The following is a 131,745-nucleotide window of genomic DNA, read 5'->3' on the forward strand; positions in this document are numbered from 1 at the left end:
CCAACACTGCTGATGTCAGTGGGATGGTTGGGAAGGTATCCTGCTTTCTGCCCGCTAAATAAAATCTAGGATTTTTTAAAATTTTCTAAGGCAATTATTTGGGTGAATGCTCTCAGGACAGCACCATCCTTAAATCGCACAGTGAATTTTGACTTTATCAAATTATTTTCCACTGTTGTGCATTAATGTCAGACACCTTTTCATTGCTGGACACAGGGAAGAACACTCTGTTTGGTTTAGGTGAGGGGAGCTACTGGAATAGAGCATGCAAAAGGCAGGAGTAGGATACATGATGCCTGCTCACACGTTCACACAATCCATCATCACAGAGTTTGCACTGAGGAGCTGGAAGGTCACAGACCTTCCAGAATTTCCAGTCGTCCAATTTGACTGGGTCTCGCATACACCTCTGTCTGCTGAGTCTTAAAAAGTTCAGGGTTGCAGTGAGTGTATAAATAAGACTCTTGTTACATTCTGATCCAGCCAGACCAACTCCACCCCCCTATTTTCATTCTTTAAACTGTACTAAGTTAACTTTGTCCTCTTTGCAGCTTTGTAAGGAAAGAAAATCTAACTTACATGCAAAAAAACCCAAAAAAACTCAGCGTATCACCTCAAAGTCTTGAACTATTCATGGCAACATGAAACAAATAACATTTCTATATTATATTTTCTATATTCTAATCCTGGTGGCGCGATTCATGCTATAATACCAGGCATCTGTGGGTGAAACTGCCTACGAACAAATAGACGGTTGGAACACAGCTTCGCTTTTTTCTTTGGTTTGTTTGCACAGCACGATACAGTCTTAGGGGTTCTGACAAAGATTAAAAAATGACTCAGAAGACTGATTATGGAGCTCAACGTGAAATCTCAGTATAGACTGTATTTTAAAGATGCAGCCAACGTAACATAGCCAAATGGTTTGTGTACGCAACATTCTGAAGCCTTAAAGGCCTTTATGCACAGAGCACGCTCCAAAAAACCCATGAAATTCTGAAGCGCTCAAATTTGTCGTGTAACCTACATACACGCTTAAAGAGTTTGGATTTTGCATAGCATTCATCTTAAAAAGGAAGAAAGAGAGATTCTGGGTTCATCATTTCATGGTTTAAAGCTGTATCACGGATGCTTTCGTACATATTCGTACATATTTTGAGACGTCAGTGGAGCAGTTTGAGCTCTTGTTGGCAGAGTTGGGACCAAATCTGAGGCGGCAAAGAAATAATTTCAGAGAGCCGACTGACCATAAGCAACATTTAGCTGTGTGTCTGAGGTGAAATAGGATTCTTTTACCAGTTTACTAAAATGTCAATGAATATCCAGTACCGCTTGATCCAAACAATAAATGCAGCAAATTTGTCCAGCAAATTATGCGTTTGGTGTGAACAAATGCATGTAGAAAAGGTGAGTACAGTGTTTGAACGCCTTTAATGTTAGTGTTTTGTAGACCCCCCTCCCAAATGAAAATTTTAAAGTAAACAGAAGCAGGGACAAACACCCTTCATCTATAAAGGGTTTGTCCAACAGAGGGCACTCTCCAATTTGCATATTGGTAACACAACCAATGTGGAAGTTGGTTGTGTGCTGGTTACCAGCACACAACCAGCTGATGGTGTAAATGAGTAAAAAGTAGCGAGGCGTAGCACGTTTTAGAGAAATCTGCATCTCTTTCACATGTCTGAAGGGGGAAAAATTGACCATCTATTGGAAAACTGTACTTTTAAAATCAATAAATATATCATTGATCCATTCGCTTCCGCTTTTCAGGGTCGCAGGGGGTGCTGGAGCCTATCCCAGATGTCATAGGGCGAGAGGCGGGGTACACCCTGGACAGTTTGCCAGTGTGTCGCAGGGCTAACACACAGGGACAGACCATTCGCACTCAATTCACACCTATAGGGAAATTAGGTTTTTCAATTAATCTATCCCCACAAAGTGCATGTCTTTTGATGTTGGGAGGAAGCCAGAGTACCCGGGGAGAACCAACACAAACACGAAAAGAACATGCAAACCTAGCCTGATGGTGGAATTGAACTCACCTTCTTGCTGTGATCCAACAGTGCTAACTGCCGTGTTGCCAATAATAAATAAATAAATAATAATAATTTATTGCTTTATTGGGGAAAGAAAACCACATATCGGCAACGTTCCCTCTAAGCTGCGCACTGCTGGCACGGTCTCTGCGCACAGAAAATCTGCATTGCGCACACAAAAAAAATCTAACCTGAATTGAAATTAAAATAAATACATTAACAATTCTATTTTGTAGTGTTAGTCAGTAAGTGACTGGCTGCTCCAGTATGGGATTAGAATGATGCCACCTCATCCCATAGTCCAGCCAATGATGCGATTCACATTCGTATATACGCAGCTAATCAGCATTGTTGACAGGCAATGACAGCGTCCTTATGTGCCGACACCAATGTTTTCGCTAGCAAAGTGGCGTGGTTGATGTGGAGTGAAGCCACCTCCAATGGTGTACAACCATTGGAGATGTGAGCAGGACAGACGGAACAATTGACAGAAAAAGTGTGGCCTTTATACCAGTTTTTAAATTGATGGGCCACGTAAAACCAGAGTTATGATAAAAGTGTGTGTTCGCTCAGACACATGAAAAATTACAGTGGGGCAAAAAAGTATTTAGTCAGCCACCGATTGTGCAAGTTCCCCCACCTAAAATGATGACAGAGGTCAGTAATTTGCACCAGAGGTACACTTCAACTGTGAGAGACAGAATGTGAAAAAAAAAATCCATGAATCCACATGGTAGGATTTGTAAAGAATTTATTCGTAAATCAGGGTGGAAAATAAGTATTTGGCCAATAACAAAAATACAACTCAATACTTTGTAACATAACCTTTGTTGGTAATAACAGAGGTCAAACGTTTACTATAGGTCTTTACCAGGTTTGCACACACAGTAGCTGGTATTTTGGCCCATTCCTCCATGCAGATCTTCTCGAGAGCAGTGATGTTTTGGGGCTGTCGCCGAGCAACACGGACTTTCAACTCCCGCCACAGATTTTCTATGGGGTTGAGGTCTGGAGACTGGCTAGGCCACTCCAGGACTTTCAAATGCTTCTTACGGAGCCACTCCTTTGTTGCCCGGGCGGTGTGTTTTGGATCATTGTCATGTTGGAAGACCCAGCCTCGTTTCATCTTCAAAGTTCTCACTGATGGAAGGAGGTTTTGGCTCAAAATCTCACGATACATGGCCCCATTCATTCTGTCCTTAACACGGATCAGTCGTCCTGTCCCCTTGGCAGAAAAAAAGTCCCATAGCATGATGTTTCCACCCCCATGCTTCACAGTAGGTATGGTGTTCTTGGGATGCAACTCAGTATTCTTCTTCCTCCAAACACGACGAGTTGAGTTTATACCAAAAAGTTCTACTTTGGTTTCATCTGACCACATGACATTCTCCCAATCCTCTGCTGTATCATCCATGTGCTCTCTGGCAAACTTCAGACGGGCCTGGACATGCACTGGCTTCAGCAGCGGAACACGTCTGGCACTGCGGGATTTGATTCCCTGCCGTTGTAGTGTGTTACTGATGGCGACCTTTGTTACTTTGGTCCCAGCTCTCTGCAGGTCATTCACCAGGTCCCCCCGTGTGGTTCTGGGATCTTTGCTCACCGTTCTCATGATCATTTTGACCCCACGGGATGAGATCTTGCGTGGAGCCCCAGATCGAGGGAGATTATCAGTGGTCTTGTATGTCTTCCATTTTCTGATGATTGCTCCCACAGTTGATTTTTTCACACCAAGCTGCTTGCCTATTGTAGATTCACTCTTCCCAGTCTGGTGCAGGTCTACAATACTTTTCCTGGTGTCCTTCGAAAGCTCTTTGGTCTTGGTCATGGCGGAGTTTGGAGTCTGACTGTTTGAGGCTGTGGACAGGTGTCTTTTATACAGATGATGAGTTCAAACAGGTGCCATTCATACAGGTAACGAGTGGGGGACAGAAAAGCTTCTTACAGAGGACGTTACAGGTCTGTGAGAGCCAGAGATTTTCCTTGTTTGAGGTGACCAAATACTTATTTTCCACCCTAATTTACGAATAAATTCTTTACAAATCCTACCATGTGAATTCATGGATTTTTTTTTCACATTCTGTCTCTCACAGTTGAAGTGTACCTCTGGTGCAAATTATTGACCTCTGTCATCATTTTAAGTGGGGGAACTTGCACAATCGGTGGCTGACTAAATACTTTTTTGCCCCACTGTAGAAGGAACATTGCATATCGGCAGCACTTTCCATCCTGCACTTCTGCACTCATGCTATGACCATTTACAGCACAATGTCCAAGTTAGTGCTTAGAGATTAATGAACAAAGACCAAGACAGAGGAAGCAGTTGAAGGGCCTCAAGTCTCATCAACATCAGCTCAGTAGCAGAGGACAGCAGTACTGCTCTGAACTGCAGCAGACACTGAAAACAGAGGAAGTGGTTTTTCCACAATTTGGGAGTACAATGGCACCGCTGTGTAGGCTCTCTCACTGCCTAATGCAAAGGGCGCCCTTTTTAATACTGAGCACAGGATGTCGAGAGAGACCATCAGCACTTCACAAGGACAGCTGGGGGGGAAAAGAGAGACTGCTGTCTGACTTCTGATTACTTTTGTAGGATAGGTGCTGTACCTGAACTCGTTCCTTCTGATTTTGTTCTGACAGAATAAAGACACCATTGCTTCAGTAATGGCAAGTGTGGCTGTGAAATTGTTCAGGCTCTAGCAAGCAGTGATTCTGCCACTGTGTCTCTAAATCAGCCACATTTCTCTGTTTGTTCAGTTATTTATGATTTAAAAATGTTTTGTTACCATTTCAAAAGTGGTTATAGTAAGAAGTTCTTAAAAGTACTACATAACTCAGAGAGGAGAGTTCACTTTGGGGCTTACACTCGATAAGAAATAGGTTTTTAATTCAACTCATGTGATGAGCTGAATATTTTAACCCAAACCTTTATACTATTTGGTTTGCCTGCTGTTTGAAAGCTGGACTAATTCACAATTTTACCTCTCAGTGATTCCTGAGATTAGGGACAAAACAGGTTTTAATTTTCTAAATTATATTTTTTAATTTTTCAAAAACATATTTACATATAATTGTTACACAAAGTTTTGGCTGTCTCACCATGTTTTGGTACAATCTCCCAGGTGTAACATTTTTTAATAATTTATGTTTTTGCTGGAGAAGTGCAAGGTTTTTGTCAACACCGTCAGACACAAAGAAATGCAGAAATATATATTTTAAATTAAGTTGTTTCAGCTATTTTGACTATTAGCAGCTTCTCTATTCTATTGTTTATGCACATATGTTTTCAAAGTAATTATACCACATTTAAAAGTAAATGACAGAGTAGTTTGGGCCCGGTAGCAGGATTCATACATCATCACTTAAAGAACAGCTCTCGGGGCACAGCTAGCTCAGTAGATGCCACATGATCGAAAGGTTGGGCGTTCAAATCCAACGAACGGAGGCTATCCTGGATTGGTAGCTGCCCACTGCATCACTGAGTGAATGGGTTAAATGCAGAGTACTAAGCATTTTCCTACAGGATTAATAATGTATACATAAACAATTAGATTCAAGATAAGGCAAATTTGATAATATTTGACACATCTGTGAAGCAGAAATATCAGTAAAATACACAGGAAGTAATATGACTGAAATATTAGTAAAAACAGCATTAGAAAAAGGGTCAACACCATCAGACAAAAATTCTGATGGTGTTGACATCTGATGGTGTTGACAAAATACCCTACTTCTCTTATAACACATGTTTTTCTGACAGAAGCCATCTTGTTTTTCATCATTTGCTTATGGCCTCAACAATCTACCTCAATGAGGCTGTTTTTACAAGAAAAAATAATTAAACCTTGGATTACATCGACTTTGGTGTTGACGCACTATGGTTGTGACACAGAGTTTTATCAGAAAGGTGTGCAATAAATGAAATAAAAACAAACAAATTATCACAGCAGTGACCTCATGGCATGTGTATCAAACAGGAAGTGGTAAAGGGGTCCTCAGAGTGTAAGCTACCCACAATAATTCCTGATTTATTTGTACATTTAAAAAAATCTGACGGTGTTGACACAAACTCTGGACACGATTTTAATCACTTAAAAAATATTTAAAAATACATTTTCAATTGCATATTTTGATATTATATAAGGTATTGACTTATATACTTAGTGACGAGAACATGTTTAATTTTACATTACTTTTATTTTTTTTTCTGTATTTTAATATTATCACACCTGCTTCTGGACAATGGATTTTTAAGGTACTGGTAATGTATTGTACCATTTAAAATAAATATATATTTATAAAAAATGCAAAATCATAGTTTTGTTGTATAAACATTGCCTTGGTTTGTCTTTTAGGCAGTTGGGTTAACACTTCTATGCATATTTTTAACCACATAATTGGGTTTTATCTGCCGGACATGTTTTGTCCCTTATCTCAAGAATCACTGCTCTAATATTTCAGCTGCAGGTCACCTGCCACATTGATTTTAGGCTCATTTGTCACAGCTAGCCTTTGTAGCTCTCACAAATAAAACAGCAACTTTCTTCAAAAAACAAAGAGAGAGGATATTTCTTTTGCTTTCAGGAGATTCAAATTCACATGTAGTTTTCTGGCAGGTAACATTGGTTAGGACTGTGCCACCTGTGCTAGTGGAAACAATAAGTTCTGAATTTCCGCCTAAGGCCAACTTGCAACGCACAATAAGCCATGACCCCCAAGAAAAAACCTTTTCTTATAGATAGCCCCTGGCCACTTGTACTGGATTTGACCTGCTTTTGGCTTCAGAACAACTTTAATTCTTCACTGCACAGATTGAACAACCTTCTGGAAATATTCATCAAAGAATGTGGTTTATACTCACATGATAGCATCACACCGTTGCTGCAGATTTCTCGGCTGTTCACTCATAATGCATAATGTTCATACGTAAGAGTCTCCTGTTCCGCCATGAGCCAAAGGTGGTCTGTTGGATTGAGATCTGGTGACTGTGGAGGTCATCTAAATACAGTGTACTCTTTATCATGTAGACAAAAAACAGAAAAAAGATTATTAGAGCTTTGTGACATGGTGTGTTATCCTACTGGAAGAAGCCATCAGAAGATGTAGTCCTAAAGTGATGGACATGATCAGCAGAAATAGTCACATACGCTGTAACTCTTAAACAACGCTCATTTGATGCTAAGGGCCCAAAATACCACCACTACTAATCTGAACTATTGATATAAGGCAGGATTTCATGTCTGACCCTACAATCTAAATGCTCACAGCAGAAATTCTCAGAGTCATCAGAAGAAATGTTCTTCTATTGTCAGATTTTGGTGAACATTTGTCAAATGTGGCCTTAGTGTCTTGTTCTTAGGTGACAGGAGTGGCAGAAGACCATACTGGGGGCTCTTTTGCAAACTAAGATGCTCTTCTGCATACTTTTCTTGTAACAATTGGTTATTTGAGTTACTGTTGCCTTCCTCAGTCTGAGGCATGCTGGCCTTTCTCCTCTGACCTCTGGCATCAACAAGGGACGCCAGAGGTCAGGGAACTGCTGCACCCTGGATATTTTCTCTTTTTCGAAACATACTTTGTAAACCCTAAAGGTAAAGGTTTTTGAAAACTCTAGTAAATCAGCAGTTTCTGAAGTATTCAGACCACCCTGTCTGGCACCAACAACCATGCCACGTTCAAAGTCACATAAATCACTTTTCTTTTCTTTTCTTTTCTTTTCTTTTCCATTATGATGTTCAGTTTGAACTTCAGTAGGTCATCTTAACCATGTCTACGTGTCTAAAATTGTTTCCATGTGATTGGCTCATTAGAGAGTCACATGGTACCTAGCAAGTGTTCAGTGAGTGGTTATAAATGGCAAAATAATCTATATATAATTTTTAAAATGTGCCATACACTACAACATGTGGACTTTTGAAACAATGTCCAAGTGTCAACAAGACATTTGCTTAACTCTCTTTCAAACCAAATGTAACAGGATGTTAGTTTCGATGGCTTTGAGGCCTCAGATGTCTTTTAGATCTTTAATCAAAAAAAAATTCCCCTGCGGTTTATATCTTTTTGCCATTTAATTTCTTGCATGCATTTTTAACATGTCTGAGCTGGAAACATATTTTCTTGATGGTCTAACCTTTCATGGATCAAGTTTTAAAATGTGACTCTTATGAAGTACTAAGAAAATCTTTGGGCTACAGATTTCTTTGGGCTACATTTGGCCATGACTAAGGGGAATTGACTCAAGACAGTCTGGCTACGGCCATATTGCTCTCTGATGAGGCGAAGGTACCAAAAGTAGCCCAGATTGGGCCAAATATGTCCACTATCTGGGCTGTATTCATAACAAGATTTGCTTGAGGTGTCATTTTGACAGCTCGGTGAATAAAGCCTGTTAAATTACTGTTAGCCTTACTGTGTAGCCTTGTTTATGCTTCATCCACAGCACATACCCGTCTAACTGTTTTAAACTGGTTAGTAGCTTGTGTCACCTGATATTTCTGAAAGAACACCATGCACACCACCACCATCAAATTATGCAAATTAATTTTTCCTTCAAATGTCATGTCATTCATGTCTGACGTCACTTTTGCGTAGGTTTATGGGATCTTTGGTTTTGTTGTCAGCCACCGGAGACCTTCTGATCAATTAACAATGATTCAGTGAGGTCAAATTCCCTTCACAGCCCAAAGAAAACAGACGACACCATTGTAAGCATCTTGGTGAATTTTATATAGCAGGTTATCGCTCTCTTTATAAAAGATTTCTTGGGTGGTGCCACAGAATCATGCTGATAGAGCCCTTCTTCACATATTGATCTCTATTTAGTAATTCTGTGCTCACATGATGAAGAGGGGAAAGCAATGACTGGAATGTGGAGTTTGGTTGAGCAGATTCCGACACATAAAGCAAACTGCATGCAGGCACTTGCCAGCATGTGCGTGCATGCATGCGTGCGCATCTAATCCTTCAAAAGGCTGGCAGTGACTGGCCCAAAAATCGGATGTTTTCTCATTCGAGCGTTTCCCAGACACACCTCTCTTTGCCTCCTCCTCCTGCCTTTTCTCCACTTCTATATACCGTCTGTCTGCCTGACATCCCCATAATTTACTTTATAGTTGTCGGTAAAGGGGGAAAGTGGAAAAAAAGATTTCAGAATATAGAAAAAGATAAAAGCTCCTTCTGCTGTTCCTCTCTCCTTCTTCTCCTCCTCCTCCTCCTCCTGCTGCTCCGTGACACACATGCCCACAGCCTTGGGGCAGTATAGTTAAGGAGGTATGTAAAGTTTGTCTTTTTTTAGGACCTGTAAGGGACAAAACCAGAGGTGGTCAGGAAAAAAAGTGAAAGCCAGAGTGAAGAAAAGGCAAAGATGGAACCTGAGAGGGGTAAAAAATGTCAGAAAAGGCTGTGAGCTGCAGGTGTGAGAGCTTCATATGTGCCTCTCACACACACAGACTAGTCCTGACAAAGAAATAGTGCTCATGGGGGTGAAGAGAAATCGACAGGAACTGGGGGCAGCTGAGATAAACCAGAGAGAGAGAGGCAGCAAAGGTATTAGGAGCTCATAAAAAGGCACTTAGAGCTGCAGTTAGGAAACTCACATTCATCACTCCCAGGTGAGCGAACATGCGCATTTTTTTCTTCCCCACCAGCAGCTGCTCCCGTTACCAGGAATTACAGAGACAGAATGACAAAAGATGTCACGATAACAACTGTGTGAGAAACAGAAGAGTGATGGGGAATGTGGGAGGATAATCTGATTTTAAAAAGTGACAGTTCAGCGTGTTATGTGTCTGAGAGAATCAAATTATAGAACCCACAGCAGCGGGGGGGAAACAGTCTGTCCAGTGAATTTAAATCTTAAAATAAAGAAGATGATGGCATCTGCTAAGGGAAAATGTGCCAGTGCCCAGGCGCTGCATAGCCTGCAATTTCTGGGCTGGGTGGCGGGGGTCAGTATAATCAGCTGTACAAACCATGTCTCTCAAATCCTTTACCCCGCCCATTAAATACAAGCCATTCTTGTTTGTCTCATTCACTCCAGCAGGACGCCTGTGAACAGGACGCATGTTCACTCTGTTTGGACTGGAACTTAAAACGACTGACTCTTTCCTTTCTTTTTTTTTCTCTTCTATTTTTTTTTTCAGGGCAGGATTTTAAATAAGCCACTTTCTATTGTTTCAACTCCCTTTGATGCTTTTCTAAGGATCACACACCCTGACAGAAAAGTTGGGACTGATTCAGAAAGCAGGAGGGGGGAAATCCAGAGAGACAGACAGACAGAGCTGTGCCCTGAAGCTTTCTGGGGAAGAAAGAGGAGACAGATAAAGAGTCAGAAATAATCTGAGGGAGAGAGAGAGAGAGAGAGAGAGGAGGGAGGGAAGAGCACAGCTGTTGTGCAAAGACGAGGAAAAAAATACAGATAAAAAAGGCGAGGAGGTACACAAGTGTGAAGGGCGAGGAAAGGAGACTGACAAGGACGACCAAGGCTGGAGAGAGGAAAAAGGGAGATAAATGCGAGAGTCAGCAAACAAAAAAGGGCCAGAGACCGAGGAGTAGGTCCAGGCCAAGGCCAAGAAAGATATAAAGAGGAGACAAAGTGAAGACAAAACTGAGACAAACAGCGACTAACAGACACCTGACATCACGGCCAACGGCAAGAATGGAAGAGCAGCGAGACGACAGGAGAGGCTAGAGAGAGAGAGCGTGCACGAGAACGAGCTGTGGTTTGACACGAGGAAGAGGAGTAGATTTCCTCATCATGATTTATTCAGCTGATTTCCCAAATTTAACCAACCTGTGCCAGAAGAGCAACTTCGTCCCAGGATAGAATGAAGAGAGGAGCTGAGAGATACCTATAAAATCTGCGGAAACCTCTTTCCTTATCCTCCACCTTCCTCTCCTCCTTCCTGGCTTTCTCTTTACATCAAGCTTTAAATCCGCCAACTTCCTCTTCCTCTGTCCTGACATCTCCTCTCCTTCCCCCCCTTCTCTCTATATCCTCACTATGTGGATACCAGCTGTGCTCCTATGGATGCTTAATATCAGCAATTTGTGCTCAGGACAAGACTATACAGACTATTACCAATCTGGAGACATGGGCACACAGGTAAGTATTTACACTTCACACCTCACAACATGATAATTATGTTAGTTTTTCTTACAATCGATTCCATACAGATGAACATTTTTGAGAAAAAGCTGAATGAACAAAGAATTGTAGATGCTTCCATGGATGGCACACAGATGTTATAGAAATAGTATTAAAGAACCATTAACCTATGTGCTTGATACGTAGACACAGACAGCAGATTGCCCAACTGTTGAGATTGTCCTCTGCACCGTCAGCACTGAAACATTATATGTGAGAATACGTTTTGTAAGGATTGCGTTATTTAAGCTGTATTTACTTAGGCAATCTCACAGATGTAATCTTTTTTACACAAGCAACATTTCCAACAATCACAGTGGTTTACACAATGGAGTCATCATAAAATCAATAAAATCCACATGGGGTATATAAACCTAACAACTTCCAGTTGTTCATTTTAAACTTGATTAAGCTTGATAGCATGTCCTTAATAAAAAAATAAAAATAAAAAAAAACACACAGCTAACCTGATGCCTTCCAACCAACAGTGACTTTTTGGGACATGTAACTTTTGCAGAACTTCAACTAGCTATTGTTGTAGCTGTCTCATATATGTCATCAAATTGTGAATATTAAATCTTCCAGCAATTGTTTTGCTCCTTCATGATGTGTTTTCACACTATAAGCTATTTAACAAAATGCAAGGAGCTCAGTGATGCCTTGCTTTAGCCTGAATTTTGTTATTGTGCAGAGTAGGAACATTACAGATAAGTAATGCAGTGAAAACCAAACATTTTGTCTAAATGGAGTTTGGAATAAGCTTTCAATAATGGCATCATGAGCATAACAATGGCCATTAAAATGTTCAACTGGAAAATAAATACAATTATGTTTTAGGGGAAAAACACAGTGTTCATTCTTGTGGTACACTGGCATACTTCAATAGCATAAAATACATACAGTCAAATGAAAAATAAAGTGCATAAGTGCTTTAAACCCAACATTCACACTAAAAAGGATATAGTGGGGCCACTTGGGGTTCAATATCTTGCCCAAAGATACTTTGACACGCAAGGATGCACACCTGAACCACCGGAGATTAAGCCACTGACCTTCTGAGATGAAAACCCACTCTACCTCTTGAGCCACAGTCATCCCATTAATAATAATTATGTTATGTTTGTCACTATGTCACAATCCTGGGACGTCACAGGAAATTCAACTTGAGCATGGTGGCGGAAGAGTTATGATTTGTGCTTATTTTGCAGACACAGGACCTGGATACCTTCCAGTCATTTAGTCAACCATGTATTCCTCTGTATACCAAAGTATTCTGCAGTTGAATGTGAATCTGTCCAACAGCCAAAGCTTGGTTTTAGTGGTCAAACAAACTGAATCATGTAAGACAGACCTTCCCAAAGTGTGGGGCCCGCCCCCTAAGGGGGGCGCAGAGCCATTGCAGGGGGGGGTGGGGGGGGGGGGGTGTGGTATGCCAAGGGGGGGGACAATGCTCGGACACTGCTAGCACCACACAAACGCAAAGCAGGAGATAAAGCATAGCTGAATATGTTTCCAAACCAACTTCATTCTAAGCCAAAGACTAGAAAATATGGTGAAGCATATTTTTCCCTTTGGGTTCACCTGCACAAGTGCCAAGGTAGGTCTCTGCTGCATGATTGGTTTTCCCTTTTACCCTAACTCACAAACACTTGTTGTAATGATTAATTACTCCTGACATTTTGGAGATGTTAGCTCTTTATACAGTAAAGTTACAGTGGGATACAGATAATATGAGGCTGATCCTGCCACAATTTGTTCCCCCTGTCTAAATCACGGACAAACAGTATCCTACAGCTGTTTATGTTTTTAAACCCATTTTGCACAGAGAGGCATTTTTTGAAAAATGTATTGATAGTAATGTTGAATATTATTACACAGGAAAAAAACAACTGCATGTAAAATAATTACACCGTGATGCCTCTGCCTTTCTAAATAGAGGGACAGTAACTTCATGTGTAAAACCTGAAGATAGATTAACAGTATTTTGTTTCTGACTATCTGCCATTCTGCAATTCATCTCATGTAAACAATAACGTGGCACAGCGTGATGTTGTGTGACAAACTCTGTATTGCTCGTCCACACGTAAACGCAAAAAGGGAGTTTTAAAAAATCTCAGTTTTCGGTGATTTGGAACGCCGTTTACGTGTGGACGAAACAGCTGCGTTTTCCAAAACACCCGTGTAGGTGTGGACGTAGCGTAAAAGAGTTAGTAGTGTATTTCCTTACTACCTGTAATTTATTGCAGATTACTCGTATTTGCTTAATTGTTTACTAAACAAAGGGGGGCCAAGCAAAAAAAGTTTGGGAACCATTGATGTAAGAGGACAATGAGCCCAAATAGAGCAGTGACTATAATAAAATGGCTAAAAATAAATTAAAATAAAATAAAAACAATAAAATGCTTTAGTCCAGTTAAAGTCCAGGCCTCAACCTAAAAAAAATTGTGTGGGAGATGAAGCAAGTAGCGTAAAAACAAATGTCCACAAACCTCAATATATGGGGCACTATAAAGAGAATTCCTCCACAAAAATGCATGTGATTGATAGTCATAGAGAAAACAATTGCTTCCAGTTACTGCTGGCAAAGTTTCTTCTACAAGCTACTGAGGTTCGACTCCACTGAACGGCTACCCTGAGGTACCCCTGAGCAAGGTGCCGTCCCTACACGCTGCTCCCCGGGTGCTGCATTGGTGGCTGCCCACTGCTTCACTGGGTGAATGGGTTAAATGCAGAGGAACTATTTCCCTATGGGGACTAACACGCACACTTTACTTTACTTTACTTTACTGAGTCATGGAATATATTTAGTTTCCCACCAGATTGTATCATGTGAATCAAATTTGGTAGATTTATCAGAACCTAAAGAAAGTGGCATCATTTTTGTATACTATGTAAACAAAAAAAAGTGTAATGCACTTAAGATTAAAGAAAACACCATCTTCTTAGGTGCTTGAATGCAAATGCATACTCCAAAACTAACAGTAGTCAAGTGCAAACAGTTTTTCTTTCAGTGAAAACTTAAAACATGAAGATTCCTCACCATAGAGCTGGCTGCACACAAGATGGTATCATCTGCATAGAAGTGAACATTTGATGTTCCTTTGTAAAATGTTTAGATTGTGTGATATTATCAGATAATTTATATTGTATAACAATATAACTATTATATTTAATTAATAAGTTATATTGTAATATAACTTATTAATGTATAACATTAACAGCTGGGGGCCAAGTATTGATCCCTGTGGGACACCTAAATCCTTCAAAAGCTTAAAACACAAATTATAAGAAACTTTAAGAACCAGTTATAAGAAGAATCCTTGCAGCCTCTAGAAAGCAACTTATTAATAAATCATACAAATAGTATGATCACAGAAACATGGAGTAGATTTCTAAATATAGAGGTTATCATTTGCTTTTCATTACACAAAATTAGAAGATATGCATTTATATAATGCATTTGTTTTACACAACTTTTTTGTTTTGTTTTGTAAAGCAACTGCTTGTTTCTGTGATGTTATTAAGTTATGACTAAAGAAAGAAAAAAACAAAAGTCAGCATGGTTTTGAAAGTTTACCTGACAACAAAGGCTGTTTACGAGCCAGCCAGGAAATGGTTCGGTGTTTGGTTTCCTGCTCTAGGAAAGTAGACCTCATTTAGTGGAAGCTGCTCGGTGCATAAGTGAAAAACTTCAGACTTATCAAAAACATCTATGACAACAATGAGTCATAGTGCTTTTCACGCTTAAGATAGAGGACTTGTTTTTCTTCTGAGCACTTTTTCCATACGTGTATGTATCTTTTTTAAACTCTGTTTAAGTCACAATAACTTCAGACTTAATGTGGTTGTAATACTACTACTACTACTACTACTACTACTACTACTACAGCTACTAACAACAACAGCAATAATAATAAGAGTGAGAAATGAATGGGTGTGTGCACATGTGTGTGTCTATATGCCAGCAATGCCTGATGTTAGACACAATGGATGCAAGATCAGTCAATTATGACTTCACGGTCCCTTAGCGATTACCTCATGTTATGTGATCAACTAACAATGCAAGAGAGGAGGAAGAGCAGGAGAAAAAGGGCAAAATGAGAGAGAAAAGTCTGTCATCTGCTCTGTAATGAGAAGTACAGCGCTAAACAATTCTACAGTAAATATACCACAAACTTTTCTTTCTACTGGTTTTAAATAGCAACCTAGGTTGGTCAAAAGATTAATAGGAAATCAAAAGATCCTTGAATTAATTCCGTACAAACAGGGCAAGTATGTTCTTTTCTGTTCTGCTGAAGTTGATCAACTATATTTTTAGAAATGCACTCAGCTCTATTTTATAGTTTATAAATGTGCAAAATGGCTGTCAGATAGATTTATATCACCTGACAGCTATTTCCATCCAAAACAAAAGTTACACGTGTGGCACAGCTCAGGGGATGACGGAGTGCAAAGGAGTCTCATGTGTAAAAACAGCTGTCTACAGGCCTTTAGAGACTGGGGAGAAACACAGACAAACAACTGTCTGAAAGAACATTAAAAAAGTTGCTGGGATTAAAGGTTCTGGGTTCACTGAGGTGGAAACAAGACCAGTGTTGGTTCTTTTAACTTAGGTATCTCAAAAGCAGATATGGTCTAAAAACAGCATCTCTTATTTCCAGTAGTGGCACCATGAAGTTGTCATGGATCATCAAGCTGGAGCTTCGTGTATACAGATTTTTATGCAGTTTTGTTTTTACACTAAATTCAGAATTCCATATTTATAGTAACAGGTGGACATAAAAAACTGCTATGAAGGGGAGGTTAATAATGACAGTAAAGTATGTTGATATTTGTTAAGACGGATGGAGGGAAATGAAAAAGGAGGGGGGAGGCAGACAGAAAGAGATAAATGGAAATAGTGATAACACTGCAGAGATCCAGTTTCTGTTTAGGCAGTGCCAGCTGTGCCAGTCTGCTCTCTCTCAGCCTGGGAAATTAAACAACCCACCCATGTTCCCAGGAAGACTTCAAATGTGACACTCAAAGACCAACTCCCTGCTGACATTTAGTCAGATAATACAGCAGCGTCTATTAGTCCGTTAATCTCTCATCTTTCATCTACTCTATTAAAACAGAAGAGAGTCGTTTATCATGATGGCGGGAAAATCATTAAGGGAATGACTCACAGCTGGAAGGGTTTATAGAGTGATATCTGCTTTAAACTGATTTACTGTATGGATCTCATCCACCACATTGAATAATCTCCATTACGTTTGTCTATTTAAGGAGGCCCAGTGTTGTCCTAGAGTAAACTCCAAAAGCTCTTACATAGGAGGCTTCAATGGAAGCTGACCTGTTATGCTCATTTCCAGCTCTGTCTTTTGTTTTTAGATTATAGTAGAGTAACTCTGGATGATTCATACAGTACTACGCAAAACCATTGAGTCACCCCTCAATTCTTTATATTTTCCTTCTAAGCAGCCAGACTTTCTTGTAGTTTTTTTAAAGTGCCATTGAGCTATAGTTATCCAGGATTTCTGAAGTTCTTTCAAAGTTTTTCTTTGGACATTGGCTGCTTTTTCACTTATTGTCTGTGTACCTGCTAATTTTCAGATGAATGTTTTTTGTTTGTTAAGCCAGTTGAGACTGACCTATGAATCATTCAAGCATAAAAAGGCTCCTAACTGAAGGGATTAAGCAGTGTTTTGTCTGCACATAAAAGACAACTTAGCAAAGAACCACTTTTAAATTGTATCTTTAGGCACTTTATTACCAGCAGCTGTCACAAAAACACAAAACTTGTTCTCATTTTTGTAGCCAAATCTATGAAAAATGCCAAAGATGACACAGTTTGACAGGCATAAAATGGCTCTTTAGCACGATGTGCAATGTCTTGAAACAACTAGGGGAAACTATACAAGTGGAGGAAAAAAGAAGTGCCAGGCTTAAAACCTATCTACAGCAGATGAACCATATCTGAAAGTCATGTCCTTAAGAAATATGAAGGAAAGCAATCAAAGACCTGACACAGGACCTAAGAGATGCATCTGGACCTTCAGTTGATCCATCTTCTGTTCACTGAAGCTTCATCAGAAATAATCTCAGTGGAAGGGTGGCTGTCAAGAAGGCTTAAGGTGGAGAAACAGGGAGGAAAGGCTTAGGTATGCCACATTATACAAGAACTGGAGTGAAAACAGGGGGCAACACATGTGGTGGAGTGATGAATCCAAATGTTAAAGGTTTCATTCAAATCATAACTGATATGTTGGAGGTTAGGAGAGAGGTAGGACGGTGAGTGCCCATCTATAAAACACGGTGGAGCCTCTGTCATGGTTTTGCTGCATTTCAACCACTTGTTTTGGGGACTATCAAAAGTGATGGAATCTTGTATGCAAAAAAAGTGCCATCAGATTTAGATCCACCATGCAATACCTTAATTTTTCAGCAAGACAATGAAAAACCCACTCCCAGTGCAGTAAAACCATACCTGGATACATAAAACACACAGTGGAACACTATCAGTTATGGATTGGCCTCCCCAGAGCCCGGACCTCAACACTGTTGAAGCAGTGTGGGATCATGTTGACAGAGAACAGAACAAAAGGCAGAAACATCCAAAGAAGAGCTTTGGATGTCTTTCAAGAAGCCAGGAGAACTATTCCTGAAGACTACTTATAGAAATTAGAAGAGTGTGCCTTTATTATTCAACACACTCTGAACTCTCTTAAGTTCAGACTGTGTTGAAGAATAAAGGTGGTCATACTAAATATTGACTTTCAAGCTTGTTAGAATTGCACAAACTCTGTTGTTATTTCAATAAATCGCTGCACCTATTTCCCAATTTCCTAGCAAAATACAAAGAAATGAAGGTGACTCAAGACTTTTACATAGTGCTATATATACTGTGTATTTATTTGTAGACTTATGTATACCCTATGTGTATTCTCAAATTAAGTTTTCCTGCTTTGGATTTTTTTTCTTTTTTTTTTTGTCATTAAAAAATAGCAGTGTGTGCAGGTGAAGAGAGGACATGCATGCTCTTAACTAACAGTAGCCAAAAACAACATGTTACAACACATTGGCAGCTGAGGTATTCACTGTTTACCCAGAACAAACCAGCAAACTCCATGCTGTAAATTCCACTGTATCAAACCATTTTTCACCAAAAATACACAACTAAATCGTTCTGAAGCCAAACTATAAAAAGAGTGTTTTTAAATAATTTCTATTTTATTACACAACCAAAACACCCTCTTAACTGCAAGATTTGTGACGTTTGTTTATCATCTTTTAGGTTCATTTTCTGTCTACATAACTCTTTTTACTCTTTGTGCTGACTACATATGTAAAAAGTATAATTTCTCTATTCTTCTTTCCCCCCCATGCTCTGTTGCAGTCAAATGACCAGCTCAGTTTGGAGACAATAAAAAGTGTGGATGACCTTCTACAGTTCCTATACCCTGAATACAGTGTGATTCAGCAGTGCCTAAAGAAGAGGTCATGGCACAGCTCTTCATCCCCCTCTTCATCATCTTTATCCACATCTTCAATGAGCCCTTTACTCAACGCTAACAATCAGGACATGTGGGTTCCGATGAGGGAGGAGGCTCTTTACAAAGTTGATGACACTTGGCGAGGTAAACACTGATGGCTTGCACAGAGGTAGTCTGTTTATTATTATTTCTTCAGAATCATTAGATTTGTGGAAGTCAAGACAGTGTTATTGCTGCTAATGTCAGCCTTTCAATCACAGCAGTCTGAAATACTTGAACAGACTGGCAAAGTGGAAAAAATGTAGCAGTGACATAACCACACAATTGTGTTTTTTAAGGACTAACAGATGGATTTCATTGTACTGGAGACAGAAAAAGTAGCTGGTATTGCAGAGAATGAGCATTTCCTCTCCCTAAAACCTCTAATAAACAGAAAAACGAAGAAAGGGGGAAACAAACAGAATCTACCTATAATTACCAGCATACAATGGAAATTACTGTTGTGTTCACTGAGCAGCTGTATGTCAAAAATGTGCTTCTGCAGAAACAAATTGTGGCGAGAATTATCCCAAATGTGGTTTCTGAATCCTCAGGTGGGTGTTTATACACTCATGTGGAAAAATATGTGAACAACAACACGTGAAATATTTCACTATCTCAAAAAAAAAAAAACAACCCACATGCAGAAGCAGTATGTAAAACCCTGAATACACCCTTACCGCTTCCATAAGAATTAAAAGGGGAAGTAGCAGCCAGGCACTGCTAATCAAGTGCACATGATTAACTGATCATCAGCAAGTGTGACCACCTCTAGAGAAAAGCTGAAATTTTGGAAGTTTGCTTATCTGCCGCATTCAGGTGTGTGTTCACACAATGCCAGGGAAGAAAGACATCAGCAATGATCTTTAGAGAGGCAATTGTTGCTACCCATCAGTCTGGAAAGGGATGCAAAGCCATTTCCAAACAATTTACAGTGAGAAAGATTACTCACCAGTGGAAAACATTCAAGACAGCCTCCACTCATCCAAAGAATTGATGCCTCAAGGTCAGACCATGCAATGCCTAGAGTGAAAAAAACACACCTCAGACTCTACAGGTCTCAGTTAGCATGTTCAATATTAAAGATACAGTACAATTATGTATGATGTGTTTGAAACTGTTTTAAGGAGAAGGCCTCTTCTCTCTGAAAAAACATGGCAGCATGGCTTAGGTTTGCAAAGTTGCATCTGAACAAATCAGAAGACTTCTGTGCTTTGGACAGACAAGACCAAAGTGATAGACAGAAAACCCAGCATATCAGCACAAACACCTCATACTGACTGTCAAGAACGGAGGTGGAGGTGTGATGGTTTAGGCTTGTTTTGCAGCCAAAGGACCTCGCACCCTGCAGTCACTGAGTCAACCATCAACTCCTCTGTAAAGTGTTCTAGAGTCAAATGTGAAGCCATTGTCCCACACCTAAAGCTTGGCCCAAACCAGATGATGTAAGGGGCAGTGATCCCCAAGCATAGCAGCAAGTCAACAACAGAATGACAGAGAAAGAAAATAATCAAGGCGTTGTAACGACCCAGTTAAAGTCCAGACCTCAGCTTCACTGAAATGCTGTGCTGGGAACTTAAGAGAGCTGAATTCCCGCAAACCTCAATGAAATGTAGCACCACTGTAAAGAAGCGTGGGTCCAAATTCCTCCATAATGATGTAACCGACTAATAAAGCCATACAGAATACCGTTGCTTGAAGTGAATGTTGCTAAAGGTGGATCTTTAAGCTATAAGCATCTCAGATTGTGTTTAAGTAATTTTAGAATTAAACTGAAGGTGTGGTTCAAAGATGTCTGGTGTGGCCTTCACAGAGGGGTGCAGTTCCTGTTGTCATGCATTGTTGGCTGTATTTTCAGTCATCCTGGAGGAGATCCAACGAACCTCGTGCCAGCCCAGAGAGGTGTGCATTGAAGTCGCTAAAGAATACCCAGAATCCACCAGTCAATTCTACCTCCCTCATTGTGTGGCACTGCATCGTTGCAGTGGATGCTGCAACAACGAAGCTTTTTACTGCACAAATACAAGTTACGCTCTTGTGAACAAGACGGTAAGCCATGCACCCGGAGTCTCTATTTTACCTCCTTGTATCTAACATCTTGTTATGGTTGCCCTGAGAGGCCAAACAGACTGCAACTTAAGAAAACACCAGCAATAAGAAAAATGCTGCAAAAGCACACAAAACACAATGGAAATAGGAAAAACGACAACAGAAAAATAGGAAAAAACAAAACAGAAATAGGGAAAAACAACAAGGGAAATAGGAAAAAATATAAGGGAAGTGTTTCTGGGGGGACAATAACCATTGACGGACCAGTTCCAGGAACCCAAAACATGGTAGGCGTGTTTTATCATGATTCATATAATACTGATGACAGATTTTTGGGTTAATGGTTAGGTTAACACACTTACCTCTCATCTTTTCTTTCCTCACAAAACCGATAAATCCTCCACTTTTTTAAGTGTCTCCCAGCACAATACTTAACATATTTTGGTTCCTACAACTGGTCTGTCGGGTTATTGTCTCCCCAGAAACACTTCCTTTGTACTTTTGGAAATCAGCTTTTTTTTCCTATTTCTGTTTTAGTTTTTCCTATTTCCGTTGTCATTTTTCCTATTTTGTGTTTTGTGTGCTTTTGCAGCGTTTTTCTTATTGCTGGTGTTTTCTTAAGTTGCAGGCCGTTTGGCCTCTCAGGGCCACCGTATCTTGTACACTCTTCAGCGCTTGAATTATTTAACACTCTGCTCCAGATTTTATGCTCTTGCGCCACAAACTGCATCAGGAAAGAGGACAGAAACCAATCTGCCCATTTATGTAACCAGCTTGTCTGTATCACAACACACCCTACTCCAGTGGGACAGCCTTTGGCTGCAAATGGACATGATGTTAAGACAATATACACAGTTGAGTCACGCACAGTTGCACAATCTTACAACAATTACATCAGCATCTAAACATCAGCAGTACTGCAGCAGAAGAACAGGAAAGAAAAGAACAAACACTAATTCCTTCCACAATGCAGATTTTTATGCACACATGCACGTCTAACTTTCTTCTTCCCACTCCTAGCTGATGGAACGATCCCAGTCCAGGTTGGATTACACTGCTGTCACGGTAACCTTCATCAACCACACTTCATGCGATTGCCTCCCCAAGCGGCCACTCCGCTCCATCATCAGACGAGCAGCAACAGATCGCCTGTGAGTTGGAGTGATAGGTGAAGAGTGACGTGTGGGTGCCTTTACAGCCATTCATGACTCACTCTTTTGTGTATCCATGCATTTATAATATAGCGTGAGTGCGTGTCTGTGTTTTGATAGGTGCTCTCCTCCTGAACGTGCCTGTGCCTCGGGCTTATGGGATCCAGCAAACTGTGTGTGCGTCTCTGCAGACACGATAAACTACCCTGAGAGAGAGGCAGGTAAGCATGCATGAGTCATGTTGGTCAAATTAGTCATTTTCTACTCATGCTGATGCATATTCAGTCTAGTCCATCAGTGGTTCTCAAGCATGTGGTTGACACCCACTATAGACAAAACTGACAATTACAGTTTTTCCACTGATGTGGCGCAGATGGCCAATCTAGAACTAGCTCCACCCTTTTGCACTGAAAAAAGACTAGCACCAGAGCCAAGGAGACCACTACCCCAACTTCTCCTAATGACGCAACATAATAATTGGTTCTGAATCCTCTTGAGCCCCTGGTACTCAAAAGGCACCAACACAGAATGGGATCTGCATTGGTACCAGAACTACAATGGTGGAAAAAGAGTCATAGAAGAGTAAACTTTTTGGCAAATGAAACCAAAGTGGTAAATCCAGTGAACAAGGCTGACTTATGTTCCAAATAAAGCCTTTAAATGAGGATGTCAAAGTTTGAGCGTCATTTTGATGACATGAAAAACAGAGATTAATTCATGGGTCAAAATCTCACTGCAGAGTTTGATATTTTTGTCTGACCCACCCTTTCTGCAGTACGGACTACGGAGCCCCGCAGGGGACATGGGAGGAAAAAAAATTAAGACGGACTTTTGCGAGATCTCGCAAAACTTTTGTGAGATCTCGCAAAACAAACTCGGGATCTCGCAAAACAAACTCGGGATCTCGCAAAACTTTTGTGAGATCTCGCAAAAGTTTTAGCCGCATTCTTCCCGTTAGCTCGAAGCTAACGGGAGGTCTAGACCTACTACAGCCGGGAGGAACCCTGCTTTCCCGGCACATCGTGCCTCGACCTCCCGGTCGGCTTCGAGCCGGCGTCCGAAGAATGCGGCTAGTTTTGCGAGATCTCGCAAAAGTTTTGCGAGATCCCGAGTTTCTTTTGCGAGATCTCGCAAAAGTTTTGCGAGATCCCGAGATAGTTTTGCGAGATCTCGCAAAAGTCCGTCTCAATTTTTTTTCTCCCATGTCCCCTGTGGGGCTCCGTAATGGACAGCACGGACACTCCAACGTGTTAGAAATAGTGTTGTTTTTTTAAACTCAGGCATGTCCTTTAAACAAGACATGTCCTTTTAATTGGGTCACGGCTCTGAAGTGGAATGCACAATAGTACAAAAAACTTCCACTGAGCACGTTTTGGGATGTGAACCAAAAAAAAAAAACTGAGTAACAACACCCAGATGATGATGATGATGATGGTGATGATGATGGCGTTTGGGTGGCAAATCTTTCCCTGAGGTACTGCCTATTCATTTGTAGCAGGAATGTTTTTGTGCCGTTTTACTTGTACAATCATGTAGTGAACTACAGTTCCTACCACTCTTTTTTACATTAAAGTAACCTCTCTTGACATATATTATTGTTTATCATTTTCATAGCTGTTCATCTGATCTATACTGAGAGGTCCGTCTTTGAACTATTGTTTCCACAGGCAACATTAGTATAAGTGTAAACCAAAAACTATTCTCTTCTTTGGATTTACCACAGGTATGTGTCCTAAGAAAAGAAAATGCCAGTCTCTCTGCAACTTAACCACAGTTCCTGTAGCTGCCTGCCAAACTGACAGCCATGAAAGCACTAAACTTTGGGAGGCTGCAAACATAATACTATCATGCTAACAGGCTGATGTTTAGCTGACATATCATGAAGTCAAATCTTAGTTCAAGGTACAGCTGCAGGGAATCTTTTGTACTGGACAGATTAAAATGTTGACCTGAATGTAATCAGGAGGCCATCAAAGGCATTAGATTTCATCCTCTGGGGAACTTGAACATCTAACCCTAACCCATATTTCATGACAATCCATCAAATGTCTGTATAGATGAGCTAGTTTTAGTTGCTCCCTTATTCGTAAGGGATCGCCACAGTGGGCAGTGCCAAACACCGGATGGCCTTCCTGAAACAACATTAAAGGAATCTGTTTCTCTTCCTGGGAAAATGCCAACCTCACAGTTACAGTGTTTCATCCTCTGGGGATCATGACTCTGCACAATATTTCATAAATCTGAAAAAGAAAAAAAACCCTGACAGAATACAATTTTTCACTTTTTTATGTTTTCCAGAAGTGCTGGACTCTGGCCTTCTGGCTCTCTGTGGGCCCAATCGGGTTCTGGAAGAGTCCACATGTGAATGCATCTGTCAAAATGGACTCACTGAAGCCAGCTGTGATCCAGGCTGGAAACTGGACCACAACACTTGTGAGCAAGGGTTTCATTTATTGTATTTAAATATGTTTTGGCTGCGTTGTGCAAAATGGTAATGTGCAGCTCTTGAGAATTAAGTTTTCCTCAAGCCTTTGGATTCACTGTGAGCAGTTTACAATAAATGCGCCATGAAGCCATCACTCTGACAGTAAATGAGCAAGCTCGAGAGACAAAAATACACAGATACAGGGAAGTTTGGGGAAGATAGCTTCATGCAAATGTCTTACAAGTAGAAACACGACCATCAAATACTTAGCCCGACAGTGCTGTCAGGCATGTGTGACACAATATATGATAAAGTTTCATTTTGATTCATAAAATCCCTCTCCCTCTTCGGTTTTCTCGGTGATCTTCTCTCAGGTGAATGCCAGTGCGAAGGTCAGGGCGAGGGGAAGTCATGCCCTGCTGGCCAGAGGTGGGATGATGATCTCTGCGGCTGTGTGTGCGCTGCAGAATGTCCCGGACACCAGCCTCTGAACCCAGATACTTGTCTGTGTCAGTGCAGAGAGAGTCATGAGTCGTGCATGCGGCAGGGCAAGAAGTTCAACCCAAACACCTGCAGGTAGGTGTAAAAAGCAGTCAGAAGTCCACTCCTGCTACTGGCTTTGAGCCAAAGTGACTGTTTGGTTTGTTCATCTCAGGTATCCACACTGTGGGCGTCTGCCAACTAAACTCAAGAGAACCTTATCTGATCAAAGAAAATATTTAACCACAGACAAATTTAATTAAAGACATTAATTAGGTTTTTAATTATATCTGTTAATAGTTGATTGTTGTATTTAAAAAACCTGAATCCACCACTAATCACAGATGTCTTACACCTCCACTGGCATCAGACTACTTTCTGTTCTGTCACTGTCTCTATGTGACATAAAATACCCTCCTCTTGGTTTAAAATCACAATCCAACATGCAACCACCAATAAAGTGTACTTACGCACACTAAAAGCAGTATCCAAGTCTGGTTGCTATGCATGTGTCATCCAAACAATTCACTGGAATTAGTAATTCCTCTTCTTAGTTCCAATGTAAAAAGAAAAATCCCCAACTAAACACTTCCTCTGTATTATGTAAATGCACTGACTGACACATGTGGCTAAGAACACAAATCTCTGAAAGAGATTTAAAGGACACAAACATAAAACAATGAGGTGGGTTAAATAAACCAATCTGAGCCTTTAATGCCTGCTCCAAAAAAACAGAAATACACAAAGTTCAGTAAACTGGTTTAATCAATCTGATTGTTGTGTCAAAGTTGTTCCTGGATGCTGGTCCAGGATCAACATCAAAAGTGACCAGTCACAATATAGTTATGTTGTAGTTTTTAAACGTGGAAACGCTGTAACACCGCACACCAAATCGTAATCCTAACCCCATAACCCTAACCTAACCCTGTGGACTTTTTTCCAAGTTGCAAAACTATAACATGGCTGGTACATAACCAACACGAGGATATCAGACAGACCACACACACAGGGTTGATTAGTTACAGGTGAAAACAGCTGAACACAGGTGACAATAATAAAAGGAGGGAAAACAAATACTTGAAACACACAAAGAAGCCAACACACAGACAAAACAGAGAAGGACAAAGAAGTGAGGACAAAGGGGACAGTAACAAAGTGAACAGTATCAGCTAAATCCAAGCAGGGATCAGAAATCAAATTTAACCAGGAAATGGAGACCATGACAATATGTTTGTGCCAATGGAAATCATTTATCATTTATTCAAACCACAGCAGGAGGTGATCTCTTGGAGAGTGATTACAACAATCACTGAAAACATACAACTTGGCACTAACGACTGGTAAACTGGCTCAGTGTTTTAGAATTGCGGATATGGGAGTTTTATTTTGGAAAGAGTTTGCACACGGTGTAGATTTTCACTGTTGTGCTGCAATCTGAGTACAATATGTACACAGCCACTTCCATACTTGCTCCCTCAAACAGTGGCTTACACTGCGGGAGCTACTCCTGCACGTGATGCTTCCAATGGCTGGTGACCCACTGGGGTGCCATCGCCCATGGAAAGAGTGAGAGCATTAAGAGAAACAACTCTCGATGGAGACGTCAAACATTCCACACAAGCATCTCCCTCCATTTTCTTTTGCTCACATGTTTCCATGTGACCTTTTATGGACTTGAGGCATTCTAAATATTTGCGTGTGTTTTGCGTGCATGCCTCGGTTCCCACAGTTAGCATGCAAGGGATCAACCTTCCCCTGACCCGAGAGGCCTGCAGAGAGACAGAGAAGGAGACTGGGTGAACTTGATGACAGTGAGCAGAGCAACCATCAGAGCAGACAGAGACCAGCTCAGAGACAGATGGAGTGACAGGCACAAAGAAAACACAACCGCAGACCTCGGCTTTTACATTAGTGGCCTTCCATGTGGTAAAGTTCACGGATTTACGTGCAAGTGACCTTTAATGCCAGTTTTCTACATTTTCTGAGCTTAGGGGGGCTGAAATAAATTCACTCTTTGTGGAAAATTGTAGCCTCCATTTTAGCCACCTTTTGTCTATTCAGTCATTATTACTCATTTTTTTAATCTAAAATGATATGAAAGCATAAAATATCTATTCATCCATCCTGTTTATCTGGGTCCGGAACATGGGGGCAGCATAAGCAGAGACACCCATGACCTCCCTCAGCCTCCAGCTTTTCCGGGGAGGACACCAAGGCATTCCCAAGTCAGCCAAGAGATGTAATCTCCCCAGTGTATCCTGGTTCTGCCCCAGGGCCTCCTCTCAGGGGGCCATGCCCTGAATACCTCATTTAGGAGTTGCCTAGGAACTTAAAATTAAATTTAAAAAATTGTCTCTTCCTAGTTAAGTACACAGTAAATGTCTCCTGCAGAATCTCTAAAGTGTTTGCACACAAGTCAAATTAATTCAGATGCGCAAATAAAAACTAGAAGTTAAATTAACCAATCCTTAAGCTGCATTTAAGTTTTGGAATTTATTTTGCTGACATTTGCATTTTTTATGTTTGACAAAGGATAAGTAGTCATTTAGAACGGACTTTACAGGCATAGTTCACAAATAGCAAACTAATTCCACTTTTTTTTTGTAGTTTTTCTTTTCTTGCTCACTTTCTCACTTTCTTACTTACTTTTTTACTTAACCTTTAATGCCTAGTTTATCCTATTTCACATATGGGATTTTGAGACTTTACATCATTTTTCATCCTAGTATGTGGCACATCTTAAGCAATAACTTGCAGGAAAAACATGTCAGATGTAAATATAACAGAAATTAAAACTTAAACATACATACATAAATATTTTATTTAAAACATTTGCTATAAGGTCCAACAGACCCTCCATTTACCAAAAAGAAAAAAATAATTTTCTGGTAATTTCTTCATAGTTTGGGCTTTAAAAGGTTAAGTCTGATTTAACATCTGGTCGCAGGAGGTGGCTCACAAAGGACCGTACACCTACTGTGATTTTGAAGTGAGAGTTTTCAATCCCCCCCCCCCCCCCTTCCCCCCGGAAAAGTACTCCCTCTTTTTTTCCTCACACACAGAGTCCTTTGATGCAAACAAAACTTGGATGAAGGTTTGCCCAAAAGGGATATGATGATCTGAATAATCAATAGTAAGCATGCCAAGACAAAAATAATCTCCTTTGTATTTCTCTTCTGTTCCTATCTTCCCACTCTCAACCTCACCCTTCTCAAAAATCTTTTTCTGGATGTTCTCATTTCATTTCCCCCTTTGTCTTCTTTTCCTGCTTTCATTTCTTTTCTTTATCTTATTTTCCTTTTCTATTATTTTTTACACTACCTCTTGATCCCCTCTGTTTCTCTTGATCTGTCCCTTCCTGTCTCTAGTTGTTACAGGTTGCCATGCAGAAACCCCAGACGCATGTGCCAGGATGGATTTTACTACAGCCGCCTAGTGTGTCAATGTATCCCCAACCACCTGAGGTCTGAGTGGAATTAAGAAACCAAAGGCAGGAGCAGGACTGCATACCTCCCATTTATTGGGCTGTTTAGTCTGGAAACAAAAGGTCAGAAAGGTGAGAATGTCTCTAGTCAAAAGGGCAGGAAGTGGACCTACATATTTACATGTGATGACTTACAACAGACTGCAAGTACCACTGCAAGAAGCAGTGTTGCTTCTCTATCAACAAAAGGAGGATTAGAGCGCTTCCCTGATCAAAAAGACCAAAGCAGCCGGCCACACAGAGTGAAAAGCAGTCAAAAGGAGCCCAATGTGGAGAGGCATCTGACTCTCTGGGACTGTTGTCTTCTTAACATTGTTTAGAACATGATCCCAGCTGGAAACAACCGATTAAACCCAGAGACTAGCTAAAAGTACAACAGTGAACATGGACCAATCAGACTGAGCCAGCATTCATCCTTGCGACGTGTTCGAGCAAGAAATCCAGCCACCAACCTGCAGTAGAGGCACCGCTCACACTTGCGTGAAATGGAAAGTGGAATAAGATAATAACAGAGTAGACTCTGTGCTTTTTGAAAAAATAAAAAAAGCTTCAGCCAACTTCAAACTTTGGCATCCCTGAGAGACGAGATACTTGAGGGGCTGAGGGAAATACTTGGGATGCGACTGAACGGTCCCTAGGGCCTTATAGTCATACTTTACTTTGAAGAAAGGGTTTTGTTTTTTTTAATTAGACTGATGATAAAACTGTATTTTATATGAAAAAAAGCTCTAGTGCTGTTTCAGTAGAGGTTACATACCAGACCCTGTTAAATCAAATGATAACTGAAACACTCCCAACTGTTATTATATTTACCAGTTAATACTTGCCTCTACTGCAGCGCTGCTTTTTGAAGATTTCTCTCATGCATGGTTGAATCCAGTCGTGACTGAAGTTAACATTTGGGTACAGTTCTGGGTGTTCTACTAATTTAACTTCACATGCTCCAAATAATGTTATTTGTACATATTTAAATTTTGTCATATTTAAAAAAGTGATTTGTAACATTCTGTATTTAAGTCACTCATAACTAAATATTGTTGTAGAACAAAACAATTTACATGTCTTTTTACTTTTTTCTACCCTGCAAAATATTCTTTCTAATAGGTTATTTTGACACATAGAATGCTCTTTTAAAAACAACATATATTTATTGCATTGTGGTAATTATTGCAGTTTTGAGCTATATAGATATAGAGAACTTTATCATGCTTTAATATTTAAAAGTAGTTCTGAAGTAGAGATTTAAAGCCCTGTCTGTCTAATATGTCTGTGCTGTAGATGTGCTAATTTAATCATTTTTTTGGTTTGCTTTTAAATTAAAACAAATTTTTCTAAAGCCAAGGAAATACAGTAGGTATAATATGTATTTTATTGCACAATGTTCTGCTACATTGCTTTCCATTTTCTGCATCTAAATATACATAAATATAATACATATATACTATAATAATTGACAAAATGAGTTGGAAGATTGTTACTGGTGCCTTTAAAAGCCATAATGCATGAAAAATGCATTATTTAGTTACACAGACACCTGTGGGGGAAATTTGACTATTTATGTGGTCTCTCATTTCTTCTTCTCCCTCCTCTTCAGCCTTCTCACTCTTACTATGTCTGGGTTAAAGACAACAAACAGTATTAAGTCATGGAAAACAAAGATATCGGCTTTCTGTCTGGCCTTCGTGACCGTCAGCCTCTTAAATGGGCTCAGGACTTGTGTGTCTGATTTCTCCATCTGTCTACATTATTATCTGATTGCGGTGATTAACAGTAGTTACTAACATTAAACACAGAAAGCCTCAGCTACATAAACGCAGGAATTTGTACAGTTTTCACAATTTTGAAAACTGGAAACCATGGACATCACTATCTAGTCCGTCTAGATATCTCTGACATGACCAATTCAATTCAATACATTTCACTTCATTTGAATTCAATTCAGTTTATTTAATGGCAAATCACAACATCAGTGGTCTAAAGGCACTTTGTACTATAAGGTAAAGACCCCACAATAATACAAAGAAAAACAACCCTCAACAGTCATATGACCTCTTATGAGGACTGCTTTGGCGACAGTGGGAAGGAAAAACTCCCTTGTAACATGAAGGAACCTCTGGCGGAACCAGACTCAGGGAGGGCGGCCATCAGCAATGAGTTGGGGAAAGACAGGACAAAGACATGCTGTGGAAGACAGCCAGAGATTAATAACTAATGACTAATTGCAGAGTGGTGTATAAACACATAGTGAACGAAAAGAAAAAAGTGAGTGAGGAAGAAACACTTAGTGCATCATGTGAAGCTCCCAGCAGTCTAGACCTACTACAGCACAACTAAGAGACTATTCAGGGTCACCTGATGCAGCTTCATTTTTCTTTTGTCCATCTGTTATCAAAGTTTATGAATGCTTTGACTCTTATGAACTCTTCTCTTCAGAGCTGGGTTGGATGATAACATGCCTACCTCCTTAATGCATTTTTTCTTTGATCATCACTGCCATAGTCTTTACTGGTAACATATATACCCTTAATCAAGGCTTTATTGCCCACTGACCCGCAGTGGAATAGAACACCCCCCCCCCCCCCCCCCCCCGACTTACACACACAACATACCCTTAATGGTCCCATAATCTCGCAGATAGATTTTTGGTTTTGCATTGAGAGTCCTTTTGAATCCAAATTCCAACGCTAGGAGTCTTCTTGAGATGTTTGACTCCTTAATTGGCAAATTGCCACTTTATTAGGAGCAACTATCCAACTACTTGTTAACACAAACCTCTAAGTGGCCAGTCACAACAACTGAAAGCCATGTCGATGGTCAAGATGCCTGCTGAAAGATGAAAGGTGATTTAAAGGACAATGTGGCACTGTTGTTGGTGCCAGGCTGTTGTTGATGTAACGGTTATAGGCAATATTGTCTTGATACACTTTGAGACCCTGATTATTGCTGCTGACCATGTCCGTTCCTTTATGACCACAGTGTACCCATCTTCTGATGGCTGCTTATAAAAGGATAACACATCATGTTGTCATTATCATCTCAAACTGGTTTCGTGAACATGACATTGAGTTCACTGTATCCCTACAGTTAGTAGTTACCAACAGAGCACCTCTGAGGAGTAGTAGAACAGGTGATTTACATCATGGATGTATTGTGTAACTCCATCATGTCAATATGGACCAAAACCTTTGAGGAATGTTTCCAGCTTGTTGAATATGTGCCATGAAGAATTAGGACAAATCCGAAGGCAGAAGTTCAACCCACTACTAGAAGGTTGTTGGCCCTGCGACAGACTGGCGACCTGTCCAGGGTGTACCCCGCCTCTCGCCCTATGACAGCTGGGATAGACTCCAGCGCCCCCCGCAACCCTGAAAAGGATAAGCGGAAGCGAATGGATGTATATAATTATTGTAGATGAGGGTCATATCACTATAAGCCAATATCTTACTAGGCTGTTCTGACCATGACAGTCTGCAATATGATTTATTGCATAGCCATGTTACGTACCACTCTGTAGAAACACACCTTTGAAACACATGAAAATATTTGAAACTTTAATATTAACATGGGCTTAAAGGCATGCAAAAAGGTAAAAATGATACTATAATTCCATTCAGGACATAATGTAATATTTTCTTTACCGTCTGTGTCATATTTTTATCCAGAGCAGTAAAGTATTTCATTTCATAATTATGGAGGAAGCAGTTCTTTCCTCTAATTTAAAGGCAATATGTCTCGCATATATTAGACCAGCAGAATCAACACGATTTGAAATAAGTTTTATTTTTTTTCTTCAAGAACAAAATATAAACCCAGCTCCAATATCCCCTTATATAATTAGCCATTGAAACTCTTCAAATATTTACAAAAGATAGAAAATAAAACAAATAAATATAACCTGCTGCTGCTTGAGAAAAGACTGGTTTGGCCTCCCAGTAACACTTTAAACTGTTTATTCCTGCCGCTTCTGTTTCTCTCTGAAGGAGAAGATTCATCCTAATAAAGAAATCAAAAATGTCTCTGTGGTTTAAAAAAAAAAAAAAAAAAAAAAAAAAAAAAAAAATTACGATTACATGATTAAATAGAAGCCAGAGGGTCAGTTCCTGAACTGTCAGGGAATTACAAACAAACTATGATAAAGAACCAAATCCAACAATAAATTAGTGGGATACTGGCAAATTTTGGTGGGTCTCAGTTATTGCTTGGTTCAGTTTTCCAGATATGATTGAAAATGAAGCAATTTCTTTATATCATACAGTGTTAAAGAACACGAGCAGCTTTTTATGTTGCAAAAAGAGCAAAGAATATTGAATTCACTGCCAAAAGAAAACCAAAACATAAAACTTTTAACTGATTAAGAGATTGGTGAGCACTGACTCCTACTGGTTGCTCATGGTAAGGTCAAGCAGCTTAGACCTAATCAACCACATTTTTTAATAAGAAATACAATTAGTATTTAAACAAGAAATATTCAATAAAAACTTCTCAAAGAGGACTTTGATACCACAATCTTACAACTTTAGAGATTAGACTCTGTCTAAATTAGCATGTTAAATCAGCATGAACTTGCAAAGGATTCTTTCACTGTATATTCCCACCATTACCAGTCAAGGGTGGGACAAATTAACTGAGAAATTTTATGAGAAGAGTGCAAAAAGCAAATAATATTTTATGGCTTACTGTGAAAAATATGTATCCTTATTACAGCAACAGCCTTGTCAGTTTATTTGTTTTTTCACAGCTTTCAACAGCTTTCATTGTCTTTAACCCACAATGCTTAGCGTCCAAACCAGGTATAACAGCTGGAAAACAGCATGGCAATTCCAGAGCAGGCACTTCAGTATCTCTCCTTCTCACAAACTGACTGGGATTCAGTTCAGTAGCTGTTTGCACTGATTGGCTATTAGATCAGGCTGCTCTCGGGCCTTACTCTTTAGAAACACCCCACAGCAGAAATCCGGTAAGCCTTTCAGTTCTTGCTGTGCATCTCCAGATGCACGAGTCTTTGCACAGAGTAACAAGCAAGCCATTCAGAGTGCACTAATCTGCTGAGGTACAATCCATCCTTGGGCTCCATGTAGGTCCACAGGTGTTGTATCCCAAGCCTCAGTTCTTTTCACTTCAATTAAACACGATGCCTTAAAGTTACAAAGAGGAGGAAAGAACAGGAGAGAGAAAATTATGTTAGAATCATAAAATAATGTTATCCTACAACATCCTGGCCTTACAATAACTACATAAAGCACCATGCAGCTCTTTATAAAAAACAAACAAAAAAAACCCTCACAAACTTAAATCAGCCTTGGGAAAAAAGCCACTTAAATAAATACATACATACATATTAGGGCTGCAACAATACTCGTATCGATATTGAACCGTTCGATACAGTGCTTTCGGTTGGCAACTGCCTCAACGCTACCCGAACCTCTCCCACCCTCATTCAGATCTGGCGTTTGGAACCATCTTAGTTTTCATGTGACGCATTACCCTGAAGGTAATGGCGTCATGGACAAAACTAAAACAGTATGTCGGATGTGCCACGCACGTGTTGACGCCGTCCAGCCCCACGCACGGGGGCGATCCGTGGTAACTCGTTAACGGAGATTTGCCGCGTTATGGCATTAATGTCATTTTAACGAGATTAACACTGACAGCACTTGTGGGAACACAACGAATATGACTGCACATTTACGCCGACATCATCCTAGTGCAAAGACAAATGGAAGCAGACAAAAACAACAAGCACGCATGCTACACGCTTTACCCCGAGTCATTTAAACAGCCGTTATGGGGACCTGATATGTTTAATATGCTGCTGAGAGTATACCCCAGAAAAAGCGTATAGTATAGCTTTTATTTTGGAAAGAGCCATTTCTCTGTAATAAACTCTCTTTTCCAAAGATTTTTTAAAATTATTTTGTTGTTTCAGCAACATTAAATTTAAAAACTGTACTACTGAGTTAAAATATATATTTATAATTTTAATAAATGACAAATTAAAAAGGCATGAATATTTTTTTGTATCGAAAAAAATATCGAACCGAACCGTGAATTTTAATAATACTAAACATACAGAGGGCTGTTAAAAAATAAAAATAAAGTTTACCCAGGTCATTTTTCTTTAAGTCAGTTTACTAAAAGTGAGTGATAGTGTCAGCTGAACGCAAGAAAAGTCTTACGGCTCTGTCACTCTAATATATATAAATAAATTCACATATTTGAACTTTGGCATCAATAAAACACAAGAAACATTATTAGAACACACCTCACACCCACAGCACCTCTTTTCAATTATACCATTTAGATAGACAAACTCATTTGTTCTACTCTTTAAACACTTGTCTGTATGTGCAGCAGACTGTTATGACTATGCACAGACTGTTTATAAACTTCTGCACTGAAAAGCATGTTTCTCTTTCACCATTTTTTACTGATTTGGACCACTATGTATTGCATAAAAACTTAAGAGTATGATTTCCATCAGTAGCCAAGACAGCTTACTCACCCTCGTCATCGGAGTCAAATCCAAAGAGGTCTGAGCATTTCTGCAGCTGGCGATGACTCTGCAGTTCCTCGACACTGTTGAACGTGGCAAAACAGTTGGCACATCGTTGTCTCTGCACGGCTGATGTCAAACAGGCCTGCTCTAAATCGTTGCTCATCTGAGACACCAGGACAGACAACGCATCCTTCCTTCGTTTTGGCATGGTGATGTACTTCTCATCCAGGTATGCTGTAGGCGGCAGACGCATGTACGGCTTTTTGCTGTACTCTGCAAGAGTGTTCTTGCACACAGAGGCCTTTGTGTCTTCAGCGTCACCTGACATCTGTCCATTTGTTATCACAGAGTATCCAGGTCCATTATTTGTAGCCTGTGCCGTTTCTGCAGAAGGTTTCTCTCCATCACCCACTGGGCTCCCATCAGTCATCGCTTTGGCCTCAGCAAGCGGTTGCACTTCAGATTTAGACTTTGCAGGCTTCTTAGATGCTGACTGAGCCGCATTGTCTTTGCGATGTTTCTTCACTGTCTTTGCGTCATCTTTCTGAACACGCTTTCGCTTCTTATCTGCTTTACTGGGGTCTAGGGCTTTCTTTCTCTGGGATTTTTCCTTATTTGTTACCTTCGGCTTGCTTCCTTCAGGCGCAGCAGGTAGACAAGTCTTTTCATGTAGGATGTCACAAGTAGCAGCAGGTGTGGAGGAAACTGAGCTGTCTAATGGTGCAACTGAGTCTTCTTGCTTTCCTTTTCCCTCCTCGTCAACAGGAGCAGATTCTGCCGAGTCACCCTTTTGCTGAATGCATTTTGACTTTGCCGTCTTTTTCTCTTTAGACATTTTGCTGCGATCTGCTTTGACAGACTTTTTGTTCCCTCTTTTGTTAATATTTTTGTGCTTCTTATTTACATTGCCTGAGTGTGAAGAAGCAGTTCGAGTAGTCTTCCCTTCTTTTGTTGCTATTGATTTCTTTGACCTTTTCTCCCTTTTTAGTTTCTGCACTTTCTGTGGTGTGGGTTGAACACCTGAGCCGTTAGCTGGCACAGAGTCACAGGAGCCATTGTGTGTCGCATCTGTGTTTTTCACCTTCACCTTTCCCTCATCAGCAGAACTTTCTGCTGCTCTGGCCTCAACGTGTGGGACTTCCGATTTAGACTCAACAGTTTGTATTAAGGCTGGTTCTCTAGTCTGGGAATCCCTCCTGACAGTCTCCGTGTTGACTTCATCATTTACCATCTTGTGCTTCTTTTCCTTGTTCGAGTCTGAGGAAGCAGTCCTTGTTTTTTTGTCTTCTTTTATAACAAGTGATTTCTTTGATTTTTCCTCTGTTTTTAACTTGCGTGCCTTCTCAGTGGTGGGAGGTACGTTTAAGCAGGGAGCTGGGACAGAAAGCTCTGAGTCACTAGTAACCTTTTTAGTCAAGTCTTTGTTTTCCACCTTTACTTTTACTTCATCATCAGCAAAACCTTTTACTGCGGCTCCTTTGGCCTCGACTTGTGGGACAGCAGATTTGGATGTGGCATGGCTTTTTAAGGCAGGTTTTGGGTTTTTCTTCAAAGTCTCATTGTTGTTACTGTTTGCAATCTTCTTTGTCTTCTTGAGATCTGAAGGTGCAGAATGATTTTTAATTTTAACCCATCTTCTTAGTGACCTGTATTTTTTAATTCCAGAGTTGGTGATGCCTGATGGTTTTGAACTGTTAAATGATGAAGACTTTAGTTGGACATAATTCCTTCTGATCTCCTTGCCCACCAATTTCTTCAATTTGCTGGTTGACATGGCTCTACGTTCGCCTCCATCTTGGACCTGCTGACTTTTCTCTTTGTTTAGCTTGTTACTCTCCATTGCACTGACAGCTTTCTCTTGAAGCTGGGCAGGGCTCTTCTGAGCCTTGGCCATTGCAGTTTTTTCTTTCACCATTTCACCCTTTTGACCAGCGTTAATCTTTTCATCATCCATTGCATTATTTAACTTGGGTGGTCGACCTCTTTTTTTAGGACCTTTTGTGTTTACTTTGATTTGTTTTTTCTGCTTCGGGTTATGCCTCACTTTGCTGCTGTGTTTTAACAATGATGATGAGATAACTTTGTGAATTTTGGGAGCCATCAGGGCTGTACTTGTTACTTGCCCTTTTCTCAAATTATGCCTTAATCTATTACTTGAATCAGTAGGCTGTGCAGAGGTTTCCTTGTTGGAAAGACTCTTCAATACATTTGAATTCTTGCTCTCGTTTTTCTTTTTCAACTTCTGTTTTATCAAAGATGATCTGCTGATGGAGAGAGGAGCAGCTTTATCTTGTATTCTTACCAACAACTCTTGACTTGCCTGTTCTGGTAACTTTAGTGCAGTCTTCACACTCTCTGTCTTCTTTGCAGCGGTGAGACTATCTGGCAAACTCTGCTGCTGCCTCCCAGCTGATGCATCATCAAGTTTGTCGCCTGTTTGTGCATTTGTGTTTTTGTCTGAATTAGTAGATTTTGAAGCATAGTGTTCTCTTTCATGAAGGTTCAGTGCCCAAAGACAAATAAATAAATGAGAGCATCCAGGGAGGCAGCACACTGCCTGCAGTGGACTGTGCTTCCTGGCATGGCGTCTCATTTCCATTCCGCTTTTGAACCTGGCAGTACAACCCTGATGAAGGCAAGGATGCCTTGGACTCCATCTGTGTCTTTCAACATGATGTTGAAAATGTTCGAAACTCCATAAAACCCTCATGCAAATACTACATTTATTGTTTCCGACATGGAACGCCAGTTCTAAAGGTTTCAGCTCACCGTAGTGATCATCGAGTGCATGGTATAGAAGTGCAACACGGTTCTTTGAAATGTCAGTAAAAAAAGAGCATCCATCTGCGGGACAGCTAATTTTCTCTTGGGGCTCTGTATTTTTTTCTGTAACAACTTTCCAAATTTGTTTTGTAGCTTTCACCTTTAATTTATCTTCTGTGGAACAGGCCAACTTTTTGTTTGCTGCAGAAGAGCCTATATTTGCATCTTGTTCAAGTATCTGCATAGCTTCCACATCCTTTTTCTGTCTGTTAAATTCCTTCTTTTTGTCGATATGCCCATTTACTTTGTGAACAGGACTTTTACTATTAAGGTGCTTAGACGTGTTATGTTTCTCTTGTGAAGATGAACCATCCACAGGCTTGTCATTGGATCTTAATTTTCTGCTTTCAGGTGGTGGGCTTACTGATGTAGGACAGGCAGTTGATTTCCTTGGTCTCCCCTTACTCTGACTCCCAGAAGATGTGTTTGCCATCTTAGCTTTGGGTTTAAGTGTTGAGACATCTTTGGTGTCAGGCACCCCATTTTCTTCAGCTTTAATCCTCTTTAGCTTCTCTATATGATCAGACAGGTGCATCATGGCCTGGAGGTCATCCGTGAATACTTTTCCACAGAACATGCACTCATCTTTACGATAATGGAACATTGCATGTGCCACAACACGAGTTCCCTTGAAATCCTTTTTGCAGAAGGTACAACAGTACTCCAACTTGGATTCCTCCGATTCTTGTGGCGTTTCCATAAGTTCGCTGTTCTCCCATGTATCTAAACTGCCATCCTGAGTTTGCACTGTCCCATCAACTTCCAAGGCCTCCTGTTCTTGTAAAGAGCAGCTGGAGGTAGTCCGTATATTTTGAGGATTTTTAGGTTTACTTCCAACTCTAGAGTCTTTGGAGGCACTATTGGTTGGAGTTCGCTCTTTTTCATTCTCCAGGTCTTGAGTAAGGTGCCCAGGGGGAAGATCAGTCACCATCTCTGTTACTAGTGTTAGCGAAGATATGTCACTTATACTGTCATGGTCTGTACATGAAGCCTCAATTTTGGTTAACTTCCTTAGAGCGGCTTCATTTCTTCCCCAACTTGAGTCACTTTTACAAGGCACATGTCCTCTTGAATCTTTAGGTGAAACCGTTGTGAGATCTATCACAGAAACATCGCTTTTGCCTTCTTCACTCTCGGTCTGGAAAGAGTTAAGTTCTTGTTCTCTATCTTGACACTGTGACTGTGCACGATCAGCATTCCTAGACTTGGAAGCAATCCCTTTATTGGAAACTGGGTGGACTTTGTCAGTAACTTTCTTTTTCCCTGATATTAAAGTCTGAGAAACTTCAGTTTTTGAGACATCTTTTGCTGTTGGAGCTTTGCCTAAAACCGTGGATTTCGAGGCAATAGTAACTTTCATTTCAACAGTGGGCTCTTCACAGGCCTCTTCTGCTGAAGCAATGGTGGAAACTTCGCGGATTTCATCTAAACGTGGAATTTCTGTTGATGCTGAAGACGCTGTGGTATCTCCCATTTCAGAAGCTGACTTCTCAGAGAGCTCTCTTACTGAAGATATCTTTCCTGAGACAGAAGTCTGAATTTCTCCAACTGAGGACCCTCTATGTTTAACTGCTGCTGCTGGAAAGCCAATTGTATCCTTTGTCTCAGTGGCAGGTTCTCCACAAAGCGGATCTTTTGGAGGGCTACCGTGCACAGATGACCGTGTGATTGTGGATACTGAGCTGTGAATATTCAGCCCATTTCCTTTTCCTTTTTGCCGCCTTGCATAACAATGCAACTGCTGGACAAATATGGATGGATCCCGTGCTCTGAGAATCACCTTGTTACGATGCACAGTCTTGACGAGTGGTGATGTTGCAGGAAGCTTCACAGTAGGTTTGTAAAGAAGCACTTGTGGGAACCCTCTCTTTCGTTTGCAAACATCTTCATTAAACGCACCCACAAGTTCATTGTCTGGTAGCGAAAGTTCCAGAATTACTTGTGGAGGAGAATCTGGTTTAGAACAATCCAAAGAAAACCCTTTCTGGTATTTAATGTCTTCACTTTCATTTAACTGAAGGTTCACTGAAGATTTGTGTTTGGCATGGTTCCTGATACGACCCGTTTCTGATCTGAGAGATGATCGATGGTGCTTGTCATGTTTTAACCCATGTCTTTTGACCTTCAGGGGAACGTTCTCTTCAAGAGTTCCCGAGTCTTCTAGGAGCCACTTTGGTTTTCTAATTCTCCGTTTTGGGAGATTCTTTTCAGACAACCGTGTAATGCGTCTATGTTGTTCGTAAGCTTGGCCTACACTGTCCCGTATTCTGTCTAGCTGCCAAAATGAGCGCCTCAAAGGTTCAGCAGATCTTTCTTTCAAAGGTCTTGACCCCTGGTTGCCCTTCTTCTTTGCACTGTGATCAACATTTACTGGTGTTTTTCCTGTGCCCATCCTTAGTCTTTTTGATGCAGCATTCGTATCCTCTTTATGATGCCGCTTTTTAGCTTCTGCCTGAAGTACACTTTTACTTCCTTTCTGACATGCCAACACACTTGATCGGAAAGCAGAGTCTTTGGTGCAGTAGTTTGAAATCCATTTGTCCTCCATGATTTCTTCAAGAGCAGCACTAACCACTTTCTCATTCATCAGCTTCAAACAGTTGGTCCTCAAAGCAATGAGGTTCCAAAACTCTGGATCAAAATACAGATCCTTCTTCAAGACCTGAGAAGAGAACAAAAGAATGAAGTCTTTTAGCACCATTTCTACACACATGGATAATTTTCTAATTACTACATCTGACACTGTGATTTAGAACTTTGTAGACTTGTATTTTAACCACTTAGCTATTTGCAAGCCATTCAACTACTGGAAGACAAGGATTTCTTCTTATAGCTAGCTTTTATGACAATAAATAGAAGTAGGAAGAAGAAACAGAATAGTGCAAATTTATCAGATACAGGAATATATTTATTTCCACAAGTGAAATGTCTATACTACTAAGACTTTACTTTTCTTAAAATAAACTTCAGTCTGTTAATATATACACACAAAAAAAAGATGCCCAACCTGTAGCGTTTCAAAGCGAACATTATTTCCAATAGAGCTGTACTCTGCGTCGTACTCTTGATCAGGATGCATGTAAAGAAGGTAGACCATCTTGTAGGACTCAACAGTGCGCTCCAAGAAGAAGACGAGAAGAGCACACGCCCGGCATACCTCCAGATCATTGTGTAGCAGGCCGGCAATGGTTTTGTAGATTAGTGATTTCGTGAGGGTATCACAGGGAAGACAAGACTTCAGTGCATTAGCACAGAGCTCCACACAAAGCTGGATACCATCGTCTCCAACCTAATGAGATATAAACAAAGGAGTTAAATATTCATCTCCATGAATATATATATAATATTATTATAGTTAACGTGTTATTATATGGTCTAACTTCTTGCAGTATGGATCTGATGAACGGGAAGATCGAGTTGACATTAGTGGCAGACAGCATCAGCTGGCGAGTCTCCTCTAGAAGAACTTGCTTGGATGTGTTCAACCGAGTATGAAGTTTAGTCCACAAGAACACAAGATCACTGCAAAGGGGGGGAGAAAGAAGTAAAATCTGTTCTTGATAATAAGATGTAGGGATGTAAACATTGCATTAAAAATAACTCGCCTGCTGTAATATTTGTAGAACAGCCCTCACTTAGAATAAATTTGAAAAAGTTATTTGTTTATAATACTGTTTACTTACCACAAATAGTACATATCTCCCCTCCAGAGCTGCTGGGACAGAAAGGCTGTGATGAGAGCTAACAGTAACTCATCCGTTTCTTCAAACTCCAAGTTACAGATGATGTGCACTGCATTTTTACCATTAAGATCCGCAACCTAAAAAACATTGGAAAATGACTTCTAGTTCAGGCAAGTCTTAGTAAAGACGTATATAATACAAGCATGTCCACAGAGTAAGTTTACACGGAAGGAAAAAGTATTTTATTACTGCACTCTACCCACCTCTTTATGTAGACAGTCATGCTGTGAAGTTTTGTAAAGCCACGTGAGGTAGACCTGGAGGAAGAACAAGTGTTGTCCTGTGTTGGGATGCCGAGCACAACACTTAGCCAGGGCCATAGCCTCAGCAATACGCTCACAGGATAAAAGGTAGCGCACGCGAAGCTCAAAGAACACCGGCAGCTGAGAGCTGATGTATCCATCCACTGAAGGAAAGCCAAGTCAGAACAGAGTTTTACTTTGTATGAGAACAACCAGTGATAGATAACACAGTTTTATGTTAGACAACCTGCAGACAGCATTAAGAATTTACAATGGCCTCTGGAGGAGCAGAAGCCTAACTTTCCTCCATTCAGCAAATGAAATGGTTGATTTCTGACAGAACATGAGAAATTATTATTAATTAAGAAAAAAAAAACAAAGTATGGTATTATAAATTTTTCTTTTAATTTTTAAAAGACAGCTGATTAAAATTTAAAGGTAGCTGGTGTGTTACAGTTACTCCAGTATTAGCATTTCTACAAATAATAACTACATCACTGACCGTCATTCTGAGGTAAACTGGACTCGCTGAGGATTGCCTGTACGGTCGGGTTGGCCCAAGGCCCGCCGCCCTGAACCAAACGCTCCACCTGAAGTAAGTGAACATTCTGGTGCTTTGCAAGAGCCAAATAACATTCCTGGAGGAGAATAAAGAAAAAACACAAAAGTGTCTTAATTGCGCTATCGTGCCACAGAGTACATAAAAGATGGGACCACAAAATAACTTTTTAGGTACAGCAGCAAAGGTCTAGCCCAAATGATGGAGTGCCCTGACAACAAAATATGCAGTGAAATGAATGATAATGAACATAATCAGATTTGACAAACATGCATTCACTGTTCTATTGGGAAGATAATAAGCTCTTTATTCTCACCTGGAATGTATCAGTAAAGTGTTTCAGTGGCTCCTGATAGAAGTCGTTCTGGTCAAAGAAAAGCAGCAACTCAAAAACACTCCTGTGGAGAAATCAAAGGAATAAATGCTCATTTCCAAGCTACTTTAAAACTTAAATCTGGATATTCCGAGTAAACTAGCTATCTGTGTGGCTCTAAGGAACTCTGTTATTGAGGGACGTGATGAACTATAAAGGGTTGATGGATATATTTAGTAGGGGTGCAACGATACACAAAATTCACGGTTCGGTTCGATACTTTGGTGTCACGGTTCGATATTTTTTCGATACAAAAAAAATGTTCATGCCTTTTTAATTTGTCATTTATTAAAATTATAAATATATATTTTAACTCAAAAGTACAGTTTTTAAATTTAACCCTAACCCTTGTGCGTGTTTTTTATTTTGACAGCGAATGCGCACCTGCGGACCACTTATGTGCAGCCCTGGTTATTTAGCTCGTCATATTGCAGCCACAGAGATTATTTTGTCCATGAAACCATAAAGCTGCACTTTCTTTTTGCCTTATAGTCTGATTTGTCATAACTTTTCTGTTTTGTGGTAAGCTTTTCTTTGGCTGTCACTTCTTCACCCTGACCTGTCTTATTTGGCTCAGCAGAACTGAAATAGAAATCCTGCTGCTTTTACACACACACTCACATAAGCTCAGCGATTCTCTGCGCGATCAACCTCTTACATGTTTAAGCTTGCTGCGGGAGATTTCACTTGTCATGTTTGCGTAGTAAGCTAACGATTAATAAGACGATGTCAGAGGAATTGGTGCGCAAATTATCATCACTCACAGATCAGTGCTGTCGCTCTCTAATCAAATCAAATCAAATCACTTTTATTGTCACATCACATGTGCAGGCACACTGACACAGCACATGCGAGTGAAATTCTTGTGTGCGAGCCCCACAAGCAACAGAGATGTGCAAACACAACAACACAAACGAGCAAAATACAAGAATGGCACGATTGCAAAGTGAAAGCAAAAAAACAAGCGCAAATTCAAACGCGATTTCAATATGTCACATATTGACAGTGGCTCATCGATGCCAATGACATAATTACCCAGCTACATTTCTGAAAGAATGCAAAAGCATTGACATATATTTTTCCTTCCTACAATAGCCCGACGGGCAGGGAAGAGATAGATTTTGGTAGCCCGACTGAAAGAAAAAAATCACTAGCTCCAGGACGTCGGGCTAGCGATATTGCAAGCCCTGTATCTGATTGAGGAATCACTCATCTTTGGAAAAGAGAGTTTATTACAGAGAAATGTCTCTTTCCAAAATAAAAGCTATACTATCTGCTTCTTCTGGGCTATAGTCTCAGCAGCATAAGGAGAATCATGTGCTAACAGCTGTCTAAATGACTCGGCTAAAGTTAGTTAGTTGTTTTTGTCTTTGCACTAGGATGATGTCGGCGTAAATGTGCAGTCATATTCGTTGTGTTCCCACTAGTGCTTTCAGGTTAATCTCGTTGAAATGACCTTAACGCCACAACACGGCAAATCTCCGTTAACGAGCTACCGCCGATCGCCCCGTGCATGGGGCTAGACGGCCAACACTTTAACGAGCTAACTGCACTAACACACTAGTTCCCACCCATGTAATTGAGCATTGCATGGCACATCCAACATACTGTTTTACTTTAGTCCATGACTCGCTTACCTTCAGGGTCATACGTCACATGAAAACCAAAATAATTCCAAACGCCAGATCTGAATGAGGGTGGGGGAGGTCCATGTTGCAAGGAGAGCTTAACTTCTGTCTTGCTAGCTTGCCCTGCGCTCTTCCTTCTGACTATGCTGTCTGTGTTGAGCGCTCAGTGGATCTGCGCTCGACAGTGCAGCCTAGGCGGAGTAGTCGAACGCAGATTCACTGAGCGCTCAACACAGACAGCATCGTCAGAAGGAAAGTTGATAAAATAAATTACAAATGTTGTATTGTTCGATACATATGCGTACCGAACCGAAAGCACTGTATCGAACGGTTCAATATCGATACGAATATCGTTGCACCCCTAATATTTAGGTCAGTGACCTGGCAGCATGTTAATGCTTTCTTTGGCTTGCAAATTTGCTTATGAGCAAAAATAAGCAATGAAAACAATTTTTACTTCACTTCCATAAAAGCTGCCACCAAACACCCATAATTAAGATGCTGACATCTACACTGAAACTAAGGAACTACAAAGGATTTTCTGTATTTTAACTTCATATGTGGCTAATTTTTAATTAATGGTTTTTATCAATAGTGTGTAACGTGTCACGTTATGTATGTGCATTTTCAAGAGCCTTTTAAACAAGGCCCGCTTCTGAAATGATGAACAACTCAAAAGGAGGAATTGCGAGTATTATGCAAACATTAAAGCTTTTTCAGCAATTTAAGATGGATGTCTGGCGGTACTTTTTAACTGTCAATTAGATCAGTAATAAGCCTATATTCTTACAATGCTTTGGTACTGCAAGGGTGATAAAAGCTTCCCAACAAGTGTTAGACTAGTTGGGAATAAGTGTGGAAAAAAAAATGTGTGAAAACGCCAAAAGGGAAATCATCTTTGTGAGAGCTTTTTAGTCGTGTCAACCTACTTCACCAGTTACGGATACCTCAAAAACTACAAACGTGCAGAAAACGCCAAACTGCCGACCCTTTGCTGTTAGCTCTCTCCATGCCACATTTGCTCCCAAGCTAGCAGCTGGTGCACTGCTGCTGATGTGTGATGTAGTAAAACACTGAACAGTTAACTGAAAAGATCAGCCTGTTGTCACCAATTTAGCTTTTGGAACATATCCGGCTGAGTTATCAAATTGGTACATCCCTAGTGTCAATATATTTAATTTTGACTTTGTTGAGCATAGAGATGCCACCAGAGCAGATAAGTTTCAATACCAAATGTTGAAAACTCAGTGGTAACTGTATTTATTAGGGGTGCAACGATATTCGTATCGATATTGAACCGTTCGATACAGTGCTTTCAGTTCGGTACGCATATGTATCGAACAATACAAAATTTGTAATTTATTTTATCAACTTTCCTTCTGACGATGCTGTCTGTGTTGAGCGCTCAGTGAATCTGCGTTCGACTACTCCGCCTAGGGTCGACAGTGCAGCCTAGGCGGAGTAGTCGAACGCAGATTCACTGAGCGCTCAACACAGACAGCATCGTCAGAAGGAAGAGCGCAGGGCAAGCTAGCGAGACAGAAGTTAAGCTCTCCTTGCAACATGGACCTCCCCCACCCTCATTCAGATCTGGCGTTTGGAATTATTTTGGTTTTCATGTGACATATGACCCTGAAGGTAAGCGAGTCATGGACTAAAGTAAAACAGTATGTTGGATGTGCCATGCAATGCTCAATTACATGGGTGGGAACTAGTGTGTTAGCGCAGTTAGCTCGTTAACGTGTTGGCCGTCTAGCCCCATGCACGGGGCGATCGGCGGTAGCTCGTTAACGGAGATTTGCCGTGTTGTGGCGTTAAGGTCATTTCAACGAGATTAACCTGAAAGCACTAGTGGGAACACAACGAATATGACTGCACATTTACGCCGACATCATCCTAGTGCAAAGACAAGTGGAAGCAGAAAAAAAACAAGCAAGCATGCTACTAACTTTAGCCGAGTCATTTAGACAGCTGTTTAATATGCTGCTGAGAATATAGCTCAGAAGAAGCGGATAGTATAGCTTTTATTTTGGAAAGAGACATTTCTCTGTAATAAACTCTCTTTTCCAAAGATGAGTGATTCCTCAATCAGATACAGGGCTCGCAATATCGCTAGCCCAACGTCCCGGGGCTAGCGATTTTTTCCCAGTCAGGGTACCAAAATCTATCTCTGCCCTGCCCGGTTGTTCAGTCTGACGTCACTAGCCGTGTCTGGGTCTAAACTCCGCTGCAGGTCCATATATCAAACGATCACTATGGCATTACTGAGAGTTGAAAAACTGTCTAAAGTCTTTCATCTTTAATAAAATGATCAGCGTTCTGCTCTACCAGGTGTAACAATTGAGTTTAACATCCAGGCATCCATGAAAACGGAATTTATGACATTTAACGGAGTTAGAAGTTACCAGGGAGTTAGCTCGCTAGCTTCTATCTAAATACAATATAGCATGTCCTGACTGCGGGGTTTTGGAAACAAATTAAAACGTACAGCTCTGCTATCACTTCCAGCATAAATGAAGACAGCAGTGACGTTTGTAGGGTTACTGAAGTTGGACTAGCTGGTATATAATGATGTGCTATGTGACCGCTAGCGACACAGCTATGTTAGCATAATATAAACAAGCTAACTTTTTTTCCACTCGATAAAAGTTAACGTGAGTGTTCTCGGTGGTCAGGAACAAATGTAATCGCATGGCAGGATGCTGTAAAAGGACCAAACTTTAGCCAGGAGAACAACTGAGATAATCCATCCACAATACGAGGTTAGTCATTCATATACTGCTGCATGGGCTGGGCTGCAGTTACATCCTAAGGTTTTAAAAACTGAGCTTAAATAAATGATTAGCGGTAATAAAAGCCGAGGGAGGTCAACAGGGATCACTGACTGTTTTAGGAGCTTTTTGAGATTAAATAGAAGAAAATACATAACATTAAACATGTTAACAACACAAAAGCCATATTAAATGCAGACTACTTTAGACCCGGAAGTAGGATTCGTCGCGTCATCACTGAACAACCGGATTGTAGGAAGGAAAAATATATGTCAATGCTTTTGCATTCTTTCGGAAATGTAGCTGGGTAATTATGTCATTGGCATCGGTGAGCCACTGTCAATATGTGACATATTGAAATCGCGTTTGAATTTGCGCTTGTTTTTTTGCTTTCACTTTGCAATCGCGCGAACTGTGTATAGAGAGCGACAGCACTGATCTGTGAGTGATGATAATTTGCGCACCAATTCCTCTGACATCGTCTTATTAATTGTTAGCTTACTATGCAAACATGACAAGTGAAATCTCACGCAGCTTAAACATGTAAGAGGTTGATCGCGCAGAGAATCGCTGAGCTTATGTGAGTGCGTGTGTAAAAGCAGCAGGATATATATTTGACTACGATGACCTTCACAGACAGATATATAATTTAGTTCTGCTGAGCCAAATAAGACAGGTCAGGGTGAAGAAGTGACAGCCAAAGAAAAGCTTACCACAAAACGGAGAAGTTATGACAAATCAGACTATAAGGCAAAAAGAAAGTGCAGCTTTATGGTTTCATGGACAAAATAATTTCTGTGGCTGCAATATGACAAGCTAAATAACCAGGGCTGCACATAAGTGGTCCGCAGGTGCGCATTTGCTGTCAAAATAAAAAACACACACAAGGGTTAGGGTTAAATTTAAAAACTGTACTTTTGAGTTAAAATATATATTTATAATTTTAATAAATGACAAATTAAAAATGCATGAACATTTTTTTTGTATCGAAAAAATATCGAACTGTGACACCAAAGTATCGAACCGAACCGAACCGTGAATTTTGTGTATCGTTGCACCCCTAGTATTTATGTACCGTAAGTACCACAAACAGTATAGATATCACGTAGGGTTGTCAGATTAGAGTCATTTATTTACAACACTATTTATACCAACAGTGCCATCTTTGCCTCTTCCAAATGACAACTTCACACAGGATTGCTGCAAACTTCAGTGCTGTGCCATTTCACATCATCCCTAATAACACCTAGGAATGCCATATCGTATATTGCTATAGCAATATCATGAATTTATCGTCTCCGTTATGCATAACAACAACACTAGCCCAGGCACGTTTGAGAGCAGGAGCTGCATGTCAATCTCCGATCATAATTCCGTACCTGAAAATTGAGTTTCTTCAACAACCTCCAACAAAGCACAAGTTCGCAAAATATGCAAGAAAACTGTTTCTGTGAAAACAACATATGTATTTTGTAGGGGTGCAACAATACTCTTACTGATATTGAACCATTCGATAAAGTGCTTTGGGTTCTGTACGCATATGTATCAAACAATACAAATTTTTGTTTACTTTATCAACTTTTCTTCTGATGATGCTGTCTGTGTTGAGCGCTCAGTGGATCTGCGTTCGACTACTCCGCCTAGCCTGCACTGTCGAGTGCAGATCCACTGAGCGCAGCGCAAGCTAGCAAGACAGAAGCTAATAGGGCTGGGTATCGTCACTGATTTCTAGAATCAATTCGATCCACGATTCGATTCAATTCGATTTGATTCAATTTCATTCGATTTGAATCTGGGAAATTTTGACAGTCAGAAATATTATAATTCAGATCAATACATTTGCATATTTTTGTATCTATAAAAAGGAAGCTGACACACACAAGACTTTATCAAATGTGTAAGCATCATAGCAGATGCCTTTGTGTCAAAGTAGCTGAAGATAAAACACAGAAAAACATGAAGGTGATTTTCCTGGCCTGGGATTTTATAAAAATATTCTGCAGTACATCAAAAACGAGAGAAAATCATTAATCAACTTATGAACATTACCTCTGATGTTACAGCGGTTTTATGGCTAAGCGTTTTGCATAATTTTAAAAAGTTTAAATTTTTTCAGTATTGAACAGCAGAAATTAGGTTTTCTTTTCGGAAGTATGTAAAAGGAAAAAAAACAGTGGCCGACAGCCTGTAAACACCGGTAGACTTGTGCGTAACAAGCAAGTGAATAATGCAGAAAAAAGATTTTAGACGGGAAACTGTTCTTGAAGTACAGAGAGAGAGAAAGCGCTGCATGAAGTGTGATTTTTATTGTGGTGGAAGCAAAACAGTAAAAGTCAGAGTGAATTCATGACGGTGTTTATGTGAAGCGTAGTTTGGATCTTCTTTTGCTGCTGGTTCAGTCAATAATGTTTGGAGAGAGATAAAAACTAACAGCTTTAGAATAAGCACAAAAAGGGCGTAAACACAAAGCGCGGACCCGCCGACAGATCAGAATCAGCGACCTGTCGGCTCTTTCAGCCCCGACCGTGTCCGTCCCGTCGGGTGAGAAAGGCGACATCTCACTGATTCTGATCTGCGGTCCGCGCTTTGTGTTTACGTCTTTGTGTAGAATCCGTGTTCCTGCTCTCATTCACTGTTTTAGCTGTTTGGTGGTTGTTGACATTTTGTGGGGTTTCACCTGAGGTTCTGGCATTTCGGGCAAAATAAATTCATATTAAAAAAATCGATTCCAGAAGCCAGAATCGATTTTAATCGATAAATCGATTATAAAAACCCACCCCTAGAAGCTAAGCTCGTTGCAACATGGCAACTGCCTCAACGCTACCCGAAATAGAACCTTCCCCACCCTCATTCAGATCTGGCGTTAGGAACTATCTTGGTTTTCATGTGAAGCTTGAAAACCAAGATAAGCCGCGTTATGGACAAAAGTAAAACAGTATGTCGGAAGTGCCACGCAATACTCAAATGGTGGGAACTAGAGTGTTAGTACAGTTTGCTCATTAACGTGTTGACGCAGTCCAGCACCACACATGGGGCGATCCGCGGTAACTTGTTAAGAGAGATTTGCGGCGTTATGGTGTTAATGTCATTTTAATGAGGTAAACGCTGACAGCACTAGAGGGAACACAACGAATATGACGGCACATTTACGCCGACATCATCCTAAATGGCCTGTATTTGTATAGTGCTTTACTAGTCCCTAAGGACCCCAAAGCGCTTTACACATCCAGTCATCCACCCACACATTCACACACTGGTGATGGCAAGCTACATTGTAGCCACAGCCACCCTGGGGCGCACTGACAGAGGCGAGGCTGCCGGACACTGGCGCCACCAGGCCCTCTGACCACCACCAGTAGGCAACGGGTGAAGTGTCTTGCCCAAGGACAAAACGACCGAGACTGTCCAAGCCGGGGCTCGAACCAGCAATCTTCCGATTACAAGGTGACCTCCCAACTCTTGAGCCACGATCGCCCAAAGACAAGTGGAAGCAGACAAAAACAACAAGCACGCATGCTACAAACTTTACCCGAGTCATTTAAACAGCCGTTAGGACATGATTCTCCTTATGGGGACCTGATATGTTTAATATGCTGCTGAGAAATATAGCCCAGAAGAAGCGTCTAGTATAGCTTTTATTTTGGAAAGAGCCACTTCTCTGTAATAAACTCTCTTTTCCAAAGATGAGTGATTTCTTGATCAGATAGATTTTTTTTTTTATTATTTTGTTGTTTCAGCAACATTAAATTTAAAAACTGTACTTTTGAGTTAAAATATACATTTGTAATTTTAATAAATGACAAATTAAAAAGGCATGAACTTTTTTTGTATCGAAAAAATATCGAACCGTGACACCAAAGTATCAAACCGAACCGTGAATTTTGTGTATCGTTGCACCCCTAGTATTTTGCCACTTGAAGCAAAAATCAATAGACACACTATCGACTACAATCAGACTACAAAGGAGAAGATACTAGCAGAAGGTATGACCCAATGTAAACAGCTGACTCCAGAGCATCACTTGAGCACATGCTAGTTGCACTACATATGACAGGAAGAGCAAATGGAAAATGGAAGTTACTGATGCCGCTACATGGTGGAAAAGCAGGGCTCTAAGCAGCTGAGTGTAAGTGTTAAGGAGTTATTTTTATGCTTTTACTTAAAAACACTACCCAGGCTACGTTGTAGCTTACATTTGACTTGTGCTACTGAGCTGTAATACTGCTGCTGTCACCAAGTGGCAATAGAGTCACACTTCAAATTAGGCAGTGTGTCAACAATGGCAAGCTCATTGGAAGAGAAGGATGGAAATGGCCCTTCATTTACTTACACTTAAAAATGCCACCGCCTGCAAGCTGAGAGTAGCAATAAAACAATTTTTATATATCACCTTTTTTTTTTCTATATTTCAAGAAATATAATTATTCTAATAATTTTCTTGAAATACTAGAGCTGTGCGATATGACCAAAACCTCATATCCCGATATAAGATATTTATCCTCCCAACAACGTGGGGGAAAGCCTGTTTTAACGTTTGAGTCTAAGGTTTATTTTGAGCACCTGACGGCTCTTTTTTTGCTTCTCATCCATAAACTCTCTCCATACCTTTTCACATGATTCTTGCATAGGTGGTAGACGAGGTTTGTCGTGTTTGAGTCTGAGGTGCGGACCGGTTTCCTGCATAATTCGCATAGTACAGTTTTCTGCTCTGTGTCACACTTTTCATAACCAAACCATGTCCATGCTACAGTGGTAGCCCCTCATTTAGAAATAAGGTCTTCGATTTGTTTTGATTGGTCCTTTTGTTTCTCATTATTTCAGTTTATTTTGAAAAATCTCAAAAGGACCTTCAGCTTTATTGTGAAAGGTTTATGTGGAAAATAAACAAGCAGACGGCGGAGCTACACGCTGGCTTTACCGTAGTTGTTGCTAACAACAATGCGTAAAAACAGTCGTTTATCCGTCTGTAGTGTGGTTATTTTCAATATAAGAGAAAGAGAGAACTTTAAGAAATTAATAGAGCCACTACAGTGACCATCAAAAAGAGGAAAAAATATTGCCGTAAACAGCAATATTTACGGCACCACGACACCACGAAGCAAACGATAGCGTAATATGAAACGATAGACGTTTTCATATCGTCACTTAATGTATATCATTATATCAAAGTGCCCTATGAAATACCACGATAACATTTGAGGCTCTGTTTCACACCCTTACTAGACAGACAGGCACACAGCCCCTTCCCCTCACTAGCAGCTGAACACTTGGAACAGCAAACTGATACCCTGGTCTTAATAGGAACTTTGTGAGGTCAGTAAGGCTCCTATTTCAACAATACTGAAGTATTAAACATCCATCCATCCATCCATCCATCCATCTTCATCCGCTTATCCGAGGTCGGGTCGCGGGGGTAGCAGCCTAAGCAAAGAGGTCCAGACCTCCCTCTCCCCAGCCACCTCCTCCAGCTTGTCCGGGGGAATACCAAGGCGTTCCCAGGCCAGCCGAGAGATATAATCTCTCCAGCGTGTCCTGGGTCTGCCCCGGGGCCTCCTCCCGGTGGGACATGCCTGGAACACCTCGCCCAGGAGGCGCCCAGGGGGCATCCTTGCCAGATGCCCGAACCACCTCAGCTGGCTCCTTTCGATGTGGAGCAGCAGCTGCTCTACTCTAAGCCCCTCCCGGATGGCCGAACTTCTCACCCTATCTCTAAGGGAGAGGCCAGCCACCCTTCGGAGGAAGCTCATTTCCGCCGCTTGTATCCGCGATCTCGTTCTTTCGGTCACTACCCACAGCTCGTGGCCATAGGTGAGGGTAGGGACGTAGATCGACCGGTAAATTGAGAGCTTCGCTTTTACACTCAGCTCCCTCTTCACCACGACGGACCGGTGCAGCGTCCGCATTACTGCAGCCGCAGCCCCAATCCGTCTGTCGATCTCCAGCTCCCTTCTCCCATCACTCGCGAACAAGACCCCGAGATACTTGAACTCCTCCACTTGGGGCAGGAACTCATCCCCGACCCGGAGTGGGCACTCCACCCTTTTCCGGCTGAGAACCATGGCCTCAGATTTGGAGGTGCTGATCCTCATTCCCGCTGCGTTACACTCGGCTGCGAACCGCTCCAGTGCGAGCTGGAGGCCCTCACCCGATGAAGCCAACAGAACCACATCATCCGCAAAAATCAGAGATGAGATTCTGAGGCCACCAAAGCGAAAGCCCTCCGCCACTTGGCTGCGCCTAGAAATCCTGTCCATAAAAATTATGAACAGAACCGGAGACAAAGGGCAGCCCTGGCGGAGCCCATCACCCACCGGGAACGAGTCCGACTTATTGCCGGCAATGCGAACCAAGCTCTTGCAACGGTTGTATAGGGATTGAATGGCCCGTAGCAATGGGCCAGACACCCCATACTCGCGCAACACCTCCCACAGGACGCCCCGAGGGACACGGTCGAATGCCTTCTCCAGGTCCACAAAACACATGTAGACTGGTTGGGCAAACTCCCATGCACCCTCAAGTATCCTCGAGAGGACAAAGAGCTGGTCCAGTGTTCCGCGACCAGGACGAAAACCGCATTGTTCCTCCTGTATCCGAGGTTCGACTAGCGGACGAACCCTCCTCTCCAGCACCCTGGCATAGACTTTCCCGGGGAGGCTGAGGAGTGTGATCCCCCTGTAGTTGGAACACACCCTCCGGTCCCCCTTCTTGAAGATGGGGACCACCACCCCGGTCTGCCAGTCCACAGGTACTGCCCCTGATCTCCACGCAACATTGCAGAGACGTGTCAACCAAGACAGCCCTACAACGTCCAGAGCCTTCAGGAACTCGGGGCGGACCTCATCGACACCAGGGGCTCTGCCACCAAGGAGTTGTATTAAACAGTTATCCTAAATGTTAATTTGGCCTGTACACACATTAACCTTTGATTTTTAACTATTAGCAATTACCCATATTATTTGTCTGCCAAGCTATCATTAAGGAACTGGCTTATGGCTAATAATAAAACAGTAATATTAATGCTATCAGCACTTCCCATCTTTAACATTAACAGTGGTTGTTTAACGAGATAACAATTATTTATGTCTAAAAATGTTTCTCTTAAACTAGAAACTGAGAAAAGTCTATAGCAGCCAGACAGAAATGGCAGCGGTCCACCATCAATATTTGATCACTAGGAGAATAGGAAATGAGCAGGGCTCCAGCTACATGTGCACAAACCAGTGCTCTTCTAATCATTATTTAAAAACAACTATGCCTCTTAATTTTGTCTCTTTTCCTTCATTTGAAGATGGCACTGAGTTAATTTATAAGCTATTTAAGCAGGAGAAGAAAATATAATCAGAAGGACTGACTACTCCAAAACTAAAAAGAATTAATTAAAAACCCAGAGGAAACAATCAAAAGATGAGGATAATATTTATTGTGTATTTTAGAGCCATTTCAAACCTTTGAGTATGAAAGGAAGTGATTAGATTATATTTTTAATGACTCATGATCATGTGTGACAATTCGCACTGTGTGAAACACTGCCCACACACAAAGTGAAATTAGTCTGTCAAGTGCAGCAAACACTGCACCAGCAGACCACACGCCTGTGCAAAATGTGGTCACACACTGCTCAGGTCAAGTGCTTATTATGTCAGTTTAAGCCAATACAGCTGAGATCCAATGACAAATTTCTAGATACAAGTCATGCAGAGCTGCATTAGCACAAGCTGCTGTTAGCTTTCTTACTTTCCATCTTGGTTGTACTGATAAGACCAAAATCACGTCGTTCTTATCCCCATAACAGTGTATATCACAACATAGTGTATTTTCCGTAAATCAAGTCACTGGTTTATTTAATCACCAAATTGAAAGTACTATTTCTTTATTTTTTTACATTCAAATTAAATAATCAAAAATGTAATAAATTACAAGGTGCTATCCCTTAGTGACACAAACTAAATGACCCCACGCAGTCACGCAAAAGCCTCCTGAGGCCCCCCGGCTATCATTACTGGTCTTGTATGATCGTCAGGAAACTAGCCTGTCTACGAACATCGACTGAAGAGTGTGCAGTCTTAAATGACGCGCTCCATTAAGCTCATACAAGGATGTGCTGTTCGGTTCATCCACATATCTGTTGGCGCAACGTGGTATGCTACGTTGCAAATTTCCTCCAATACTTTGGTCTGACGCGTAATATAAACGAGGCAACTCTACTTGTGAGAAGTGTTTTCAGCTGGGCGTAGTGTCCCTGGAGTCGAGTACTCTGACCAATGTGTGAAAACATATATTTGGCCGCTAGTATATTTATGAGTCTTTATTATATGGCGTACTGCAGAGAAAAGCCTGTTCTAGAGTTTGCGTATGAGGTTTATTTTGAGCACCTGGCAGATCTTTTTTTCTTCTCATTTGTAAATTCTCCGTACTCTTTTACATGATTGTTGCATAGGTGGTAGAAGGGGATTGTTTCTGTGGTAGGGACGGGTTTTCTGCTCCGTGTCAGACTTTTCATAACCGCACCATGCCCATGCTACAGAGGCAGCTGTGTCGTTAATAAACAATTCAACTTTGTGTCCAACTATGTGTGTCTGGCTTTGTCTACATTACAAGCAAAACTATCCAGAAAAGAGGGATGTTTGGGAAACAAAGGTGCTGCTTTCCTCTGACTTATATAGTGTAAGTACGAGCTACAACAGCACTTATAAATAATCCAGACTACTTATAAGATAAGAAAACTTCAGCCTGGAAACAACCAAAAATCACAGCAAATCTGTGAGAGGTATTTAGATCAGCAAAGACTGAAAGCAACCTTTTTAGGTAGGACTGGGTACTTACAAAGCCAGGCTACTGAGTGTGCGGAGCACGTGATCACAGTTTGACGTGAAGAAGGATGAGGCTTGCGCAAAATAGCAGAGAGCAATCTCAAGGATCCTGAGCTGAGGCAGGAGCACCTGCCAGCGAGAGGCATACTCCTCCACCAGCTGCAAAGACAAAAACAACATCTAAACAAAAGTACAATACAAAGTGCAATTGCACAGCATCTCTATGGATATGGCATTTTTAAAGGTTTTGAGTGCAAACGCAAGTACACTGCTGATGCTTCTAATCGCACTCGATTACAAAGATCTGTTTATATCATGTTATACTTTAGATCTGTGTGTTTTGGACAGCTACCTAGATTATTTTTACTTGAACATGTACTACAGGCCCATCACGAAACAATATCTGTTTACAGTTGACCTATGACATCCTAATCCTTATGTTGCCCTCTAATGGTGGAAATCCAGCTCATCTCCAGTGGAACGCAGTGAAGTGTTAACCCTCAGCCAGTGTTTAGTTTGGCCACAGGTGTCAAACTCCAGACCTCGAGGGCCAGTGTCCTGCAGGTTTTAGATGTTTCCTTCATCCAACACAGCTGATATAAATGGCTAAATTGCCTCCTCAATATGTCTTGAAGTTCTCCAGAGGCCTGGTAATGAACTGATCACTTGATTCAGGTGTGTTGACCTAGGGTGATATCTACAACCTGCAGGACACCGGCCCTCGAGGCCTGGAGTTTGACACCCCTGGTTTAGGCCCTCATCCAACTGCAACAATTAGTTCCCTACTAAGCTAAATGTAACCATGTTAGCAAAGCATGACAGCCCGAGTCTGGCACCTTCTTTATGAACAACAAACTCAATACCATGTGTGATATCATTTTAAAATATGTGGTGCAATAATTACTTCTCATTTTGTTATACTCCCAAGCTCTAGCACCCCAACTTCAGCTCCAAAGAAATCAAGTCAAATTACATATGCCTATGCGTCACGCGTTTAATGCTTACTTTTAAAGTTTGGATGGCTTACAGCTGGGATTTGTCAACAGGAAGTAGTACGCCTGGCTATTTCTAGTGTCAGTAATTGGGCAAACATGATTTTATCTCTCTGTTGTTAACAGTGCAGGGTTATTAGTTACTGCCATTCCAATGCGCTTTTGCATAAGATGCAACCACTGTGAGACCATTTAGTGATGGCAGGAATTATTTTCCCACTGCTGTGAAAGGTGGGCTGTAAAACAAACGCCCGACAGCACAGGATAACAAATATTAACCCAATTTCAGCGTAATCGCTGCCAAAACGTAGTGTAATCGTGCAAAATCCTGACCAGCGGGTAGTTAGTAAACATTCAGCGTACAACCATGCTAACTTGCAAGAAAATTCTGGGCTAGCTGGCTCATACGATTAGCAAAGTCAGCCTGAAATCATGCACTGTCACTAAATCACTGCTTAAGTGGCTCGCATGTTTTGCTAAAATCGTGTGTATGCGGGCTCGGATTACTTGACACGCTGTTTGTCACGCAAATATGCTTGTTTTTAAAGCGACTACTGCTAGTTAGCTAAATGATAACGGGCTTAGCCGCTAATGCTAGCCGTGTGTAACTAGTAGTTCTGGGGGAGGGGAGTCGGCTAACATATATGCTTATCTTTGACAACAAGCACGCCGCTAACTTCAGCTACGGCTCCATACCTTGCAAAAGTCAAAGCAGAACGCTTCGCTGTCGCCTCGGAGTTCATCGCTTGAGTAGCGGCTAAACAAAGTCTGCAATTGTTTTTCTAGACCCTCTAACTCGTACACACTGCTCTCCTCCGCCATACTGCCTGTCTAGCCTCGCTCGTAGCAGCCAGCACACAACACATACATCGCCACAGTCAACGACTTGCATTGACAGCGCTGATTGGATACCGGGAGCGTGAAGTGACGCGCTCATTTACTAGACCAGCACGCGCCGATGGGAGGGCGGGATGCCTATGACAACTTATAGATGCCCAGTTACGCTATCTTCCCGGTAATTACGGTGCTACCAGAACACCATTACATGCGCCACAAACCACATGGCGAACACAAACATGACTTAACATTTGCGTTCACGTCCCATTTATAAGCTTGGAAAAAATTATTGTGCATTTGAACTGGTCTAACTTAAGTTTTGCTCATATACAATTTTTTACACGTCATAAGATAAGATAGCATTTATTAGTCCCATTACTACTATACAACAATAGAAAAAATGTAAAATATACAAAGTAAAATAATTATAATTTCAATATACAATGATACAATTTGACATTTTTTAAAGATTAGTCAGAGGCGTGTGTAGAAGGGGGGCGTGAGGTGGCACAACCCCCCCCCACCCGAAATATGATTATTTCAGTATTTCTACACACTCCAGATTTTTCAGATGCAATTACTGTACTTTAAATTCCATACTATTTATTTTGAAGCTTTGGTTTTGCACATCAGTTGCATTATTATCACCCTGCTGAGCATTATGTAAATATTTAAAGTCAACAATGGCTGCAACATTAAATAGATATATACACACGTCAATTAATTAATAATTAGAATCTAGTAATGCAATGCATATGATTGTGAATATTGTCATTGGTTGGTTTTGACAGTGTATGTAAAGACCACCTAACACTACTGAAAAAAATCACACTTATGGCCACTTCAATAGGTACACTTGTTTAACTGCTTGATAATCCAAATATCTATTCGGCCAATCAAATGGCAGCAACTCAACATGTTTCTGCATGAGTAAACGTGCCTTGTTGATATCAACAATTATAGGAGAACAGCCAGACAGCTTCCAGCTGATACGAAAGCAACAGTAACTCAAATAACCACTTGTTATATGCAGAAGACCATCTCTGAAGCAGCAGAAGACCACACTGAGGCTACATGTCACACAGGCTCTCTAGATCTGGACAATGGAAGATTGTAAAAACATTGACTGTTCTTGGCAGTCTCAAATTTGTGAAATTCAGATGAAAGTATCAGAATTTGGTGTAAATAACAAAAACAGATCCATCCTACTTTGTGTGAATGGTTCAACCTGCTGTTAAGTGGTATAATGTCAGGGTGTGATGCTTTTAGTGCACTTTTGGTTCCTTGGTACCAACAGACCACTGTTCAAACATCGTCACAAAGCTGAAGTCATCTAAAACTACTTTCTTGAATATGAAAATGAGTTCATTGTACTCAAACTGCCTCCACAGTGATCCAGATCTCCATCCAATAGAGCAACTTCTTTGTAAGGCCAAGGAGGATGCCTACAGAAGTGGTGACAGGGCCCTGTACAAGCAAGCCAGGAACACACTGACCAAGGAGATCAAAGCAGCTAAAAGCATCTACTCCCAGAAACTGGAAGAACGGCTCTCAGCCACCGACCCTGCGTCAGTGTGGAGGGGCCTGCAGGAAATCACCAGCTACAGACGCGGCGTCTGTACTGCCTTTGATGCTACATTCTTTAGAGCTATGCTTGTAGCATTCTGCCTGTTAGCTTAGCACAACAACAACAACGAAAAGGCGCTCTCTCACCCAGGAAACACACAGTCGCAGAAAGAGAGAGAGAGCGTCGCCCTGTAACCATGGCAACCGTAACGCTGCCGCCTGGAACGAAAGAACGTAGCTGTCAAACAAAACCCAAACAGTCCTGACCCGCGACAAAATGAAACAGGAAAGTACCGCAGTGTTTATTTCAACAAAGTAACTGTATTCTGAATACCACCTTTTTAAACGGTAACTGTAACGGAATACAGTTACTCATATTTTGTATTCTAAATACGTAACGGCGGTACATGTATTCCGTTACTCCCCAACACTGCAGACGCCCCCCCCCCCCCCCCACCCACTATTGAAGCAAAAAAAAAACCTGGCCAACGAGTTAAACACTTTCTATTGCAGGTTTGAGACGGACAGACTCCCACGCCCCACCCTCCCCTCCCCAGGGACATTGCTTCAGACATTGACCCCCAACACACCTTCCACCTCTCCCCCCTTCACCCTGCCCCTCCCCAATCAAGACTCAACGACCACCCCACCCTCCCCAATCCAGACTCAACGACCACCACCACCCTCTCCAACCCAGACTCAACGACCTCCCTCCTGCTTCAAACGCTCCACCATCATCCCTGTTCCCAAGAAACCCACCATCACAGGACTGAATGACTACAGACCTGTCGCCTTGACGTCTGTGGTCATGAAATCCTTCGAACGACTGGTGTTAGCCCATCTGAAAGACATTACAGGCCACCAGCTGGACCCTCTGCAGTTTGCCTACCGGGCAAACAGGTCGGTGGATGATGCAGTGAACATGGGGCTGCATTACATCCTGCAACACCTTGACCGCCCGGGAACTTATGCCAGGGTCCTGTTTGTGGACTTTAGTTCGGCTTTTAACACCATTGTGCCTGAACTTCTTTCCTCCAAACTCTCCCAGCTCAGCGTGTCACCAGCTACCTGTCAGTGGATCACCAGCTTCCTGACAGACAGAATGCAACAAGTGAGGCTGGGGGAGATCACCTCTGAAACCCGGTCCCTCAGGATTGGTGCCCCTCAAGGATGTGTCCTCTCACCACTACTGTTCTCCCTCTACACTAACGACTGCACCTCCAAGAACTCGGCTGTCAAACTCCTAAAGTTTGCAGATGACACCACTGTCATTGGCCTCATTCAAGATGGTGATGAGTCTGCATACCGGCAGGAAGTTGAGCGGCTGGTACTCTGGTGCAGTCAGCACAATCTGGAGCTGAACACTCTTAAGACTGTAGAGATGACAGTGGACTTCAGGAGACATCCCTCAACTCTACTCCCCCTCACCATATCAGACAGCCCTGTGTCAACTCTGAAGACCTTCAAGTTCCTGGGTACAACCATCTCCCAGGACCTGAAGTGGGAGACCAACATCAACTCCATCCTCAAAAAGACCCAGCAGAGGATGTACTTCCTGAGACAACTGGGGAAGTACAGTCTTCCACAGGAGCTGCTGATCCAGTTCTACACTGCGGTCATTAAGTCTGTCCTGTGCTCCTCCATCACAGTCTGGTATGGAGCAGCCACTAAACAGGACAGGAGCAGATTGCAGCGGACTGTACGGGCAGCAGAAAGGATCATCGGCATGCCCCTGCCCTCCATCCAGGATCTGTACCTCTCAAGAACCAGGAAACGGGCAGGGAAAATCATCACAGACCCCTCACACCCTGGACACAGACTTTTTGATCTGCTGCCCTCTGGCAGACGGTACAGAAGCCTGCAGACCAGGACCACCCGACACAGGAACAGTTTCTTTCCCCTCGCCATCTCCCTTCTTAACAGTTGACCTGTCACACTGCTCCCACTGCCAGACTGCAGCTGCACCTTATGTACATTTTGTAGTATTCATTCCACCTTATTCATTTCTGTATTTTATGTATATAAGTTTAGATTTGTTATTTATAGTTGGTTTACACAGCTTTGTGTATGTATGTGTAATGTGTATATATAGACACGTGTGTGTGTGTGTGAGATTTACATTGCTGTGCTTGAGAGCCACCATCTACCGGAACCAAATTCCCTGTATGTGTCTGCACATATACTTGGCCAATAAACACAATTCTGATTCTGAACTTTGGGATGTGGTGGAACAAGAGAGTCCAGTCATGGATGTACAGGTGAAAAATCTGTAGCAACTGTGTGGTGTCATCATGTCAACATGAACCAAAATCTCTGAGGAAAGTTTCCAACACCTTGCTGAATCTATGCTGTGAAGAATTAAGGCAGTTCTGAAGGCAAAGTAGGTACAACCTACCTAACCTCATTCCTAAGTTTCCCTAAGCATCTTTTTGTTTCTGAATATTTTTTTCCTCAAATTGTGACAAAGGGAAAAAAGAAGCCACACTGCTACAGAGTATAATTTTTATTTAGCCTTATACATCCATTAAGGAAAAATGATGTCATAGAAAAATATTTTCTCCTAGACACTGCAAAGATTAAGTAGTCCAGACTACTTTACACTTGAATAACACCATGATTATATTCAGATTTCACATTACCTGACATGGATTATTCTGTGTACACACAATCATGAAATCAGCATACAGCGAGCAATAATGAAAATATAATATGCATATTTTACACATACACACAGCAACTCCCATAATAAATGAATTGAATGTGACTTTTGTATTCCTGTCTGGTATACAAAGCCAAAGTGATGATGTAATCATTTACTTTCCTCGCAGCCTCTCTTCAAGTCCGATACAAAACAATAAAAGTCTACACACTGTAACAAAACTTATAAAAGATTCGAGCACTACAGGCTTGAGCAATAATAACAACCCCCATCATAAGCTGACAGTAGAACAAAGTATTCTGCTTATTACACTTCAAGACTCAAGGTCAAACATACAAAAATGATTCAAAAAGAGAGAAATAAGAGCCAAACTCAAACCAAAACTTCTAAAAAAACTTTCTGCCATCTTTAAGACACTAAACTAAATGTCAATGTGTTTGTCATTCTAAAGTAAGAAATGTAAAGGCTTGTAGTGTCTTTGCTTTTAATTCAGCTCATCGGTGGATTCTGACATGGAGCGCTCCTGCCTCTTCCGGGCTGTGACGAAGTTGAGCAGGTCGACAGCTGTCACCACCCCGAAAACCATCTGCTTTTTGCTATGAGAGCCATCAGTCAAGTCTGGTGGAGGACAAGGAGTAGAAAAGATAGTATCAGAGCAATTATTAGTCTAAAGGTTTTAACTCAACTATCAAAGTGTTGCAGTGCTTCCACTAAAAACTTTAAAAAAAAAACAACCCCAATAACAATAATAATAATAATAATAATAATAATAATAATAATAATAATAATAATAATAATTCCTACAATTGTAATGTAGGACTCTGGCCACTAGGGGGCAGTGGAACAAGCCAAGTGGGCTCTTTAAACTTTTCAATATTCTGTTGGAGTTGTCTCTTTAGCTGCCAAATGGACAGTCATGTCCCTTAGCCATTTGATACTGAGGATCCAGTATGCAGCATGGTCACATACTATTGTCAGTATACGAATGTAAATGAGACACATGCAGTATTCTAAATATGCACGTGATATGTCAGTTAGGTTCAACATCAGCAATATTACACTTACACATGTGTATCAGCTGACACGTAACAGTAGCTGCCACCTTTCTGGAGTTTATTTATTGCTGTCAGAGCTCCATTTTACCAGCAACAGGGAGTGCTCATGCCAGAATGTGCAGTATGGGGTGGGGGTGGGGTGGGGGGGGGAGGAGAATAAATAAATGTAGCTGATCACACCACATTGTGCGCCTTACTCGCCATCTAAAGCTGATTACGATCAGTGGCAGGTATACTGTATTTTACAGTTCAACCTTTTTAAATTAATGCCTACTTGGTCTGTGTAACCACTCCAACAGCCATATGGGGATGATAAAAGTTGCACAGTGCAAGTTTGATTGATAGGTCTGTTTGTCCATCTTTGATCAATTTAAAGATGCAGAATTGGTTTTATTATGAAGCTGCTGTGCAGGAGGAAAAGAGGAAGACCACAGAAAAGATTGCTTATCCTATTTCACTACACCCTTCAAAGGGTTGGTGTGACAAAGGAGGATGTTAGGTGTAGGGCCACTTTTAATGGGTGCAGCCAAAGGAAAAAGATAAAGATTGAAGATTCCTTCTCAGCCTGCACATTTTGGATTTCAATACTGAAGAAAAAAAAAAGCCTGCTTAAATGTAACCTTGACAAAGCTTGCTGTTTGCTAAATTGTCTCTACTTGGACGGTCAAGGTCATCTAAAGCCTGCCCCCAGATTCTCACACTGAGCTTGTGCATCTATACTCAAGCAAGGAGCAGCAGGAAGCGGATATACTGAGCTCACAGAGCTGTTAAAAATGTGGTTCTTGCAAATACACAAACTCAATGTTTTTACACATTGAATCACTAACCCCTGGTCATAGTTTAAACGCACAGATTGTCAAGACTTATATCCACAGACAACAGCAGCTCAACCAGCCACAGCACAAACTTCTGGCAGTGTGTGTGCATTGCTGTACTCACATTGGATCTGTTCGTGTACCACCAGTGCGAAGTGGTCAATCTCCAAAATCGAGGACAACTTTCCCAAGTTGTCAGTCAGTGTGATCTGAATTAAAATAAGAGGATGTGCTGAAGATATAAAGATACATAGAAATATATAGATATATACACAGCTGTCACAACATCTGTCACAGTAAAACTTTCTGTATACACAAAGAAATGGAACAGAACATAACACAAATTTGTCTTTTTAGCACTAAAAACAAGTCTTATTTCAAACCCCAATTTTCTAGTTCAGCAAGTTTACAATCTTTTTTTTTCTCCCTACCTGGAGATCATCCTCAGCCAATCAGAATCAAAAGAGTAGTCTTTAAAATCCATTAAATTTCCAACCAAACTAACCTGTTTGAACTGCTTGTAAAGCACTTTGCTGACAGGATCTGACAAGTTGATCTTCCCTGCAAGGATCGAAGATAGCATGTTGCCTAGAGTCACCATGCCCAGGATCAATCTACACACAAAAACATAAACAAGAAGTGAAGTTAAAGGTTAGTCAAGGATAAGGTTTTCAGGGTCTAAAACACAGCTTCCAGGAATGTGTGAAGATCTAATATTCTGTGCTTTTCTGTTGTAAAGCTAATCTTTCTACCTATAGCACACCCACCCTGTGTCATCGACCACCGGCGCCTGGTCGAAGCCATTATGCTTGAGGATCTGGATGGTCTTTTGGCAGCTAACGGTAGGCAGGACAGTGAGCGGGGCAGACATGTTCAGGCACTGCAGCTTCAAGTTCCACCACCTGTGAGAACACGGCATGTTTAATGAGCGTACATAGAGAGAGACTTAAAAACTGGAGATTTGGTCTTTTTAAATGACACGCACCATGGTTTCTTCACCATGAGGTCCTCCTCCCTCAAAAAGCCCTTCTGGACCATCCACTTATCACTCAGGAACTTTGACCTTGAGGGGGATAAAGAAGAAAAGATAAAGAAAAGACTGATCTGTGTTTACACAAAGAAAGCAAACAAATTGTCTGCATATATCTGAAGGACCTCTAGCACAAACATATATGGAAACTCACATGTAGTTGCGGATGGAGTCCGGCAGGATCACCACACAGCGCTGGCCCTCTTTCAGCTCCTTGGCGGCATGCACAGCTGCTGCCATGGCCGTCCCCGAGCTGCCTCCTGTTACAGGAAAAAGCAAAATGGTAAATGGCCTGTATTTGTATAGCGCTTTACTAGTCCATAAGGACCCCAAAGCGCTTTACATTGTAGCCACAACCACCCTGGAGCACACTGACAGAGGCGAGGCTGCTGGACACTGGCGCCACCGGGCCCTCTGACCACCACCAGCAGGGTCAAGCGTCTTGCCCAAGGACACAACAGCCAAGACTATCCAAGCCGGGGCTCGAACTGGCAACCTTCCTATCACAAGGAGAACTTCCAAGTCTTGAGCCACGATCGCCGGTAGGTTAGTTTGCCTTAAGTGGCACCCAGGTACCCACAACATCTTCCTCATGAAGCTTTTCCCTGGGAGCAAAAGTATTCCTGGAGGCTTTGTGCTTCTTCTGTTGTCTTGTATGCCAGTCAGTAACCATTCACACCCACGTCCCCTCGAATAGGATGAATTCTGCCGTTTGTTTATAAGGAGCACCTTCCTGTGGTGATCTACTGGGCTCTGGAGGAGTTTCAGAGCTTTAGAAACTAACCAGAGTGAAACTATGAAAAACATTTTAGTTCCACCTCCTGCCTGTCCTGGTTGAAGCAAAGTCTCTTGTGACCATCAGTGGTAGGATAAATCAAAAAATGAATGAATCGAACCAATCAGCATAAAGCTCCATATTGTTTTTCAAGGCCAATCACAAGTCACTACCTCAGAACAGGCCCTGAAATAAGTGCTGTGTGTTGGCCACTAAAAAAATAAAAAACTAATAAGTCCCAGGGTAGAAGAGCCTACCTAAATCAGGAACCACAAAGACTTACCGCACAGCAGGCCTTCCTCTCTGATCAGCAAACGAGACATGTTGAAGGACTCCTCATCGTTGGACTTGTACCACGTATCGACCACCTGGAAATGTTGACGGGGGAAGAAAAAAAAAAGTAATATTAAACATACGACATTACCATGCTCACTTAGGAGCATTCATGAAAAGGAGATGGGATTATAGACGCCGCTTGAACCAACCGATCTGTCGAGGACGGTGGGGATGAAGTCGTACCCGATGCCCTCCACCTCGTACTGGGTCTTATCGGTCTTGTTAAGCTCCTCTGGCTCAGCCAGGATTGAACCTTCAGGATCAACACCAACAATCTGCGCACAAAACACACCATTCATAAGCCACAAGTAGCTCAGCAGATATTTATCTGAAAAAAGAGGAGAAACATAATCTCAAGAAAGAGCTTACTTTGATATTTGGGCATCTTTCCTTCAGCTTGCGGGCGATGCCTGTGATCGTCCCTCCTGTGCCTGCACCAGCCACCAGCATGTCCACCTTACCTGTCAGCAGAAACACAGAACCTTGTTGACTTGATTTCCAGTGAACTTCTAAAGTGAGTTTTAAGGAAAAAGCAATAATGCCGTTGAAGAAGTTTCTGTAAATTTTACAGCTCAGGATGCTCGTACCTTCACACTGCTCCAGGATCTCCTCGGCTGTGGTGTCGTAGTGAGCCAGGGGATTGCTCGGGTTGCGGTACTGGTCCAGGATGTGCGAGTTGGGGATCTCGTTCTTAAGGCGCCAGGCCACGCCCACGTGAGACTCTGGCGAATCAAAACGGGCGCTGGTGGGCGTACGTACGATCTCTGCTCCGAGTGCTCTCAAGACATCCACCTGTCGAGAACATCTGACAAATATTAACACTTGTACACGATGGCCTGACTGCAGTGAGAAACACCGACAGGAATTTGTTCTTTAAAACATTCAAGATTCATTAGAATTAATAGATATGCAGTAAGCTTGAAGAACAGTAGTCTTTTTAAAAGGGTACTAATGTTTTTATTTTAATGTAATTTAATGAAAGCTACTGTGGAAAAACAGCTTGAAAAAAAAGAATAAATTAATAAAATAAATTCATTAAAAAAAGAAAAAAAGGAATACTGAGCTTGTTGTAATGTTCAAAAAATTGAACAAAAAACAGGAACAAATAATCAGAAAATATTATTAAAATCCCTTTAGAAACAAAACATAAGATATATGATTATTTAAAAAAAAAACAAAAAAAAAAACAAAACAAGATAAGATATAATATAGACCTCAAACAAAAACTTTGAACATTTTGTACAAATGTACACTAGATTTATATTTTTGCACAGCTTTTAAAGATTGCATCATATGATGCAACAGCAATGCTAAAGCGTGACCTCTGCCTCTATAACAGGCTGCGATTTGCATACTTAGTCGCAACATTTTCAGGAAAAGCCCCTCTGAACAGAAACCGCACTTTTCTATCAGGAAATCATACCCTTCAATTTAGCTGTAGCAGTCTAGACATGTTTTACTCTGACAGAAAAAAAAACCTGCCATGTTTCTGTGAGTTGTGGTTTCTATATGACAGGAAATTCACCTTCTCCATGCTCATCTTCTCTGGCATGACAATGATGCAACGGTAGCCTTTCACTGCAGCAGCCAGAGCGAGTCCGATACCTTAAGGAACAAAAGAAAGAAGCAGATTTGAGTGGCATTATCAGCACAGGCTTTCGTGTATTTTTTCACACCAGCACAGGCGCATGCAGGGGATTACCAGTGTTTCCAGAGGTGGGCTCTATGATGGTGTCTCCTGGCTTGAGGATCCCGGCTCTCTCAGCGTCCTCCACCATCCGCAGACTGATTCTGTCCTTGACACTGCCGCCCGCATTGAAGAACTCGCACTTGGCCACTACACCAAAAAAAGTGTCACAATAACATATTAAAAATCACAGGAGCCAAATGAAACAATTAAGATACAATTGTGATCTGAAGAAACGCTCACACCCCAACCAGCGCTCACAAGTTTGTACAGTAACCAGGCAGACGTAACCAACTTCTGAATGTGTCTCGGCTTGAATGTGGTGTGACTCACATATTTCACATTTGAGTCCAAAGGCTTTGGGGATGTTGTTGATGCGTACCATGGGAGTGTCACCGATTTTGTTCAGGATGTTGGGGAGAATGGCTGGTGCAACAGTCCTGAGAGGAGAAGGGGAAAAAAAGAAGAAGAAACCTCAGCGAGATGATAAACAGAAGCGCCACGTCTGGCTGTGCAGATAGACTGGACGGTAATCACTTCTTTATCAGGCTAAGACTGTCTTTTATTGCTATCACTAGTGTGAGATAATAGCACCCATTTCCACTCACTTCACTGGTCTGAGAAGTCTAAACAACAACAAAAATAACAGCCTCTTTTTCAGAGCTTTAAACAAATAGTGTAACGCCTTTACGACAGTTTTTTTATTTGTAACAGCAGATCAATACAACAGTGCTGAGATGCAAGAAGCAGTGGATATCTGACTGGCACGCTGACCTTGAAACTTGAGTGTGGGGGGAGTCGGATTTTGAGGCTTCTAGGCTCCACGTGCAGCGGCTGGGAAGGTCGGGCCGGATCCATTTCCTTTCGGGAGAAGAGTTCTTTGTTTTGATCTGAATGTTTCTGGCTGCCTCCTGCGACTCCTCCTCCGTCTTCAGGTTCTCTCCGTTGCTGAAGCCGTGCAGCTTGCCAGCGTGTGGGCACACAGGGCTGTTGACTGTGGTCTCTTTGGATGAGGGAACTGATGGCATTGCTTAACTTAAGGGGAAAAAAAACAAAAAAAAAACCAACTGTAAAGTTATCCAATTATGTAACACACTGTTCTTACAGCATGTTCTGATAAGTTTTCCTGCATCATCAGTGACTTGGCTGACAGCCAGGAAATTAAATACTTTCATAATGTTGTTTTTGACTGACACAAGCAGTAGTCTCCTTCTCTGCAACCTGCATCAAAGGCATGATGTATTTCTCTATTATTAACTAAATAGCTCCAGTTTCTACTGCTCATTTGGGCTCAAAATATTCAACCCTGTGAGTTTATACCAAGGAGATGGGCTCAATCCTTCAATCACTTTCTTTGTGTGACCTCGATTACTTTTTAGAAAAGTTATCACCAATAGTTTCGACAACTGAGGTGTATCTTACAGAAATAACTATTAAAGTGCAGTTTAAACCCTCTGAGCAATAAAATCCAATGTGTCATGTTTGTAAGTGGAACAATTTCCAAATGAAGGAAATCCGACCATCCAAGAACCGCATGAATGCATGGTAATGCTAAAATTTGGATGGGTTTCTTGTTGGATATTTGGACAAGTTTGATGCACGATTTTATGGCAACCCAACTTAAAGTTGAGATACTTCAGTCACAAGTGCTGGACTGATTATCCACAGCTGTGGAACCAGCTTTGGGAAGGACCCTCTCTAATTTTAAATTCTGCCAGAGCTTTCTTCCTGTTAAGGAAGGAGTTTTTCTTCACCACTGTCACAAATTACGTGATCACGGGGTGTGTCTGACTGTTAGGGTTTCTCTCTATTATTGTAGCATCTTTACCGTACAATATAAAAGGGCTATTTTTATTGTAAATAAGATAACCTGAAAAAAATTCCAAGAGATGACAAATGTGAGCTAAAGGACAATCTGTTAAAGCTTACATTCAACTTCACCAATCAGCAAACACAGTGCAAAGCAAACACTGAACCACTCCTTTCTTTTATTAATGCTGAGTGACATCTGCACTGCTAAAACAAATCCACAGCTCATCTCCATCTACCACCGCTTTTCAGTCTAGTCTAGTTTAGCCTAGTCATGACGAGTGGCCAAATTCTGCCCTTATCAAAGCTACGTGAGAAAGCAAAAGTGGGAGTAAGCAAGGGGGGGTGGGGCTGATAAAACTTCAGTTAATATTTCATCATTTCTTCTCCACAGGAAAAAACAAAAGCTTCTTTTTAGGGGGTTGGTAAGCAGTATTGTTTTTATAAATCATAAGACTGATTGCTGTTCCCACATATCAAGATTTAGACACACAACACCGACAGGCACGCATCCGTTTTGAGGATCTACAGAAAAGAAAATTACTGCTTTTCTCATTGTTTGTAAATGTAGTTAATCTAAACCATAAAAAGATTTTGTAATCAGTTATAACTGGTTATAAATGCTACTAATGGCTAACCAAATGTTAAGCATTACCTTAAATCTGAGTCGGGTGTTTAAGAGTCTGATGAGATCAAAGGGAAGCTTTAAATCCAGTCTTTGATCATTAATTTGACAAATAAGCTGGGTAATTAAGCACGAGGTGAAATACCTGACATGAACTTCAGCAATAACTTTCCAGGAAGAGAGCTAAACCACTGAGTGGCAGTTTGGCTAAACTGGCAGGAACAAAAGAAAGATTAGCTGGAAAACAAGTTACAATTTTAAAATTTCACTTGTAAATACAAGACAAACCTCAGTCACAGTCACAGCCTCTGCAACATGATAATTTGCCATTTCATGTGACGGTTATATGACTCCAAACACGAGAGCAGTACAACAAGAGCTTCTCAAACTTTCAGTACATTTTAATCTTACTACTTTCTGTCACTGTGATAACTTTTTAAGACTTTAAATCAATCAGTCAATGAGTTAAACAACAAAACTACAGAACAGAATAAAGTAAGATAAGTACCAGTTGCTAAGACTGCCACAGATTTACAAGCCCAACTTTTTCCTCTTACTACATCCTGTTGTTTCCCTCCCATCCCCCAGCTGCAATGGTAGCACATGAGGCTTCACTAACACACAGAGCACACACCGACAGGGCCAGCTGTTACAACGGGGCCCCTGTCTTTGACTGCAGAATGAGTTCAGACAATGTCCACAGGAGTGGACTAAACACATTTTCTTAAGCCTGCAGCTCCCTGCTCTACACGGAGTGGAGCAGGCTTTCACGCGCTTTTGTGGAATGTTGCCGTTACGATGATACATGCATTTGATCTGCTATCAAAATTTAAACAGAAGCACAAACCACCTACCCTACCTTTTCCTTACAACCACTGCTAGGCACACTGCTAATTACAGTAACACTTGCAACATCGATGCTGGCAAATGTGTGTGGTATGTGTCGGCCTTACAGGGTTTAACAGGGAAATATGATCCTCCTGGTGGAGGACACACACACACAAAACAAGTCTGAGCCAGGCTTGCAGGGCAAGAAAGACTTGAAAGAGGATTTGCCCAGCTTAAACTTAAGTTTGGTTTAATACACCATACTTCAGCCAAGAGTCCAATCCCTAATTAAAGGTCCCAGGCTAAAGAAACATAACACAAAAAAATCAGAGTTTGGCAACATCGGTCCACTCTAATGAAAAATCCCCCCTCATACGTTTATCTGCTTTAAAAAGGAAAAAAAGAAAAGAAAAAGGAAAGCACCAATGGTATGTTCACCACTCTTGGGAGTCCAGTGGTGACTATGACTTGCAGCATCCCTTTATGGTTTGCAGCATTTAATTGCTCTGGCAGCAACAAACACAACCGAAGTATCTGCTTGTTGGCAATACAACAGCACACTATAGATATCCACTGAGCCATCACAAATGATGTGCCAATGCGAATAGCAGTAATGATGGCCATAGAAAGGCCGTATAAAGGTTCACCCACATGCATAACCTTTAATAGGACAGTGTAGGTCGCAGGAAAATAGTTGTTTTAGCCTCTTTTAATAAAACAATTTAACGATAACACTGAAGGCTATCGAAGTAAAAAAAAAAAAAGAAAAAAAGAAAAAAGGTTGTCACAATTTTCTGGGAAAAAAAGATTTAAGACAAAAAAAAAGGGGAAAAATCTCACTTGGCTGCATTGCTCAAAACGAACCAGAGCACGGAAACAGCATGATAGAAATAAACGCTGCGTCATTTGAAAATAATAGATGATGTGGCGGGATACAAAGGAGACAAACTACAAAAGGTAACCAAAAGGGGGGGAAAGCAAAAAAGCGATTAATTGTAAAAAAAATAAAAACAAAACCCCCCAGTAATGCTTACATAATTTAATATAATAAATATAGGACACCGCAGTGTGTATGCGAACACCTGAATTATAACACATCGGCTGGAAAAGGTCCAACAAAAGCCTGAACTGCGCAGCTACAATGTTGCATCAGAACTGAGGAGCTGGAGGCAGCTTTCTATCAGCCCATGGGAAAATATAAATTAATTTAATTCGAAAAAAAGTGTGTTTAAATACGTCGGCTTCTCCGCGTTTCCATTCTCTGTGTCAGGCGGCTTTATTTTCACTCACCTGGAGATTTATCTTGAAATCTGCGAGAAAACTGTACTCCGGTACGACGAGCAGACGACTGCACAGCCTAGGGATCAACTTCCGACAAAGCAAGCCTTTAACGTGCCGACGCACGTGGACTAAACTGTATGGAGCGCAGAATTTTTAGGGAGACACTCTTATTGGCTGCGGTGGGGGCGTCTGTTTGTGGGCTGTACGGAGATTTCTTTAAAAGGGGTTGAGGGGGAAAAAAAAACGCTGAGGTAAAGTAGTCCGTGGCACCTGTTTACTTTTTACTGACCAAACACACCCCCGCGCACGTAGACACCGCGTGTAACAACTTGAAAGCTTCTCATGAACGTCTTTTTTTCGCTAACATTTGAATTCAAGTAAGCAAGGGTTTAATAATCTATTTTTTTGACAACGTAACGAGACTTATAAATTCTCTTAAAAAAATACAAATAAAATACTTTTCAACTCCCAAGCAGCATTTAAAAGTACAACACATGTACTGTATTTGCATAGAAGTTTGATGTATTTGTACTTTATTGTAGTATTTGTATCTTTATAACTCCAGACTATGCACATTAAACTTAAACCATCTTAAGTGGATCTTAACCCACCATCTTAATTGCTCAATCAATACTATGACAAAATAAGTTTAGATTTGAGATCTATCTGGAGGTAATTTTTTCTTACTTAATTTAGAGGGGTTTTTTTCCCCTTCTTAAACTACCAGAATATTTATCACATCAAATTTAAGCGAAGTGTCAAAAAAGGGAACTAGTAAAAGAACAGGCTGATTAGTTAGCATTGCATCAGCCATTTACCAGAAAAAAAATGCAGCAACAGTTGTCCGCTGTTAGTGACTGTGTGAAGGAAAGTTTACAGTCTGACAGACTACGAAGGAGCTTTAAAATTAGTCTCTGGTTAGCAGCTTTGGTATAAAAATATAGCAGAGTAATAATAAATCATAATAAAATCCTTCCTAGAATAGGATTGAGTCTTGAAGAAAAGCGGTGCAGATGCAGTTACAAATCTGTTTTTTATTGAGAAAGCGGCACAAGCTTGTCTTAAAAAAAAGGGAATAAGAGAAAGAACACTTCCAACAATTCACAAAAAAACAAAAAACAAAATAACTGTCATCACTGTTGGGCTTTAGGGGGAGAATTTTGGTGGGTCCATCTCGTCTACTTTCAGAATCTTCCGGAGCGTTCTCGATCCCTCGACCTCCGCCTCTCGCGGTCCCGCCGTCGATCCCTGGAGCGGGAACGTCGTTCCCGGGAGCGCGAGCGTGAGCGGTGTCTGGTAAAGAAGAGAGCAAAAGATATTTATTTTCAAATTTAAAAGCCATACACAAAAGCAGTTGTCTTGCTCTCGGGCTTTACAGGACCTTTTCCTGCGGCGGCCGTACAGCTCCCTCCTCAGTTCCCTTGATATTGGTTTCAGATGCATGAAGTTGCAGAAGCCACCTCGGGTGCACTCTCTGTAAGTAAGCAAGTGTGTGAAGTTTGATTTCTATTGCACCTTTCTACATAAACATCACAAAGTGCTTCAAACAAAACACCAGAATATAAATTATCAAGTTCCAGTCACAGATCTCTCAGAAGGAGAGTGTTCCAGAAGCCCAAAACTGTCTCCTTTAGTTTTCGTAAAGAAGATGAGTTCCCAAGACACTCAGCCAGCAGGCTCTGATCACATGAACTCAGGGATCTAAAAGTTTGCTCATGTAAGCTGATGTTTGCCTATGAAAAGCTCTAGAAGTCAAACCCAGAATCTTAAAATGGACCCTGGATTCATCAGGGAGCTGGATCAGCAACTGTGTGATGTGAGAGTACGCCATTCTAGAGTTTCTGCATAAACAAGTGAACGATAAAGCCAGATGTGATGTAATAAATGCATGAATAACAGTCACCGGTTTAGAGTGTGAAACAATGTGACTTAGCTTGGCAGTATGTAACACAGGAAAACAGGATGTGAAGGGTTAACGTTGCTGGCCTTGCATTTTGTAGATCTGTGCCACGAGGAAAAGTTGGCTCATAGTCGCACATTCTGAGGAGCCCTGCCAACCCACCAAGCAGAACACCTAATCTTTATCTGCCTCCAGAGTTGAGGGAGAGCAAACAACCCCGTTGATCCAATGGAAAAAAAAAAAAAAAAAAAAAAAAATCACAGAGGGACTTGTAAAGGAAAAGATCGCAAAGACCCTATCACTGACCAAGGACAGAGTGTAACTACATGTGCACGCTTCTCCTTTGCTCTGTGCCATCATCGTGTCAGCTGATGCTGTCCTTTTAGTTAAATGTGATTGTTTTACACTCAGGGAGACAGGCCCATTACAGTTGCTTCGAGTGCTGCATCCTGAGGCTAGCATCCTTGATTGGTAGACAAGCATTGGCTCCAGGGTGAACAGTGAGGCTCTGTCATCTATCCATCAGCGGCAGGATGACACTGTCTACATTATCTTGTAGACTGTCTAAGTAAATGGCCTGGCCTGTATTTGTATATGCGCCTTCAAAATAAAACAAGACGCACACCAGCTAAGAAGTTGCAACACGCGTTTGCGTACATAAGATTTTCTGGAGGAGGACAGATTTGTTTAGAACTCTTAAAGAAGTCAAAGAAGCAGGCTCCTTTAAGCAATTACTTTGGTGTTCCTCCACCTCCAAAGAAATGTCAGGAGTCCAAAGCGCAAAAGGAGTGCGTATTCTTGGAAAAGTGGTTGCAGGAGGTGAGCTGGCTTCAAACAAATGATGAACGCACAGCGATGTGGTGCAGAATATGCCGTGAAAATCCCACTCTAGTGGACAACTTCTTATCTAGTGCGCGTTTTTTATTTTGACAGCGCACCTGCAGACCACTTATGTGCACCCCTGTATATAACCTTTCAAGCATTAAAGAGGCCGATAGTGCCAGCATTAACAGCAAACTAATGTGACACTGTGAGCATACGATGTTACACATAGTACAAAGTGACAAAATTCTCTTAAATGCACATGCAGTATTTGTTTTAAGAAAGTTTAACCTCTACTCCTTTTTTTACTCACTACAGCCCCGCCCCTCCAGTTCTGCCAGAGGTTTCTTCCTGTTAAAAGGGAGTTTTCCCTCCCACGTTCACCAAATGCTTACTCATAGAGGTTGTCCAATTGTAGAGGTTTTCTTGTATTATCATAGGGTTTTTATCTTACAATATGAAGCATCTTGGGGCAACTGTTGTTGTGGTTTGGCTCTAGATAAAAAACTTTTTTTTCCCTTCCTATAGTCCAGCGGTCCCCAACCCCGGGGCCTCGGACCGGTACCGGTCCGTGAGTCGTTTGGTGCCGGGCCGCGAGAGTTGAGGCTCAGGTGTGAAATGTTCAGGGTTTTTATCGGTTTTGAGCGTTATTTTGTTATCGTTTACTTGGTTTTCCTGGGTCTTTTCACATGTGTTATGAATACATTTTCTTTCTTTCGGTACCGGTACTAATTTTATTTTGTTGTAAAGGCCAGTCCGTGAAAATATTGTCGGGCATAAACCGGTCCGTGGCGCTAAAAAGGTTGGAGACCGCTGCTATAGTCTATTAGTCAGCTGGTTAATTAAATACAGTAAAATGCTTTCATTAAACACTAACACGTTTTCTCACAATACTCACCCCATTTCATACTGACGGCAGCAGGCTTCCCTGAAGTCAGTGACTGGGGAGAGTTCTGCGTGGATGGGCTGGCCATTGAACCAGCGGTTGTTAAGGTCCATAACGGCTTTCTCTGCATCCTCCTCGTGACGAAACTACACCCAAAAGACACACACATACTTAGGAAATTACTGGTTTAAGCTCATCATAACAATTCAACCCCGTTTAAATAAACCAAGATCCTAAAACAGACCTTAACATAGACATTGCCGACGAGGTGGTCGCCTAAGTTATCACAGACGTTCATCTCCTCCACTTCTCCATACTTCTCCTCCATCTCTGTGAACACCTCCTGTGTTGGATATTGGGGGGGGGGGCACAATCGAAACCTGTCAAACCAGTTCTATTCTTATATTGCACCTCTTATAACCAGGAAAACCTACCACACAAACTAACCAAAGTACAAAGCGGCGGTAATGTAAAAACTGTGTAGTAAATAATATGTAGTAGTAAGTAATGCTATTATTGTGGAGTCATACTGAGTGGCTTTTAATCAGTGAGTAATAAGTTATATAACAACTAAGAAGGATTATTAACCTTTACAAACAATCATCTCTACAACACATATTATAAAAACTGTTTTTAAATCTCATATTCAAAACCTATGAACATGATAAACTCACAATCAGTTTTTATTGGGTTATTAGTTAGCCAAATACCAGCCCCTCTAAACCAATAAAAGATCCTTGCTTCATGAGTACACTGTCAATAACACCTTGCCCCAGTTGCTCTTTTTGGCTGAAATATGCAGATAACACATTCATGACGTCCAACAGTGCCACACGTGGGACACAAAGGAGAAACAAAAGTTCACTCACCTCAAAGAACTCATCGTAGTGCTCCTGCATTTCCACATCGCTGACGGCACCTAAAAAACGCCCAAAAAGGGACAGTCATGTCAAAGCTAGACAGACACTGGTGGTTAAAAACTCAGACCATGTTAAGCAACATCAAATCTTGCTAAACCCTGTTAATAATATAAAGTAAAGATTCTGAAGGAGATGCTACACAAACTGTCTTTAACAAGAAAACCCTTTAGTCTTCTCCAGGTTGGTGGATTTACTTTAAAATGACTTTTCTTGCAGTGTTTTGCCACCTTTACAGAACTGTTCACTGAGTACACAGGGATCCTAACATTAAATATGCATTTTAATGACAAACCCCTGACTAAGTCGGGGGCATCACTAGTAGAAGCCAGCTTCAGTAATGCAGAAGCAATCACTGTGCACTCAGTATGAAAACATTAAGTGTAGAAAACCCAGAAACAGTACTTTAATTATAGCTTTTTGGTTTAATCACATCTTGAAAATGAAGGAAGTGAAAGAAAAGCTGCTCTTTGCACATCAGTGCATGACACTGACTGGGCTAATTGGAGTTTAGGCCTGGAAAACATGCAAAACAGCATGAGGCCCAAAAACTCTGTGTGTGTGTGTGTACAGAGGACACAATTCTATACTTGACCAAATTTGATGTGGGGAGGTGTGGTATAATGAATTAAGTGCAGTCAGTGCTGGAGGGTCCTGCGGATGAAGGGAGAACTTACAGTGTAAGCATCAGCAGACTGGGCAGTTTTCAAGGTTATGAAGGTAAATGTTCAAGAGGGAAATGGTCTGAAATACAAAACGTAAACTGCTGTGATATAAATCCAACCGAATACAGAGCTGGGGAGGAAAACAATGTTATTAGATAATTTCTGTTGTGAAATTGCTCCTGCTGATCATGTGATGGTTACACCCGTTTGCACAATCTCAAAAAAATAGACCACTCCGCTGTTTTTCCCCTTAATATAGCAGATCTGTGGTACAAGAAGGCAAGACTGCACAATCACGCTGTATAATGTAGCTTTTGAATATTTTAGCTCATCATGAAAAGGCTGTAATATTAATAAAGGTCTAAAAGAACACTGCTTGACTCAAAGTTTAATTTTGGAGGTAACAGATCATCAATCACACCTGTTTAGTCTCTTAAAGTGTTTCTGAGTTGATTCATTAGATGAAAACTCTGCTTAAAGATTCATTCATTCATTAAAGATTCACCTCAAAATAATGGATAATCTGAACTTGTTCTTTAAAACATTTATAGCCTCACTTGGATTTTTCTTTGAAGTGGATCTATTATTAAAATTAAATTTTATTTATATAGCCCCCAATCATTACAACAGATTGCTTCAAAGTGCTTTATATTGTAAGGTGAAGACCCTACAATAAAAAAAACAGAAAATAACCCCAACAATCATACGACCCCCTATGAGCAAGCACTTTGGCGACAGTGGGAAGGAAAAACTCCCTTTTAACAGGAAGAAACCTCCGGCAGAACCAGGCTCAGGGAGGGGCGGCAATCTGCTGCAACCGGTTGGGGATGAGCGAGTGAAGACGGGACAAAGACACGCTGTGGAAGAGAGCCAGAGATTAATAATAACTAATAATTAAATGCAGAGGTGTATAAACACATAGGGAGTGAAAAAAGAAGAAGAAATACTCAATGCATCATGGGAATCCCCCAGCAGCCTAGACCTATTGCAGTATAACTCAGGAAGGATTCAGGGTCACCTGATCCAGCCCTAACCAAATGACTTATCAAAAAGGAAAGTAGAGATACTGTCTGTCACACGATTCCAAACTGGAAGCTGAAGGCTCTGCCTCCCATTCTACTTCTAAATCCACCACAAGTAGAGCTGGGCGATATGAGATTTTTTCATATCACGATATGTTTTTTTCATTTCAGGCGATAACGATATCTATCACGATATAAGCCAAATAACTATATTTGTAAGATTTAAATGTGCTGTTGCTCACAAGTAAAATGTGAAATAATCAGCAGCTTGTTTTTATTTAAATATTTATTTCCCATAATAAGTTCAACAGGGTAGATGTACTTAAGGAACATGAGACTTTTTCAGATAAATAAAGGCAAATATTGCAAACTACACAAAAGGCAGCCGCTAAAGCGTTTAAGTTTCAAAACAGAACAAACGAAACAGACTACTAAATTGTCAATTCCACTTAGAAACAAAATATTAATTCTAAAAATAAATCTTAGTTTGTTTTACAGAAGAACAGACAAAACTGACTAACTTTTGTCAATATCAAATAAACTGAGAACTAAAAGGAAATTCTCAATCTCTCCTTGTTGTATAGCTTAGCTTTTCAAACTGTTTTAACAGTTACTTTAGTCTGACAAAAGCCGAATGACGAATTAGCGCTTCCAGTCAGAGACTGAGGCTACGTCCACACGTACACGGGTATTTTTGAAAACGGAGATTTTCCCTTTTCGTTTTAAAAAATAATCCCGTCCACACATAAAGGCAGAAAATGAAGGAAAACGCTGCTATGAACATGCCAAAGCAGCAGGTGGCGCTAGATTCCTAACCGTGCAGAAATGTTGGCCAATCAGAAGTCTAGAAGCCTCGGTGGGAAAAAGTAAACAAAGCTGGGGCATAGAAGCAGAACCGAGTCGTATGTGTGGACGGACAGTAACTGTGTGTATATGTAAGCATTTAAACACTGCAGAGAGTAGAATTAACAGTATTGTAGAAATTCATTTCACCGAAACAATAACGTGGCGCACAGTGTGACGCATGCACCAGTTTATTGTATTTCCAGACTTGCTTTCGGCACAATTTACAGTGCACGCTACTCTGTTTTTTGTCAGACTTGAAATAGCCGAAGTACCTTCACACTACGGAACTTCTATGGCTCTTCCGTTCGACAATCTCTCCGGCGTTGGAACCATCATCTGTTTTCTCTTCGGTCACGCTCGGTTGATTTTTCTAGTCGGCACACTCTCCACTTCCTCCATTACGCGCTGGCTCCATTACCCGCTGGCTGCTTCCCAAACAAACACACGTGTGGCTTGGCACTTGTGCTGTACGTAACAAGTCACGCGACGTGACGCTGCGGCTGTGATTGGTTCGGCTCTGCGCTACTTAATTTAGATTGGCTGACCTTTTTTTTTTATTTATTTTTTTTTAAGAGGACAAGAGCGGCGAGGTCTATCGCGATAGCTTAATTTCTCTATCGAGTAAAAGTTATATCGCGATACATATCGTTATCGTTCTATCGCCCAGCTCTAACCACAAGTACCCATTATGCTCACTTGAAGCTCCAAATTTTTAATTTTTGGTTCCTACTAGGGTAGTTCTGCGTGATTCATGCCTTGGCACAAAAGCCCATTTCACCATCTTTCTACATCTATCTGATTTGGCTCCTGTTGCCCTCTCTTTAAGCAAACTGTTCTGATCAGCTTCCTCTCATAACGAGAGCAGCAGGTGGGAGGCGTTTCTATACCCATCTCTCTATGACATCATACAGAACCAAGAGTATAAAAAAACTCTCCGAATCTGAGCATTCAGAGTAGTCTGAAGGCACACAGGCACTACTTGTCCATATGCTCACACGTTCACATTATCTGAAACTTTGGACAACATTTAAAAGTACATATATAACAGACTATAAGAAAAAGCATAATAGCTCCACTTCAAGTACTACAAATTTCTATTTGTTTTTTTAATTTATCAAGTACAGAGTAGCTGTGTATTAAAAGACAGTCTATCAACATTAAACCAAATACAGGCCTGTCAAAGCTAGCTGGATGTGTAGTTTGAACACAGAGCCCAAAGACAAATAGACAAGCTAATTCTCAATCCACAGGCAGCCTATGACTCCATTACCAACCTACCTGCATGAGAGGGTCTGCTTCAGCTCTGCCAGACTGGGCTCGACATATTTACTGATCTCATTTCTTCCATAATCAGCACAGTTTGTAAGCACTGTTTGCTTTAGTGTCACTGGTCAGACGGTTGTTTACTGCATTCTGAGTTACGTGAAAGCAGAGGCATCAGAAGCAGGTGTTCATGCTTTTTTGTTTGTTTGTATTAGGCGAGTGGTTCCCAAACTTTTTCTGCAGGGCCTCCATCAGTAGATAAAAACATTTTTCAAGGCCACCCCTCACATGCAATCTTATACACACTTTTTTCTCACAAACTCCAAACAGCTTTTTAGTGATCAATACAGAAATACAATTTAAGCATGTGAACCTAAAGAAAAATAACAAATAAGAAGCAACAAGTACTCAGGAAGCACAAACCTCCACCAAGGCAGCAATTTAAAAACTGCCTACGTAATTTAAAAAGTTTGAACTTGTTTTGACTGAACAACAAAGTGCAGACTTTTGTTATTCTCCCTGTTGAAACCCATTTTAATATACTGCACATTATTTTGAGTATAACCATGTTTATTTATTTTTTAATGTGGAATAATTTACTCGACTATATTTTTATGGTTTTCCATTAGGTGGTAGTGCCTGTTAGGAGGTACTTTTTTTTTTTTTTAAGTGGCAGACGTTGTTGTGTTTGAGATGGCTGATGACAGAATCCGTAGGGAGCTAGAGCTGGGCGATAGAACGATAACGATATGTATCGCGATATAACTTTTACTCGATAGAGAAATTAAGCTATCGCGATAGACCTCGCCGCTCTTGTCCTCTTTAAAAAAAAAAATAAAATAAAATAAAATAAAAAGGTCAGCCGATCCAAATTCAGTAGCGCAGAGCTGAACCAATCACAGCCGCAGCGTCACGTCGCGTGACTTGCTACTTACTGCACAAGTGCCAAGCCGCACGTGTGTTTGTTTGGGAAGCAGCCAGCGCATAATGGAGGAAATGAGTGTGCCGACTAGAAAAATCAACCGAGCGTGACCGAAGAGAAAACCGATGATGGTTCCAATGCCGGAGAGATTGTCGAACGGAAGAGCCATAGAAATTCCGTAGTTTGAAGGTATTTCGGCTATTTCAAGTCTGACAAAAAACAGAGTAGCGTGCACTGTAAATTGTGCCGAAAGCAAGTCTGGAAATACAATAAACTGGTGCATGCGTCACACTGTGCGCCACGTTATTGTTTCGGTGAAATGAATTTCTACAATACTGTTACTGTTAATTCTACTCTCTGCAGTGTTTAAATGCTTACATATACACACAGTTACTGTCCCTCCATACATACGACTCGGTTCTGCTTCTATGCCCCAGCTTTGTTTACTTTTTCCCACCGAGGCTTCTAGACTTCTGATTGGCCAACATTTCTGCACGGTTAGGAATCTAGCGCCACCTGCTGCTTTGGCATGTTCATAGCAGCGTTTTCCTTCATTTCTGCCTTTATGTGTGGACGGGATTATTTTTTAAAACGAAAAGGGAAAATCTCCGTTTTCAAAAATACCCGTGTACGTGTGGACGTAGCCTCAGTCTCTGACTGGAAGCGCTAATTCGTCATTCGGCTTTTGTCAGACTAAAGTAACTGTTAAAACAGTTTGAAAAGCTAAGCTATACAACAAGGAGAGATTGAGAATTTCCTTTTAGTTCTCAGTTTATTTGATATTGACAAAAGTTAGTCAGTTTTGTCTGTTCTTCTGTAAAACAAACTAAGATTTATTTTTAGAATTAATATTTTGTTTCTAAGTGGAATTGACAATTTAGTCTGTTTCATTTGTTCTGTTTTGAAACTTAAACGCTTTAGCGGCTGCCTTTTGTGTAGTTTGCAATATTTGCCTTTATTTATCTGAAAAAGTCTCATGTTCCTTAAGTACATCTACCCTGTTGAACTTATTATGGGAAATAAATATTTAAATAAAAACAAGCTGCTGATTATTTCACATTTTACTTGTGAGCAACGGCACATTTAAATCTTACAAATATAGTTATTTGGCTTATATCGTGATAGATATCGTTATCGCCTGAAATGAAAAAAACATATCGTGATATGAAAAAATCTCATATCGCCCAGCTCTATAGGGAGCTCGAGGTTTGCTTTGTGTCACGTGCAAACAACGTCATGGGAGTTTCGAGCCGCGTTACTAAAACGATGTCGATGTCTATGTCTATGTTAAGGTGGTCCTCAGTTTTAATGTAAAACAGCTGAAACCAAGTTCAGCAGGTGCTAGTGGAAAAGAGGCATAGCATTATACGACACAGTGGTCCATTTTCATTACACACTGTGGTGAAGCAGAGACTGAGATATGCCTCAGTATATTTTGTGGTCTTTTTGGCAGTTGTACTGTCCACGCTTTGCTTCAGAGACCCATGTGTCATTTTATTCAGCACTGCTGGACCATTACTCTCATAACTGTGCCTTCCTAGTTTGGGAACCACAGGGTTAGATATTACACATCAACTGTGTTGGGGTTCGTGGGAGATAATGGGGTCCGAACAAGTTCTCCAGTGAAGAAGGCTGAAGCAGTCCCTTGGATGTGCTTTTATATTGGACCAGTGCTTTTAGGAAACAGAGCAAGAAAACGTTGCTGATGAAAGTTTCACTTACAGCGAGAAGCGTCGGCTGTCTGCGCACTGTTCTGAGGATTGCGGTAGATGTTCTGAATCAAGATGGTCTGTGGAGAAAACAAGAAAAAGTGCATCTGGTGAGCCAGGAGTGTCAGGTTTTCAACCTTTTCTGGTAACAAAGACTTCAGTTTGAGCCTGTCAGTAATATCATGCTTTAGCACATTTAAAAGAAAAAGAAATGTGATAAGTGTGACATATTAGGGTCAATGTAAAACTACACTGGAATGTAGGCTGGCCGTGTGTTTGCGGCAAGTTTGCCATGTCTTCCCCACTCTCTACATTTTAGCCCACACTCACAGTAACCTCAGTTAACCTACCTCACGCAACTTCACATACTTCACATAACATAAAGCACCAACTTTTTCCCAATTTCAAAACACAGGTTACTGAATACCACACACACAAAAAAAAAAAACAAATGAAAAAAAAAAACCCCACACTGAAAATGATCAACAAGAAGTCAGTGACACATTAAGGCAAAGACAAACAAAGCACATGAGTTTGGAATAACATGAACAGGACAATGACCAGAACACTTTTCTCACATTTACACCCACCCACAGAATGAAAATCACTAGAACCAGGACAAGTTCTCTTGTAAAAGAGATCAAATATACTCACGCATGGGATACATTTAACAGGAAAATTCACAGACACTTTTTAGGGTAACAGACTCATTGCTTTATGCATGCAGACCAATTGTGCTTATGAGCGTAGCCACTTCTAAAGGCTCATTTTGAGCCAAGAAAAACCCTCACTTTTTACACACACCATGCAAACCTAACATAACTTTAAAACCACAAAGACTTTGAGCGCATATGAGCAATTTTATGCTCTTGTGTCTAAATCCTTCAGGGCCACGGCATGCAACTCATTAAGTCAAGAGGGCAAACTGCAGGTCTTAATGTTCAATTCCGATTTTTTGATCAAATCCGTTTTTTTTGTCTGCTATTCACACTACAAATAAAATGTGACAGCAAACGCGCTCTAGTGTGAACACTCAAAGCGGCCTACATGCGCAAAAGAAGACGTCACACACAACACGCTCTGTTTAGACCCAGACCAAACAGTGTTGTTCGACTGATGGCCCTTAATATAAACACTTGTTTCAGACTTTACGTTTCCCAGTTTTGCTTTAAGTTATAAAGTTATTTTGTTATTTACATATGGCCTGATAATTATCCTTATTGCTGTTTTAGAGAGGAGCAGTGCTTCAAAGTATAGTTGTCTGTCAGAATCTGCAGATTATACAGTACAAATAAAATGTTCACGTTTCTCCAACGTTGTCTTCCCAGCAGTTTCACTGGATGGCCAGGAAGCGTTCACGATGTCTTCTCGGGCACTGATAATTGGTGTCTGTCTTGTGTCAGTGACGTAAAAGACGGATTTAATGCGACATGACCATTCAAACAGCAGTCGCTTTCTAAAACATCAGATATGTATCGGATTCAGTACTACATACAAAAGTGACCCAGATCGGATTTGAAAATATCGGATTTGTGCTGTTAACACTGTCACACCATGATCGGATATGGGTCGCATAGGGTCAAAAAAGTCAGATTTGATGCGCTTTCGCCTGCAGTGTGAACATAGCCTAAGTGGGTCAGGAGGTACACTGGGTTATCAGTGTACTGCAGGGCTGAGGGTTCGTGGTCGACCTCATGCAATAAAGTCATCAATTTAAAAAGGTACTTTGCTGGGATACCCACCTGGCTGAAGGTTGGTTTGTTGTGCAATCTCGAACAGCGGTCTCCATGTCTGCAAGCTCCAATTTTAAAGTAGAAGGAACAATTGACCCTGAAAAAAGAAGAAAAATCATTATCACACATATTTAGAATCTGACCTTGGGTGTTGCTAAGGTGTACGAATGTTGACATATTAACAGAACTAATGAAAAAGCAGAATGCAACTACCCTGTTTGTTCTGAACCATCAGTGATGGGTCTTAAACCGTTTATAGACAAAACCTAATACGGAGCGTAGAGATATAACCTTTATAAGCAATAGACAATAACTGTTTTATTACAGATGCAACATACAATAACAGTAGCTGCACTACAGTAACACAACCACACCCATAACACTGCACAGAAACAGCACAATGCTGCACACTCCGACTGGTAAGATAACGAATGAAATGACTGTGATAAATACAAAGGTTTGGTTGAAGGTTTGTTAACATCTGAGGCTGGTTTTAAAGACCATAAAGCCAACAAAGTTAGAAAATGAGACTAACTACGCTTCACAACCCGATAACTTGTTGTAGATGCTCTAGTCCTGCAGGTGCTGTCGCTGCCAGACCAGGCCTGACGTCTGGCTAAGTCCACAAAACACAGACGCTTCCTTGCAAAACAGAAAGACCAGATTTACATAGCCTGTCTAAAATGGGAGGGAGGGGTGCATTACAGAATGAAATCCAAAAGTATCAGGGCCATGACCGTCAGGTCCTTGGGAGTCATAGTTATACAAGAAGTTGGAACTTCATCCACTCCCAGAGGAAGTCAGGGCAAAACCCAGTCAGGAAACGAAAGTCTGTGTCTGCTTCATTTAGGACATGTGAAATGTCAGAGTAGTGCAGACACCAGGTGCAGAGGTGTTATGCGTTTTACATTTAATACATACTCGAAAAGATGTGGGAAGAAAAAAAAGGTACCAAAAAACTTCCAAAACATATATTTTGCATTTCTTTTAACTATTAAAAGCATTTTAATCAACTCATAGCTCTCTGTGAAATTGGTTGATTGTATACAAATGATAATCTTAATATAATGATGCAATATGGACTAAACTTACTATATAAACTGCTTAGGTTACCAGGGTTATCAACAACTATAATGAATTTGGGAATTATACTTTATGACCCATAAATCTGTTGAAATTATATATATATTATGTGTAGCAGCTTATGTCAAAACCAGCATCTACAATATGTGTACATTGTTGTTTGTAAATACAGTTTTCTAAACAATTTTCAGTTGTTGTTTTTTAATTATTTGGGACAAGTCACGCATTCCTGTAAATAAGAGATCATCAAACAGCAACACTAATAGTACCTGTAACGGATTACTTTGTCTTATACAATGAATGTGTAAGAAGAACAATAAATACATGTTACTCATTTGTTTGGTGTATAGGAACAACTTTTTTTCACCATCATTACCACCAAGTCACGTCTTTTTCATATAAGACTGAAGCAATGAAGCACTGCGGGGCTCACTACTAGTACTGAAAGACATCAGTCGCATAGTAGACCGTGTGAACATTACAGCTACGGCTGGCCTACTTACTGATCTTTCATTAACGCGATACTTGATCAAAGTTTGTCCGGGAATTAAATTACATTGATTCTAGCCTCTTAATACGCACAGTACAAATGGATGTACGTTTCTGGCTCTGCTTGGGTATCTCAACCACTGTTGTGTTTCACCCGTACGAAACCAAAGATCCTACTTGTGGAAATCATCACATCAGTACATAAACGTATAGCTAACTTAAAGCTACTTTTAAGACTTCAGCAGGCACATAGTGGAAGATGCTTTCTGCTGCACTCCACCGGTGGGGCGGAACAATACAAGCCAGACAGGTACTCTGCTAATCAGCTTCTTAACTGAGCGGGCCACGCGTTAGCGGTTTCTTCTTCTTTTTGAAAATTTCTTTAACATACACTTAACATACACTCCAGTTGTGCACGCACAAACTGGAAACATTTAAAACAACTGAATGTTTTGGCGCAAACTAACAGCACGCAAAGGCTGCAAGTTAGCCAGGGCATGAGTTTCATTCAAAGCGTTAGCTTAACGTTAGCTTCCTCCTGCTAAGGTTAGCTTGACTGGGACATGCAGCTGAGCTGTGGGTACAAAATAAGCCCCACCGCCGGCAAAATAGAACCACTGCAAGCACACTTTACATAAAAGCGATATCTTATACGAATTTAAGAACGAATAATATTTAAAACTGACTGAAAACTGTTCAAAACTTACTTGTCTTTCTCTGTACCGAAAATGGATGCCAGGTACTCCGCCATTTTCGGGTCGTCGGAAACGTCCTCGTTACGTCATTACGTAAAGAGTGGGCGCTTGCGTATGGTTTTCATCCTGTACTTAGCCGTACCGCCGGCTGACAGCGCTGTTGTTTCAGAAATTAGTTCCCTCCTCGGGTGAACAGCGCTGTGCCATTTTTTAAATTTTCTCGAATAGCATGAAAATTCCCCTTTGATTAAGTAGTTTTACGTTATTCCCCACCAAAATGAGGACTAGTTTCCAGATATAGAATTGGAAAAAATTAAGCAAATTTATTTCCAGTTGGGACGCAGCATTACAAAGTAGGCTATTAGAATTATACTTTTACTTATAAAACAGCCAGATTATTTTTTTTAAGTGGATAGCTACTTTTCCACATGCTGGTGGCCAAAGCTGAGAGATATGGGCAAAAGAAAAAAAGCTCAGTGTACTTTTAAGTATAGGTGAAGCTCCCAACCACAGTATATTTCTATTCAAAAGATAAAAAAGCAACCCTGACATCTTTGGGGTGATTTATATCTTCAGAAACCTCCCAGAGGACTCCATTAAAACCCAACTGAAGGTGATTGACTGACAGATAAGGGGTCCACGGGTTGATGGTCTTACCAAAACAGCAACCACACACACATGTCAACAGAGTGGGCATTAAAGCCTAACAGGCCACAAAGTCCCCATCTCCTCTTCAGAGCAATGTACACCCTCCGCTCAAACCACAGTGCTCTGCACAAGGTCGCACAAGTTTGCAGGAGAGGCAGACGGCAACTTAAAAGGAAAGGAGAGGGGAAAGGAAGTCAGCTTAAAGAAGGTAAACCACACAATCTACCCAGAAGTGATGATGAAGGTGCACAGGTTCACAGAGCGAAACAAGACTCTGAAATGAAAAGTGTGCGCGAGAGAGGGCTCATGTGGGAACCCCCTGTTTTTGAGATATTTCACTGAATTTGACTTGCAAGATTTGCAGAAGCAAGACCACCCACTGGTGTACACACCCCAGCTTCAATCACACAGAGGGTGGGAGAGAGACAGAGATAAGGGGAAAGGAGTGAGCAGAAAGAGGAAGGAGCAAGTTTCATATCAGTGTTTCTCTTTTGGGTTTATCACATAATAATGCGCTTGGAGGAACATTACTGCCTTGGGCTGGCTGTTACTGGACAATGACGGGAGCTTTTCTCAGCATCATGAGGGCTAATCGATGCTGGACCATCCTCCATGTGTCCATCTTGGTTGGGCTGCTCCTCACCTTAAATGCTCAGAGTAAGTTGATGTTTTTGTACAGATCGTGTTGTGCCGTCTCAGTATTTGTGGAATATTTGCTTTCTTCTCTTCTCAGGCAGTCAGGCTGAGAAGTAAAGTGTTTGCGATCGTACTGGAAATGATCTGATAAAAGCTGTTGGCCTGATATTTTTAAAGGTTGTGACCCGGAAAGTGCCACATCCACATATGATGTAACTTTTGAGTGAAAAGTGGCTGCCAGTCGTGCAGCTTTAAAAAAAGATCAGAGGCAGAATTCAGTTAGATCTCAAAATCTCAAACTCAAACTATCAGTGGTATCAGATATCGAAGGCAGATTCTGCCATAAATGGCACAGCCTGCCTTTAAACATCTGCAGAGCTTTCTGTTTCAGATGCTAAAACTTTTGCTTCTGTTCTCCCAGAGCAGCAGGGTTTCTTACGTGTGGGAGCTTGATGGAAATAATTTGCACAGGAGGAAAAGATCATATATATTAAAAAGAAATTCTCAGAGCTCAATTAATCGCCTACTTTATGTTCCTTGTGCTTTTTTATGTGTGTGATGGTTTGGATCAGGGGAGATACTAGCTCCGTGTAATTTCCTATTTTTAATTTCTCATGGGAAACGTAAGATGCACGTGACTTTATTCACAGCCAGTATAGTGACATACGCAAATGAGCGCACTCCTTTAATATAACTAAAATATTAAAAGTGAAGTGTCAGGTATTTAATCTTGTGTGTGCCGTCATTAAAAAGAAACACAGTTGAAAATTAGGAAGCAAAAAGTATAACATCAGTGAATCAGACATAATAGAGCTGCTGTAATTTTTAGTTATGAATAAGGTTAAAAAGACTGTGTGGACTGGGAGAGGCTGTGTTTGTGGGTCTGTGTCAAAAGGAATTGACCACACAAGTAAGAAATGAAACTGTGCAACTTCCTAGAGAGGACACAAGATGTACAGCAGTGGTTTTAATGGAGTAGGAAGAGCAATGTTGTCCAAAACCAAAGGTCAACAATGGTCTAGACAAACAGAAAGACACACAACAAAAAGACTGGAGTGGGCGAGACATGAAGTGACAAATAAACTGCTCATAAAACACAAAATAGCTTCGCCCAACGCTGATAAAAAGAATGCTGATGAATGGCTTCAAAATCTTTAGTTAAATGAAATCAAAATATTTCTGTGGCTCAGATTAAATCTGTTGTGTTTTACGTGGATCTGGTCAGGCCCGCTACAGACACCGCACAGTGTGAGGCGTCAGAATGGGCAGATATCAGGCTTCGTAAGAATAAAGGGTGTGGTGTAGATAATTAAATACATTTGTTTACGTGGCAGTATTTCTTATAAAAATACTAAGAGACTCCTGTTCACAAGAATATTGCTCAGAGAGGGATTTTCCCTCATGACAATGATCACAAACATACTGTAGTAAATACACAAGAGGAGAAACAATGATAACACAGACATGGTCACCTGTTGCGATGATGCAATACTCGTCTGGGCCCAATGAAGCCTCACATCCCTGTAAAATTTCTGTTTCAAAAAATGTTTAAAAAGTATCAATGGTCTTAATCACATATTTAAAAAAATTGACAATCTAAATATCCCCTCACAGTAATGCTTATTAAAACACCTTTTTCTACAGATTACTTGCTATAGTCACTCTGGTCTACTACAAGGTGTCTTTAAATGTGGTCTAAAGGTGATACAGTTGTCAGTGCTAATATTAATAGTAATCATGAAGGTGGGACCTAAATATTTGTCTGCCATAATGCTGGACTCTGCCTAAACACACGCCTGCTAAAAGATTTTTTTATGGTGAATGTTAAACGACAGAAACACTGTGGGACAGCAGCAGCTAAAAGTAATGTTTTTATAAATTGCAATTACAGGTTTATATGGACTTCACTTAAAGCATAACTATTATTATCAAATTCTTGTCTCGGTAAAAATGTCTAATAATTAATTCAAAAAAATTCACAGGCATTCTTAAACTGCTCTGAAGCTTCTGGGTTCAAATTCTCCCTCTTAACATAATATTCTTTGGTAAAACTTGAAAAGCAAAATCATCTCTTAAAGGTTTTCTACAGGACAGTTATGATAGGTGCTGTCCTGAAAACTCAGAAGTTTAAACTTCCAGTTTTTCTGTCATATGATAAACAGCTCCGGGACACATGCTGGTGGATCTTGTAGTGAGACTGTGAGCTCAGTATTTAAGAGCAGTGGAATATCTGACAGTAAAAGGTATACATTAAATTAATACACGTGGCTTTAGGTTTCCCTTTGTGTTAGGACGGGTTCACTCACAGTTTGCTGAACTGCTGGAGTTCATGCAAATTACTTTTCCACTCATTATCAAATAAATGTCACTGAGTGATTTTTCTTTTTAATCTTTTTTTTTTTCATTCTTACTGTTTGTCATACCTCATGTTTACTTCTTTGATCTTATTGTTGCAATATGATGGATATGTTTATATATTTATTAGTCTTCAATTAAACAGTCTTTATATAAATGTATTGTCTAAACACCTTTGATCAGTCTCTTGTGTAATATATTGCTTTATGTTCTCAATTAAATTAAAATTAACATCAAACATTTCTTAATTTCTAATTGTTCTTCTTTATGTGTTTGGTATAATTTCTCTTCTGCAGGTGACTCTGACTGTTCTACAGAAATTAGAGTACGTCGCAACACAGTTTATAATGCATCAGCTGGACAACAACTTTGGATTAATTGCCCAGTATTTTTTTGCAATGATTCACCAACAACAGTCACCTGGTATAAAGTTGAGGAAGCTATTGTCCCCGTCAATGTCAGCGGTGACAGTCACATTAAAACAGATTTGAAACCTTTAAACAAATCAGTATGGATCTTCTATTTGATCTTCCAGAACATTCTCAGACATGACTCTGGTCAGTATCAGTGTCAAGGTGGAGGGAGTATGGGTCATGCCATCACTGTCAATGTCTATGGTGAGTGTGGATTTTTCACCAATTATAATTCTCTAAGAAACCTTCACTCACACTGAACAGTGGACTTTTTCTGAATCTCATGATATTTTTGTGTTGTTCAGACCTCAGACAGCTTCTCTGTTGTTTTTTTTTTTTTTACAGATCATGCTGAAATTACCACTATTACACAGAATAATCTCACAGGTAAGAAAGGTTTTATATAATGTGTGTTGTTGTAGCTTTATTGAATCCAAACTGACTGAAACCTGTTTTTCTTGCAGTCAGCACGACTGCTCCTGACAATACAGAAACCTTGTTGCCGTACGTGTACTCTGCTGCTGGGATCGCCACATTCGTCATCATAGTCATAATCATATCTGTCATATCAATGCGAGGCTGTAAAGGTGAGCTGTTCTCTCGCCTTTTCAAAATAAAACATCACCAGATGTACTGAATACTAAACATGTAAACTGTCCATCCTGCAGGGAAGCCAAAGAAAGACAGTCAAGCTGAAAATCAGGTAAGATATAAAATATTTCAAGCTTATCACATTTTTTCCATCAATAATTTTAACTCGAACATTTTTGGATGTTTCCAGTACATGCAGATCCCCATGGTGGAGCGACCTCTTCCTCAACCCAGCTTGGAGCCCTCACAGAGAGGAAGCCCCTATGCTGCACCATCTCGGAGATCTACCAAGAGGAAAACTCCACCAAGGCAGCCCAATGAGTTTAGATTATCAAGAGATAATGAGCAGGCTTATGGGCCGAGTCATGTGGGCAGAGAGAGACAGAGGAACACCGTGGAGGAGGAGAGCGGCTCTGTTGTGTATGCTGCTCTTAACCACGAGCTGCCTCAGCGGGTTAATCGGCCACGGATGGAGGTGGAAGAGACCTCAGAGTACGCAGCCATCCGTTTGGCATAAAGACTAAGAACTGCTTGACTAAATCACACTAGAGGACAACTGATGAATATCTGAAGCTGGTGTAACTCCACCAGAGGAGACCTGAAGGACAGTTAGAAGGGAATGCAGAGACTCGAAGTAAAGAGTGTGGATACCAAAAACACAACTCATCACTTCTGTAAAAACTGCTCTTTGATCTTTGAGTTATACCGCATAGACCATCACACCTTGTTTACCTGAGATCCTGAAGACTTGTTAATAATTTAAATAGCAGAATCAGCACCCTCACATTTTGGTCAATATTTAAAAGCCTACAAGCTTTCATAAGTGTTTTTACTCTCGCTGATTATGCCTCTGCTCAGTTTGGGATTTAGCAGAGTTATGCTGAGATTCTTCACCAGATGTCATGTCACTTACAATGGGTACACTAACAAGAGCTGTGTTAGAGCATGTTTGATATATATGGGCACAATGTCTCAGCACAGACAATACCACCCAGTGTACCTAGCAAATTACACCTACAACGTCAATCAACCATAAAATACAACCTGTGCCAAGCAAACTGCAAAGAGTATGGTCTGAGCACACACATCACATTGTGTTTAGATTTAAAGCTGTTAGGGATTCTAACACCAAAGCTGTTGCCTCAAATGGTGCTTAATAGAAGCATTTTGTGTCATGTGGCATCATAAGCAGTCATCTCCAGGGCTGAAAAATGACAGAGGTGCCAAAAACTGCAGTTCCTCAAATGTCCACTTGAGGTTGACTACAAAAGTCAATCCTTGTAGTTAAAATGTCCAAGTTTACACCAGGAATAACATAGCAGCATGTCAAAAAGTAAAGGCTTGAAAATAATACCAAACTAGCTGGTAATATCAGTCAGCATTACTTATTTCTGTAGGTTACTCCTGTGCAGAGATGGGCAGTAACGCGTTACTTGTTACTTGTAACGCGTTACTGTAATCGATTACTTTTTTCAGGTACTTTTTGGCAATAGTAATCCCTTACTTTACGTAAGGGATTACTATTGCAAAAACGGTAATTAGATCACCGTTACTTTCCCGTAGGAACGCTGCGTTACTGCGTTACTAAAACCGTGATTTTTTTGCGAGAATGTCTCATGACAGTGACGTAAGCGAGTGCAACATTCGTGAAAACAGCTGTGTGCAGATCAACAATGGATAATATATTGAGTGCAGGAGAGAGTATGAGCGTGCAGCGTTTAAAGCGTGGAAGTACTGACCTTATTTTGAGTTTGATTCCATAAAAAGTGACAAAAATATTAGTGTCCGTTGTGTGTGGGAACAAAACTTCTTTTTACAGCGAAACACCCCCCCCCCCCCCCCCCCAAACTTCTAAGCAAGCACCGAGTGCGCTACGACATAATGGGAAACTCACAGAGAAACTCCTGCTATACAGGTGAAAATATAGCAACAGGACCGCAAGTCTTTGATTTTATTTATTTTCTGCCGTGTTTTACTTGCATCTATTTGAAGGAGTGAGTGTAAACAAAAATATATTTTATTTTATGTGCTGGAATGTGTAGAAAATAGGTTTAAATGTTAAACAAATTTCTTCCAGTCAGAGAATGTTGCATATAATTAAAATTTTGCTTGATGCATAAAGTTAAAAGGTTAAAACTAATAAACCAAGTTTTTAAAAAGAGACTTTTCCATTTGATTACATTTTGTATGATGGATTATGCAGAAAAAGTAGAATTGGACTGAAAGATCTATTGCTTTCCATACTTTATCACCTATTCAGGTTGTAAATCGTGTTTTTTAAAAGTAACTAAGTAACTAAGTAATTAATTACTTTTGAAAATAAGTAATCAGTAAAGTAACGGGATTACTTTTTTGGGGAAGTAATCCGTAATTAGTTACTGATTACATTTTTCAAGTAACTTGACCAACACTGCTCCTGTGTGCTGCAGCTCCAGTGCTGTGTCAGAATGATGTAAAACAACAGCACTGTTCCTGTTAGCATGTCAGTTCATTAGCAGGAATGTGCACATTGTAGTGAATTTTAGTTCAATTCTATATACACGATCATCCTGCCATTATTCCTCATTAGTTTACCAAATATTTATTAACATGCTACTAAAATTAGGTTCCCACTGTTTTTGTGTTACAGTAAAAATTGTTGAAAATATATCTGCGCTGGGATATTAATGCATCATTTTAAAATACTAAAAATGTAGATTTGTGACCAGATCTGTAAAGATGTACAACTTCTGCAGGGATGTGGGTTAAGAGCCATATACAGGTATAGCAAACTCAGGGAGAGAGAGATGATCATTGTTCTGAGGATTATTGTCACTGTATTTGTGTGCATGACACATGAGTAAACTGTCCTCTAAGACAGAGGTGTCACAGAAGCTGTAGTCAGGTTAAGTCGTAGTACAAAACAAATTTTTGGAGATTTTTATGATTGTGTGTATTGATTTGAATGTTTGTTTGTTTTTTGTCATGCACTCACTGTGATGTTCTTCTGTTGCACATCCATGACTTGAATTAACTCTTGAGAAACTTACCTATGATAACAGTAATGGTTATCTGTCTGTATCATATCAGCTATCCACTGACTTTCTGACTACATGAATGACTAATGAGCTATTGTACTTATTGTGATTCTTTTGGGAATAGAAATGTAATATTAATCATTTTGTGCAAGTAAAAACTATAATATTTTCTCCATATCTGTTAGATTTAAAAAAAAGATTATAATGATTCATTCTCATCCTGTTTTTCCTGTAAAGAAATGAATTTAAAAAATCTACGCTTTTGTTTTAATCTGATTAATACCCAAAGTTTCAAGTGGTATATATAGACTGAGTGTTTCTGCCTTCAAACCATAAACTCTGGTACTCTGGTAACTCTGGTATGCATCCGAAGACACTCCTAATCAGAAGCAGGAAGTAAAGTCAACCACATATCATGCACTGTCACATGCAGAGCACATACAGTTTTTACACAAGTTCACAGCTGGTTCCTTAAATGTCTGCCATGAAACATTACTCTGTTAGGTTAGCTGGATTACACAGATGGATTACGTGGCAGAAACACACACGGACGCAGAATAGTTTGTGATGCAAGTTTTTATATACACGAGTAAGGGGGAATATTTACAAGGGAAAGGGCTATATACAGTGATAAATAAAAATGTGCCAGCAGGAAAACACCGAGGCGATGAGATGGAGCCGAAGCATACAGGTAGGTAGCAGACGCACCGGAGCTACCTGACAACAGGGAACAAAACAGGGTTTATGGCATACCGTTGATAGCCGAACGTTAAACACAAGTGGACGGAGAGAGTTGGAGAGCTTACTTGACCACCCCAAACCACAGCCGCTGCGGTGATCGCCGCCTGATGGTACGTAGCACTCCGTCGCGGATCCAGAATAGCCAACACAAAATCCTAGGTAGGCGGGCAGGCGATGGAACAGGCTAAGACAAAGAAAAGTAGGCGAAACGTGGATCCTTTAAAACATACAGCTCCACAGCGTAAAATCAACAGATGCAGCCTGTGCTAACTCGTTACCACTTGTGACAGCGATAATACTCCGACACCAGACGTCCGTGACTCTGCTCCCTAAAAGCGCTCACTGATGACGTCCGATGCGTCGCAGGTGTGTTGGAATGCCATCAAGCCCCGCCTCGCCTACCTATAACCAAAAGGAAAACAAAACCCAAACAACAACAGTACACCTACCCACCACCTCCTAACAGTATCCCCCCCTCAAGGAACGCCATCCGGCGGTCCTCCAGGCTTGTCAGGATGCCTCCTGTAAAAATCCACAATAAGCGCTGGGTTCACAATGAAGGCCCTCGAGACCCAGGAGCGCTCCTCCGGGCCATACCCCTCCCAGTCCACCAGAAACTGGAAACCTCGGCCACGACGGCGCACATCCAGCAGCCGCCGGACTGAATAGACAGGACCCCCGTCCACCACCCGGGCGGGCGGAGGAGGTTCCACGGGTGGGCACAGCGGGCTGTGAGAGACTGGCTGCAGTTGAGAAACATGGAACGTAGGATGAATCCTCATAGAAGCCGGTAATTGCAGCCTCACAGAAACAGGATTGATGATGCGTTGGATGGTGAAAGGACCCAGGAACCGAGGGGCAAGCTTCCTGGCCACGCACTTCAAAGGAACATTCGCAGAGGACAGCCAAACCTGTTGGCCCACGGTGTATTGAGGCGCAGGCGTTCTCCTCCGATCAGCAGCCCGGCGAGTCTGAGACACGGTCCGGAGCAGCGCCGCCTTGGTCCGGCGCCAAATCCTCCGACTGCGACGTAGATGATCCCGCACGGCCGGAACCGCAATCTCCGCCTCCTGAGAAGGAAACAACGGCGGCTGATATCCCAGACAGACCTCAAACGGAGAAAACCCCGTAGCTGCCGAGGTGAGCGAGTTATAAGCATACTCAATCCAAGCAAGCGGGGTCAGAGGAGGCCACACAGCGCAAGGCGGACTCCAGCTGCTGATTGGCCCTTTCAGTCTGTCCATTAGACTGTGGGTGATAGCCCGAGGAAAGGCTCACCCCCACTCCTAACGCGGTACAAAAAGCCTTCCACACCCGAGAAACAAACTGAGGCCCCCGGTCCGACACAATGTCCAAAGGAAGTCCATGTAACCGAAAAACATGATCCACGAGCACGCGAGCAGTCTCCAGGGCAGAAGGAAGTTTAGACAGAGGGACAAAATGCGCCGCCTTGGAGAACCTGTCTACAATGGTGAGGATCACCGAGTGACCAGCGGAACGCGGCAACCCGGTAACAAAGTCAACTGCAATATGCGACCAAGGTCGACCAGGGACAGGCAGGGGATGCAGCAACCCGGGAGGGGCCAGGTGACGGCTCTTATTGCGCGCACAAGTGTCACAGGCCAGCACATACTCGCGGGCATCCCTCGCCAAAGCGGGCCACCAAAAGGAGCGCCGTAGCAGGGAAACCGTACGACGCACGCCAGGATGACAAGCAAAACGAGACGCGTGCACCCAGTGCAAGACACGCGCGCGCACGGCCGCCGGAACAAACAGTTTACCCTGCGGGCCCGAACCCGGGTCCGGATCCTGCCGCTGTGCCTGGGGCACCAAGCTCTCGATCTCCCATGTCACGGCCCCCACCACGCAAGACGAGGGGATGATCGGAACCACCCCCGTAGACTCAGACGCGGGGGAAAACTGACGGGACAAAGCGTCCGGCTTAACATTGCGAGAACCTGGGCGAAACGAGATCGTAAAATGGAACCGGCTAAAAAAAAAAAAACAGCTGCCACCTGGCCTGCCTGGAGTTAAGCCGCTTCGCACTCTGAATATAAGAGAGGTTCCTATGGTCCGTCCAAACCACAAACGGCTGTTCCGCCCCCTCCAACCAGTGACGCCACTCCTCCAAAGCCAGCTTAACCGCCAGCAGCTCACGATTACCCACGTCATAGTTCCGCTCAGCCGGAGAAAACTGCCGCGAAAAAAATGCGCACGGATGGAGACGGCCATCATCGGACGAGCGCTGCGACAACACCGCCCCCGCACCCACATCAGAAGCATCCACCTCCACCACAAACTGTCTGGCACCATCCGGGTGGGCGAGAACGGGCGCGGAACAAAACAACTCCTTCAACCGAGCAAACGCCTGCTCGGCCTCAGGAGACCAACAGAAAACTCGAGCCGAGGACGTAAGCCGGGTGAGCGGAAGGGTGATCTGACTGAAGTTCTTAATAAATCGGCGATAAAAATTAGCAAACCCCAAAAACCTCTGCAGGTGTTTGCACGAGGAAGGAGTCGGCCAATCAGCAATCGCCCTGATTTTGCCAGGATCCGGCCCCACCCGCCCCTTAGCAAAGACATAGCCCAGGAACGACACAGAATGAGCATGAAACTCACACTTCTCCGCTTTCACAAAAAGTTTGTTTTCCAGGAGGCGCTGCAAAACGCTGCGCACCTGCTGAACATGGTCCTCAAACGACCGCGAAAAAACAAGGATGTCATCCAAATAAACGAACACACACCGATTCAAAAAGTCCCGAAGCACATCATTAATCAACGCCTGAAACACTGCCGGCGCATTCGTCAGACCAAAAGGCATTACCAAGTATTCGTAATGACCACGGTGAGTGTTAAGGGCCGACTTCCACTCATCTCCCTGGCGCATGCGCACCAGATGGTACGCATTGCGAAGGTCCAGCTTCGTAAAAATGACCGCGTCCTGTAAAGGTTCAAAAGCAGAAGAGATCAGGGGAAGAGGATATTAGTTCTTCACAGTAATGTCATTAAGACCCCAAAAATCAATGCAGGGTCGGAGAGATCCATCCTTCTTATCCACAAAGAAAAAACCCGCCGCCAACGGCGAAGACGATGGACGAATCAGGCCCGCCTCCAGTGACTCCGTAATATACCTCTCCATGGCTGCCTTCTCTGGACCAGAGAGGTTATACAGCCGGCTGGTGGGCAAAGGAGCTCCAGGTAACAGTTCAATGCCACAATCATAAGGGCGATGGGGGGGAAGCGAGAGCGCACAGCGTTTACTGAAAACCGCCCCCAGATCATGATATTGTTCGGGTACAGACGAAAGATCCACCTCCTCGGGCGCCAGCTTAGACGAGCAGACAGGCGAAGGCGGAAGAGCAGACTGTAAACAGTGAGACAAGCAGTGGCTACTCCAACTCTCAATGCGACGGGAGGACCAATTGATATGAGGATTATGACGCTCGAACCACGGATAACCTAAAACGATGGGAGACTCCGGGGAGGAAAAAACAAAAAAACGAAGAACCTCACGATGATTACCAGAAAGAATCAACGAAACCGGTTCAGTCTCATGAGTGACGGAGGGCAGCAACTGACCGGTGAGAGCCACAACAGAGACGGGAACCCGCAAGGGTATAGTCTTAATCCCGAGGCTTCTCGTGAGACCGCCGTCAATAAAATTCTGCTCAGCGCCAGAATCCAAAAGCGCGTTAGTAGAGAAAGCGCCAGACGCGGCATTAACGACAGCAGGAAGTTGCATGCGGGGAATTTGGGAAAGAGAGGAAGTGCCACCCACCAGTACCCCCACAGTTACTGGTGGGCACCGCCTTTTGACCGCAACGGGCAGGTGGACACAAAATGGCCCGACTGGCCACAATACAAACACAACCGTCCCTCAAACCGCCTCCGACGCTCCTCCAGCGTCAGCCGTGTACGACCCAACTGCATAGGCTCCTCAGCGGCAGACGCCGGAGGAGACCGTGCGCGGGCCGGACCGGGAGGAGGAGGACGGAATATTGTGCGCACCGCGGCGCGCTCAGCACTTCCAGCACAGACCCGGCCACCCCTCTCCCTCTCACGCTCGCGAAGGCGATTATCGATACGAATAGCCAGATTAACTAGAGCCTCGAAACTCTCCGGTTCGTCACGAGTGGCGAGCTCATCCTTCATGTGATCGTCCAATCCAATGGCGAAAGCCCCGCGCAACGCGTCCTCACCCCACCCCGTCTCCGCGGCTTTAACCCGGAAATCAATAGAAAACTCCGCCACCGACCGGCCCCCTTGGCGGAGCCCGTGCAGTTGCCGCGCGGCCTCGTCCGAGCGCAGGGGGTGGTGAAAATCCTGAACAAACTGCTCATACGTGACAGTCTCCACGGGATGCAAAGCGAGATAAGCCTCGGCCCAGTCCAAAGCATGATCACGAAGGGCACCGATAACATGAGAAATCTTAACAGCATCATTGGAAAACGCTTGGGGATAACGCTGAAAAAGCAGAGAAACCTGAATCAAAAAACCCCCGCAACGGCCCAACTCTCCCGTAAAAGGCACCAGAGCCGGGGGAGCGGGGTCACGAACAGAGCCCACACTCAGTGAGGCAGACGGTATGGGCGGGGGAGCAGGAACAACGGGAGCAGTAGGAGGAACTAGCCGAGCCAAAGTCTCTTGAATGGCCGACAGGGTCTCATTAACTCGGCCTGCCCATTGCTCGGACGCCGCCAACTGCCGAGACAAACTAGACAAAGACTCCTCGTGTTTCTGGAGTAAATCGCCGGACGCGGGACCTGTGTGTTCTGCCGAATCCATCAAAAATGGTCGGAGTATTCTGTTAGGTTAGCTGGATTACACAGATGGATTACGTGGCAGAAACACACACGGACGCAGAATAGTTTGTGATGCAAGTTTTTATATACACGAGTAAGGGGGAATATTTACAAGGGAAAGGGCTATATACAGTGATAAATAAAAATGTGCCAGCAGGAAAACACCGAGGCGATGAGATGGAGCCGAAGCATACAGGTAGGTAGCAGACGCACCGGAGCTACCTGACAACAGGGAACAAAACAGGGTTTATGGCATACCGTTGATAGCCGAACGTTAAACACAAGTGGACGGAGAGAGTTGGAGAGCTTACTTGACCACCCCAAACCACAGCCGCTGCGGTGATCGCCGCCTGATGGTACGTAGCACTCCGTCGCGGATCCAGAATAGCCAACACAAAATCCTAGGTAGGCGGGCAGGCGATGGAACAGGCTAAGACAAAGAAAAGTAGGCGAAACGTGGATCCTTTAAAACATACAGCTCCACAGCGTAAAATCAACAGATGCAGCCTGTGCTAACTCGTTACCACTTGTGACAGCGATAATACTCCAACACCAGACGTCCGTGACTCTGCTCCCTAAAAGCGCTCACTGATGACGTCCGATGCGTCGCAGGTGTGTTGGAATGCCATCAAGCCCCGCCTCGCCTACCTATAACCAAAAGGAAAACAAAACCCAAACAACAACAGTACACCTACCCACCACCTCCTAACATACTCGTGCAGGACCATCCTTTATTCGCTGATCTTCACAGTCCTCATCCTCACTTCAGATGCTGAGATTAAGTGATTCTTATTCATTTTAAATGCTCTATTTCAGTCTGAACACGTCTTTGTTTCTCTGTTCACGGCTGAGTTTAAATATTTTTGCTGTTACAGTTCAAACATTGTGGAAATCAGCTGTAAAAGGTTTAAAATATCCTTTACCTTTTGCTATACACAATAATCCAAAGCAGGCAACTAATATTTTTTCATAGTAATTTACAGGTTATGCTGAAAGGCTTGACCGCGCAGCCTTCAAACCTTCCGCCTTCAAAGAAAGCCTCAACATGAAGGACAAAACAAGACGCAGTGAAATGGTCTTTGATGCTATGCTGGAGATTTTCGTTGCGTTCATACATGTGGACGATCTTTAGAGGTTTTCTGGATATGTTAGTATTACTAAAACAATACCATCCACTTACTATGCTAATCTTGAATCAATATAATTTTTTTCTATAACTTTTCTGTCATTACAGAATCTCACGAAATGTCACAGTGTAGCTGTTTCACCTCATATTTAGCTTCTTTTTTTGAACATTGTGATCCAATCATAAAGACACCCAGCCTCTAATATTTAAAAATTTGAACACTAGTTAAGATTACTTTAGTAATTTTGGTAAATGGGGTGCACAGTCATTTCTAATCTGTAGCTAACAACATTAAAGGAAAACTGAAAATTCATCAGATCTCAATGGGAAATATGTGGACTGGGTAACGTGTTAGGAATGAAAGGATGCCACATTGTGTAATGAAGATGACGATTATCGACCTACAAAGGCCGAATTCAAAGACAGATTGAAAATCCAATTAAAAAACCATTTGCTTCAGACCTAGTCCATTTTAGCAAACTGTCACTGCAGCAACTCAAAATGGTACTCAGCAGTTTGTGTGACCCCCACGTGCTTGTATGCATACCGGACAGTGCTGAGGGTGAAGCTGCTCTCATCTGTCAAAAACACAGGTCACCAGTGGTGGACCGGCTTATACTCATATTATCACAGAAAAAAATCTCACAGCTATTTTTTAAACTCCTCTGAAGCTTCTGATTTTATGTTCTGCCTCTCAAATGGAACAAAGTGAAAAGCAAAATCATCTCTTAAAGGTTTTCTACAGGACAGTTATGATAGGTGCTGTCCTGAAAACTCAGAAGTTTAAACTTCCAGTTTTTCTGTCATATGATAAACGGCTCCGGGACACCTGCTGGTGGATCTTGTAGTGAGACCGTGAGCTCAGTATTTAAGAGCAGTGGAATATCTGACAGTAAAAGGTAGACATGAATTTAATACACATGGCTTTAGGTTCCCCTTTGTGTTAGGACGGGTTCACTCACAGTTTGCTGAACTGCTGGAGTTCATGCAAATTACTTTTCCACTGAACATCAAATAAATGTCACAAAGTGATTTTTCTTTTTAATCTTTTTTTTCCCCCATTCTTACTGTTTGTCATACCTCATGTTTACTTCTATTTTGATCTTATTGTTGCAATATGATGGATATGTTTATATATTTATTAGTCTTCAATTAAACAGTCTTTATATACATGTATTGTCTAAACACCTTTGATCAGTCTCTTGTGTAATATATTGCTTTATGTTCTAATTAAATTAAAATTAACATCAAACATTTCTTAATTTCTAATTGTTCTTCTTTATGTGTTTGGTATAATTTCTCTTCTGCAGGTGACTCTGACTGTTCTACAACACAGTTTATAATGCATCAGCTGGACATCAACTTAGGATTAATTGCCCAGTATTTTTTTGCAATGATTCACCAACAACAGTCACCTGGTATAAAGTTGAGGAAGCTATTGTCCCCGTCAATGTCAGCGGAGACAGTCACATTAAAACAGAGTGGAAACCTTTAAACAAGTCAGCAGGGATCTTCTATTTGATGTTCCAGAACATTCTCAGACATGACTCTGGTCAGTATCAGTGTCAAATGGAGGGAATATGGGTCATCCCATCACTGTCAATGTCTATGGTGAGTGTGGATTTTTCACTAATTATACTTCTCTAAGAAACCTTCACTCACACTGAACGGTGGACTTTTTCTGAATCTCATGATATTTTTGTGTTGTTCAGACCTCAGACAGCTTCTCTGTTTTGTTTTTTTTTTTACAGATCATGCTGAAATTACCACTATTACACAGAATAATGTCAGAGGTAAGAAAGATTTTATATAATTTGTGTTTTTGTAGCTTTATTAAATCCAAACTGACTGAAACCTGTTTTTCTTGCAGTCAGCACGACTTCTGCTCCTGAAAATACAGAAACCTTGTTGCTGTACGTGTACTCTGCTGCTGGGATCGCCACATTCGTCATCATAGTCATAATCATATCTGTCATATCAATGCGAGGCTGTAAAGGTGAGCTGTTCTCTCGCCTCTTCAAAATAAAACATCACCAGACATACTGAATACTAAACATGTAAACTGTCCATCCTGCAGGGAAGCCAAAGAAAGACAGTCAAGCTGAAAATCAGGTAAGATATAAAATATTTCAAGCTTATCACATTTTTTCATCAATAGTTTTCCCCACAAACATTTTTGGATGTTTACAGCAGGTGGAGATCCCCATGGTGGATCAGTTCTTTTCAAAAGTAATCTTTGAGCACTTGGAAAGAGGAGGCCCCTCTGCTCTGCAATCTCGGAGATGTAACAAGGGAAGAACACCATCAATGCAACACATTGAGATGACATTATCAAGAGATAATGAGAAGGCATATTGACCAATCCGCGTGGGCAGAGAGACAGAGGAACAGATCTGTTGTGTATGCTGCTCTCAACCACGAGCTGTACAATTAGCAGGTGATGCAAAGATTCTCTTGAAGTGCAAAATACAACCTGTAAACCATAAGCAGTCATCTCCAGGGCTGAAAAAAGATGTCCAAGTGCCAAAGCCTGCAGATCCTTAAATGTTTACTTGAGGCTGTGTCCAAAAGCCAGTCCTTATAGATAAAATGATGATACAAGAGAATGCTTCTGTTTTTTTGGCTAATTTCCCAGTTTATTTCATTAGCTTGTCATGATCCTGGAGTTTTCGATCCAGCCTTTTCAGTTTTTCTATTTTCATTTTCTGTTATTTTTAATTTTTCTGTCTGACTCTTGTTGTAGTCGTATTTTGGTTTTGTATCTGTATTAGTTATTGTCAAAGGAGCTTGCAAAGAAAAGCGTCTGGACTTCTTTAAGTTACTTGAAGACGTTTCACCTCTCATCCGAGAAGCTTCTTCAGTTCTGAAGAAGGGTTAGGGTTAGGGTTAGTTCTGAAGAAGCTTCTCGGATGAGAGGTGAAACGTCTTCAAGTAACTTAAAGAAGTCCAGACGCTTTTCTTTGCAAGCTCCTTTGACTACGATGACCTGGATGACTGAGAACCTTCACACACAGCAAAATCTCCAGTGTTAAATTAACACTGGAGAGTGTCTATATGGGCCCACACCTCTGAGTGTTAAACACTGTTGAGTGTTAAATTAACACTTTTGACAGTGTTATATGTTTAAAAGTAACCTAGTCAGTTTTGAAGATTAACAATGGCTAACACTGATCAGTGCTGATTTTCTAACACTGGAATATTTCTAACATTTTGAGTTATTTTCCAGTGTTAGAAAATCAGCACTGCTGTGCAGATGTATTAGTTATTCTTTGTTGTAGTTTTTTTTAAATCAGTAGCCTCAGGTCTTTTTACTTGTAGTTTCTGTCTTCTGTCCATGGTTTTAGCTTGTTTGTATTCTCTTGCATATTTCAGGTTTTGTTCGTCCCCATGTTTGCCCGTATCTTGTTTATTCTCCTTTACAGTGTTAGATGTTCCTTTAATTTGCTGGTCTTGCATGTGTTGTGTTCAGTTTTGCTTTTGACTCTGTTCAACTGTCTCCACTTCCCCTAATTGCCCTTCTTTGTATATAAAGCTGCTGTCTTCTCTTGTCCTTTGTCAGTGTCTGTTCTATCCTGGTATTGCTAGCCTTAGTATGTTTTCTAGGTTCTGGTTTCATTAAGTTTATTGTTTTCATTTTTATTATTTTGTACTTGTTTTAAGTTTTGTACAGCTCACAATAAATGACTTGCTTTCAGTTCCATTCAGTCTGCCTCTTCACTCCTAACATTAAACTCCTTGAAACAGCTTTTGGATAAGTTTCTTTTAAATCTTATTAAGGGTTAACGTGTGTGCTGTTTTTTAATGTTTAGCTTTCAGCTTCAGCAGCAGACACTCTAAGGTAGGGGTCTCCAACCTTTTTCCCCTCTGAGAGCTACTCATCCTTTCAAATGTTTCATTTCAACACAAACCAACCGAATAAGCTTGTTTTTCCTGAACATTTACAAAAATGTTGGTATCCACAACTTAAAAGTTGCATTAACATCACAAAAATATTTAGTTCACTTGCAAGTGCATGTTTTATGTCTGTATACACTACAAAGAAATGTATCTTGCACTACTAAATTAAAACAATGCTGTCAAAACAAAACAATGCAATTACAAATACACAGATATTATTTATTCAATTATGATTTCGTTACATGTGCTTGTTTCATTTCTCAAAAGCATTCACACTAAATATGTTTTTATCTTTGCCTTGTATCTGTAGGTTCAGGCGGTTAATTTTCTCTCTCAGTCACATCTGTCAGGAAACCAAGATCAAGCAGCAACTCGGGTAATATCAGATAATAGTGTGGTATCCTCCTTCCTCACTTCCATAAAAGCCTCGGTTTCACCGATCAATGAAAGAAAGCATTTCAGTATCTAACCCGACTTAACCGTCTAATTCTGTGTGGAGGAGGAGATCCCTATACTTGGCAGAGCGTTCCTCCAGGAACAACTTGAAGCTTTGGTGTTGCTTTGCCTTTGCTCGAATGGAGCTGATGACATTAACATTATTAACAACAGGCAGCATGACATGGTCAAATTCCATCATTTATGGGCATAGAGCCTGTTGGTAAGTGATGCAATGATAGTTTAGAAACTTAAGAAAGTCCGGGTCCAATTAAATCCTGAGTCACAGCAGGTGCTCCATCAGTTTTCACAGACACCAGGTTTTCAACAGGGATCTTTTTTTTCCTACAAAGTAGTCCTTCAGTGGTTGTAAATATCTGCTCCTCTACTTGTAGTTTTCAGTGGAAGTAAAAAAGTCACCAAACATCATCTGAATGAAAACAGCCAGCTGGGCTGTATCACTGGAGTCGACAGACTCAGCACACTGGATTTAAAATGATTTGCGCCTCTGCACGTCCAATTCCGGCAGTTTTAATGCATCTGCAGACAGTGCAGACATACTCCTTGCCAGTCACCTAATAACGTTTCAGCCATGCAGTCATAGTTTCCTTTACAATCCTGCCATCAGTGAAGGGCTTCTAGTGCTTCATTGAGTGATTTGCCACTTTCAACAAGGCCTCTGTCGCGGCATTGACCTTCTTCGTACTGCCCATCAAAACTGACTCATCAAGTTTGACAGCATTGCAACTGTTTGACACCTAATTGTCAAATAATCATTTGATAGAAAAACTATGAATTTGATTCCTCGTACATATAAGTTGGTTTGATGATTGACCAATCAAATTTGACTACACAAGTTTTGAAATGTATTTGAAAAGGAACAACATGTTGGAGGCTCCTGCTCTAAGAAGTATGCTGTCCAGATTTTCCAGAAAGTTCCTTTTATTTTAAGAATGTTTTTTTAAGTTAGCTAAAGGTACCATGCTATCTAGTGTCACAGGGATAAGCATTTTACTAATCAAGCTAGCCTAACTAAATGAGCTAGTCTGCCTAATCCTGTGAACTGAATATGGTCACACTCTGTTAAAAATACATAAATAAACAAACAAACAACAAAACGGCACCTTTCAAAAAGTCAAGAATTCAAAACAACAGACCTCAAACCTGTGGGTGAGATCACAATGGCCAGTGTAGCTAGAGATGAAGATGTAAGGTGATTGTTGCCAACAAATGCAAAAGACTGAGACGTGAAAGAAGTATTTATATAGATGCACCACCTGCATGAAGGACTTTTAAAATGCATAAGTATAGAGTTAGCCAGAAATTAGCAAAAATAATAACACTCTGACAGAAAAAGACAGTCTCTTGATTTGTGTTTTTCTCTTGCAAATGGACTTTCTTACTAAAGGTTTTATCTCAGTGTGTTTTTCCTGTGTGCTGCTCCAATGTTGCCAGTGTTAGGTATATACTGGGTGCACCAGCCTCAAAAGCACAAACTTTAACACCAGTATGCATCTAAAGACCCCTGTAATCAGAAGCAGGAAGTGAAGTCAACCACATACAATGTACTGTCACATACAGAGCACAAACAGGTTTTAACCACGTAGACAGCTGGTTACTTAAATGTCTGCCATGAAACATTACTTGTGCAGGACCATCCTTTATTTGCTGATCTTCACAGTCCTCATCCTCACTCCGGATGCTGAGAGTAAGTGATTCTTATTCATTTTAAATAGCTCCATTTCAGTCTGAACACGTCTGCTTCTCTGTTCACGGCTGAGTTTAAAAATTTTACTGTTACAGATCGAAAATTGTGGAAATCAGCTGTAAAAGGTTTAAAATATCCTTTATCTTTTGCTATACACAAAAACCCAAAGCAGGCATCTAGTAGTTTTTATAGTAATTGAAAAGGACACGTTGAAAGGCTTGACCGCGCAGCCTTCAAACCTTCCGCCTTCAAAGAAAGCCTCAACATGAAGGACAAAACAAGACACTGTAAAATGGTCTTTGATGCTATGCTGGAGATTTTAGTTGAGTTCACACATGTGGACGATCTTTAGAGGTTTTCTGGATGTTTTAATATTCATCCATCCATCTATTCGCTTCTGCTTATCCCTTTTCAGGGTTGCGGGGGCTGGAACCCTGCCGACCTGGGGCGAGAGGCAGGGTGCACCCTGGACAGGTTGCCAGACTGCCGCAGGGCTAACACAGACACAGGCAACAATTTGCATTCACATTCACACCCGCTTTTGATAAAATACATTTTTAATTACTAAAACAATACCATCCACTTACTGTACCAATCTTGAATCAATATAAAATCTGAATATTTTTTCCTCAACTTTTCTGACATAACAGAAACTCATTAAACGTCACAATGCAGCTGTTTCACCTCATATTTAGCCTCTTTTTGTACATTTTGAGCGAATCATAAAAATACCCAGCCTTTAACGTTCAGAAATTTGAACATGAAACTTGTTTTAAAAGAAAGAATTGGTTCCAACTCAGACCCCAGAGCAGCAAAGTGTCAAACCACAGATGCGCCACAGATGACTTGCTTCCCTGAATTTACTGTGTGGTGGACACAAACCTGTGAAACATTTTCTGTGCACTAGTTAAGATTGGAGTGCATAGTCATTTCTAAACTATACAGCTAAAAACAAATTAAAGGAAAACTTTGAAAATGCAACAAATCTCAATGGGGAAAACTATGGACTGGGTAGTGTGTTAGGAATAACAAGGATGCCACATTTTGTACTGGAGATGAAAATTATCGACCTACAAAGGCTGAATTCAAAGTCAGACAAAAATTATGACTTCAGGCTAGTCCATTTTGGCAAACTGTTACTGTAGCAACTCAAAATAGTGCTTAGCGGTTTGTGTGACCCCCACCCCCCACATGTTTGAATGTATGCCAGACACCATCGGGGCATGCTCCTGAGGAAGGAATGGTGTCCTGGGGATCTGCACCCAGATCTGGACCAGGCCATCACTGAGTCCCTGGACAGTCTTAGGTGCAACCTGGCAGAGGTGGGACCAAGTCATTGTTTTGCAAGTCTCAAGTAAGTCTCAAGTCTTTATCCTCAAGTCTCAAGTCAAGTCTCAAGTAATGTCAGGCAAGTCAGAGTCGAGTCTCAAGTCACTGGTGTAAAAGCCCAAGTAAAGTCACAAGTCTGAAATTTTGAATTTCAAGTCCTTTCGAGTCTTTAAAAAAAAAAAACGAAAAAAAGCATGTTGCAGTTATATGCTAAATGTAAATATTAGACCCATGTAATTTTTAAATCTGTGTTTTTCTCAACACATGACAAAATAGTGAACTTAGAAAATATACACAAATTGTGAAATTGCACCTCTTTAAAATGCAGCTCAATTAAACCTAGCTCCAAGAATAATTTTCACCGACAGTTCTGAGATAAGCTGCATGTTATTCTTGGATGCGCTTGTAGGACCGGCTTTAAAATCGCATGACAAAAATATCATACATAAATAAATGATATTTTAAAAAAAATATAATTAAAAAAAAAACTGCATCACCAACGTAGCCTGGAAAACATTTGCTAGTTAGATGAAGTCAGCTATCTCATCGTAGCATATTTATATGCATATTTATAATTATACGCTTCTTGGAGTGAGTGCATACACTCATGAAGTTTAGTAACTTCCGGTCACTGCAACAAGCCCAGGTACAGTTTACCGACGGATGGGTGCAGGACCTTGAAATGCACTGTGTAGAAAGTAAAGACCATCGTACGTATCATAAGTTTACCAGTCTCACAAATCGTCGTCATAAATACACATTCGTTAACCGTTTATTAATAGGACCTTTGAGCTCAACGGTAGTTAATTAGCAGTGGAAATAATTTCTGGTAGCATCACAGAAATGTAGCAGTGACAACAATACTGTATGCTGTAATCGTACTGGACAATTAGTGATACAAAACAACTGTTTTACCCTGTGAATAAAAGTATATGTTTTTGTCAATGTACCATAATAACAGAAGCGAAACACAATATTCTGTCAGGACAATTCACTATTTATGCACAATAAACAAAGGAGCATAGCGCGACAATTTCTGTTCAGCGCCAGACTTGCTTGTAACCTATATCACCAATTATGTTAAGAAAAATGACGCATTAACTACAACAGCAGACTGACCTTTGTGGAAATGCTTGGAGCAGACTAACCTGTGAGCTGGAGTGTTCTGGGACGTTATAATTGGTCTTTGAATGGCTGCAATCCAGTCGCATCTTTGTCACTTCGGAAACATGGCTCGAACAATTTCTCTTCAATGACGTAATCCGATAACAACCGATCTCTTTACCCGTCGGCTTCCCGTGGCTGTCATGCGACCGGCTATTGCAGTTAATAATACAACAGCTTCTTGACATTTTTGTGTTTCTTTTTATCGCTGTGTGACTGGTTTCAATTGAAAGCCTGCGTGCGCTAGTACCGCTTGCCACGAGTTCCCAGAATCCTTTGCGGTTCTACCCGTAAATGACGTCACATTTTCAATCTCTATATAATATGCATGTTAAATTTTATATTTGGGGTAAAATATCAAGTCTTTTCAAGTAAACCGGTTCAAGTCCAATTCAAGTCCCAAGTCATTGGTGTAAAAGTCCAAGTCAAGTCACAAGTCTTAGAACATTATTTCAAGTCAAGTCTAAAGTCATAAAATTAATGACTCGAGTCTGACTCGAGTCCAAGTCATGTGACTCGAGTCCACACCTCTGCAACCTGGTGGTGTAAGATGGACTGAAACATAATGTTACACAGGTGTTCTGTTGGATTTATGTCAGGTTGGTGTGGAGGCCAGTCAGTGGTGCAAATTCTTTCATCCTCTCATGTGCAAACTCTCGCCACATAAGGCCGGGTACTGTTGTTGACTAGGAGGAACCCAGGACCCACTGCACCAGTGTAGAATCTGATAGTGGGTGCAAGAATTTAACTCCCAGATTTAGTCATCGTTCCTTCCACCACTGACCCTCCACCAAACCATCTGTGAAAAACACAGGACATCAGTGGTGGACCTGCCTATACTGATATTCTCACAGGAAAAATCTCACAGCTCTTTTTTAAACTACTGTGAATCCTCAGGGTTTATCTTATTCTTCTCAACATAAAATTATTTGGTACAAAATGAAAAGCAAATGATTTCTTAAAGGTTTTCTAGAGGACAGTAATGATACGTGCTGTCACAGAAGTTTAAACTTCCAGTTTTTCTGTCATATGATAAACGGCTCCGTGACACCTGCTGGTGGATCTTGTAGTGAGAGTGTGAGCTCAGTTTTTAAGAGCAGTGACATTAAATTAATACACATGGCTTTAGGTTTCCCTTTGTGTTAGGATGGGTTCACTCACAGTTTGCTGAACTGCTGGAGTTCATGCAAATTACTTTTCCTGTCACAGTTCTGGGTCATTTTGACCCAACATTTTCTTTTTCTTATATTTTGGTGTTTTTTTCTGTACTAGGATTTATGTTCTGATTCTTTAGTTGTGCTGTGTTCACTATCATTATTCTAGATTTAGTTCAGTCTGCATCATTGTTATTTGTTTCTTGTTTTACATTGAAAGTCCATGACTTGTGTCAGTGAATTCACTTTTACGTCTCTTTGTCTCGTTTGCCCTAATTCCTCCCAGCTGTGTCTCCCTCCTGTTTCCCATTCCCTGATTACTCCCCTGGGTATATAAGCCCTGTGTTTTCCTTTACTCTTTGTCATGTCATCAATGTTGCTACCCTCTAGCTGCTGTGTGATTGGCTCCTGTTTAGGTTCGCTGTTCCAATTCAGTCCGTAGAGTTTTGGATTTTGTTTTTGTTTTGGTGAGTTTAATTGATTGAGAGTTTTTTCCAGCAAAAAAGCTGGGTTTTGAATTTAAGTCCCGTCTCCAAGAGTCCTGCATTTTCGGTCCACCACTCCTGCTGCCTGCCTGCCACACAGCCTGTCATGACATCATCAAATAAATGTCACCCAGTGACACTTTTTATTCTAGATTTTTTTTTTTCCATTTTTGATGTCTGTCATACCTCATGTTTACTTCTCTTTTGATCTTATTGTTGCAAATTATACTTTTTCTTTCTTTTGTACAGTGAGTATTCATTATACTTTTAATATCTTTCTAGAAAGGTTATAGGAATGTGCACAATTTTTATTTCTGTTTATATATTTATTTGTTTTGTCCAATTAAACAGTCTTTATATAAATGTATTGTCTAAACACCTTTGATCAGTCTCTTGTGTAATATATTGTTTTATGTTCTTAATTAAATTAAAATTAACATCAAACGTTTCTTAATTTCTAATTGTTCTTCTTCATGTGTTTGGTATAATTTCTCTTCTGCAGGTGACTCTGACTGTTCTACAGAAATTAGAGTACGTCGCAACACAGTTTATAATGCATCAGCTGGACAACAATTTTGGATTAATTGCCCAGTATTTTTTTGCAATGATTCACCAACAACAGTCACCTGGTATAAAGTTGAGGAAGCTATTGTCCCCGTCAATGTCAGCGGAGACAGTCACATTAAAACAGATTTGAAACCTTTAAACAAATCAGTATGGATCTTCTATTTGATCTTCCAGAACATTCTCAGACATGACTCTGGTCAGTATATGTGTCAAGGTGGAGGGAGTATGGGTCATGCCATCACTGTCAATGTCTATGGTGAGTGTGGATTTTTCACCAATTATAATTCTCTAAGAAACCTTCACTCACACTGAACAGTGGACTTTTTCTGAATCTCATGATATTTTTGTGTTGTTCAGACCTCAGACAGCTTCTCTGTTGTTGTTTTTTTTACAGATCATGCTGAAATTACCACTATTACACAGAATAATCTCACAGGTAAGAAAGGTTTTATATAATGTGTGTTGTTGTAGCTTTATTGAATCCAAACTGACTGAAACCTGTTTTTCTTGCAGTCAGCACGACTGCTCCTGACAACACAGAAGGCTTGTTGCTCTATGTGTACATATCACGTACAGCAACAAGCTATCCACTCACTTTCCGATTACATGAATGACTAATGAGCTCTTGAAATTTTTGTGGTTCATTTGGAAATGCAAAATGTAAAATTAATTGTTTTTGCGATTAAAAAAACATTAAATATTCTCCATATCTGTTAGGTTTAAAATATTATAACAAATTATTCTCATTCTGTGTTTCTTCTAAAGCAATGAAAAAAACAAACAAACAACTTTTGTTTTAATCTCATCAATGCCCAAAGTTTCAAGTGGTAGATATATACTGAGTGTATCAGCCTCCAAAACACAAACTCTAACACTATTAACAAAGACGCCTGTAATCAGAAACAGGAAGTGATGAAGTCAGCCAGATACCATGCACTGTCTCTACAGAGCACATACAGGCTTTACACATGTAGGCAGCTGGTTTACTACAGTGGGGCAAAAAAGTATTTAGTCAGCCACCGATTGTGCAAGTTCCCCCACTTAAAATGATGACAGAGGTCAGTAATTTGCACCAGAGGTACACTTCAACTGTGAGAGACAGAATGTGAAAAAAATATCCATGAATCCACATGGTAGGATTTGTAAAGAATTTATTCGTAAATTAGGGTGGAAAATAAGTATTTGGTCACCTCAAACAAGGAAAATCTCTGGCTCTCACAGACCTGTAACGTCTTCTGTAAGAAGCTTTTCTGTCCCCCACTCGTTACCTGTATGAATGGCACCTGTTTGAACTCATCATCTGTATAAAAGACACCTGTCCACAGCCTCAAACAGTCAGACTCCAAACTCCGCCATGACCAAGACCAAAGAGCTTTCGAAGGACACCAGGAAAAGTATTGTAGACCTGCACCAGACTGGGAAGAGTGAATCTACAATAGGCAAGCAGCTTGGTGTGAAAAAATCAACTGTGGGAGCAATCATCAGAAAATGGAAGACATACAAGACCACTGATAATCTCCCTCGATCTGGGGCTCCACGCAAGATCTCATCCCGTGGGGTCAAAATGATCATGAGAACGGTGAGCAAAGATCCCAGAACCACACGGGGGGACCTGGTGAATGACCTGCAGAGAGCTGGGACCAAAGTAACAAAGGTCACCATCAGTAACACACTACAACGGCAGGGAATCAAATCCCGCAGTGCCAGACGTGTTCTGCTGCTGAAGCCAGTGCATGTCCAGGCCCGTCTGAAGTTTGCCAGAGAGCACATGGATGATACAGCAGAGGATTGGGAGAATGTCATGTGGTCAGATGAAACCAAAGTAGAACTTTTTGGTATAAACTCAACTCGTCGTGTTTGGAGGAAGAAGAATACTGAGTTGCATCCCAAGAACACCATACCTACTGTGAAGCATGGGGGTGGAAACATCATGCTATGGGGCTGTTTTTCTGCCAAGGGGACAGGACGACTGATCCGTGTTAAGGACAGAATGAATGGGGCCATGTATCGTGAGATTTTGAGCCAAAACCTCCTTCCATCAGTGAGAACTTTGAAGATGAAACGAGGCTGGGTCTTCCAACATGACAATGATCCAAAACACACCGCCCGGGCAACAAAGGAGTGGCTCCGTAAGAAGCATTTGAAAGTCCTGGAGTGGCCTAGCCAGTCTCCAGACCTCAACCCCATAGAAAATCTGTGGCGGGAGTTGAAAGTCCGTGTTGCTCGGCGACAGCCCCAAAAAATCACTGCTCTCGAGAAGATCTGCATGGAGGAATGGGCCAAAATACCAGCTACTGTGTGTGCAAACCTGGTAAAGACCTATAGTAAACGTTTGACCTCTGTTATTGCCAACAAAGGTTATGTTACAAAGTATTGAGTTGTATTTTTGTTATTGACCAAATACTTATTTTCCACCCTGATTTACGAATAAATTCTTTACAAATCCTACCATGTGGATTCATGGATTTTTTTTTTTCACATTCTGTCTCTCACAGTTGAAGTGTACCTCTGGTGCAAATTACTGACCTCTGTCATCATTTTAGGTGGGGGAACTTGCACAATCGGTGGCTGACTAAATACTTTTTTGCCCCACTGTAAGTGTCTGCTATGAAACATTACTCATGCAGGACCATTCTCTATTTGCTGATCTTCACAATCCTCATCCTCACTCTGGATGCTCAGAGTAAGTGATCCTTATTGTCTTTAAATGTCTCCATTGCAGTCTGAACAGGCTGTTGTTTCTCTATTCATGGCTGAGTTTAATATTTTTACTGTTACCGAACATTTAAAAACTGGTACATAGTTTGAAGTTTCCACTTTTAACACAAAAATAGAGACTTGGGGTTGTCTTGGGTTGACATGGCATCTTCTTGCTATGTCATCTTAAATTGGTCATGTGATTGGTTTACAGTTTACAGACTACTTTATTCTTCCTCAGCCAGGCAGTAGCACTTGTACAATTGTTTCGCCCCTCTAGCTCCTCGTAAGACAAAGATAGCTTCACCCATCCGTGTGTTGAAAAAAATCCAGACTGCATTTTCTGCTAGTAATGATAATGGCCTTGTAACGATAGAAATAATAATTAGTTAGATTACTTGTTACTGAAAAAAGTAATGGTGTTAGTAATGCCAATACTTTTAACACCATTATTCCCATCACTGATTGTAGCACTGTGATGTTTGGTGGATATTACCCAATATGTGTGGCTGTAACTGCAGCCATCACACCACAGATGACTGACTTACGTGAATTTACTGCTTGGCGGACACCAGTGCAGCATGCACTACAAAGACAGAATTCAAAGTCAGACAAAAATTATGACTTCAGGCTAGTCCATTTTGGAAAACTGTTACTGTAGCAACTCAAAATAGTGCTCAGCAGTGTGTGTGACCCCCCCACAATGGCAGAATAATCTCCACAGACTCTCATTTACATCTGTCACATGTGCTCAGGGTGAAACTGCTCTCACTGGTGAAAAACAGAGGGCGCCAGTGGTGGACCGAACTACATTGATATTCTCACAGCAAACATCTGACAGCTATTTTTTAAACTGCTTCTGGGTGAAAAGCAAAATCATCTCTTAAAGGTTTTCTTTTTACAGGAGAAAGTGTGAGCTCAGTATTTAAGAGCAGTGGAATATCTGACAGTAAAAGGGAGACATGAAATTAATACACGTGGCTTTAGGTTTCCCTTTGTGTTAGGACGGGTTCACTCACAGTTTGCTGAACTGCTGGAGTTCATGCAAATTACTTTTCCCCTGAACAGTGGACTTTTTCTGAATCTCATGATATTTTTCTGTTGTTCAAATCTCAGACAGCTTCCCTGTTTTGTTTTTACAGATCATGGTGAAATTACCACTGTTACACAGAATAATCTCACAGGTAAGAAAGGTTTTATATAATTTGTGTTGTTGTAGCTTTATTAAATCCAAACTGACTGAAACCTGTTTTTCTTGCAGTCAGCACGACTTCTGTTCCTGACAATACAGAAACCTTGTTGCCGTACGTGTACTCTGCTGCTGGGATCACCACATTCGTCATCATAGTCATAATCATATCTGTCATATCAATGCGAGGCTGTAAAGGTGAGCTGTTCTCTCTCCTCTTCAAAATAAAACATCACCAGACGTACTGAACATGTAAACTGTCCATCCTGCAGGGAAGCCAAAGAAAGACAGTCAAGTTGAAAATCAGGTAAGACATAAAATATTTCAAGCTTATCACATTTTTCCATCAATAATGTTAACCCACAAACATTTTTGAATGTTTAAAGCAGATGGAGATCCCCATGGTGGATCAATTCTTTTCAAAAGTCATCTTCAAGCACTTGGAAAGAGGAAAGCGGAAGACCCTCTGCTCTGCGATCTCGGAGATGTAACAAGGACACCATCATCGTAACTCAATGAGCTGACATTATCAAGATATGATGAACAGGCATATTGACCAAGGAGGGCAATATGCCTGCTCGAGGAGGAGAGCAGCTATGTTGTGTTTGCTGCTCCCAACCACAAGCTGTACAATTAGCAGGTGATGCAAAGATTTACTTGAAGTGTAAAATACAACCTGTAAACCATAAGCAGTCATCTCCAGGGCTGAAAAATGATGTCCAAGTGCCAAAGCCTGCAATTCTTTAAATGTCCACTTGAGGCGGTCTCAAAGTTTACAGCAGAAATAAACATGGTTACAGGATGGTACAAGAAAATGGTTTTGGTCTCTGTGGCTAATTTCCCAGTTTATTTCATTAGCTTGTCAGAATCCTGGAGTTTTCGATCCAGCCTTTTCAGTTTTTCTACTTTCAATTTCTGTCATTTTTATTTTTTCTGTCTGACTTCTAGTCATATAATTAAACAAAAAATTTTTTTTTTAATCTCTATTAGTTATTTCTTGTTGATTTTGTTATATAGCCTAAGGCTTTTTTTCTTGAAGTTTCTGTCTTCTGTTCCTTATTTTAGTTTTTTTCGTCCCCATGTTTGTCCATATCTTGTTTATTCTCCATCATATTGTTAGATGTTCCTTTAATTACCTACTTCCTGTTTTATTTTGCTAGTCTTGCATGTGTTGTGTTCAGTTTTGCTTTTGACTTTGTTCAACTGTCTCATCCTCCCCATCTCCCCCCATCTGTCCACTTCCCCTAATTGCCCTTCTTTGCACATAAAGTTGCTCTCTCTCCTTGTCCTTTGTCAGTGTCTGTTCTATCCTACTATTGTTAGCCTTAGTATGTTTTCTAGTTTTTGGTTCATTGTCCATTTTTATTATTTTGTACTTGTTTTAAGTTTTGTACAACCTGCTTTCAGTCCACAATAAATGGCTTGCATTCAAATTCAAATTCAAATTTGATTTGTCACATACACAGTCATACACAGTACGATATGCAGTGAAATGCTTAGACAACTGCTCGTGACCTAAAGAAAAAAAGAAAAGGCTATGAATAAGATAGGAAATAAATATGAAAATTAAAAAGGGTAAATTTAACTAGGAAGGAATAAAGTAAAATATGAAAATAAAAGTTAAAAATGAAATAACTGTACAACACAAATTAGAATGAAGGGTAAATTTAACTGGGAAAGAATAAGATAAAAAATATAAATTAAAGTTGACAATAAAATAACTGTACAACAAAATACACAATACACAGTATAGAAATATATAAGAATGTATGAAGGAATATAAATATATATATACACAATAACAGCAGCCGTTACATTAAGTGTGCATCTGATTCACTCCTCATATTAAACACCTTGAAACAGCTGGATAAGTTTCTTTTAAATCTTATTAAGGGTTAACATGTGTGCTGGTTTTAATGGTTAGCTTTTAGCTTTACCAACAGATACTCTAAGGCAGGGATCCCCAACCCCCCCGAGAGCTACTCATGCTTTCTAATATTTCATACCTAATTTCAACTCAAACAACCCAAAAAGCTTGTTTGTCCTGAATATTTACAAAATGATGTTGTCCACAACTTACATTTTGCATTAACACATCAAAAAAATATTTAGTTCACTTGCAAGTGTCAGGGCTGACTGAATGGACTCCTACGAAGACTTGGAATCAAAGCAGAAAACAGTCTTTATCTACACAAAGCACCATGTGAACTATATACAACGTGAGGGGACAGACGGGGCTCCAGGGATCCCCAGCAGATGGAGGGAAGAAACACACTCTCCACACTTGCTCTTTGATCCTCACTCCATTCACTCCACACGCTCCACTTCCTCGCTCAGTCGCTCCATTTCCGCACTCCGAATCTCCTCACGCAAACTGGCTTCACTCCAAAGACACAAGCGCAGTCATTCAGGAAACACAGGAGCAGGTCCAGGGAAATGAGAGAATTACCGCTAAGAACACCAGGGAACTCACTAAGCTGGGTTTCACTAACCAGGGGCGAATCTAAAGAAATTTTCTTAGGGTGGCATGAGAATGGCATGGAAATCAAATGGGGTGGCAAAATCAAAGCCTTTTTAAAAACACATATGCAGGTGTTACATATGGTTAAAATGACTAAAATCCAGTAAATATACACGTTTCATATAAATATAGTCTATAACTTAATTATTTCTGTAGCCCACATAATTAAACACTTTAGTTAAATAACACATTTGAATGCTGATTTAATCTACTGTATAGCCTGTATAATAAATAAATATGTAGCCCAGTAACTATAAAATCCAGAAACCTACAAACCACGGGGTGGTTCATTTACAAACACAAGTCTAATTTAAGTTGAACTGGTTTTTGTTAGAAAAAAATCTAATTGTTACATGCTTAAATTTACACTGTCGTGAACAAAAGGTTAAACCTAGTTTTTCATGATTTGTTGGGTTACCCCTCTGAAGTCCAAAATATAATTGGCCTTTTTTGACTACTTTTAACCTAGTGCTAGTAGCCCTGTTGCTAATGAGAGTCAGTAACGGTCCAGTGATGAGACCGTAGACTGCCAGGTAATGAGCCTCAGGTGTGTGATTACAGCCAGGTGCGTAGGCCAATGGCGGGAGCCTGAGATGAGCTCTGCCCAGGCAGTCAGGAGACAGAGGAATAGGGAGGAAGAGTGAGAGCAGGAACAAAATCAAAACAAAAAAACATGTAGCCTCACTGAGTCAGCTGGGTAGACACAGGGACACTGCACCAAGTGCATGTTGTATGTCTGTATACACTGCAAAGACATGTATCCCACACTAAATTAAAACAGTGCAGATACAAAGATATTACTTATTCATTCATATCCCTGTTTCACTTCTCAAGAGTTTTTTTTTAAATCTCTGCCTTGTAACTGTAGGTTACAACTGTCAGGGAAGCAAGATCAAGAAGCAACCCTTCATCAGATTATAGTGTGGTATCCTCCTCCCTCATTTTCCAGATGAATGAAAGAAAGCACTTTGGTATCTTACCTCGACTTAACCATCTGACTTCAGTATAGAGGAGGACATCCCCATACTCGGCAGAGCGTTCCTCCAGTAACAACCTGAAGCTTCGGTGTTGCTTTGCCTTTGCCCGAATGGAGCTGATGACATTAACATTATTAACAACAGGCAGCACGACATGGTCAAATTCCATAACTTTTGGGCATACCCATATGGAAAAGAAATAGTAAAAACTTATATGTGATTACTCATTAAAGTGGCCACTTTCATGAGTAAATCATATAAGGCTTACATGATTTACTCATGAAAGTAAAGTACTTTCATGAGTAAATCACTCATGAAAGTACTTTACTTTCATATATTGTTTTAGTAAGTATCCAAAACATACAAGTTTCATTATATAATTTTTCAAGGGATTTTATATCTGTTTTCATACTTATATGCTTTTCATACAAGTTTCACCCAAGACAGATACAAACTTTATAAGATTTATATATATCTTTTCCATATGGGTATAGCCTGTTGGTAAGTGATGCAATGACAGTTTAGAAACTAAACTCCTGAGTAACAACCTGCCACAGCAGTTGTCACAGACACAAGCTTTTCAACAGGCATTTTTTCTTTGTTTTGCAAAGTAGTCTTTCAGTAATTGTAAATATCTGCTGCTCTGCCTGTAGTTTTCAGTTGAAGTAAAAAAGTCACCAAACACCATCTGATTGACAACAGCCAGCTGACTCCGCACACTGAATTAAAAATGATTTGCACCTATGCATGTCCAATTCCAGCTGTTATAATGCATCTGCAGACATTGCAGACATTCTCCTTGCCACAATATTTGCACCAAGTACACTGGCAATAGCAGACAAAATTTCTTTAGTACTTTTACGGTCACTGGATAACGGCTACGTCTAATGCGTTTTCCTTTGAAAACGCTTTGTTTTCTCTCTTCGGTTTGGCCTCCCGTCCACACTGCGATGGCGTTTTCCCCAAGGAAAAACACAGCGTTTTGAAAATGCTTTCAAAAACACATAGATTTCAAAACGGAGCTGTCCCGTCGCAGTGTGGACAATCAAAAAGGCAGACTTTCTAAAATGTTGACACATTTTAGTCATGTGATGCAGTCATGTGACCAATTAAACAAAGAGAGCATTGTACAGCAGTTGTTTTGATTGCTCTCAATTCTGACAGCCCTACAAAAAGATTAATATCAGTTTGTACATGCTCCAGATAGCTTTTCTTCAAATTCTTTAATTCTCACTCGCTTTTGCTCATGTGTAGGACTTGAACGTAAGCGTTTTGGGCCCTTTCAATGTGGACGCACAACTCTGTGAAAACGACTGAATGTGGACGCGGAGCATTTTCAGATGAAAACGCCGTTTTCAAATCTATCCAGGCTAGTGTGGACATAGCTAACATTTCATAGCCTCTTTTACAATCCTGCCATTTGTTAAAATATGTTCATTTAGTCATGAGCTGCTGTAACATGAAACAAGTGGCTGAATTGGCACCTCAACATACACTCAAGTTCTTTAAAAACTTGCTAATGAACTACTAATTTTATTCAGGTGTGTGGCAGCAGGGACCCATGGAAAAGTTTCAGGACACCGGCCCCCGAGGACCTGACTTTGACACCTGTGCTCTACGCCCTAGTTCAGTTGACAGATGTATTTACATAGATGCGCCACCTGCATGAAGGACTTCTAAAATGCATTAATAAATAGGTTTTGCAGGAGGTTAAAAAATATTATCCACGCTAATAGAAGACATTCTGTTGAATTGTTGATTTGCTAAAATGCTTGTGTGTTTTTTCTTTTGCAAATTGTTGTTATTTCCAAAATTTTGTATCGGCCTTATTCCTGTGTGCTGCAGAGCTCCAGTGTTGCTACAAAATGATGTTAAACAGCTGCACAATTGTTCTGTTGGCATGTTAGTTCATTACCAAGAATGTGGGTGCTGTTATTTTCAGCCAATGCTATGCACACAATCATCCTGCCATTAATGCTCACTGGTTTATCAAATGTTTATTAACCTGCTACTAAAATTAGTCTCAGTGGTGTCAGTGCACATCCATGACATCCGTACTGTTGTGAAACCACACCTCTGATAACAGTTATCGTTTAATGTCTTACACACTGTCTGTACCATATCAGCTATCCACTCACTTTCCAACTACATTAATGTAGTTGCAAAGGTCAAGGCCAGAGATCACCTGGCCTGGAAATGCATTGTTGACCAAGATGGAAACCCTACGGTACACACAGCAATGTATTTGCTTTGTGGACAACCTCTCCTGTCAACCGCCGGCTAGGGACAAAAGAAAGAAGAAAGAACTACATTGTTGACTGATGAGCTCCTGTAGTTTTAGTGATTCATTTGGAAGTTTAGGATGTAATATTAGTCATTTTGTGCAATTAAATAATACTGATTATTCTAGATCATGATAATGAATTATTCTCATACTGTGTTCGTGTAAAGCACTAAAGTAAAAAAAAAAAAACCTGAAAAATACACCAAGGTGTGTTGGTGCTGTGGTAGGTACATACTGGGTGTAACACTATTATGCATCCAAAGACCCCTGTAATCAGAAACAGGAAGTGAAGTCAACCATATATCATGCACTGTCACGTACAGAGCACATACAGGTTTTACACAAGTACACAGCTGGTTCCTTAAATGTCTGCCATGAAACATTACTTGTGCTGGACCATCCTCTATTTGCTGATCTTCCCAGTCCTCATTATCACTCCGGATGCTCAGAGTAAGTGATTCTTACTAACTTTAAATGGCTCTATTTCAGTCTGAACCCTACTGAGTTTAATATTTGCACTGTTACAGGTGCAAAATGCAGAAAACAGCTACAAAATTGTAAATATCCTTTACTGTTTACCTTAAATGTTAATTCAGTGCACGCGTCTAGTATTTTTTTTATAGTATTCTTAAGGTGCACCAAAAGGCTTGACCGTGCAGCACTCACACCCTCTGTCTACCAAAAGCCTCAACACGAAGGACAAAACGCTGTGAAATGGTCTTTGATGCTATGATGTAGATTTTAGCTCAACATGTGAATGATTTTTAGACTTTTTCCAGATATGTTAATAGTAGCAACAACAATACCACAATACTGTGCCAATCTTGAATCAATATAAATCTGAATTTAAAAAAAAAAAACTTTTTTGAAAATGATGATGATTCTTTTAACAAATCTGTACTGAAGGACTGGACTCATTAAAGGAAACTTATATTTAACCACTTTGTGAACATTTAGTTCCAAATCCTAAAAACAGTCAGACTCTAATATTCCAAAGTTTAAAAGGCTTAAATCTGTTTGTTTCTTTTTTTTTTTTTTAAAGAATTTGTTTCAGTCAATTCAGAGCAGCAACGTGCTCAAACCACAAATACACCACAGACTGACTTTCTAACCTGATTGTACTGTTTAGTGACACAGGTGCAGCATGGAAACCTATAAAGCTTTTTCTGTGATCTAATTCAGATAGATTTAGAAAAACTTAATTTAGGTAAATATATGCTCAGTCTTTCCTAATCTATATTTTGTTGTTCTCGTTTCTGCAGGTGATGACTCTGACTGTTCTACAGAAATTAGAGTACATCACAACACAGTTCATAATGCCTCACTTGGACATCAACTTAGGATTAATTGCACAGTTATTTTTTGCAGTGATTCACTACCAACAGTAACCTGGTATAAACTTGAGAAAACAGATGTCCCCGTCAATGTCAGCAGTGACAATCACATTAAAACAGAGTGGAAACCTTTAAACAAGTCAGCAAGGATCTTCTATTTGATCTTCCAAAACATTCTCAGAAGTGACTCTGGTCAGTATCAGTGTCATGGTGGAGGGAGTATGAGTCATGCAATCACTGTCAATGTCCACGGTGAGTGATCCTTTATACATATCAAGACTAAATGATGACTACATGATTTTATTTTTTCCTGCTACAGAATAATTCATTCAACATCCCTCATTAATTCTCAGATAATCTGATTTATGATATGATTTCTGAAAAACAAACAGCTCAAATCTTTTTCAGATAATGTGAAGCTCACCACAGCTTTGTGGACAACTTTGGCACCAGGGCCCTATTTCAGGAAGCCGGTTTAGAAAACTCAGAGTGAAAAACGATACTCAGGGTTGAGTAACCCCGAACTGTCCAACTCGGAATATTCGGTTTCAGAAAGGCTGATAACAATTAGTTCAATCAACGCGGAGTTGCTTTAACCCCAAATTAAGCGCACGCACGAGGATACATAAAGCCCTGATTAGTGGAGCACAGATTAAGCGAGTCACCATGGAGACGGAGGGAAAGAAGGCGCGGTCAATGTATTTTACAGCGCTTGAGGCCGAAATTCTGATGGCAGTATATAGAAAAAAAGTAACACAGCCTCAGCTGCAAAAGAAAGGGAGCATGCATGGCAAAACATAGCCGACAGAGTCAATGCGTGAGTGTTAATTTAAACATTGATCTAGGGATTTCCACCCATTTAACACGTTATTTTATTATATTTTATTTTTTATTTCATACATTTTATTTTGTGATGTGATGTGAGCGCAGGTGCAACCCAACAGGCCACAAACGTTCCTGGCAGCAAGTAAAAATTAAATATAAAAATATAGTCCAAACAGGTATGGTGTAATTGTATTATGAGCCATAGTGCTTGGTCTGTTTGTCCGATGTAAATCAATTGCAGTTAGAGGCTACATTAATTTCCCCTCTGTAAGCACTTATTGAAATTATCTGAGCATTACAAGTACATATTTGCTTACTCTGTATGCTCAAATGTGACCCATTATGGCCACTAGAAAAAAAGCGGAGGCCCGAAAAACAGGTGGGGGTCCTCCACCACCACCACTCACAGAGCCTGGCCACTTGGCTTCCACATTTGTGATAATGTTGGCAGCATCACATATGATCTTCACAGTGCAGAGAACATAAATTAGCATCCATTACTAATAATGAAATAATTTGTTAGTTTGAAATGCTACAGGGAACTATGTACCTGTACATTAATGCTGTGGAAAGACTTCCTGTTCACATAGTCTCCTTCATTTACTGAAGGAGCAATGATTGGAATGTGAGTGCTATCTATACAGCCAATCACGCCTGGGAACCGTGAAAATAAATGTAAAATTTAAGTAGTAGTTCAAGTATCACCACATCATGAATTAAGTTTTGTTCATCCTGCTACCTGCAATTTTGTGGAATCCCTCTTTGATAAATCTTGTGGGTCTATGACCGGGGAACACCACAAACGAGTACAGGAGACGTTTCAGTGCAACTGTAACATTCCTGACTGCCCGACAGACGGTAGCCTTGGAAACGTGCTCAGCGTCACCAATATTATACAGAAAGCTCCAGTTTGCAAAAAAACGAAGTGCAATACAAATAATATGTACAGAACTGAGAGGATGTCCACGATGTGTCACATGAGCAATATTAGGCCTGAGGATGTTATTCAAATAAATTGTAGATTGTGCTGAAAAACGGTAACGTTCACACAGGAAATCATCAGGAAATGATAAAATGTCCAAACGCGCTCTGATCACTCTCTCCCGGCGGAGAGCTCTGCGGAGAATTTGGGCTTCAACATCTACTGGCTCTTCAAGGAAGGGACACGCCATGTCTGACACTTCCTACAGTCAGGTTTCCGACAAAGAGGCGGAGAAGGTCAGGGTTAGTTGAAGTAAACCTGCTAGGGGGCAGGTTAGCTTCACGGAGTGTGTCGTCATAACTCACTCAGAATTAATCTAAACTCGCTTTGTGAAACCGAAAACCCAGAGTTTTCGTTAACTCAAGGTATACTTACTCAGAGTTTGCACTAAACCGGCTTCCTGAAATAGGGCCCAGGTAAGAGACTTCCGTTTACCATTTTGTTTGCCTTGTTTTGCGAACATTATGTTTCCCACACTAATTTTTATATCACTGCTTCTTTGATGCTACATCAATTGTCCTCTGATTTCTTGCAGTGAATACAACTTCTGCTGACACTTTCTGGCCAGTCATATACCGTGTTGTTGGGAGTGTGGTATTTGTCACCGTAGTAATATTAATATGTGTTACATCGAAGCAAGGTTGCAAAGGTGAGATGTTTGGGTTTGTACATAGAGGAACTGGTTGTGTTGCTGAAAGGATAAAGTTTAAACCGAAAAATAGTAAAAAAAAACCCAAAACAAAAACCCCCCCAATTAATTAATTAATTAAAATTGCACATAAAGTTAATACTTATGTCATGCTATGCACATTCACTATCATGATCCTGAGAAGATGAACTGACTTCCTTTCATCTGTGTTATCCAGGAAAACCGAGGAAGACAACAAAACCAAGTCAGGAGCTCTACACTCATATCTATGACAACGATGTATGATGACGATCCTCATGTCTGAAATGCTCTAAAATCAGTCTGTAAAGCTCAATTTATTATAATCAGCATATTTTACTGATGTGTGAGCTAAGCCTTGCTACAATTTCTTATTTAAATCTACTGGCGTCTCACTGGTGTGTGTTACCGTGTACCCAGTTTAGCATTTTTTGAATTCCTGTAAATCAAATCAAACTGTAGAAGTGAAATTTCCTACTTGAGAAACCACTATTGTTTAGTCTGCAAAGACTGCGGGTGCATGTGTGTGTGCGTAAGTGTGCATGTGTGTACGTGCGTGTGTGTGGTGTATGACACATTGGAAAGGTAATAGTTTTGCTTCCTGTACAGGTAACAGTTTTGCACACATCCTGTGCAAACAGGACCTTTGACTGTATTTATGATTGAATTAGTGTGTTTGCATCGCTGCTCTCTGTCGTTGATGATTAAAGAAGCTTTTCTTCTTTGTTATTTGAGTGTCTTTGCATTTGGGAGCAGGAAGTAGAATTGAACCACACACCACATGAGCATATGTGAAGACAACGGCTCCAATGGTTTTACAGAAAAAGAAAAGGAAGATGTAACTCATAAAGTTAGCCTTCCACTCATTATCCCACAGCTGTTATTGCACTAAGAAAACTAAATTTTACTTCAAAAGTTACTTGTTAAATAACAACATAACAAAATACTTTGATGTGTCTAAAATAAACCACACTACAACACGTTGCACAATGGCTGCAATGCATTAGCTCATAGTTTGGAAAGTTTCCATTATAACCAGATGGTGATATTGTCGCAGCATCGCTCTATTGTGACAAACTAACCAAACCGCAATGAGACACTTGTGCAACATTGCAGCAATGTAATAAAACAGTAATACGATGTATTTTACAGATTGCACCCATAATTTTCTATCACAGTTGGGGTAATGGTGTAATAATAACTGTGAAACATTTTAAAAAGTTGATGAAATATATTTAGAACATTCTTTTGTAACAATACAGCAATGCTCAGGTCCAGTGTTTTTGAGCATAGAATATCAAGCATCAGAATAAGGAATGTTACTACCATGTTGCACCAACCCAGTGGTTCCCAAACTTTTTTTGCTAGGCCCCCCTTTGTTTTACAAGAAAAATGTTCGCCCCCCCCCCGCACGGGCACAAACACATCCTCCAACCACACACACCCCTATTTTGCTCCATTGCGGTTTATTTCACACCTCAAACATTTAGTAAACAATTAAGCAAATACAAGTAATCTGCAATAAATTACAGGTAGTAATAAAATAAAATACTAACTCTTTTACGCTACGCTGTTTCATCCACATGTAAACAGCGTTTTGAATCAACGAAAATTGACATTTTTTAAAAACTGTTTACATGAGATGAATTGCAGAATGGCAGATAGAGACAAAATACTGTTAATCTGACTATCTTCAAGTTTTACACGCTTACATACACACACGCAGTTACTGTCCCTCCATTTAGAAAGACAGAGGTGTCACGGTGTAATTATTTTACGTGTAGTTATTTTTTCCCCGTGTAATAATATTCAACATTGCTGTCAATACATTTTTCCAAGAATGCCTCTCTGTGCAAAATGGGTTTAAAAACATAAACAGCTGTAGGATACTGTTTGTCCATGATTTGAACCGGGGGACAAATTTGTATCCCACTGTAACTTTACTGTATAAAGAGCTAACATCTCCAAAATGTCAGGAGTAGTTAGTCATTATGAGAAGTGTTTGTGAACTAAAAATCAAGAATGTGGGATACTGTTTGCCCGTGATTTGAAGAGCCCAGCGCGTGCTCCCGATGCAGGGAAAACCAATTATGCAGGGGAGACCTACCTTGGCACTTGTGCAGGTGAAATCAAAGGGAAGATATGCTTCTTCCCTAGGTCTGCACTAGTGATGGGATTTCCAGCTCTTTTTAGAGATCCGGCTCGGCTCACTAAAAAGAGCCGGTTCTTTCGGCTCCGAACCGGATCTTCAGGCTGTTTTGTTGCTTTAATTAATTTATCATTAACAATAATATAAAATTATGCAGAAAAGGAATTACTAATGTAAAAAAAGTGGTTTTATTTATATGTTTATATATGGCCCCTAGAGACAAAGCACGTACAAACTCTAAAGCATATACAAACTCCAAAACACATTTCTAGCGTTAGCTGAACTTCCAAAACAGAGCTACCCAGATCACTTAAATTACACAATTGAAAGCATGTGTGTATTGTTTGTGTATTTATAGACAAGCACTCATATTTATTCAAATAATTTTTAAAAAAAGTTCATTTACCCGTTACTACCACACACCAAATCCGGTTGTTGATACTTCCTGGCTTGTGTAGCCACTAGGTAACAAAAGCTCAACACTGCGCCCTAGCATCCTGGAGCACTTCTGTTGTCTTTTGTACGTGCTTCTGAGTTTTTACGTGTTTTGGAGTTTGTACGTGCTTGTGAGTTTTTATGTGTTTTGGAGTTTGTACATGCTTCGAGGTTTGTAAGTGCGTCTGAGTTTTTATGCGTTTTGGAGTTTTTACACGTTTTGGAGTTTTTACGTGTTTTGGAGTTTGTACGTGTTTTGGAGTTTGTACGTGCTTTGTCTCTAAGGGCCACCATAAATATACTTTATTTATTCACTCCACATAAAATGTAATAAATAAATCTTATAATACAAAAAACAACTATTTACATTTTAAACTTTTAACTATTTAAATTTTCAGCTTTTTCCTTTTAAACAAATAATGTGAAATAACACAAAACACTGCAAACCACAACACAATTAAATATAAATTTAAATATTAAAACAAAAAGAAGATGCACATTCTCTGTCATATGGGCCTGCATGATTTCTGAATCCTTTATCATTTGCAACTGAAAATAGTGGATGATTACTATACTTTTCTAATGTGACGTTGTTGTCCCTCGCTCTCTTTCTCTCTGGCTCTGTTCCTGTGCTACTGCGAGTGTAACTAACGCCCCTTCCCCCCTCTGGCCTGCGCAAAGTACAGGCCGCGTGTGTGGAGTTTAGCGGAAAAAAGGGCGAGAGAGAGGGTGAGAGAAAGAAAAAAAAACCTCACAGCCGGCTGGCGTTGTTCACTTCAAAGAGTCGGCTCTAAGAGCCATTTCGTTCGCGAACGACCCATCACTAGTCTGCACAAACCAAACTTTGTAGGAAACAAAAATTGTTACTAGTATAATTTGCAGGCTAATAGTAAAGCCATTATCACAGAATGCTATGTGTGATAGTTAGTGCAGCTTATGAAAGATGGCTATTTTAAAAAGCAGAAACCTTGGCTAAATGTTTGGGCCTAGTTTCAGATACTACACTCAACAAAAATATAAACGCAACACCTTTGTTACTGCTCCCATTCCCCATGGGATGGACGTAGAGACCTAAAATTCATTCCAGATACACAATATAACCATCCCTCCCAAACAGTGGTCACAAATCAGTCCAAATGTGTGGTAGTGGGCACATCTGCTATATTGAGATAATCCATCCCACCTCACAGGTGTGCCACATCAGGATGCTGATCTGACATCATGAGTAGTGCACAGGTGTACCTCAGACTGCCCACAACAAAAGGCCACCCTGGAATGTGCAGTTTTTTGTGCTATTGGGGGTCTGGGGACCCAGAACCGGTCAGTATCTGGTGTGAACACCATTTGCCTCATGCAGTGCAACACATCGTCGCTATACTCCAGAGAAAACCCACACAGGCACACTGAGCACACTTAAACTCTACATTGAAATGCCCCAGTTGACCAGATAGCATCCTTTCTGTGGGACAGCAGTGCCAACCACCGCACCACAGAGCAGCCTTTTCAAGCCATTATTAGTTTGACTTACATGTTTTTGTTTCCGATGCATGCTACATGCTGGTTCTTGCTAATTAACCTGAAATATACTCTCAAGTTATAATCCTAAATTGAGAATCATAAACAGTTTGGACTTTGGAAGGTGGGGATTGAGAGCATGTGATTTTTATGTCATATTTTTCACTTTCCGTTGTCTGGATTACTCACAGCATGTGCAGAATCACATGCTTGGCGCAGTCAATGAAACCTCGCCCCCCTATTTTTTAACTTTGGCTCATCCAAAGATGTGACGTACTTTCTTACACCTTGAATGCAGGAAGTGACACCTTTCACTTCAGACTGAAACCAGCTACAGACGCTTATAAAAAAATGAACCAAGAAATTCTCTTGAGTCTCCCATATTTACGTTACCTTAAGTCTGGAACAGGAACCATTTCTAAACTGACGTTCACAGACAATAAAAAAGGGCAATTTCTCACCAGTTAAATGGTGTTAGAATTTAAATCATGCACAGTACAGAAGAGTACAGAGAATTAGCATTGAAAAAGAAGAACAAAGTTTTTCAGTCATGCAGAATCCACGATGCAAACGCAATCTCACGGATATTAAGAAAATGTTGTTCTTAGTCACATGCTTTGACACTGATGATACCCAGCCTGCAGCAACATTACATTCATGCTTGTAAATGACACATGTATATAAATAACACTAAAAGGAAAGCGCTTGAGTTTAGGCTTTGAAATTCTAATTTGTGGCTTTAACCACAGTGCTTATCTGATAAAGATTATATAATCGACACCAACATTGGCAAAAAAAGCAGTTTGCAGCTGTTTTAAAGCTACAAAAAGTGTAAGATTTATTTTTAAATGTGGACAAAATGGCCTCTAATAACTACTTTATAGTGAGCAGAGGGTACTGCAGAGGTATACGGGGTCAGACTGACAGTGGAGGCCTTCATGGAGTATGTGGCACCTGTAGGACGTTGTGGTTTCATAGGTACTAAAAGTTGACGTGCCTTGCTGCAAAATCTGGCACAGACACACAAGCACATACTCACAAACATCCCACCTTAGATAACACATCGCCCACCGGCCACCATGTGACACATTCAGAGCACCCCGTTGCCTCTTTGGGGGAATAAACATGGAAGTGTGATTGTATGTGAAATTGTATACTGTATGAGGGGCAGATATAACAGAGGTAGGGAAACTGAGCCCCCCCCAAAAAAAAGTGTACTTGAAGTTGGACAGATGTGTGGGTTACGTCTTTGACTTTTAAATCAAGTTAGACAAGGTCGCCCTCTAGTGGCAGAACAGTAAACCTCTGTTTCGCACTTAGCAGCCAGCTGGCCTGATGATATCTTATTTCTGCCACGCTGTAGTTGAATAAATAAATCCTTAAAATATTCTAAAATGAAGTTGAGCAATGAGTAAAATAATTTCTTGTTAGTGGTCCAGTGCTTTTATTGTAAAATATACAAGAAAAGGACATTGTTTCCGCCAGATAAGCCTGTATAACAATCTTGTTTGGTATAACAGTCAATGTTTTCAGTCAAATTATTTGCTTTAATAACAGCGGGGTCACTGATAACACTGAAAATATATAGTGAGCTACTTGGAATTTTTTTCCTGTCATTGTTACTGTGGAAACTAAACAAAAATCGTTAGATGCTTCACCTCAGGAAGAAACATAAATAAACCAAAAACATAAACAAACAAAAAAAGAAGATAAAAACAGTATTATAAAAAGACAAGAAAAAAACGAGAAAAAAACCCCAGAAAAATTAGCAGAAGACATTGTTTTTGTTTTCATAACATATGCAAGTCACATGTAAAGACAGTTTTAATAATAATAACAATTTATGTAGTCCTGTGAAAAACTGCGTACATCCTTACTGCTTCCACTGGAATTAAGAGGGTAAGTAGCAGTGAGGTGCTGGTAATCAAATGTATTTGATTAACTGATCAGCTAATTAAGTATGAGCACCTCTATAAAAACAGAAGATCTGAAGCTTTTTTTTTTGCAAATTATGCCACAGTTTTTTACATGGATGACTCTACAATCCCCTTACCTCAGATTGAAACTGAAAAAATCTAAGAGCTACCCCACAGACTCTACAGGCCTCAGTTAGCATGCTAAATGCT

General features: G+C 40.9%; 7 protein-coding genes and 1 long non-coding RNA gene across 9 annotated transcripts; 4 read left to right on the top strand and 4 right to left on the bottom strand.

Moving 5' to 3' along the window:
- Positions 1–10,007: 10,007 nt before the first annotated feature.
- LOC146547598 (vascular endothelial growth factor C-like) lies at positions 10,008–29,337 on the top strand. Its single transcript, XM_085265464.1, has 8 exons — positions 10,008–11,139; positions 18,560–18,800; positions 20,554–20,744; positions 21,765–21,895; positions 22,016–22,116; positions 24,194–24,328; positions 24,695–24,896; positions 28,169–29,337. Exons 1-8 carry the CDS (start codon positions 11,038–11,040, stop codon positions 28,278–28,280), a joined length of 1,215 nt encoding a protein of 404 aa, XP_085121590.1. The 5' UTR covers positions 10,008–11,037; the 3' UTR covers positions 28,281–29,337.
- A 2,707-nt stretch (positions 29,338–32,044) lies between these two features.
- Positions 32,045–57,562, bottom strand: LOC146547599 (uncharacterized). Its single transcript, XM_085264920.1, has 10 exons — positions 57,418–57,562; positions 55,743–55,888; positions 42,464–42,545; positions 42,091–42,226; positions 41,550–41,752; positions 41,287–41,423; positions 40,984–41,125; positions 40,611–40,892; positions 34,787–40,265; positions 32,045–33,419 (listed from the first exon to the last, which is right to left on the bottom strand). The coding sequence occupies exons 1-10, from the start codon at positions 57,541–57,543 to the stop codon at positions 33,403–33,405; spliced, it is 6,750 nt and encodes a 2,249-aa protein (XP_085121046.1). The 5' UTR covers positions 57,544–57,562; the 3' UTR covers positions 32,045–33,402.
- A 4,050-nt stretch (positions 57,563–61,612) lies between these two features.
- Positions 61,613–72,239, bottom strand: LOC146547600 (cystathionine beta-synthase-like protein). Its single transcript, XM_085266499.1, has 15 exons — positions 72,034–72,239; positions 68,256–68,516; positions 67,815–67,921; positions 67,497–67,631; positions 67,320–67,399; positions 66,382–66,586; positions 66,164–66,255; positions 65,944–66,069; positions 65,742–65,826; positions 64,838–64,943; positions 64,639–64,716; positions 64,421–64,555; positions 64,159–64,267; positions 63,778–63,862; positions 61,613–62,401 (listed from the first exon to the last, which is right to left on the bottom strand). Exons 2-15 carry the CDS (start codon positions 68,507–68,509, stop codon positions 62,268–62,270), a joined length of 1,731 nt encoding a protein of 576 aa, XP_085122625.1. The 5' UTR covers positions 68,510–68,516; positions 72,034–72,239; the 3' UTR covers positions 61,613–62,267.
- A 799-nt stretch (positions 72,240–73,038) lies between these two features.
- LOC146547601 (splicing factor U2AF 35 kDa subunit-like) lies at positions 73,039–87,124 on the bottom strand. Its single transcript, XM_085266500.1, has 8 exons — positions 86,989–87,124; positions 84,719–84,806; positions 82,990–83,056; positions 76,502–76,551; positions 75,877–75,975; positions 75,645–75,778; positions 73,406–73,498; positions 73,039–73,317 (listed from the first exon to the last, which is right to left on the bottom strand). Exons 1-8 carry the CDS (start codon positions 87,030–87,032, stop codon positions 73,209–73,211), a joined length of 684 nt encoding a protein of 227 aa, XP_085122626.1. The 5' UTR covers positions 87,033–87,124; the 3' UTR covers positions 73,039–73,208.
- A 780-nt stretch (positions 87,125–87,904) lies between these two features.
- LOC146547602 (B- and T-lymphocyte attenuator-like) lies at positions 87,905–94,806 on the top strand. Its single transcript, XM_085265947.1, has 6 exons — positions 87,905–88,281; positions 90,912–91,232; positions 91,374–91,415; positions 91,493–91,615; positions 91,697–91,731; positions 91,810–94,806. The coding sequence occupies exons 1-6, from the start codon at positions 88,182–88,184 to the stop codon at positions 92,134–92,136; spliced, it is 948 nt and encodes a 315-aa protein (XP_085122073.1). The 5' UTR covers positions 87,905–88,181; the 3' UTR covers positions 92,137–94,806.
- Positions 94,807–95,211: 405 nt separating this feature from the next.
- LOC146547603 (uncharacterized) lies at positions 95,212–96,436 on the bottom strand. Its single transcript, XR_014890873.1, has 3 exons — positions 95,656–96,436; positions 95,443–95,561; positions 95,212–95,353 (listed from the first exon to the last, which is right to left on the bottom strand). It is a non-coding gene; the product is annotated as an uncharacterized LOC146547603 (long non-coding RNA).
- Positions 96,437–102,628: 6,192 nt separating this feature from the next.
- On the top strand, positions 102,629–104,733 carry LOC146547604 (B- and T-lymphocyte attenuator-like; the record flags this gene model as incomplete). The annotated part of the gene is given in 7 exon segments (XM_085264998.1): positions 102,629–102,869; positions 102,872–102,916; positions 103,057–103,098; positions 103,176–103,301; positions 103,383–103,417; positions 103,496–103,705; positions 104,728–104,733. Coding segments are annotated over 7 exon segments (705 nt in total), but the record flags the coding sequence as incomplete, so codon positions are not given.
- Positions 104,734–107,235: 2,502 nt separating this feature from the next.
- LOC146547605 (B- and T-lymphocyte attenuator-like) lies at positions 107,236–117,403 on the top strand. Of its 2 annotated transcripts, none has more exons than XM_085265790.1 (7): positions 107,236–107,345; positions 111,980–112,300; positions 112,439–112,480; positions 115,884–115,925; positions 116,003–116,128; positions 116,203–116,237; positions 116,317–117,403. In XM_085265790.1, exons 1-7 carry the CDS (start codon positions 107,261–107,263, stop codon positions 116,419–116,421), a joined length of 756 nt encoding a protein of 251 aa, XP_085121916.1. In that variant the 5' UTR covers positions 107,236–107,260; the 3' UTR covers positions 116,422–117,403. The 2 variants fall into 2 exon arrangements, with proteins under 2 accessions (XP_085121916.1, XP_085121917.1); XM_085265791.1 differs by lacking the exon at positions 107,236–107,345 and adding an exon at positions 109,353–111,459 and having other exon boundaries at positions 112,219–112,300.
- The last annotated feature ends 14,342 nt before the right edge of the window (positions 117,404–131,745 follow it).

This window comes from Mchenga conophoros, linkage group LG23, assembly GCF_057382185.1.
Source record: "Mchenga conophoros isolate Kocher_MC1m ecotype Shallow Benthic linkage group LG23, M_conophoros_male_GT1.1, whole genome shotgun sequence".
NCBI classification, from domain to species: Eukaryota; Metazoa; Chordata; class Actinopteri; order Cichliformes; family Cichlidae; genus Mchenga; species Mchenga conophoros.

Coding starts and splice junctions, on each gene's coding strand:
- LOC146547598 (XM_085265464.1), top strand. CDS start 11,038: ATGTGGATACCAGCTGTGCTCCTATGGATGCTTAATATCAGCAATTTG. Junction 18,801..20,553: donor AGTTGATGACACTTGGCGAG/GTAAACACTGAT, acceptor CTGTATTTTCAG/TCATCCTGGAGGAGATCCAA. Junction 20,745..21,764: donor ACGCTCTTGTGAACAAGACG/GTAAGCCATGCA, acceptor TCCCACTCCTAG/CTGATGGAACGATCCCAGTC.
- LOC146547599 (XM_085264920.1), bottom strand. CDS start 57,543: ATGGCGGAGGAGAGCAGTGTGTACGAGTTAGAGGGTCTAGAAAAACAA. Junction 42,227..42,463: donor ACTTTACTGATACATTCCAG/GTGAGAATAAAG, acceptor ATTCTCCTCCAG/GAATGTTATTTGGCTCTTGC. Junction 41,126..41,286: donor GGAGATATGTACTATTTGTG/GTAAGTAAACAG, acceptor CCCCCTTTGCAG/TGATCTTGTGTTCTTGTGGA.
- LOC146547600 (XM_085266499.1), bottom strand. CDS start 68,509: ATGCCATCAGTTCCCTCATCCAAAGAGACCACAGTCAACAGCCCTGTG. Junction 66,070..66,163: donor AAAGATGCCCAAATATCAAA/GTAAGCTCTTTC, acceptor TTTTGTGCGCAG/ATTGTTGGTGTTGATCCTGA. Junction 62,402..63,777: donor GGTACACGAACAGATCCAAT/GTGAGTACAGCA, acceptor GTCCTCCACCAG/ACTTGACTGATGGCTCTCAT.
- LOC146547601 (XM_085266500.1), bottom strand. CDS start 87,032: ATGGCGGAGTACCTGGCATCCATTTTCGGTACAGAGAAAGACAA. Junction 75,779..75,876: donor TCGGCAATGTCTATGTTAAG/GTCTGTTTTAGG, acceptor TTTTGGGTGTAG/TTTCGTCACGAGGAGGATGC. Junction 73,318..73,405: donor TACGGCCGCCGCAGGAAAAG/GTCCTGTAAAGC, acceptor CTTCTTTACCAG/ACACCGCTCACGCTCGCGCT.
- LOC146547602 (XM_085265947.1), top strand. CDS start 88,182: ATGACGGGAGCTTTTCTCAGCATCATGAGGGCTAATCGATGCTGGACC. Junction 88,282..90,911: donor CCTCACCTTAAATGCTCAGA/GTAAGTTGATGT, acceptor TCTCTTCTGCAG/GTGACTCTGACTGTTCTACA. Junction 91,416..91,492: donor TACACAGAATAATCTCACAG/GTAAGAAAGGTT, acceptor TTTTTCTTGCAG/TCAGCACGACTGCTCCTGAC.
- LOC146547605 (XM_085265790.1), top strand. CDS start 107,261: ATGTCTGCCATGAAACATTACTTGTGCAGGACCATCCTTTATTTGCTG. Junction 115,926..116,002: donor TACACAGAATAATCTCACAG/GTAAGAAAGGTT, acceptor TTTTTCTTGCAG/TCAGCACGACTTCTGTTCCT. Junction 116,238..116,316: donor ACAGTCAAGTTGAAAATCAG/GTAAGACATAAA, acceptor GAATGTTTAAAG/CAGATGGAGATCCCCATGGT.